Source organism: Vipera ursinii (assembly GCF_947247035.1).
Source record: "Vipera ursinii genome assembly, chromosome: 3".
Lineage (NCBI taxonomy): Eukaryota > Metazoa > Chordata > Lepidosauria > Squamata > Viperidae > Vipera > Vipera ursinii.
In genome coordinates this window covers 57,811,481-57,955,659 of record NC_139516.1, presented here as the reverse complement: position 1 = coordinate 57,955,659, position 144,179 = coordinate 57,811,481, and the positions used below count along the sequence as shown (strand labels likewise).

General features: G+C 40.3%; 2 protein-coding genes across 2 annotated transcripts; one reads left to right on the top strand and one right to left on the bottom strand.

Annotated features, from left to right (window-relative positions):
* Positions 1-60,776: 60,776 nt before the first annotated feature.
* Positions 60,777-75,319, bottom strand: LURAP1 (leucine rich adaptor protein 1; the record flags this gene model as incomplete). The annotated part of the gene is made up of 2 exons (XM_083357943.1): positions 60,777-63,159; positions 75,119-75,319. 2 exons carry the CDS (start codon positions 75,317-75,319, stop codon positions 62,446-62,448), a joined length of 915 nt encoding a protein of 304 aa, XP_083214069.1. The 3' UTR covers positions 60,777-62,445.
* A 13,529-nt stretch (positions 75,320-88,848) lies between these two features.
* On the top strand, positions 88,849-121,693 carry POMGNT1 (protein O-linked mannose N-acetylglucosaminyltransferase 1 (beta 1,2-)). The gene is made up of 22 exons (XM_083358673.1): positions 88,849-88,993; positions 90,421-90,617; positions 97,261-97,366; positions 98,486-98,601; positions 99,358-99,423; positions 100,734-100,847; positions 101,456-101,573; positions 102,038-102,136; positions 103,039-103,166; positions 103,908-103,978; positions 104,473-104,548; positions 107,028-107,111; positions 107,609-107,650; positions 108,029-108,087; positions 109,302-109,374; positions 109,500-109,628; positions 111,105-111,230; positions 111,928-111,992; positions 113,372-113,416; positions 114,887-115,022; positions 115,969-116,078; positions 117,405-121,693. The coding sequence occupies exons 2-22, from the start codon at positions 90,507-90,509 to the stop codon at positions 117,499-117,501; spliced, it is 1,971 nt and encodes a 656-aa protein (XP_083214799.1). The 5' UTR covers positions 88,849-88,993; positions 90,421-90,506; the 3' UTR covers positions 117,502-121,693.
* The last annotated feature ends 22,486 nt before the right edge of the window (positions 121,694-144,179 follow it).

Sequence of the window (144,179 nt, the reverse complement as noted above, 5' to 3'; positions counted from 1 at the left end):
TTGCCTACCCTACAAGATTCCATCCAAAAAAGGTGCCGGAACTCCATTCTGAGCGTTCTATGAGGAAAAAAGCCCTGGTTGTATTAACATTAGGGTTTTCCTCCTTAAGCTAGCAAGATCCAATGCTAGCCAGAAGACATCCAAAATATGTTAGAGTTTGCTGCCCATCAAGTCAAGGTGAACGGCCAAGGTGAGCGCCCAAGATGAGCACCCATCAGAACATTGTTTCTGAGCAATTTTAGCCTCATAAGTTCACATTGCTCAGCCTTCTGGATCACCTTCTGCTCTCTATCAAAATAGTTCATGGAACATTGTATATTAGCTGGGGCAGGGGATCTTCCTGGGTTAGGGCGGGGCAGAAATAGCCAAACAGACTAAGAGTGAAATAGCGTTATGGTATAGGCTGAAATGATATAAAATAGGACCACCCTCCACCATCACCTCTATAAAAGAACATGATAGCAAGCTGCCTGTAAGGAAAAAGAAGAGGACTCCTAACTAAAAACTAAAGACTCAACTTCCTTAAATGTTTTGTTTTTTATTTTGTTATGTTTTTCTGGTTGTTTACTTTATCTAACTTGGGTTATGACAGAATAGAATGGATAAGGATTACGGACAGGGAGATTTATAGAATTTATTTATTTATTTATTTATTTATTTATTTATTTATTTATTTATTTATTTATTTATTTATTTATTTATTTTCTATACCGCCCTTCTCCCGAAGGACTCAGGGCGGTGTACAGGGCAATAAATACAATAAAAATACAATATACAAAAGTTAAGATAAAATTAAATAAAAAGCCCAATTACAATAAAAATTAATTAAAATTACTATTAAAATACCCCAAACCCATCAGACCAGGCTGGCTTGTTCAAATAAGTAAGTTTTCAGGTCACAGTGGAAGGAGCGAAGGTCAGGAGTCGTCCGGAGCTCAACCGGTAAATGATTCCAAAGGTCTGGCGCACCCACAGAGAACACCCTCCCCCTGGGGGGTCACCAGCCGACACTCTCTGACTGACGGCACCCTAAGGAGGCCCTCTCTGTGGGAGCGCACTGAATGAAGGGAAGTTGATGCCGGCAGCAAGTGCTCCCATAAGTAATCCGGACCCATGCCATTTAGGGCTTTATAGGTCATCACCAGCACCTTGAATCTCACCCGGAGGGCAACTGGAAGCCAATGCAGCTCGTGGAGTAGAAATGGTGGATGGTGTCTTTCAATCAGAACCACCCCATTCTTGTTGCAGTGCTCTAATTGGTGGATGCTTTTCCCACCAGCTATTGAACAAGGACAGCTGCAAAGCCAGAGGATCGAACCAATTATTTTGCTCATCACAGACTGTATGCGAAAAATCAGGACATCGCAATATGGCAGTGATTTGGAACAGATGCAACAGAGGCAGGATAGGGACTGGCAATGGGACAACAAATTTCATATCAATATAGAGTGGTGAATAATACTTTAATTCAGCAACAGGCAGAAGACCTGTTTGCTGACGGTATTAAATCACTAAGACTACCTTTAATGCAACTAAGTGGAGTAACCAACATGAGTTAATTTTTCTTCGAATGCACTATTTGAAGTAAATTCCTACCCCAGCTTTTACTCCACTCATTTTCATGTAATGAAACATGTGATTTTTGCTTCTTCCTTTTTGTGAGCTTTTCATAAACATCTGATAGAAAACAAGGATGTTGGATTTTGTTTGTTCTGATAGAGAGCTGTAGGTTCTTGTAAGCAAACTTACTTACACAATGAATTAATAGCCAGCTGTAAACTGTAATCAGTTCTCACTGTTCGATGCTTTTAGAAACAATGAAGATTGCATCAAATTAGCACTGGTGGATTTCAGTATGTTTAACTTTATTTCAAAGCTCTGCCCAGCTCTACTTTATTCAATTTCCAATCTGCCCTATCAGATCTTACCAAGCTCTTACCTTATTTTGATTGTGTCGTTCTGAAATTACAGGTAGTGATAGCAATAATTTTTTTCTTTTAGGCTTGATTTATTTAAATCATTAAAAAAACACAGATTCTCCAGTGATACAAAGTAGTATCAGTTCAGGACACTTCCCTGCATTCGTATGTTGTTCTTTATTTATTTGGAAATACATTCAGATATTGCAATGCTATTGGGGTCATTCGGTGTTGATCAGGAATGAGATGTCCATCTTTGGTACCTTATACATGGAGTGCCACAGGGTTCTGTGTTCTCTCTCCATTCCTGTTTAACATCAACAGTATCTAAAACCACTGGGAAAGATGCATTGCCATGGGGTGAGGTTTCTTTTATCTCTTCACGCCTGGTGAATTATGTAATGCTGTTGTCCCAAAGCCTAGAAGCTCTGGGGGTCTGGAGGGGGAACAACAGGCTTCAACTGAACCATGGCTTAGAGTCTTAGGGCCTTCCAAATCTGGGATTTTTACCATCTTTGGTACTGGATGAGTTGGCACTGGACCAAAGAAACCCAGTGCACAATCTGCAGGTCCTTCTGCACTCACAATTCCTGCTCAAGTAGCAGGTGGCAGTCAGGACCAGGAGGGGCTTTGTGCAACCTGACGTTGTGGACCAGTTCCACCTGTTCCTGGATTGTGATGATCTGCTTACAGGTATTCATGCCCTGGTCACTTCCTCACCGCCCTGAGTCCTTCGGGAGAAGGGCGGTATACAAATTAAATAAATAAATAAATAAATGGATCACTGTAACATATTCTTCATGAGGCTACCCCTGAAGAGCATCTGGAAGCTTCAGTTAGTGTACAATGCAGCAATGTATGCCCTTACAAGGGCATACATTATAATTCCATTCTATGAACAGCATTGGTTACCAGCTTGCTATCAGATTCAATTGAAAGTGCTGTTTTTGACCTTCAAAGCCCTACATGGCATGTGGGCAGGGTGTCTGAGGGACCACTAATTACATTCAATCCAAGTACAAAGCTTGAAATTCAACTTATCAAAACTTCAAAAAGTTGCAAAAAGGAAACAATAGTACCTATAACAGCTGTCAATTTCTTCAGCTTCCTATAGTTAAGATTTCATATAGTGTAGCTTTTAAAATGGAAAAAAAACCATTCAATTCTATGCATTTTTAGTGTAATTGTAACAATCCATACATTTTGCACTGCGTTATTCTGAACTCCATCCACCCCCTTGAAACTTAAAAATACATAACCGTGTGTGTGTGTGTGTGCGTGTGTGTAGTGTGTACATGAATGCATATACATACCACCTTATTCATGATTTAAGAGTCATAAATACTTTAAAATGCACTGTGTAATATTCAAATAAATAATATCAGAATCTACTTCAATCACATTTTTCATTATTAAATAAGTTGACAAAGCAGGACGCTAATAGAAATAAGGCTTTTAACAGCTTAGCAGCCTTTCCCCTTTTATTCTCCATTGTGAGAAAAAAAATGTGTCACAAAAACAATATTTAGTTTCATGTGCTGACATTCAAGAGTTGTTTGGTTTGCTGGGGATTTGACTGCACGTACTGCAGAAATGCATCCGCTTCTCTTGCCCCAGATCCATCCTTAATCTTTTGAATTTCTCCAGATTTTTGTAGCCACATTCCTTAATCAGTTTAACTGCATTGATCACAGCCCAATTCCAAACTCGATTTAGAATTTAATTGGCTTGCTTGACAGCCATCACGTTGCTCAGGTCTAACAATCAATAGTGTTTCTTGGTCACAGTCAATTCCCCTTCAAGCTTCCTGTCATCCTAGGTATACAGTTATGATGGACAGAACACCTGTGACACTCAAAGTCTTCCTAGCTTTCCATGCCATGGTTCATGCTCTCCGCTTCCTTTGCATAGTGCACAGGTCTGCAACCCGCGGCTCCGGAGCCGCATGCGGCTCTTTCAGCCGTCTCCTGCGGCTCCCAGTCCTCTGCCATGTGCAGTCCAAAAAAAAAAAAGTGGGACTAAAAAAGTTCAACCAATCAATTCAAATATGCAGGGTAGGTGCATATCTCGCCTTGGCTCCACTCTTCAGTCAAACCCTGTTCTGCGCATGCGCGCATGTACGTGCATGTGCACACATTTTTTGCAGCTCCCAGTTTTTCCTTTTGTGAGGGAACCAGTTCCGAGTGGCTCTTTCACTGTTTCAGGTTGCTGACCCCTGGCATAGTGGAACGATTCAATTTGGGGTCATACTTCAGAGATAGCATTGCATGTCACCAAATACTGCACTAGCTGGAAAAATAAGGAGAGGATTAAAGAAACCTGTCTAAAATTTGGTAGAACTGTCATTGCTATCTCTTTCTCGAAATATACCAATCAATGTTTGTAACTCTCTTATCTCAACATCTTCAACTGCAAATTACAAATTACATAATTCACAGCTTTAAGCGATTTAGACGATCCGGTCCCCCAGCCTGATGTTCTCCAGATATGTGGAAATTTTAATTCCCAAATTAATGCAATTTCACTCCATTGGCTACTCTGTTGACTCACTTTATTGAGAAAGAAGTAAGTGGGATTTCCGAGGCCTCCAATACGTTCGTCTGCTTACTTCTCAACCCATCTCCTATCACCCAGCTCCCCTCCACCCTTTTGTCACACAGGCTGATGCTTCCAATTTCAGATTCAGAATTCTGCTTTTAGAAATGGCTACGGAACATAAGAGCAACTTCCTTCCCAGTGCATTTCATTCTAGGCAATTTCTCCCAACCAAAAGAAATTACATTTTAAACTAGGAGCTTTGGGTCAAAAGGGTTTTTCAGCACTGACCCCAACTGAAGACACTACGGTATAGAAGTTCAAACCTGAATTTGGAACAATGCCAGATCAGATAGGCACTTTTTTTTCTTCTTATTTTCAGACCCATATCTTAGTTCATAGAACAAACAAGCTTAATCAAGTAAATTAGAGTATTTCCTACTGTACCTCCCTCCTCCAGCTGAGAGTTTTCACCTGGTGAAAAATGAGATAAGAGCATATCTGACCGCTTCAAAAACAAAGAGCAGGTGGAAACAAGCTAGCCTTCTCCAAAAGGGAGCCTATTTTGTAGGGCAGGAAGAAAAAAGAAGAGATTTTGAAAATTATTCTTGATATAAGGCTTCTTCTTGAATTACATCACTTGTTGGATGACTTGTTAAGCTTCATCCAAGGAGCAAGACTGGAATCACTGAGACAATCTCATAAGCAGTTCAGGATGACCTGATAATTTTTATTGAAGCAAGCTAGGAAACCATTATCAAAGAATTCCAGGAAATGGTTGTAAGAAGAGGTGGAGGAAATAGAGTGAGTGAGTGAGTGAGTGAGTGAGTGAGTGAGTGAGTGAGTGAGACAGACAGACAGACAGACAGACAGACAGACAGACAGACAGAAACAGAGAGACTATATCATCTCAAGATGAAGAAGGTGTTCCTAAAGAATAAATAGAAGAAATGGAAATACTCTCCTTGCAGATTTTCCTTAGTCATAAGGAGTGAAGAGGAGGAAGCTTGAAAACAGGAAGATCTCGCCAGCATTAATCAAAGAATAATTAAAAATGCAAGGAGAGACCCAATATCCTCTTGCTGCCCACAAATAGAAAGAGAGAGGGAAGAAATACTGAAATGTTCTGTTTTTAGCAGGGAAAGGTAAGGATAAAATAGAGGACAGTATAAGATCTAATTGTAATCATAATAGTAAAGTTGGAAGGGACCTTGGAGGTCATCTAGTCCAACCCCCTGCTCAGGCAGGAAACCCTATAACATTTCAGACAAATGGCTGTCCCGTCTCTTCTTAAAAACTTCCAGTGTTGGAGCATTCACAGCTTCTGGAGGCAGATTGTTCCACCGGTTAATTGTTCTAACTGTCAGGAAGTTTCTCCTTAGTTCTAGGTTGCTTCTCTCCTTGATTAGTTTCCATCCGTTGCTTCTTGTCCTGCCTTCGGGTGCTTTGGAGAATAGCTTGCTGGAACTAATGAAGAACCAGTGAGTCCCAGGCTAGAGAGAACTGTTATGTCAACAAACATCAGAAGTGAATATCAACAACTGTTCGCTAGATCTTGATTATGGAATTCCAGAATTTGGAATTTGGTCAGTTTTAATGGCATTCTTTATGCTCTTAATTTCATTATTTCCTTTCAGTGATCCTTTTGTAACGAAACTGCAACATGGACCAACTGTATGATTCAAAGTTTCTGTTTTTTGGTTCAGATGGCTGCAATTTGCAATTATTCCACTGAAGCATTAATGGTTTTGTAACAAAGGAAAAGCAAGACCAAAACTACAAATAGCAGTAGTTACCAAAGATGAATATAATGGAATAGAACATTCGTCACTTTCATTATCACTAGTTTTTTTCTCAAAATCCCATAATAAATACTGTGACCAGGATCTTGGAGCATGGAAAAATCTTAACAGTATATTTGCCATCTTCCTTGGCTAAATACAGTGCTTTTTTTGTAAAAGAAAAAGGTGCCAGAACTCACACATGTCATACACCCTGCCTTGCCTACCCTACAAGGTTCCATCCAAAAAAGATGCCGGAACTACGTTCTGAGCGTTCTATGACAAAAGAAGCCCTGGCTAAATAAATAATCTAAATTATATCTCTATAGGTATTAAGTAGCAACATGCTAATTACAACTTCCTGCAGATAACTAGCTTAATAAATCCAGAAGGTCTCAAAATAATCTTCATGGAAACCAGCTTGTGGATTAGCCTAGAAAGATATAAGCCATTCTGTTATTTACTCTGGAATTACTTGAAGCTTCAGTTATAGAACTTCTCTCTGTGCCATTATGATGCAGCATTTCCTCAAATCAGACCCCATTTCAGCCAAAGCTACAAAATTTGCCCAGCTACAAAAGCTTTAAATAATGTCTCTGTTCATAATTAAAGGGGAACAGTGAATGTGTGAAGCTCCTGATAGTAACCCAGAACTAATCAGCATACATATCTATAGAAATTAGACAAAAAGTACTGCTGAAGAGTATCACAATAAAAACAATTTATATACAGTTTTTACAATCAGTTGCCAATCATCATTCTGAGCAGATTACATCTGACAGATTTAAAGCTGCTGATCTCACCAGCTCATATAGTTTCTAGCACCTACTAGTAGTGTAAAGCATATTATTTCAGATGAATCCAGTCTGAATCTCAGAAATTTGATCATTTTCAATTATGTGAGGTTTTCCTTGTTTGTTTGTTTGGATTGGTTGAGATCAGTAGGTGTTTGTTTGTGATCATTCTGGGTCTGGTGGCTTTTGGCTGTAGATAATTTGGCTAAATTATATCCTTAATTTCAAATGCTGTCACTTTTTAGCCCTTTTGCTAAACGCTTTAATGCAGAGGCCTCCAACCTTTTGAGAACCAGGGACCGGTTCTGTGGAGAGAGGTTTTTCTGCAGGCCGGGATGGGCGTGGTTTCGCATGCTACCTGCATCCCGTGGGTGGGGCTTTGCTTGTTTGGGTGGCCCAGTTTATGGCATGCTGTGGACTGGTGCCGGTCCACGGACCGGATGTTGGGACCCCTGCTTTAATGTCAGACCATTTGAAATCACACTTTCTCTACTTATATTAGCTTAAAGTAATTATTCAGTGAGCATTTGTGACTTCAGATTGCTTTACAAGAGATTAAATTTCAATGGGATTGAACCATTCAAGGCTGATCCAAAAATGTTCAGGTTTCCAGCAATGCTCCACATTTACATCTTGGGGGGAAAAAATCAATTCCCTCATGACTAGTCCAGCTGTTGACCCATAATTTGCTGCTACTGACAATTATTATCTTAAAACACAAAGCTAGAGAACTCAACACAGGTACTCCTCGACATATGACCATAACTAAACTCAGTATTTAAGTTGCTAAGCAAGAAAACTAAGTGAGGTTTCCCCTATTTTATATAGACCTTCCTTTGTCACAGTTCTTAAGTGAATTATTGAAGTCGTTAAATTAGTAACACGGTTGTTAATTGAATCTGGCTTCCCCATTGATTTTGCTTGTCAGAAGGTCACAAAAGGTGACCCCATGACCCTGGGACACGGCAACTGTTATAAATACATGCCTGTTGTTAAACATCCAAATTCCCATCACATGACCATGGGGATGTTGCAATGGTCATGTGTGAAAAGGTGTGAGAAATCACTTTTTTCAGTGCCGTTGTAACTTCGAACGATCACTAAATGAATGGCTGTAAGTTGAGGACTACCTGTATTGTGCTGATTTCCATCAGCCCCGTCCATGGTCAGGATCAATGAGAGTCACTGTTGTAGTTCTCTGGCAGTCTCAGTGCTACTTGAGTATTTTTGAATCGATTGCAACTGCTCTTTAGTTAACAGACTAACTCTGCTTCCAAGGTTTTGGGTACCAAAAACCGTGTTATCTCCCTCTTGAAATTCCTGACTTTTGTTTGCACGGCAACCTAAGCGGATGTGCTTGTTTTGTTTTTAATACGTATTTTTGTTCATGTGATGGAAGAGGGGGCAAATGGAAGTGATTAGAAATCTAAGAAGAGAAAGCTTTACTTTTATTTTTAAAAGATCTTTTTCCAAGGCCATCAAGATAGACTAGGCTGCAAGACAGAGATTTACTTATATTCCACAAATATTTTGATCTGATTTTGGAGTATCTTTGTGTCAGGTGTTAGTATTCCCATATTAAGAACTTTCCATTTATACCCATAAAGAGCAAGATTCTTTTGAGACGTCTTTCAGTTTCTTGTCCTACCTTCTTGGGTCATGAATTGTTTGCTATCACTGTACATACTACCTTTTTCCAATGATGTTTAAGCACTGACGTCAATGACTATTAATAGTATTTGCGATGATTGTCATCTTCCCACGTTGCTTCTGGTTCCTATTGGGACAAGGAAGCCAAAGGTTAAAATTAAGGCAATATTCTTCAAACTCTAATAAAGAAAGAGAGATACATATAAACCAATAAGGTGTTTAATCAGAGTCAGCTACATGTGTCTCACTACTTATGATACAGGTTGATAAGAAAAAAAATACAATGAAAAAGACTGAGAATTAAGTAAACAGACCACAAAGGTATGTTCTGTAGACAAGCTATCTCAATCTGTTTATCAGTTTGCATAATCAAACTGTTTATCAGCTTTATAATCAGTTTGTATAATCAGATACTGTGATTTCACTGGATTAAGAATAGTGATTTTGCACATTAATCCTGAGCTGCTGTGTTTAAGCAACCAGCCTTTGGGGCAATCAACCATACTTGCAAAGTACAGTCACAGCTTATTTATTCAGGAGTAATGTCCATCCTTTTACTGACTAATAGAGAATATATATCTGACAAGGTTTATATTCATAGATAACCATCCGAGATCAATATTTCAAATTTTCCAGCACATAATCCATAATTAACTTTAAGGGCAATCCAAATCAAGAGGGTCCAATCCCAGCATGGCTAGCTGAGAAATTCTGGGAGTTGAAGTCCACAAGTCTTAAAGTTGCCAAGGATGGACACCCCTGCAGTAAAGGTCTTCTCAGTTACATATGAATAAAAACCAAATGGAGAGCCAAAGAATAAGTCCAGGTCATATGTTATTTCTTCTTCAAATTCATTACATCTTCAGCATAAAGAAATAAACAGAAAAGCTTTCTTAAACATCAGATGAAATATTCAAGGACAGGAAAAATATTATTTTGATTAGTCTTACCAACAAGCTGGCCAAGTGTGAACGATGTGCAATGGATATACAATTAGTTTGAAAATAATACTCAAAGATCATTCATCAATTTTTTTCTTCACCAAACTGGAATAAAGTGCCATAGTGTTCAGTCGTAGGCTCTGTACTCTTCAATACTTTTATTAATTACTTGGATGAAAAGAGAATATTTATCAAATGCATAACTGACACAAAATTTTAGGCATAGCTAATATTCAAAAAGACAGAAATACATTCAAAGCAAACTTGATAGGTTAGAAAAATGAGGTGAAAGAATAAAATGTAGCAGAATCAAATTCACAATTCTTCACTTAGGAAATAAATCAAGTGAAACTGGATCTACAAAAGTATAATCTTGAAAAAAACAAAACAAAATAGTTCTACTTAACTCTGAATTGATCAGATCCCAGTTCAGGTAGTATCTTTAACAGGGATTCAAACTTTAACAGGTAGAAAGGAGGACCTGGAGAACAATCAGGAGATTAAAATCTAAATGCTATGAAAATAGATGGAAAACATTGGGTATGTATAATTCTCAGAAGAGAAGGTTGGGGCACATTTTTTAAAATACAGAAAAAAGAAACCACATAGAATAAGGCCTCTTATTTATCAGCCACAAAGGCAGTACATGGAATATAGAAAGGCAGATTCTATTTGGACGCTAAGGCAAAGAAAGTCCCTAAAAATAATAGCCATCTAGAGAGGTAGTGAATTCTGCAAAACCTTATCGGTGATATTTTAGTTTTGACTTAGCAGAGGCTTTTGACTCTCAAACAGCCATTGCTAAAATTGTTTTTTAGAGAAGTAGAGAAACCATGCCCAAAACAGAAATTTGGAGAGAGAGATAGTATAGCCCAGGGGTCGGCAACCTAGGCTCTTTTATGACTTGTGGACTTCAACTCCCAGAATTCCTGAGCCAGCTATGCTGGCTCAGGAATTCTGGGAGTTGAAGTCCACGAGTCATAAAAGAGCCAAGGTTGCCGACCCCTGGTATAGCCCTAGGTTCTGACAAGCATTTCTGAAGTTGTTATATATTTGAATACCGAAAAGAAAAGAAAAAAACAAAGATAAAAGGTTATAAGTATGTGCTTCTCTTAAACATGTTGGATATGGGGTTGGGCGGGGGACTGTCATAATGTTTATGGAATGCACTGAATCCCAAATATGTATTTTTATATTTTTGGAAATTGAATGTTAAACTATAGTTACTGAACACATTGTTGGAGATTCTACTGTTAAAATTTAAACAAGAGAGCAAGGGCCCTGCCTTATGGAGGCCAATTGTTTCTCTTCCAGGACATAAAAAGTCTTGATTTTTATTGAATTGTTGCTTACCAGAGAGTCAAATTGAGGGCAAGGTTGAGGTCAAGAGAAGAATGGGACGACAGAGAATGAGGTGGCTGGATGGAGTTACTGAAGCAGTAGGAATGAGCCTAAATGGATTACAAAAGATGATAGAGGACAGGAAGGCCTGGAGGAATGTTGTCCATGGGGTTGCGATGGGTTGGACATGACTTCACAACTAACAACAACAGAGAGTCAAATTGCATTAGGAGAAGCAAGTCTATTTTTTTTTAGGGGGACATCATGTGATTTCTCTACACCTATACCTATATTTTCTGCTGCTTTGCTTTAGCAAAACACATTTTGATGCATCAGGATTTCCCTGGAGGGTGCTGCTATTGCGTAATCTTAGCTTGAAATGACATTCAGTCAGAGCAGAGATGTTATGGCACTCCAGCTGTTGCAATGTTACAGCTTTGGAGATGTCATCAGAATCACTATGGGAAAGAAATAGGAGGTTAACGCTAGCCACCTCCTATAAAGACAATCTGTACAAGACGTTTTATAGATGCAGACTCTTCTATATAACTCTTCAGCCTGGATGCTGGGAACTGTAGTTCAGCAACAGCTGAAGGGCCCTAGATTCACAGAAATATAAAGTTGGAAGCGACAATTTAGATTATTGAGTCCAACACTCCTCTTCGCTGAAATTCAAAATAAAGCATTCCCAACAGACTTCCTTGAATGTATATAGTGTGTACCTAGCTAGACAAATGGTTCCACTGTCAAACCATTTTTATTCTAAGGAAGTGTTCGTGTGTGATTTAGTTTGAATCTACTTTCCAATAATTTAAACCCATTCTTTTGCATCCTGCACCCTGGATTGAGAGAAAACAGATGCTGACTTTCTGTTTAACCTCCTTTAGATAATCTGAAAGCTGCTATCACTGTGCCCCCCTCAGTCACAATAATACAGTTGTATTGTACCTCACTTATGAATATTTCTGAAAAGAATTAGAATCTCCCACACTGCAGAATGCCCAATCTTTGATTTAATGTTCTTTTAATTCTGATGATCGGTAACTCATTATCTATGCAGGACACGGGGACAATGCATATGCAAATAGCTCAGAACAGACCTGAACATGTTTGCTCAGATGTTAGTTCTATTGAATTCAATAGATTTTGCTCCCAAGTCTAAGATTACAGCCTAAGAGATTTTTTAGCTGGTGTTTTAACTATCTGGAAAAGTTTAATTGATGATGGGAACAACAATAGTATGATTTGATCATTTTAATGCTTCCTCTTTCATTGTTACTTGGAGAAAACAGTTCTGACACAAATAATAATAATAATAATAATAATAATAATAATAATAATAATAATAATAATAATAATAATAATAAAGTTGGAAGGGACCTTGGAGGTCATCTAGTCCAACCCCCTGCTCAGGCAGGAAACCTTATATCATTTCAGGCTTTCATTTGTCTGTGTTCTGTTGAATTTGATCTCAGGCACTAGAATGATGATTGGGGGACTGGAGGCTAAAACATATAGGGAACGGTTGCTGGAATTGGGTATGTGTAGTTTAATGAAGAGAAGGGTGAGGGGTGACATGATAGCAGTGTTCCAATATCTCAGGGGCTGCCACAAAGAAGAGGGAGCCAAGCTATTCTCCAAAGCACCTGAAAGCAGGACAAGAAGCAACGGATGGAAACTAGTCAAGGAGAGAAGCAACCTAGAGCTAAGGAGAAACTTTCTGACAGTTAGAACAATTAATCAGTGGAACAACCTGTCTCCAGAAGTGGTGAATGCTCCAACACTGGAAGTTTTTAAGAAGAGACTGGACAGCCATTTGTCTGAAATGTTATAGGGTTTCCTGCCTTAGCAGGGGGTTGGACTAGATGACCTCCAAGGTCCGTTCCAACTTCTTCTTCTTCTTCTTCTTCTTCTTCTTCTTCTTCTTCTTCTTCTTCTTCTTCTTCTTATTATTATTATTATTATTATTATTATTATTATTATTATTATTATTATTAATATTAATAATAATAATAATAATAATAATAATAATAATAATAATAATAATAATAATAATAATAATAATAATGTAAATATTCTTGGAAATGCTATTTATCATGGCTGCTTCTTTTTTCCAGATATTAAAAACTAGTGAGAAAAAGACTTGATCTTCCAGTTGCATTTTTTTTGCATATTGATAATAAAGAAAAGCTTCTGTTCTGGACTTCCAGCATCTTTACAGATTTAGAGGTTCTTGCCTTTCACCTGCCCCATCTTCAGTCTAATTTCCCTCCCTTGTTTTGCTAAGTTCGTGCTCAATCTTAGTTTCCTGTAAGTAAAAGCAGATAACTTTGATTGACCTAACTGATCATACTTCTTTCTAGGTGTCTCGGAAAGGCTCCAGTACTTGTTGAACACACCTTCCACACAATGAAGATCCTCATTGATCAGAGCCATTTCTTCTTCTTTTGTTTGGAAATTTATCTTCCAGATGACCTTGCATTATGAATTTATAAAAATCTGGAGAGCTTTTGTCTCCACCGTATTTTATTCTCTTAAAATGGAGAGATGAATACATATGTTGTTAGCTGCGAAGTCGTGTCCGACTCATCGCGACCCTATGGACAACGTTCCTCCAGGCCTTCCTGTCTTCCACCATCTTCTGGAGTCCATTTAAGCTCACGCCTACTGCTTCAGTGACTCCATCCAGCCACCTCATTCTCTGTCGTCCCCTTCTTCTATTGCCCTCGATCTTTCCCAGCATTAGGCTCTTCTCCAGTGAGTCCTTCTTTCTCATTAGGTGGCCAAAGTATTTGAGTTTTAGCTTCAAGATCTGGCCTTCTAAAGAGCAGTCAGGATTGATCTCCTCTAGGACTGACCGGTTTGATCGCCTTGCAGTCCAAGGGACTCGCAGGAGTCTTCTCCAGCACCAGAGTTCAAAGGCCTCAATTCTTTGGCGCTCAGCCTTTCTTATGGTCCAACTTTCACTGCCATACATTGCAACTGGGAAGACCATAGCCTTGACTATATGCACTTTTGTCGACAGGGTGATGTCTCTGCTTTTTAGTGTGCTGTCTAGATTTGCCATGGCTTTCCTTCCCAGGAGCAAGCGTCTTTTAATTTCTTGGCTACAGTCCCCATCTGCAGTGATCTTGGAGCCCAGGAAAACAAAATCTGTCACTACCTCCATTTCTTCCCCATCTATTCGCCAGGAATTGAGAGGGCCAGATGCCATGATCTTGGTTTTCTTAATGTTAAGTTTCAACCCAACTTTTGCACTCTCCTTTTTCACCCGCAACAAGAGGCTCTTTAGTTCTTCTTCACTTTCTGCCATTAGAGTGGTATCATCTGCGTATCTTAGGTTGTTGATATTTCTTCCAGCAATCTTAATTCCAACTATTGATTCATCTAGCCCTGCCTTTCTCATGATGTGCTCTGCATATAAGTTAAATAGGCAGGGCGACAGTATACAGCCTTGCCGGACTCCTTTCCCAATTTTGAACCAATCAGTGGTTCCGTGTCCAGTTCTCACTGTTGCTTCTTGACCCGCATATAGGTTTCTCAAGAGACAAATAAGATGGTCTGGTACTCCCATCTCTTTAAGAACTTGCCACAGTTTGTTATGATCCACACAATCAAAGGCTTTAGCATAGTCAATGAAGCAGAAGTAGATGTTTTTCTGGAACTCCCTAGCTTTCTCCATGATCCAGCGTATGTTGGCAATTTGATCTCTAGTTCCTCTGCCTCTTCGAAATCCTGCCTGTACTTCTGGTAGTTCTCGATCCACATACTGCTGAAGTCTAGCTTGTAGGATTTTAAGCATGACTTTACTAGCATGAGAAATGAGTGCAATGGTGCGATAGTTTGAACATTCTTTGGCACTGCCTTTCTTTGGAATTGGAATGTAAACTGATCTTTTCCAATCCTGTGGCCACTGCTGAGTTTTCCAAATTTGCTGGCAAATTGAGTGTAGCACTTTTACTGCACTGTCTTTTAAGATTTTGAATAGCTCAGCTGGAATACTGTCACCTCCACTAGCTTTGTTGTTGCTCAGCTTTTCTAAGGCCCACTTCACTTCACATTCTAGGATGTCTGGCTCGAGGTCAGTGACCACCTCATTGTGATTATCAGGGACGTTAAGCTCATTCTTGTATAGTTCTTCTGTGTAATTTTGCCACCTCTTCTTAATCTCTTCTGCCTCTGTTAGGTCCCTGCCATTTTGGTCCTTTATCATGCCCATTTTTGCATGGAATGTTCCCTTCATCTCTCCAATTTTCTTGAAAAGATCTCTGGTCCTCCCTATTCTATTGTTTTCTTCTATTTCTTTGCACTGTTCATTTAAGAAGGCATTCTTATCTCTTCTAGCTATTCTCTGGAATTCTGCATTCAATTGGGCATATCTATGTTTTTCTCCCTTGCCTTTCGCTTTCCTCCTTTCCTCAGCTATTTGCAAAGCTTCCTCAGACAGCCATTTTGCTTTCTTGCATTTCTTTTTCTTTGGGATGGTTTTGGTTGCTACCTGTTGTACAATGTCGCGAACCTCTGTCCATAGTTCTTCAGGCACTCTGTCTATCAGATCTAATTCCTTAAATCTATTTGTCACCTCTACTGTATATTCAATAGGGATATGATTTAATTCATACCTGAGTGGCCTAGTGCTTTTCCCTACTTTCTTCAGTTTAAGCCTAAACTTTGCAAGGAGAAGCTCATGGTCTGAGCCACAGTCAGCTCCTGGTCTTGTTTTTACCGACTGTATAGAGCTTCTCCATCTTTGGCTGCAGAGCATATAGTCAATCTGATTTCTGTGTTGACCGTCTGGTGATGTCCATGTGTAGAGCCGTCTCTTGGGTTGTTGGAAAAGAGTGTTTGCTATGACCATCGTATTCTCTTGACAAAATTCTATCAGCCTGTGCCCTGCTTCATTTTGTACTCCAAGGCCAAACTTGCCTGTTATTCCAGTTATCTTTTGGCTTCCTACTTTAGCATTCCAATCCCCCATGATGATAAGGACATCATTTTTTGGTGTTAGTTCTATAAGGTGCTGTAGGGCTTCATAGAACTGGTCAATTTCATCCTCTTCAGCACTGGTGGTTGGGGCATAGACTTGGACTACTGTGATATTGAATGGTTTGCCTTGGATTCGAACTGAGATCATTCTGTCATTTTGAGGATTGTATCCCAGTATTGCTTTTCCTACTCTTTTATTGACTATGAAGGCTACTCCATTTCTTCTGAGGGATTCTTGTCCGCAGTAGTATACCTGATGGTCATCTGAATTAAATTCACCCATTCCTGTCCATTTTAGTTCGCTGATACCTAAGATGTCGATGTTCAGTCTTGTCATCTCTTGTTTGACCACGTCCAGCTTGCCTTGATTCATGGATCTTACATTCCAGGTTCCTATGGAGAAAAAATCTTTACAGCATCGGACTTTCCTTTCACCACCAGACACATCCACAGCTGAGCGTCCTTTCGGCTTTGGCCCAGTCGCTTCATTCTTTCTGGCGCTACTAGTACTAGCCCTCTGCTCTTCCCCAGTAGCATATTGGACGCCTTCCGACCTGAGGGGCTCATCTTCCAGCATCATATCGTTTTGCCTTTTGGTACTGTCCATAGGGTTTTCATGGCAAAGATACTGGAGTGGGTTGCCATTTCCTTCTCCAGTGGATCACGTTTTGTCAGAACTCTCAGCTATGACCTGTCCGTCTTGGGTGGCCCTGCACGGCATAGCTCATAGCTTCATTGAATTACGCAAGCCCCTTCGCCACGACAAGGCAGTAATCCATGAAGGGGTGAATACATATACCCACCCTTAAATAATCATAGACATTCTACTAGATCATATCGTCTGATTTTGTAGGTTATCTGGCTATGTCTTTCAGTATTGTTTACTGTTCACTATGAATGACAGTCCTGAACAATTAATTTCTCTCTGATTTGTGTTAAGCCAAACAACACCAGTATGATCCCATTTTAAAGTCAGCTTTAAGCAAAAAAAAAAAAAAAAACCCTGAACACGTACAATTAATAATGTGAGATGATGCATGTGCTACTCTCTTCATTCTACTCCTACAACACTTTCAGTAGATGAGATTTTAAATCACTTCTGCTGCTCGGAAAACATCCTAGGAGTTTGAAATGGCCAATTGAAAGCTGTTCTACAAAAACATTGAAAGACCTAAAGTTTGGTTCAACAAATACCTGCTATGATTTGAGTGTAGGCGTTCAGTGTCTGGAATAGGTAGCCTGCAGTGATAATGAGTTATACCACAATTGGATCTAGAATTTTTCCATGTGGATAAAGTGCTCTACTACTAAGCTGCTTTCTTTCCCAAGAAAGGAATGAGTCCATTGATTCAAGAAATGTGTACCAATTCATGACTACCTGATTTTGTATTTATTTAAAGGTCATGTGGTAAACCAGATCAGGCCATTTGTTCAACTGACAATTACATCTAATCTGACAACCAGAAGCACTCAGGGGCCTCAGGAATAGGTCTTCCAATCACCTGTTGTATTGCCTTCTTAGCTAAAGATTCCAACAACTGAAGCTGAGAACTTCTACAATACATGCAAATATACGTTCGTCCAATTAATTGCAATCCTTATGATTTGAGACATCCTTGTTATTCAGACACAATAGTAGAAATAAAAACCTCACTATACAAGCAGGCTAAGGGTAGATAATATCTAAGCAGGCTGTTGGTGGATATATCTTGGTTTTAGGGCTCTGGTTGTAAATGCCTGTTCATTTATTTCAAGCTGAGTCCATTTAGCACACACCCCCACCCCGTGTGGCTACTCTTCAACAGCTCTCTCCTCTGCCAGGAGGTAAACAGACTGTGCAGAATAATTGATAGATTTATACCGTGGGTATCTCTAGGTAAAGGGAGCCACTAACTTTCCAGGCCCTCAAAGTCTGTCATCAGCAAATGAAAAGATTCAGAAGCTATATGAGCACAATGAACAATTTCATGAAACAGGCTTTATGAAATAATTAAAGGCCTGGAAGAACTTATCCCCCTGCCCCATCTGTATATTACTTTGTGTCCGGATATATACTAGTTAGTTTCAAACTGGGCGTCTGTCTGTCTGTCTGTCTGTCTGTCTGTCTGTCTATCTATCTATCTATCTATCTATCTATCTATCTATCTATCTATCTATCTATCTATCTATCTATCTATCTATCTCTGTCTTCAAAAGAAGCGCCAAAACTGGAGTTTAGAAGAAGGTCTCATACCAATGCCCATATTCCTTCACAAACTCTCTTAGTTGGAGCCACAGAATGGCTTTTGGATCAGAAAATAAACTTGAGAAGGAATTGATGTTTGATGCCCACCAGATAGATATTCTTGGGAGTTTCCTGTGATGATACTCCAGCAATACCAGCAGGACAGGAACTGCTCTTAAAGGTTCCAAAGAGATTAATCTTTATAAAAGGTAAAGGTAAAGCTTCCCCTACACATGCATGCTAGTCGTTTCCAACTCTAGGGGCTGGTGCTCATCTCCATTTCAAAGCCGAAGAGCCAGCGTTTTTCCGAGGATATCTCCGTGGTCATGTGGCCGGCATGACTAAACACCAAAGGCGCATGGAACACTGTTACCTTCCCACCATAGGGGTCCCTATTTTTCTACTTGCATTTTTATGTGCTTTTGAACTGCTAGGTTGGCAGAAGCTGGGAAGAGTAACAGGCGCTCACTCTGCTACGCGGCAATCAAGATTTGACCCGCCAAACTGCTGATCTTCTGATCGACAAGCTCAGCGTCATGTCCTTCCATGTTCCTCAGTAATCCCTCTGCAATTCTCGTTACTTTTGACCTAATTGGAGTTTTTCACAAGGCAGTAGCCCACATGGATTTAATGCTCTTTGCTATCTCTCAGCAGCTGTGCTGTTTAGGTAAATGTCACGGGCTTACATTCTGAAAATCTCTCAATTGAAAGAGACACATTTAAAAAAACAAAAACAAAATCCTTCTATGTAACAGAAGTCCTGTCTGTCTATGCCCTTCCCTAGATAACCTCTGCAGAAATGGGGAGTGCTTGATGTAACAGTAGCACAACTCTACAGCATTTCTCATCTTGTTTAGCAGTTAAAGAGTGAGGAAAAAAAGGTGCCAGGGCTACAGGAAAGAATGAAGACAGAAAGTACACCAGGTGAGAAGAGTGACAAATACAGTCCCTGGAGGGCGAAAGTGGAGGAGGAAGAGAAACAGAGGGAAATTGTGCACCCTTCATTGTGAGCTCCCAGCATGCATTTTGCTTGCAGCTCACTGTGGCCATTGTTTCCCAAGAAAATTTCTCCCCATCTCTATGAACATATTCACAAACAGCCTAGTAGCAGATAAAATGCTAACTAATGTGATAAAATGTTTATTTTACCATCAATTCCTGCTGTTGTGTCAAAGTCAGAGGCAGAAGTGGAAGGGAATCTATCCCGTCTCAGCACCTGCCCTCTGGAATGTTATCCTGCCAGAGATTCAGGTTCTTTCTGAGGTCCAGGAAACTGCTAAACACCTAATTGTTGTCCCGGGCCTTGGGTTAGGGTAGTTCTGGAGTCCTCCTTTGATTATATTTAATTTATGGTTAAGGGAATTGTTCTCCCGGTCAGACTCTTTTTCAAAGCCAAGTCACCTTAAATTTGGATAAATAAATAAAACCTGGCCAACTTTAGCGGATTTTGAAAGCATACATAAACATTATCTTATCTGAGTAATATATGGATGGAAAACCATCCAGGCTAGTAGCTAACCTGGAACATCAGAAGAACATTCAAGAAAAATGGTCTCCCACGCCTTGGGTTAGGATCTTTTGGAAGTGACCAAAAGACATATCTGAGCCCTGTAATCTAGGAGAAGTTTGATCTGGTTGATCCTGGGAAAGTGGACAGGAACCTTGTAACTGTGAGCAAAGCCACATGTTACAGGATCCAATCTGAGTCGGTCACTGGGACCAGAGGTTTAGTCTTCCAAGTGTCATGCTGGAGCCCATCCTCAGGGAACTTCTCTCTCCAGAATGTGTGTGTGAGAGAGGTTCCCTGAGTAAGGGCTTCATATGGGTCTGAAAGCTTGGAAGACTAAGCCTCTGGTCCTGGTGACTGACCCAGGTTGGATCCTGAAACATTATCCTGGGACACATATATTTGCCTTCATTGGTGAAAGCCATAGTTTGGTACCTGTGTCCCTCCTGTTTGGTTAAGACTTCCTGGGAGCTGGAATTTGATAGGTCTGAATAATGTGGAAAAGAGTGATACCACCAGCCTTGAAGGAAATGATGGTGTACCCCCTTGTCAAGAGGTCACCTTAGGACCAACAGTTTAGTCAACTTTCATCTCTTTTTAGGGAAAGGTGTTAAGAAGATGGTTGGCAGTCATCTACAAAGGGCTTTAGATGAAGTGGATTACCTGGACCCTTTTCAATCTGGATTCAGGCCAGGGAATTCTGAAATAGCATTGATCATTTAAGATTACTAGAGAGAGCTTGGGATTTAAGGGTAGCAATCAGACTATATCAGAAGCTCTGCAAACGGTTGCCTTCAGCAACCAGCACCTCCCATACATTCCCCTTTTAAACAACAGTCTCAGGGCATGGCTTCTCTTTGCCTCCTCCCAAGGTGCCTCATTGCTTTTCTTTGTTCACTTCTGCTTGTCTGCCTCCTGTTTCGAGCGTCCTTGAACAAAGCCAGCTGTGGATCATCTTCATCTAATCTTTCAGGCTCACACAGCTGGGTCTGAGGAGGAACAAGACAGGAGGGGCCTGGCTGAGAGCTCTGCGATGCATCTGCAACTAAAGGCTCTCCAAACCCCCCCTCCTCCTCCTCCTCCTCCTCCTCCTCCTCCTCCTCCTCCTCCTCCTCAGAACTGTCCGATTCAGCTGCCGAAACCACAGGCTGACGCTGAATCACAACAAATCTCTTTAGTAGACTGTTTATTACAGTAATAGACCAGCATAGGAGAGATGAGAAGAATCTCACTTGTGTCCATTAGGAACAGAGAAAATGTCATTTGATGAATGAATCAGTCACCTGTAGCTGACTCCCTAGTGCTCCTTCAAACATGCAACAGTTACTAGGTAAATATGCACCCTGCAACAAACATACAGTTGTAAAGCTTATTTAGTTTAAGTCTGGTTTAAAGATAAGCAACCATAAAAATCGATTAAAGAAATGCTTTTGAACTTGCCTTTCAAGAATTCGGCTCTGAATAAAAGGCTCGGCAAAGCATATAAAAAACTGGAGCAAAGCCCACAATATGGGGGAATTTATTTATTTATTCATCACATTTATATGGCTGCCCATCTCAAGCGCAAAACCACTCTGGGCAGAGTACATTAGATATATTATATTTCTACTGTATATCTATAAGATAAGTGTATTTAGCACAAGGGAAAATATATTTTTAGCTTCTGTCTGTACCTGGGACAACCCAACAGACTGCACTATGCCAGTTAAACAAAATTAAACTTGATGTCTGTCACTGGACACATTTTCAGTCTGCAATTGGTTTCAAATACAGCAAGATGTTGCATTCCAGCACTGTCAATATTGTTATGCCACCTTCCAGCAAAGAACAGCTAGAATGGCAAGTTCCTAGTCATAGGCTTAATTTGGTTTATATTTCCCTCAGGAATTAACAGTCTAATTTAAATTGCATTCCACATGCTTCCCTCCTAAACCTGACGAGCATGTTTTCGTTTCCTCCTAAAACTGAGGGGTATCTCAAGGCTAACAGGCTGAATTAATATTGTGTGATGGAAAGTGCTTAAGAATCTAGGGAGTCAAAATACCTAGGGATGTTTAATTAGGGGAAAGAGTCTAGTTAGTACCTTGTTGCATGGCAAGTTTAAGGAAGCTGTGGACCTGCCTGTAAGGAGAATGAAACAAATGGGTACCCAGACAAACAATTATATCAGGATAGATTTGTGTGTGTGTGTGTGTGTGTGTGTGTGTGTGTGTGTGTGTGTGTGTGTGTGTATGTGTGTGTGTGTGTGTGTGTGTGTAAAATCTTCTGCAGTGCCCTTTGGAAGTAACTGTATAATAGTGCTTTCAAAATGACAGCACTCAGTCAGTTTCCTTGGGATTGGAACTAATCAGAAAGTAGTACAACAAAACCAGTATGGATTTACAAATCTTGAAAAGATAAATTCTGCTTTGCTGAGTTCATCTTAATTTGGAGTTATTCAACAAAATATGGCTAAGGAAATTGGCTTCGGTCATATTCCTAGAAGACATTAGCCAGAGTGGTGATACATACTCTTGTCATAATTTCTTCTGCCAAATCTATAATTTTGTGAATTTTTGTGAATATTTTTTCCTGTTCAAGCCCCTGGAGTTTTCTCAGCAAGATTTTTCAGAAGTGGTTTGCCATTGCCTCCCTCCTAAGGCAGAGAGAAAGTGACTGGCTCAAGGCAATACGGCTGGTTTTGTGCCTAAGGAAGGACTAGAAATCAGTCTTGATTCTAGCCCAATGCCTTAACCACTAGCCCAAAGTGGCTCTCTTTGTGACTCATAACCAGGCAATATATTGTCATTTATTTTAAAAATAGACCTTCTAGAATTTAAGTCTGTATGGAACAACAGACTTCTAGTATCTTTCAAATGAAAATACAAAGCTAATAAAGAGCCTTGGCCTATGTACTTTATATTCATAAAGTTTTTATATTTTATATTCATGTTATTCAGGAAAATTGAAATCTGATGGCTATATCTTTATCTAATTTTTAAAGAAAATTTCATTACCAATATTAAAGACATCCATAGAAACCAACTCACCATAGCTGCGATCTGAATGGTAAAAGCAAAATCAACTTTACAGCACTAACATGTAATAATCTGACTTTTTGGATAATTGGAAACAATGGATTATGAGAAATATCTTGAGTCTGGAAGATAGTTTGCCTCCCTGAGTACAAAAAATACCACAATCTACTGATGAAAATTTATTTCTCTACCAAACAAATGAATGTCCTTGCAATCCTACCCTTGAGATGAATTCCCAGCTTGAGACAAAATCTTGAATACATGGGATGAAGATGTGATCAGATTATCCTCCAGTTCTTGTTCTCCTATCTTTGTAATACTAATTTCTCTTGTATTTTTTATGTTTTGTTTTGTTGTTGTTATTCTGCTTGCAGACTGGATGTTTGGTCCCAATTCCGATGACAACAGCAACAAGAGTGACATGAACTGCATCAGCAATAACATGAATGAGATGGGTGAGCTTCAAGGATCACAGGCCAACCAGGAGTACCAGCCTCAGGATGTGGTCATTTCCATCAGTGAAACATCTTGCCATCTTCCTCAACAGACATGAACCAGCTATTATCCTGGGAGACTTAAACCTTCTCCCAAATTCTGGTGCTGTGTTAGATTTCAGCTCCCATTATCCTCATCTAGGCCTGCCAATGGCTGGGAAGAATGGATGTTGTAATACAACATATCCAGGTTGGGTAAGGCTGACATAGGCTTTGCTGGGAGGGTTTCAGAGAAGGAAAAGTTCCATTGATTATTTTTCTTCTTCTTTCAAGTGGCTTCACTACTTTTCTCAAGAACTGTTTTCCAGATTATTGACAGCCTTGGACTTACAGTTCATTTGAATGTGAACAAATGGCACATTCATGTATACCAAACCCCTTCAAAATATATTGAAGCCAGATGTGTAATAGTCTGCTGATCTTGAAATTCAGAGAACAGGCAGGGATCCCCTTGAACCAATCCATATCCCATCAGCTGGCTGAGAGGAGAGGGCAGAAGCTGATAGCGAGAAAATGTTCCTTCTACATGCAATGGTGTCTCCTACTGTAACAAAATGTCCTTGTCCCCATCCCATTCTGAACAGAAAGTAAAATATTCCTTCCCCAGTGTTTTCAGTGTAGAGTTTATACTTTTTTTCTTTTGCCCCAAATCTGAGCTATGAGAAAAAGCCTACCATACCTGATCTTTTCAGATACCATTCTTCCTGCCTAAAGGAAGCTGTGAGGATAGCTTGGCACAGGCTTTTCCAAGTAGCAACCATAATTGTGTGCTGCAGTACAGAATTTCCATCTGCCTAGAATGAGGAGAAGTAAATCTTGCTTCACTTGGGCGTAGGAAATAGGTGGAAGGTGATGTTTATTAATACCTTAGCTAAATAGGAAAAAATCAGTCAACTAAAAATTTTAGAGAGATTGGAAAACTGATTTAGAAACTGACTAGATGGATTTTAAAAAAACAAAACCTGAAGGCCCTGGAACCAGATTCAACCCAATGGAAAATGGTCCGTCAAAGCCTCAGATACCCCAAATGAATCGACTTCAGAGAAAAACCTGCCGTTTGACTTGCAATGCAGCTGAGTTGAAAGGAAACTAGCTCAGCAGTGTAAGAACAACTTCATGGGAATCCCTAGCGCCATTACTGGATTAGCCCAAATGCTAAATGCAAAGAGGGCTTGGAGTTTTCTGTGGGAGCTTCCATCCAGAACTGCATCTAACCATCACATCATTCCTAACAAAGACTCACCCTATTTCCTATCCCTGAGTAGAACATGCAGCTTACATAAAATGAAGGCGCTCTTGCAGGATGGCAGCACAAAAAATCTTCTTGGTGTTCAGGGAAAGCAGAAAGAAATCAGCAGGACTTTCTGATGATTTTTTTGCAATTCCACAGTGTTTCATAAGGTCTTTTTTTTCCTGGATGGCCTGGTCTTCTATATGGAGACAAGTGGTTTTTCTTGTGCCGTTGGGGGGGGGGGGCGGGAGCTTCTGCTTCATCAGTTAAATTTTAGAGAAGATTCAAGGGACAGAAAGTTACTTTGGATATGGAATTGGTCATCTTACAGATGGAGTTTGGAAGGGGAAAAAAGACAGACTTCAACTTACTGACTCTGTTGCCTGGCAGAAATGGCACTTTGGGCTGTATATGTTGAAAGGACTGACAATTTCAAATGAGGCATCACAAAGCGCAAAAGGATAATGAATGCACAACACTTCTAATTTCTGCTGCTAACTCTCTGCTCCTGATTGGTTTAATGCCTGCCCTTTTCAGTAAAATTATGCCTGTGTGCACACACATACACATTCACACCACTTTCTCTGTGAAACAGCTTGTTTCCATTTTTCCTATCGATTTCCATTCTGCGTTCTTTTTTTCTTTTCTTTTTTCTTTTCTTTTTTGAGAGAATGCGAGAATAAAAACACCATTTTAAAAAAGAGCCTGGTCTCCAGAATAACTGAGTCTCCGTCTTTTGTTTGTATATTATACGTTTGTCTCTCCCCTCCCCCCCCGCCCCAGATTTGCCCTTTCTCAGCTCAGTTTGCCAATATTTGCTTCTCCTTGCTTTACAGTCCTTTTCGGAAGAATGTGTGGAGGGACACACTGAACCAATGGGCAAAGCTGGGATAGATATGAAGCTGTGAAATTGCAGGTGAAGAAAAAGCATTTTTGCTTTGCTGCATTTGTATAGCATAGTTAAATGAACCATGTTTTCTACCATTAAGCCCATTCTCTGGGGTTCACAGAACTTGGTTCACACCGCACTGGCCTAAGTGGAGTCAGTTAATGTGTGGTTTAGTGAATCTCCTGAATCCAGTGTGCTCCCCCCAGCAAGGAGGTCAGGATAATTAGCATTGCAAATGAAGCTTCAATTAGTTTTGCCAATTCCTTACCTCCAAGGACACTTAATTATTTCCTTGAGAATACTGAGGAGAATTCCAAATATTAACTCCCTTTTCACTTCAAACAAGCCCAAATGAAAAGATAGGGGGAAATCCATATCATCCTCACAACAGAGTTACTACACAAGGTACTGCAAACATTCAGGTTTCTGCCCATATATCCTGTTTTATTAACTTTCTGCTCTACCATTCAGATCCCCTACAGTGCTACAAGCTGATTTTGTGCAAATCAAAAAGCCAATATTATCCACTTTCAAATATCTCTGTGCTAGGATAATAGTACCAGGTAGACCCCTCTTTATCTAAAGGAAAATAAACAATCTAAGCTTTTTGGGGAGTAATTTTTAAACTGCAAGCCTGTCATTTTTGTTCTTTGACAGGTGTATGACACAAATTTTTGGCAGGTAAACAAATGCAATGAGAAGGCACTGGACAGACTGAAAAAGCTACTCCTGCTTCATTATGGTATTGGTGAGAAGGTATTTTGGGGAAACAGAAGACCAGCAACAAATTGACCTCATCTTCCTGGTATATGTAAAAAATTAACAAGCTTATCTATCTCCTACTTTACCACTTGTTATTAAGTCTATGCTGTCTTATACCATATAGCTATACTAATGTCTATATCTGTTCATCCTGAACAATTTATTCTTTATTACGTGAACTTAAACCAAAGTCTTTATCCACTTTCAGATTGGTTTCTATTGCTGTCAACACCTGTTTTAGTCTGCTGTGGAATAACTTATGTGTCAGTTTTTTGGTCTGTGCTGGGGTAAGGACAGGAAGATGCTTTGCCAGCTGCTGGGGGGTAAAGCTGCTGGTCTCTTCTCTTTATAACTTGCTGACTTCTGGACTGGTAAAATCCAAACCTGCTCCTGCTTTTCCATCAGTTGCCTCTTGAGCTTAGAGCTTCACATTCTTCCTTTCTTCCCTCCCACACGTTACAAATCACCCTCTATACACACCCACTGTTATGTATGCAGGCACCTGCATAGCAACAGCCACCAGGGGGCATTGGCCTAAACGGTTTTGGCGGGAAACCCAGTTTTGGTGGGAAACCTAGGGCCAACCCCATTGGCTGTCCGCTTACCTGGCCAGGTATTTAAGGAGGCCAGGTAACCCTCATTCTCCAGTACACTACCCCCTCCAATAAAGAGCTGAACACGTACTCCGGCTGGCGTCTCTTCCTTGCGTCGGACCCACTACACAATACCCACACTCTGGTGCTCTCAGCATTTTCCCTTTCCAATTGGAAATCAGGTGTGGTGCAATGCTCTTCGGACTGCCTTGAAGATCCAGGGAGGAAAAAAAGGAAAAAAAGGAAGAGAAGTAAGAGTTCATGGTGGCCATTCCAAGGTTTTCCTTTCACAATATGACCAACAGCTGCCAAAGCAAAACAAAAAGGAAGAATGAACACTTGACAATGGTAAATTGCCAGTGAACTCATTCAGTAAAAGCAGGCTTCCTTAGCCTATTGACCTCCAGACAATTCCATCATCCTCTGCCAGGCTGAAGTGGATAGTAGTAATTGATTTTTAAAAAACAAAACCCACCTTAGTCTTGGTAAAGATAAAAATTGTTCACAGTCCATTATTTCAAGCAATAATACTTCTTGGCAGTAGGATTTTCAAGACCTGATAATCTTTTCCTTTTGTGTAACTGAAATGTCCTAGAAACCCCAAAGTCCCTTTCATTTATTTTTGTCACTCTTTAAAAACAGTAGCACTTTTTTTTTTCTTGGCACTGAGTGTCATTTTTCTCTGGCTCAGAAATAAAGTCTTGTTAGCATTAAAATGGGATCCAGCTTTTTGTCAGTTGAACATCTATAATTGTAAAAATGATCACCCTCTTTCTCTCTTTCTTTAAAGCAGTTAGACAGGATGATTTTAATATGTTCCATCAATGAATGGTTTAGGAAATATGTACTCCACTGGAAGATAATAGCCCTGCATTTATACCAGAAAATTAGATGGTTAGGCTAGGATAAAATCAAGCAAAATGGTTCTTCTAAATTATAACCTTTTAACTGTTTGGAATCTGACTAACTCCAGGGGAAAAAAAGTTGTTTAGATGAAATTTTTACAGGAGAAAATTAAGTATTCCTGATGTAGACCTTAATCATTCCTAATCATTAATTTTAAAGGTTGATAGCCACTATAGGGCATATCATTTCTATCTTAAATTGTCATTACTCTTTAAACATAAAAAAAGCATGTGGTATAGTTATTTCAAATGGAAGATCAAAAAGTCTTTAAGCAGGTGTTTTGCTTACCATTTACACATTGGTATATATGGCCCCAGAAAAACATATATTTGCATAGCAATAGACACAACATAGTGGAAATTATTCCATACTGTGTAAAACAAAGTATACAAGTTAGAGATTTTTACTCTAGTTGTTACTTGTAGAGTCAAACTTCGATTTATACGAACAGCAACTTTATCAAGAGTGGAAAAAAATACAGTAGGGAAAATGATATAAAGAAAAGAGAAAGAAATGAGTTCAAGCTAGGATCTTGAAATAGAAGGTGAATCTAGGACACAAAGAAGGGGAACAAATGAAATAGGAATTAGTAAAATATGAAAAAAAAGAAGAGAAGAAAACAAGATGTATGAGATGGGAATTCCCCAGGTTCCGTTGTTGGGGTGAGGAGAGAAGAAGTTTTAGGGCATAATTTCCTAAACGGACTACTAATCACCCAAATAATCAATCTTCCTCAAAAATCTATAAAATGCTGTTTCTACAATCATAAAGTTAGGTTGCATTAAACTCATGCTTTCAATGAGGGAACGCTATGTCTGAGTGTAGAAATTAGGTTCAATCTTCATTATGGTGCATTTCCCCCTTTGTGTTGCTTCTAGAACTGCAAAAGAAAAGCTGTGCAATTGGTTTCTCTTAAGTGACCTCATGGAAAGCAACCTACTATATCTGATCCACACTTATAGAAGGTCTGTGGCAGAAAGTACCCCAGTTGCTACAAATTTGTTCCAGTTATCTCAGATAATTGTTCCCTTTAATTTAATTTAATTTAATTTTAATTCCATTTATATATCCCGCCCTTCTCCGAAGACTCAGGGCGGGATATATATTCCTTTAGTGCAGGGGTGTCAAATTGCTGGCCCGTGGGCTGGTTTCATCATATTGAAGCCACGCCACCCCATTACCGGCAATACAAAAAGAGTTGTGATACATCGTAACATGTCACGTGACATGGCAAGTTTGACACCCATGCTTTAGGGGCCTCTGTTGGGGTAAAGGTAACCCACAGGTTTTAGCCTGCTAGTCATGACTGACTTTAGGGGTGATGCTCATCTCTGTTTCTTAAGCCAAAGAATAACCATTTATCCACCATTATCCCCATAGTCACAAACCTTTTCCTTCGTTAGATGTGCACCATCCTTCATTTTCCAAACAATCTGGAAAAAAATGAGGGTGTAGTCGTAACATATCTGGAAGCACCAGACTGGTGATTATCCATGATTAAAAGCTATTAAATTTGGTTTCCTTAAAATCCTTTTTGAGTTTTAAGGCAGCCTATCTGTGTATATTCCAGATAATTTTTCTCCCAAAGGTTTAGAAAAATCCAACACTGGGTCCAAACTTTTATTTCCAATCTCTGAAAACTTGATCCCAATTTTTGCCAGACTTTCACCTGCAAACACTATGGAAGTAGAGCAACACACCAACTCTTAAGTTTATGCAAATCAACGGTGTGAAAGAACAAGATAAATGGCAAAAGAAAATTAGCTGGTGAAATAATGTTGAAGTGGAAGAGATGAGGTTAGGAAATGGGGGTGATTTCTTAGTTGTAGCTGCTGGCAAATTATATTCATAAAATTTTAATAGTAATTTCCAGCCCATTAAAAATTGCAACTCCCTCACAGTTCAGACAACATTGGATTTACATGTGCCAGGGAGGCAAACAGCCAGCACAAGCTCCATAGGGCTGGTGTTGACAAGAAGTTGGATTTGTAGATCAGTGGCCTTTTGGGTGCGCAGACCAGTTCTGCAGACTTGGTGGGGGCATGGTTTCGCGATTCACGGATGGGATTTTGCTTACTTGCACAGACCAGTTCCTGGCAAGCTGTGGACCAGTGCAGTTGGGGACCCCTGTGGTGGTCTAGATCCATCCTGCTTTGAAAAACAAGAAAGATTCCAAAGCAACGGCATCAAAAGGAAAGGCAAGATGCAAACAGCCAAGAGCTTTTTTTACACTAGCCAACTGACTCTCATCCAGTCCCCTTTTCATTATAAATTCCCTTTCCAGCTTCTTAATGACCTCAGCTGGCCATCTCGCTTCTCTCTTAAGGCCACTAATAGAATCCAAAGTCAGCCAGGCTGTTATAGCTCAGACAGCAGCTTCTGTAGATAAAAGGTCTTTCAAGGGTACTAACCGGAAGTGTTATTGCTGTTGTTTAAAAGTAGCAGCTGCATTCAAGATGGGATCACAGTATTTGGAGAGAGGAGCAGACAAGCCTTTCCTTTTATGTGACTACTGTGGATTGCTATCACACATGCACATCCCTTGGGTGACTTCATGCTAATAGCAGCTTCAAGAAGGTAATTTCAAGTGGGGGAAAATGACTTGGAAGAAAACATAAAAAGCCTCTCCCTTGACAGCATGATTCTGACCCAGATTGATTCTCTAACAGCTTTTTAATGAAAGTGAAGTGTGACGGATCTTTTAATATATTATTTTACTTATTTCTGTTCTGTTTTTCCACTTAGAGGGCACTTGAAGAGGCTAATAGGATAATTAAAAACTGAAAATCGAAATTGTATTCAGAACTCTGTTTTAAAAATGCAGAGTATACAATGAAGCCATCGCTGAGTCAGCAGGATGAGAACCGGTTTTTAGAAGTTCTGCTTGAAGATCTTTCAAGTTACATTTAAGTTTTCCCTAATTAATTCCAGAGAAAGTGAAAAGCCTGCTGTCCTCGTTTTACTAGCTGAGGGAAACAAAAAGATATGATGGAAGGTCTACAATGGCAGAATGCAAAGATATATCTCGTGTGATATATTTTCAGCTACAACAGGCTGAAACTATTGCGATTTGGAGAAGACATACTACCACAGTTTGCAAACTGCCACCTTATTATTCAGTTGTAGAATTGATGGAGATAATAATTCTATATGGGAAAGTTTCTGGATTTAAGATCAACATACAAAAAACTAAAATATTGTCTAAAAATATGACAGTATCACAAAAGGCTGTTTTAGAAGAGCTAACGGGATTTGAAATAGTTAAAAAGATTAAATATTTGGGGATATATCTGTCAGCCTCAAATGTGAAGTTATATAAAAATAATTATGAAATGTTATGGGGAAAAATACAAAAAGAATTAGTTGGAAAAAATTACAATTATCCTTATTGGGAAGAATTGCAGCAGTGAAAATGAATGTTTTGCCAAAATTTTTATTTTTATTTCAAATGATACCTATACTTTAAAAGGATTTAAATTTGGAGGAATGGCAAAAAGGAATTAATAAATTTGTTTGGGCAGGGAAAAAGCCATGAGTTAAATTTAAGATAATGCAAGATACGCGTGAAAGAGGTGGTCTTAAAATGCCTAATTTGAAGTTATATTATGAGGCTGCTGTCTTGTCAGCGATAAGTGACTGGTTTAATTTAACACAAGGGAGATTATTAAATCTTGAGGGTCATGATTTGTTATTTGGTTGGCATGCATATTTACTGTATGATAAGAAGGTGGATAATGTGTTTAAGATACATATTTTAAGGTATGCTCTGTTGCGAGTTTGGAAAAAGTATAGACATAAGTTAAATTATAAGATACCCATTTGGGCAATACCTAAACACGCAATAGAAAATATAAATGTGGGATTTAAACATGATGAGACTACATATAAGGAAATCTTAAGTTTAGAGAGGAATGTATGGCAATTAAAGCCATATAATATTTTAAAAGAAGGAAAGATTGTACAAACTTGGTTTCAGTATGGGCAATTACAGGCTAGATGGAAAGAGGACCAGAAAGTTGGTTTTTCGATGACTGATGAAAATTTGGTAAAACAAATTAGAGATCAAGGTCAAGCACATATAAAAAGGATATATAATGCATTGATAGAAATTGATTCAGAAACGGAACTTGTTAAAGACTGTATGATAAAGTGGGCTCAGAATTTTCAAGAAGTTATAACAATGGACACTTGGGAAAAGATCTGGGTTAGAAATGTAAAATTTACACAGGCCCAAAATTTAAGAGAGAATTTTTATAAAATGTTTTATAGGTGGCACTTAGATCCTAAAAAATTAGCAAGTATGTATATGAACTGCCAGCCCAAATGTTGGAGGTGTGGTTGTGAGAATGCAACGTATTTTCATATATGGTGGACTTGTAAAAAGGTCAAAGCTTTTTGGATTAAAATTTGGTGGAATATGCAAAAGATATTTAAGAAAAGGATGAAGTTTTCTCCGCAATTGTTTTTATTGGGTATTATTACAGATACTACTGTTATAGATACTAAGTTGATGTTGAATTTAATTATGGCAGCAAGACTTTTAGTAGCGCAATATTGGAAGAAGGAAGAACTGCCGACTATGGAAGAGTGGACTTTAAAAGTTTCTAACTTGGCGGAAATGGCAAAGATTTCAGCGTATTTGAAAGACCAATCGCAACAGAGATACATTGTGGAATGGAGGAGATGGATTGAATATATTCAGAATAAATATGGGACTAAAAAGTTTCATTTAGCATTTGAATAAGTACTGGATATATATGATGTATAACTAGTTAGTAGTTATTTTATTAATATTTTGACGATGGAGAGTTAAAGTGCGACAGAATTTAATGTCTTATTGCTGTTAGCATATTTTAGATTATGCTTGTTTGTATTTTTATACCCTGTATTCAGCTCTGGGAAATCGGGGAGGGGGGAGGGGAGGGGAGGGAGGGGTTGGGGAGAGGGGAGGGGGAGGAGGGGGGGTTGTATTTAAAAATGTATTGTAAAACTTTTCAATAAAAAAAAGAACTCTGTTTTAAAAATGCAGAGTATACAATGAAGCCATCGCTGAGTCAGCAGGATGAGAACCGGTTTTTAGAAGTTCTGCTTGAAGATCTTTCAAGTTACATTTAAGTTTTCCCTAATTAATTCCAGAGAAAGTAAAAAGCCTGCTGTCCTCGTTTTACTAGCTGAGGGAAACAAAAAGATATGATGGAAGGTCTACAATGGCAGAATGCAAAGATATATCTCGTGTGATATATTTTCAGCTACAATAGGCTGAAACTATTGCGATTTGGAGAAGACATACTACCACAGTTTGCAAACTACCACCTTGCATGGAATAAAAAGTGGACAAAACCAACTCTTCATCAAAAGGAAGACTGTATTCCTTACCCTACTGCCATGGTGGCGAACCTATGGCACACGTGCCACAGGTGGCACACAGAGCCCTCTCTATGGGCATGCGCGCTGTTGCCCCAGTCTTAGGCCTTCAGCTGGGTTTTATAAAACCTTTTCACTTTAGGCCTCCGATGCTGTGTGCAAAAAAAAAAAAAAGGTTCAATCAATCAATTTCAACTTCTCGCAGAAAAAAAAACATCTTGCAAAGTTGGAATTGATTGATTGAACTTTTTAGTCCCACCCAGTCTGCCGTTACCATCGCAGCCACCCCCACCCAATGGGCCCTGCCCACCCAATGGGCCCTGCCCACTCAATGGGCCCTGCCCACCCAATGGGCCACCCCCAGCCAATGGGCCATGCCCACCTGGCACCCAACGATACATAAGTGGGTTTTGGGTTGCAGTTTGGACACTTGGTCTCCAAAAGGTTCGCCACCACTGCCCTACTATATCTAGGATATCTAGGAGACAGTAGAGTGGGGAAAATACGTTGTGTTCTTGCAGAGTGTAGAGATGCAGCACATAAATACCAACCTGGCATGTCCAAGCACGGGTGCTGCAACCATCTAGCAGCAGAATAAGATCTCTGTTCTCCAAGCTCTATTCAGGAGGACTAAGCCAGAATTAGTAATGGACCAGGGCAGATAGATACTGGCAACTGTTAAGCTCTCTCTGGTTCTATCTGCCTTAGCATTAATGAGATTTCCGGAATGATGGCTCTAGGTGTAATCTTTTTCTGAGAAGTTGGGACAGTTCCCCAGTTTTGGTGATAAAAGGAAAATCTTTAAAACTTAAGAACTGTTTAAAGAAATTTAAATAATACTGAGGCCAGGAATTGTTTTAAGTATAGAAACTCACAGATAATCCATATAAAAATGTATTGAGGCTGATGCCAAACTTTTCTTATTTTAATTGTAGAATGCAGAATGAAGACAGGTCATTGATGCAACTGGTAAACACTGCGGCATCATAAATCATCACCAATTTAATGCAAATCAATAGAATCTCCCTTCTGTGCAACCCTGAAAGACATTCACAATAGAGATGTGACTTTTCTGATCAATGTTTTTATCACGTGAAGGAATGAAGATTATCTGAGATTTCATTTATCCATCTATAATTGTTATTAGAGATTTGAAGGCCTTTAATTTGATAATAAAGAACAATTTATATACAGCATACACATGCTCTGTAATAACTAATTTTGCTCCATTATCCACAGCCAACATTCTCTTTCAGATTTAGTGGCTTATTACACCGATTAAAGCTTCTTTGTCTTCCGTTAAAAGCATTCTTTGTTTGCATTCATTATTTTCAATACACATTTCCAGATAGATTGTTTTTGCTATGTTTTGCCAAATTCTCAAAGAACTGTGTTTGTATGAAGAGGGAACCTTACTTTTAAATATAATTACGGTATTCTTTTTAGGCACAATAGGCAATATAAGGCATTTTTAATTTAAAATCTGTTTTTTAACATTGATTTCTAGTCTGAATTTTCCTTGGCATTCTGCTTGACATGGTATCATTAGTTAAAAATTACATAATTACTGGTTCATAGATGAAAATGTACAGAAGACTGCATATATAGTTGGGTCAATACACTTCTATTTTGAAAAGGAGGATTTCTTCTGCATCTACCCCAAAGTCTCAAAGTGTGTCCCAGCCCTTAAGAGACTTGGGATGCATTCAAGAACTTCAGGTTATTTTTATTCTGTGGTTGGATTCAACCCTGTAAAATATTTTTTTAAAAAAAAATCACCTCTATGTATTTCTAAAATCATTCAGCAAATGGAACATTTTACAATTTACCTTTGCTCCATATTTACCACCTGCATGAATCATGAATGCAATGCATTTTTCTCTAAAAACCTTAAACATTTTTATAGGGTGAAAACAACAACAAAAAAAAAATGCCGCCCCTAACTGGAACTTCAAAGCTGAGGAGACAAGAAAGAAGAATTCAAAGTGACTTTCCAAATGTTGAAATGTTGTATTATGTAGTAAAGTGCTTCAGCGCTATGATGACAAATAGAGAAAGGAATGTGCCTTGTAAGTTAACTACCGATAATCCCAAAAATGTTCCTCTGTCACAGGAATATCATTCATCCAACTTCAGACAGACTCATCACAACAGCAGGTGAAGAATCATCACCAGAGTCTGACCTATTAGATTGGTATAGTAGTTCCTCTCCACTCTTTACACTTACATTTTGAAAGTTTGCAGGGATCCGGGAGAAAAATCTTTTAACATTTGCTGCCCAGAGTCTATAACAGAGGTCTTCAAACTTGGGCCTTTTATGACTTGTGGACTTCAACTCCCAGAAATCCTCAGACAGCATGCCTGGCTGAGGAATTCTGGGAGTCGAAGTCCACAAGTCATAAAAGGGCCACGTTTGAAGCCCCCTGGTCTATAAGAAGCCTTTCCCCCACTCATATAGAGTTTCAGTAAATAGGAGAACCTGTTTAACGTACTACATGAGTAAATCTGAAAGACATTCATGAGCTACTTGATCAGAGTTGCTACAAGCTGAAGCAGAGAGAGTCCTTGAAATGATCCTTCATAATTATTGCAAGATGAGATGCAAAACCCTGCAGAAACCAGGTAATATTATGCAAATCGGTTTAACCCGCTGCAACAAAAACAAGGTTCAGTCTTGGAATTACTTTGAATCACAGCTGTGAAATTCTCCCATTAACGCTTACCATGAACACATTAATTAGAACTCTGCATAGTACTGGATTCTGCTAGATAAACATTAGGTTAATATACGAAGACCTTTGACTGTTCAGAACAAAGAAACATCGTGGCTGGTGGGGAGGTTTGGAGCTGACACAGACTTTTTTCATGTCTTAGCAAAATTCCTATTTCATAGCAGTAAAACCATATCCCAAGACTGTAATTTATCTCACACTTAACTAATTCCATATTTGCCCTAAAAACTGACTAAGAAAAAAAAGTGCTATTTTGAGATTTTCAACCATGTCATCCATTCCAGTACTAGATTCTGAACCTCCTTAGATTGCTCCACTTTTTTTGATCCTATGGAATCCCGTTTAGGACTTCCACCAAGTCCTTACTTTTTAGATATAATATAAAGCAAAGTATCGCCCTCCAAATGATCAGAAATGCAGCCCACAATGCTCTTCACCATGGGATATGCACAAGATTGCCAGGACTGGAACACAGGGTGTTTATACCAGATTTAAAACATATGCAACAAGACCCTTTTCTAACAGAATTTATGAATTGTTCATCCAAGAAATGGATGAACAAAAGAAAATATTCATATCTCTTATGTGCAATATTAGTTCCCTTTTTTCTGAAATCAAATGATATTTTTATAAGAGTCTTTTGTCTAAAGTAACTGAGTTAACCTATTCTTTTAAAGTAGAGTTTAATTTTTTTTAAAAAAAATACAGAATTGAATATCATAATATGAATCAGTAATTAGAACTAATCTTGTTCAGCTAGGTACCTTCCAGGACCTGGAAATTTAGGCAACATTAACTGGAAAATATATTATAAGCTTTGTTTCAAACATATTGTGTTCCATTTCTTGTGGGCAGGTAATGTTACAACAATTATTCTTTAGAACATCTGACTCATCAAAACATATAAAGACTATGGCTTGCCAAATTCTGCAGGTTCATAAACTGCATGGAATGTCTGTCCTTACAGATTTTCTGCCTTAATTAATGTAATTTTATCCTACATTATATAGTTGATTTATAGATAGTCCTCGACTCAGAATCACAACTGAGCCTAAAATTTCCATTGTTAAGCAAGATTGTTGTTAAGTTTTACAACATTTTATGACCTTTCTTTGCTAAGTGAATCACTGCAGTTGTTAACTTAGTAACATGGTTGTTAATTGAATCTGGCTTCCCCACTGACTTTGCTTTTCAGAAGATTGCAGAAGGTGATCACATGATCCCAAGACACTGGAGTCATTATAAATATGAGCCAGCTAAGCATCTGAATTTTGATCACAAGATCATGGGGATGCTGAAATGGTCGTAAGTGTGAAAAACGGTCATAAGTCACTTTTCCCAGTGCTGTTATAACTTCAAATGGCCACTAAAGGAATGGTCGAAAGTCAAGGGCTACCTGTATATTTCATATATCCAGTAAATGTATTAGGATTTTGTGAAGCTATTGACCTAAAGTATGTGTATATTGGATGTACAGATTATTTGTGGATGGAGAAAGTTTTGTTATTTTACTCTTAAGAGAAGGAGAAAAAATTCTTATCTAATATCAATGTGTTGATCACACAGCACAAGGCAGAGTCTGATTTTGTTGTTGTTGTTGTTGTTAGTTGCGAAGTCGTGTCCGACCCATCGCGACCCTATGGACAACGTTCCTCCAGGCCTTCCTGTCCTCTACCATCTTCTGGAGTCCATCTAAGCTCACGCCTACTGCTTCAGTGACTCCATCCAGCCACCTCATTCTCTGTCGACCCCTTCTTCTATTGCCCTCAATCTTTCCCAGCATTAGGCTCTTCTCCAGTGAGTCTGATACTGGCTCCCAAATCCTACAGAATCAAATATCTAACCTTTAACTATGTGAGAATAGCTTAAACTTTTGGGGGCAATAGTTAATGGGATCTTAGAAGACAGAGCATAGGAAAATAACAGACGGTGGGGGAGGGGAAGGGTTGCGCCCTTGAGAGCTGCCTCTATCTGCCCATAGCAAAGAGATGCAACATAAATAAAAAAGAATAAATTACAGTATTTGCAGAAAAAGCCACCAGTTGCAGAAGTGGGATTGAATTTTGAACGCAATGGGAATGCCCGAAGTACAGAAAACACATTGCTCTGTAAGCTGTGTGCCTCTGCTTCCTGTGTGGGAAAGAAGTGCACTTTCATAGGAAGAAAAAAAAAACACTTTCCAGCCCTCAGAAAAAAAAATCCTTTAAGGTCTGGAATTCCATCTTGCGGAAAGGCCTGCTTTCCTGCACACTTGGAACGGGTTGGGGGATCTGCATTTTAACAAGATCCAGTGGGATGGAAAACCGGAACTGGGACTGCATTAAGTATAATGGCCAAATTGTTTTCAAGGGTCAAGCCTGACCAATACTTTGCCTGTAAAAATGTCCATGTGGTAAGATATGGGAAAAGATTTTCCGGCTGAATTGCTTAACATTTTCCAGGAGAGGGCAGAGCTGTTTTAGAAAGGACTGTTTTCTAAGAAACCTTCTGTATTTAATTAAATGCAATTGTAATTTCTTGCAGTTAAATGGAGCTGAGAAGCTGCAGAGCACACATACCAATACACATATCCTATAGTATAGACTATCGTCCTTCCAGTTACAAACAGATCATAAACCATAATTTACTGCACACAGGCAAGTTTCAATCCCCTTTCTGGATTCAACTAAGCCTTTTAAAAACCTGAATGCAGATTTCCAGAAACATTTTTTTCTTGATACATATCTTAAGGTGAATTTTCTCCTTAAGACACATCCTAATGTGGATTTAGGAGGTGCAGATGGGGTGAGTCTGCATAGCAATTTACAAACACCAGATCCCTTCAAATTTAATATAGTAAGTAGTTAAACAATGCCATTATATAATGGCCTTTTCTGCAGTAGAAATTTGTGGTGGCTGGCAGGCACAAGCAACTGTTGGAGGATAATTCTCCTGAGTAGTACCAATCGTTAGGCTTAATAGTACATTTAGGAACAGAGGCAGCAGAATATACTTGGAAAGACACCATAACAATAACAAAGCTTTTGTCCTTACCTCTTTCATGTAATCTTTCTATGGACATTAGTTGATCATGTGAAAAAGAGAATGCTGGCTAGCCCAGGGGTCTTCAAACTTGGCCCTTTTATGACTTGTGGACTTCAACTCCCAGAATTCCTCAGAGAGGCATGCTGGCTGAGGAATTCTGGGAGTTGAAGTCCACAAGTCATAAAAGGGTCAAGTTTGAAGACCCCTGGGTTAGACTGTGGGCTTGAACCATATGGAGTCTTCTTATTGCTTCATATGCTTTATTTCCACATCTAAGGTCTACAGCATGGGTGCCCAACTTTTTGTCTCACCTGGGCCATGTTGAGTGAAGAGGAATTGTCTGAAGCCATATATAACATATATAATATAGTTAATGTATATAAATGACAAATGTTCTTTATTTTTTTATGTTTTATGTGTATATATATTGTGGGGCTGCATTACTAGCCTTCCTTGGCTGCATGTGGCACACGGGCTTTCAGTTGGATACACCTGATCCACAGTATCTGCATGGAATGACAACATTTCTGGGATGGCTTGCTTATTTTGGAGACAAATGTAATACTGGCTCATTCCTTATCTGGCATCCTTCTAAACAAAGGTGACTGAGGGCAATTCTAGAAGACTTTGCTTTAAAAAAGACTCAGGAAGTAGATCCATATGAATAGCACTAAGGTTGGTTCAGTGGGTTAGGATGCTGAGCTTGTCGATCAGAAGATCGGCAGTTTGGCGGGTCGAATCCCGAGTGCCGCATAGCAGAGTGAGTGCCTGTTACTTGTCCCAGCTTCTGCCAACCTAGCAGTTCTAAAGCACGTAAAAATGCAAGTAGAAAAATAGGGACCACTACGGTGGGAAGGTAACAGCGTTCCGTGCGCCTTTGGCGTCTAGTCATGCCAGCCACATGACTACGGAGACGTCCTTGGACAAGCGCTGGCTCTTCGGCTTTGAAACGGAGATGAGCACCGGCCCCTAGAGTTGGAAACGACTAGCACGCATGTGCGGGGGAGCCTTTACCTTTGCCCACTGTACCCTGATATTCACTGTCATGAATACCACTGCAGGTATATTTAACTGCAAAAGTAACTGCAAGTGATTATTTATATATTATTATTTATTTTCATGCAGGCAAATGATTAACTGAACGTTTTCCGATCTTTATCAACTGTCATTTCAGAGTAATGACAAAAGGATTCAATTAGACTCTATATCACAAGCTCCCAGGACAAAGCCTTTCCTTATCCCCTAGTTTTAGGTGGGTTTCAGTTGTTCATCTAAGCTTGTACTGAGTGCCACCAAGAAAGTGTGTTCTGTGTCCAAATATGACCAAAGTGATATCGTCTCAGAAGAAGTTCACACATAAGCATCACTAGCCTTCCTCAATTCTGTATCTTCCATTTGTTGGAATATAGTTTCCATCATCCATAAACCTTTGTGTATAATGGATGATGTTATGTGAAGTATATATCTATTCTAGCAGGTACCCAGTGAGCATATGAAAGTTCAACAACTATTAGCATAGAGTTCCATTTCCCCCTCCTCCATAAGATAATAATATATTTCTGTGAATTAATTTAAATGCTGGGCATGTGGGAAAAATGAAGTCCTCTTATGTGCATGTGGAGTCACTTAGAGGAGCCCAAATCTTTATTAAGCCTTGAATATTAAAATGGCTATGACAAACCAAGAAAACAGGCAAAACCGTTTTTTAAATGGAAATGATTTTCAAAAACATTTCTGCCTGAACCATTTAGCACAATGATTTTCAACCTTGGCAACTTGAAGATGGGTGGACTTCAACTCCCAGAATTTCCCAGCCAGCATGATCCGTATCCTGCTGGCTAGGGAATTCTGGGAGTTGAAGTCCACCCATCTTCAAGTTGCCAAGGTTGAGAAGCACTGCTCTAGCATGGTCTCATGTGAAATTAACCTATAAGCCTCCTCACATTCCCTGTCTCATGCCCCTGTAACATCTTGTCCACCATCTAGCTGAGGCCAGGAACATCAAGAAGCAAGAGTCACAACAATTCATGAGAACCGAGGTCAGGAGGGAATATTGCTGGCCCAGTTCCCAGCTACAAATCATCTGTTGGTGATTCCTCCTCTTTCTGCTCCAGGCAGTGGCTGTTAAACAGAAGAACTGGTTTCTACGTCTGACTCTACAATCCCAGGCATCTTAAAGGAATGTGGGGAGAGTGTTGCAAGGTTATTTTTTACAGGGTAATCCGGATTCACTGCTGGCTTTCAAATTCCATTGGGGCTGAGTTCCTGTGATAGAAAAAACAGGGAGATTTTCACTGAGGTGGGAGAGGGAGCAAAAGTTCTTTCCGTTCTCAAGTTCATGTTTGGGAACTTTGGATTTATTTCAGCAGTTTCTTGTTTCCCACTAGAAAGCCTCAGATAAATGCACAAAAGCATGACTGTGTCAATTTTGTTTGCATAGATGTGTCCGTTATTTGGTTTTGTTCTTCTGTCTTCACTTTTTCCAAACTATACCTTGTCTTCATGCAGAACTCATTAATTGGGGTGGGGGAATGGGGATATTGCCAATAGATGTGGGTTGTGAAATTATACTATTATTATATAGTATATTATATATATACTATTATTATCCAGCAAATAACAGGTCTTTTACTTCCCAATCTGATATCTAGGCTGACTGGAAAGAGTATACAGATGACTATTTCTTTGCCAAATTAACCATTTCAGATTATATCCAGCATGTTCAGGCACATTAATATTTCAAAATCTCTTAAAATGCTGATATTCCTTGTTCAGATGGATGACAAGTTATAGATTTTTCTTTAAAAAAACAACCCATGAAAATTCTTTAAAGAGCTTTGAAGATCATGCTGTACATAATTTCTGCTTCTGGTATTGGCTGCCAACTAAAGTGTAATACAGGGTGGTCCCTGACTTATAACTGGTCATTTAATGACTACTGGCAGTCACAATTGCCTCAGACCGGGTGGTTTACAGGCCATAAAGGACTTAATAATAATAATAGAGGTGGAAGGTACCTTGGAGGTCTTCTAGTCCAGCCCCCCCCCAGCTTAAGCAGGAGGACTTATACCCGTGGTGGCAAACCTATGGCACACGTGCCACAGGTGGCACACAGACCCCTGTCTGTGGGCACGTGCGCCCTCGCCCCAGTCCTATGCCTTCCACTGGGTTTTATAAAACCTTTTCGCTTTAGGCCTCCGCCTCCATGTGCAAAAAAAAAGGCTCAATCAATCAATTTCAACTTCTCATGGGGAAAAAAAGATCTTGCAAAGTTGGAATTGATTGATTGAACTTTTTTGTCCCACCCAATCTGCCGTTAACACCACAGCCATGCCCACCCAATGGGCCACACCCACCCAATGGGCATACCCAATGGTCTCTAAAAGGTTCGCCATCACTGACCTATACCATCTCAGACAAGTGATTGTCTAGCCTCTCCTTAAAAACCTCCAGTGATGGAGTGCCCACAATTTCTGAAGGCAAGCTGTTCCACTGGTTAATTGTCCTCCCTGTCAGGAAGTTTCTCCTTAATTCCAGTTTGCTTCTCTCTTTGATCCGTTTCCAACCATTGTTTCTTGGCCATTGTAAAACACTGCAGCACCCCTCCCAGTCACATGACCATATTTTGGGTGCTTTACCAACCTGTTTGCACACAACCAGTAGCCACATGCCCAGCAATCATGTAAGTGCCATTTTCAATTTTCTGTGGTGGCTTCCCCAATGTCAGACGAAGCTCAAGGATGGTGATGGTGTGATGGTCATAACTTTCAGGATGGCTTGTAAGTCACTTTTCCAAGACTGTTGTAACTTCGAACCATCATTAAACATCATAACTCATAAGTCAAGGACTACCTATATCCTTATTCTCCTGGGCCTTGGAGGGGAGTGGATGAACTCTCCTTGGTATGTGTGTATATTGATGCTGACTGTATTGCTACTGTGTAACTTTTCTTACTTTATAATTTAGGTTATTTTGCTTGCATTTTGTTTTATATTGTGAGCCACCCAGCATCTCTCTGGAGCTGGGTGGTGCCTAACTAACTAAATAAGTAGCTGGACTACTTATTCTTGGCCATCTTACCCATTAGAGAATCCAGGAGTTATACTTCAACAAAATCTGGGAAGGGTACAATTTTTTTCTTTCCATTCTAAAGACAAAGAAGAAGAAAAAAGCCAACCCGAAGAAAAATTGTTTCACTGGGATAAAGAGCCTGCACTTTTAATAGTCCTCCATAGGTTTAAACAGGTGTAGGTTACATGATAAATTACACCTGCTATATTTGCTTATTTATGTAGCTATACTATAATTCAGAACATATGCTGACATAGCTACAGCAAAACATGATATACATCTATTTTGTTTCGTCAATTATCAAGCCTTTATCCAATCATAATGTCTAATTTTTTTAAAAAAAACACAAAGATCAGCAAATTTTAAAATGCCAGATGTTTCAGTTCCCAACATTGCTCATCACTGGCTGTTCGTGCTGGCCTAATAGGAGCCAGAGTGCAGATGTGAGCATGTGTTGTCCACCTCTGTTTAAAAATAAGGGTGCCAGTTCTGGGTGAGGACACTTCTTGTAAACAAGCAATTTTTTTTCCTAGAGAGAGCAACACAAAGATTTTGAGAATCTTTGCATTTCAAAGCTAGGACATCTGGCAAAAATGGAAATGGCTTCCATATGAGCAAAATATCTCGTATAATATCAGTCTGGAAAGATGCCATAAGATTCAGCTTCCCTGCTGGAGGCAATTTATTAATATAAACATTTCCTGCTTCTAGCTGTAACCAGCCACATTTTATTCATAGACGCACAGAGAAGAGGCAATTGTGTGAAACATTCATTGAAACACTCCACATTTTCAAACTGGTGTTCCAAAAATCTGGAAGCAGTTGTTCTTTTCATATAATCCTTCTCCCACAACTGGCTACGTGCACACATGCAGGCAAGTAGTCTCATGTGAGAACATACATCATCCCTCCCTCCAGATTCTGCCATCCAGTCCTACTGCACTATCTTCACAATCATCTTCTGTAAGTCTCCTAACCCCAAATGCACCAAGCATTAGCTCATATGAACTTAGAGAAATGGCTTTGGCACGGCTTTAATATGTAAAGAGGATAGATTTGCAGGGCCCTTGTATAGGTTAAGAAAACCCACCAATAATTACAAGAACAAGAAGGCAGCAAAACCCAGAGTCTATCCACCATTCCTATCCTGTGGTCAAATGGACCAATTTTCTTTCCTGCCTGAAAATGGAAGCCTTGCAGTTTCTGAATTGTGATGTGTCTGGATAGAACCAGAGGATGGAAAGAAATACCCCTGGATGCAATTTACTGATTCTGTTTAAACTGGGATTTCAACTGGGATGTGGCACTGAAATTGATTTGGTCACTGTGGTAAAGGATCTACTTCAGAAACTTCATCTGCTGGATTTCTCAATGCTTGTTCATTATCTTCTGCTAGATTGCTTGACTGGGGGCTTTAGAGGCATTGTTTTGTAATGGTTCAAATCTTTCCTGTTCAATCTTGCCCATAGAATAATGCTCGGGAACACTGCTTGATGCCCAAGTCTCTGATCTATGAGCTCTAGTTTGTCTCCTAGCCCAGGGGTAGGCAACCCTGGCTCTTTTATGACTAGTGGACTTCAACTCCCAGAATTCCTGAGCCAGCCATGCTGACTTAGGAATTCTGGGAGTTGAAGTCCACGAGTCGTAAAAGAGCCAAGGTTGCCTAGCCCTGGCCTAGGCTATTCTCTAACTGCATGAAAACCACTGGCATGGTGATTTGGATTTGGAGTTTTATGCTGATAAAACCCAGCTCCACTCCTCTGTAGCTTTTAATTCCAAGGAAGTGAAATTTGTCCCGTCTTTCGATGTCTTTAAAAATCAAGATAGCTTATTGTGCTTAAAACATACAAAACGTCATCTAAAATAATACTTGAAACCAGAATTAAAGCGATGAAATAAAAATGCTCCCCTCTGGGTGTTGTCATGTAATTTTTGCCCTGAACCCTAAAATATTCAACTGCATTTCAAATTTGGGCTCAAGTGCTGCCTCAACTGATTCTTAAGGATTTCAAGAAGAAAAAATTAAAAAATTTAAAATGCATCATTTCCCAGGTGAACTGATATCACTTGGTATGTAAATTTATAAAATCTGCTTGAGTTTTAAAAATACTTTTCTTTTTTGTAGCGTGTTGGTTCCAAAGTTGCCCGGTTCATTTCTCAGAAACTCAGCTATGGCTGACTCTGTATCAGAATGTAAGTATAAGAGGAAGAGATGGACACTGAAAGAAGGGACAACATAAGCTCAGATATATAAAAACAAAGCAACAGTCTTAGTGAAAGAAACCCAGAGGTGCTTTTTTTTTCAAAGGGCAACTGGACTTTGTTTTTTGCTTGAAGACGTTTCGGTTCTCATCCAAGAAGCTTCTTCTGTTCTGTACCAGCCTGCTACCGGCCCTGCAGAAAAGGCAGGGACAACCCCTTTTACAATAAGGCAAGAGGCTGGAATTACACCTGCCAAATTTATTACTACAAAAACAAACAAGACACGAACCAAGAAACCGGAGCTTTAAGAAACACGAACTATCCAAGCGGTTGCCTTCAGCAAACCAGCCCTCCCCACACATTCCCCTTATATAGAGTTCAGGGCGTGGCTTCTCTCTGCCTCCTTCCGAGAAGCCCCATTGCCTTCCTCTGTCTACTCCTAATTGACTGCCTCCTGCGTCGGGCGTCCTTGAACAGGGCCAGCTGTGGGTCATCTTCATCCACGCTGTCAGGCTCACACAGCTGGGTCTCCGTGGTGACCAAGTGGGAGGAGCCTGGCTGAGGGCTATCATCAGCAAGATCTTCAACCCCCTCAGCAAGGTCTTCAACACCCCCCTCCTCCTCCTCTGAGTCGTCCGACCCAACTGCCGAACCCACAGGCTGACCCTGAATCACAACATCTTCAGAGCAAAAAGCAAAGTTCCAGTTGTCCTTTGAAGAAAAAAAAAAGCATCTTTGGAACAGCCATGACCTGGATGACTTGAGAATCTCTATAGACATTCAACTCCAGTGAAAAGTAACCCATATGGAAAATCTTGAGTTTTGCCCTTATTTGGGAGTCTTTTCAGTAACATCCTTCCTTTTTGGTTTTTTTTTTTAAATCAAACTTCCTTTTCTATAACAAATCCCCCATACAAACCTCTATGCAAATTCTGGCAAAAAAGGTCAGGAAATGTTATAAACAAAAGGAAACTCATAATTAGGCGATTTTGAACCAACCCTGCTGTCACACTCATTAGCTGCCTGTTGCTTTGCCAAAGGTTTGGGTGACTGTGCCAGATTGGGCATGTGGCCACTTTGCCAATAATGGAATTAAAAAAAAAGAGAGAAAGAAATGAAAGAGAAAACTCATCTGATTAACCCAGAGATCACATCCATTTCTATTTCCCACACTGATGTGTTTGTTTTTTCCTACCGAGTCTGGCATAGCTCAAAATGAAGTTCAGGATCTACTGATAAATAAATACAAAGGAATAATATCTGATGTAATAGCAAATCCTTGCTCTCGATTATTCTAGAACATCAGCTCTGCAAAAAAAAAAAAACAACTTTCCAAAAACTAATTCAGATAATTTGTTGCAGAGATAATATCAGAACCTCGAACAACTTATTAGCAGAATGAAGTGGAGACTTCAGTATAAAATGCCAGTCCAGGAACACTTATTCCAAAACAGATGCACTGTAAATGCTAAAATGGTACAAAACTCCTTTTTACCAATGTCTGAAGGGTGTTTGTGTGTGTGTGTGTGTGTGTGTGTGTGTGTGTGTGTGTGTGTGTGTGTACCAGACCAGAGAACCAATGATAAACCAAACTATACAGTTTCACTGTTTGTGAAAAAAGCCAGGTAATAGGAAGGTCAGCCACATTACAGACAGAGGAAAATTTATCAGTTTTTACTTATTTATTTTCCTTATCATGTTGCTTCATCTATGTTGTTGTTAGTTGCGAAGTCGTGTCGGACCCATCGCGACCCTATGGACAACGTTCCTCCAGGCCTTCCTGTCCTCTACCATCTTCTGGAGTCCATTTAAGCTCACACCTACTGCTTCAGTGACTCCATCCAGCCACCTCATTTTCTGTCATCTATAGAATCTGGATAACCAACCCTTTCTCTTCCCACTATTTTTTTTAGAAATCACTTTTGACTATATTTGACTACAGCACTAAGGACTGAAATAACTATTCAGTGGTGTTTGATTATTAATGCTAAGAGGCCATCAACTGTAGCCAAGGCTTCCACATAGCTTCAAAGTAGGTAAATGAAAGAAAACAAGTCCTGGGTTTCCCCCCCCCTCTTTCTCAACTGTTGTGTGTGTATTCCGAGATTCTATTTTTTTCTTCTTTTCCTTTCTTTTGCAAAAATTGGGTATCCATTCAGATTGCTGATACTACCACCAGTGTACTACTTACTGTTCATGTTGCTTTGGTTACATAATAAGCATATAAATTAAGAGCTCTTGCAATTACAAGATAAACATTTTTCAAGGAAATGTTCCCACTGGGAAAATAGAGATAAATGCAAAATGCCAAACAATAACCTCTTTTATTTTTTTTACGACCTTAATTAGTGAGATAAATCGGATGAACCAATTATGCAAAAATGTATTAGGACCAGCTTAACCTGTAAAGATATATTGCTACTTTCAAATAGTGTAGGTAAGCCAGGGAAGACAAGAGGGAAGAATTTTCTTCCTCTTGAAAGGGGAAAAAAACGTGGGCAAGTTTCAAAACACCAAAGAAATAAAGGAAGAACAGCAAGATGGTGCAGAAGAGGAGGCTGGAAGGAGGAGGGCTGCCCCAGCTCCCCAGAACCTCAATAGATACCCTTGGACATTCCAAACAAAATTAAAAATAAGGCAAGCAGGAATCAGGAAGACGCTTCTAATTCAAGAAACCATTGTAGGTTCATCTAGAAATTTATGTGGTACTATACAATTACTTAAGGGACGCGGTGGCTCAGTGGGTTAGGATGCTGAGCTTGTCGATCAGATGGTCGGCAGTTTGGCAGGTTGAATCCTGAGTGCCGCCTAGCAGAGTGAGGGCCTGTTACTCGTCCCAGCTTCTGCCAACCTAGCACTTCAAAAGCACGTAAAAACGCAAGTAGAAAAATAGGGACCACTACGGTGGGAAGGTAACAGCGTTCCGTGCGCCTTTGGCATCTAGTCGTGCCGGCCACATGACCATGGAGACGTCCTCGGACAAGCGCTGGCTCTTCAGCTTTGAAACGGAGATGAGCACCAGCCCCTAGACTAGCACGCATGTGCGCGGGAACCTTTACCTTTACCTATATAATTACTTAAGGTTTCTTTGAAGGTGTGATGCAAATTAAGTGCTTACATGTCTCAGAGAGTCTAGAATTTGTGCTTGTTGTCTGTAGTTTTATGTTCACCCTGCACATGAAGTGATTTGTATAGCTGGTTTTATGTCCTTTGGAAGTCTATTAGCTCAATGCTTTCCGACAAGATGCCCTTGTAACACATAGGCTTCACAAACTGCACTGATTGTCAGCTTGCTTTGGAGTATAATTTGACATGCTAGCCAGTACCGATAAAAGTCCTGTATGACACAGGGCCTGGTTACTTGAAAAACTGCTTGTTTCCCATTGTATCTGCCCAGCTGATCCAGTCTGGCAAGGTTTATGTATTTTGGGTTCCTTCGATTAAACACTGCCATCTCTCTGGACTCTGGAAGCATGATTTCTCCGTAGCAGCAACTGCCCTCTGAAATGAGGTTCTCACTGAGATTTGAATGGCACCCATCTACTGATGCTTTGAAGTGCCCTGAAGATCTGGCTCTTCACCCAGGCCTTTGGTGAGGGAGAATGAAACCTCCTTTGGAGTGTGTGTATTGTTTCTCTGTTTGCCATGGGCTATGATTCAGACTTTGACTCGGACAACGTTGCTCCAGGTGAATCTCTACTGTCAGCCTCTGGAATTTGCAAGCCATGTTTCACCTGAGGAGGCTGTTCAGCTGCCATCATCTCCTGATCAGCTAGAGCACTTGAATGAGAAGGCATGAGCTCCAAGCCCCAGGTCTTTATGCATGCAGCAGTGAGCAGAGCAACACCATGCAATGAGGCAAAAAGTGAGGCCTAAGTAACTGTAGCCCACTGCCTGCAGATAGGTTGACATAACTGCTTTGCCTTCAGCCTTTGTTGGAAGCAACCATTTGGAATGACTTCTTTCTGTGTTCCCCTGCTCTTGAACCCTTGACTATTGGACTGTTGATCACTTGTTCTTTTGACTGCAGGGCCATTGCATAGCAGTTTTAATTCCAAACAAATTTATTCAAGCAAGCTCTTTTTACACAGAGCTTGATTTATGATCTTGTCTATTGTTATCTGCTTAATTGTAGTAAATAACTCAGCCCCTTAGCAACTGTGTTTGCATGTGTATGTGTTCAACCTGAGATAGAACACTTTCATCCTGGTTAGTTTTTGTTGTCCTTGCCATCTCTTATCCTTTTATTTTTATCTATTTTTCAAATTTTTCCTCTTGTTTTAAATGTTTTCTCTTGTGAACTTCCCAAAGTTGTTGGGAATCAAGCAGCATACAAATTTTAATAATAACTTCTGCTTTAATAAAATCACTACCAGTCAATTGCACAAAAACTTGTATTCTGTGGTGATACTTTTATTATTAAATAGCATCTGCTTACATCAGGTCCTTGTGAAAGACTCAATGGATGGACAGAAAAGTCATATCCATTCTACATATTTGGCTGATTGTGCAACCAACCATAATAATGGCTCATGCAGGAAAAAAATCTGTTTTTTCCCTGGAACTGGCTGTATAAATTCACCAGTTCAGCTTCTTTCAAGATAAGATTTCCACCTAGATAAGGCTCTTACGTATTGCTCAGAAACATTTTAGTGGCAGCAGAAAGTATAGTTTATGCAATTGGTTTATTTACTTTGAATCATAAGCATAAACAATTAATCAGGGAAGAGAATGCTCCAGAGATATAATGGTTAGGATTTCCTATACAGGCCTGGGTATCACAGGGCATTTATTTTTCAAGCCAAAACTTTGCTTGTCCATTTACAAAGCCTGCCAAGGATTGATAAGCAATATCATGCCAAAAGTGCAAGAGAAGCAGAACAGAGGCATCCCAATCTTAATATCAGAGAAATTGTGCTGGAAAAAGTGTACTTTTGTTAGGCTGGTGCAATTGAAATCCAAATTTTGGAAGAAAATAAGCATTCCTCAACAGGGTGTTTATTTTACTGCTGTTAGATGAAACAGCTAAAATGGATTCCTACACTAATAATGCGAAATTCACCCATTAAAAGTTAAAGACCTTAACTTAACAATCTTAATTCATCTTGCAGGCAACATTATTGGTGAAGATGGATCAATTCAACATGAATTTTAGACCAATAAATTGCAGCAAGATGAATTTTATGTTAGACCAGCACCACTCTAAACTTATGTGTTAGGTATCAGTTGCTTTACTCTCTCAATTTGCTTCTATGGTATTCACCTGGAAATCTCTAATGTTGTTTAGTATCTATTTATTTTGCAACATGTTTTATGTTGCAAAATGCTTTGCAATCATATCTAATCAAGCTGCATGCCAACCTTGCATAATAATTATAATCCCCAAGTGATCTCACAATTAGACAAATGAAGGGGAGAGTCAATGCACCTCCCATAGTTTCATACTTATTGGACTTGCACATTACATTAATCAATGTTCTAACCATGGCTTACTTAATAAACTATAAAGTCATGTCATGTACTTTTGTTGTTGTTGTTGTTGTTAGCTGCGAAGTTGTGTCCGACACATCGCGACCCCATGGACAACGTTCCTGTCTTCTACCATCATCTGGAGTCCATTTAGGCTCACGCCTACTGCTTCAGTGACTCCACCCAGCCACCTCATTCTCTGTCATCCCCTTCTTCTCTTGCCCTCAACCTTTCCCAGCATTAGACTATTCTCCAGTGAGTCCTTCCTTCTCATTAGGTGGCCAAAGTATTTGAGTTTCAACTTCAGGATCTGGCCTTCTAAAGAGCAGTCAGGGTTGATCTCCTCTAGGACTGACCGGTTTGATCGCCTTGCAGTCCAAGGGACTCGCAAGAGTCTTCTCCAGCACAATAGTTCAAAGGACTCAATTCTTTGACGCTTGGCCTTTCACAGCCATACTTTGCAACTGGGAGGACCATAGCCTTGACTATACACACTTTTGTTGACAGGGTGATGTCTCTGCTTTTTAGTGTGCTGTCTAGATTTGCCATGGCTTTCCTCCCCAGGAGCAAGTGTCTTTTAATTTCTTGGCTGCAGTCCCTATTTGCCACCGCCCAGGAAAATAAAATCTGTCACTACCTCCATTTCTTCCCCATCTATTTGCCAGGAATTGAGAGGGCTGCATGCCATGATCTTGGTTTTCTTAATGTTAAGTTTTCATGTACTTTATGAAACTATAAAGCATAGTTTATATAATTATGGGTATATTTTTAGCATGCTGGCCAAAATGATCGGTATGGTCCTTAAGTGTTCACAGGAAATGCTACGTGGGAGATGGATGTGTCTAAGGCTGCATCTCTGGTCTATATCTTCACTATCTTACTAAAAAAAAGATGATATGAATCTTTCAATTAATCAAAGCCATGATTGGTGGAGGAGATTAATATCAACGGGCCTATCAGATGATTACAATAACAGTAGTGAATGTTAGGACTTGAAATTAAAAACAAAATAAATAGCAAAAAGCACAAATTAATAAATGAAATGAAAAATGAGAAGAGGAAAGATGGAAGAACCAGGGATAATTGGGGAGGGGGGAATTTTGCAACATTGTGAATTAATCTGACCCAAATTATTCCTTGAGGTGACATAAATAGAAACAAGATGAGAGAGTGTGCAGTGGCTTTGGCCATTTGGAGATGCAAGAATGAATGTGAAGATAACTGGCGAACATTTGCTTAGATAAAAGATCTGTTTTGTTTCAAATATGTGGTTTAAACATAAATCTGCTCAAGGAAAAGTAGTGATTAAAAATATGATTGATTTCATTCTTTATAATTCCTTTTAATTCTAACAATCTTGAGAGAATTAGTGAAGAAAACAAAGCTTGTATTAAATTCTGAATGTGGGATGGAATATTTTTTCATTATGCTAAGAGTAAATCTTGAGGAAAAACCAGCCATGGAAGAAAAGGGAGAAAGGTGAAAGAAACTTGAAAGAAAACAGAATTACTACAGAAAGAGAAAATATAGTAGACAGATTAGATTTAGATTTAGATTTAGATTTTATTTAATTTGTATACTGCCCTTCTCCCTAGGGACTCAGGGCGGTTCACAGATTAATCTCTCAAAAGATGTTCTGTACCAGCCTGCTACCGGCCGTGCAGAAAAGGCAACCCCTTTACAAACGGCAAGAGGCTGGAATTACGTCTGCCAAATTTATTACTACAAAAACAAACAAGACATGAACCAAGATACAGGAGCTTTGAAACACTATCCGAGCGGTTGCTTTCAGCAAACCAGCCCTCCCCACACATTCCCCTTATAAAGAGTTCAGGGCGTGGCTTCTCTCTGCCTCCTTCCGAGAAGCCCCATTGCCTTCCTCTGTTTACTCCTACTTGACTGCCTCCTGCGTCGGGCGTCCTTGAACAGGGCCAGCTGTGGGTCATCTTCATCCACACTGTCAGGCTCACACAGCTGGGTCTCCATGGTGACCAAGTGGGAGGGGCCTGCCTGAGGGCTATCATCAGCAAGATCTTCAACCCCCTCAACAAGGTCTTCAACACCCCCCTCCTCCTCTGAATCGTCCGACCCAACTGCCGAACCCACAGGCTGACCCTGAATCACAACAAAAGAATTAATGGAAATAAAGTGTAAGGAGAGAGAATATCAAAGAATAATTGTAAGAAGCGTCAATATCTATAAGATGACAGACATAGCAGTGGGGGCAAGTAATGCTACTTCAGGAACTTATTGTAGTTACAAATGTTTAATGATAAGTAATAATAATGCTTTATCAAGTTCTTCCTTAAAAGTGTTGAACTTTGCTTGTATTGAGAATACTGTAAAGTTTAGCTTGTTTTTTCTTGCCTTTCAACAAAAACTCAGTTTCACTGCTCATCGGTGAGAAATATTCACTTGATCCATGTTTAATGGGGGCTGGACACATTTGATCTTTGCTGACTCCTTTCCCGTCACTTCTACCATAGCTTGCCTTTTCAGTCAGGAGGGGGAGACTGTTACAGTTCCATAGCATCCAGAAAGCCAGACGTTTCTCAGTGACAAAGCAGAACATAGATATGAGAAATATCCATGTAAGGGATGAATTCTCTGGAAAGAGAATTCCAGAAGTCACGTGAATTGCCAAAATATATAATATTCCTTAGTTTTGTGTGAACAATTTCTATGGATTTTTTAATTTTTTTCATTATCATCTCTAGCCTGATTTATTCCATGAAGAATCCACCCGTCTGTTTGTTTTGGGAAGTCACTGCATTCTTCAGTGTTGTACTAAAGCCTTGTGTCAACCTGACAAAACTAGAAGGAATTCTGTCTATCTGAGTCAGAGATTAAATGGAGCAGACAGTTGTAAACCCACTGATAGCAAATTCAGCTCTTAAGTTTTAAAAGTATCCTCTTTCCTTTCTGCTGACAAAATTCAAATACAGATTCATAGCAGAGGTGAATGATATGGTAAACACATGTTATGCCTGGTTAATTATTTAAAAATGCTAAAGGAATTCTCTACCTGATAATACTTAGCATTTCCACAGTTAATCCTTCTAACTTTAGTAGTATATGTGCTGATCCTGGATAGTAATTTACTGATAAACCTGTGGCTGAGATGAGTTTGGAATGTGTATATGGGTGTGTCCTGATTCATATCTTAAACCTGTATCTATGGAGGTTCTCAGTCATCCAGGTCATGGCTGTCCCAAAAGGGGCTTTTTTTAAAAAAAAAGGCAACTAGACTTTCTTCATTTTTCTTGAATATGTTTCACTTCTCATCCAAACCTAAATCCATGTTTGCCAGCCATGATAATGTCTAGAAATGTAAACTTCAAATCCCAGAATTCTCTAGCAACATGGGGTTTTAACACCATAGACTGAGACTTCCTATTCAGATATCATCTACTAAGATATTGGAGTTCATATAGGATAATGCTACTAATGTCTACTAATGATAATATTCATGAAGTCTACTATCACAGGCAGTATGTCTTAAATACTGATAGCTGGAAATTGAAGATTTTTGATATAGTATTTTTCAGATTCTGGAGAACTGAGAGTTCTGAACAGTTATTCATTTACTAAGAGTATAATACACCTATTTTATTTTACTTCACAATTGCAAATTAGGTTTAATGAGAAAAGAGTTGATTGCTGCCAAAAAGAGAGACCACATTAGTCTATTAACATTCCCATCCCTTTGTAGAGCAATTTTTAAAATATCAAGACTTGGAATTTGCAATTCAAGCTCTTGCCTCCCAAAACAAAGACAGATTAGATGGTTGCAGAGGTCATGAATGGGGTTCAGAATTATATTATTTGGGGTGATTAGAAGTGACCATTTTTAACCCAGCTAGGGTGATGATCTTCAAGGCACTGAATTCTTATACTCCTGTTTTTCCCTTTGATGTAGCAAAAGCATTTGAAGGGCATCATATGGCTATTATAGAATGCTTGCAAATTAATTCCAATGGTCTTTAAAGCTCTGGTGAATAATTGATGAATAATTGGTGAATAATTGATTCACCTGAGCATTGTTTTAAACTTAATCTCATCGGAACACTTCATAGCATATTATTTCCATTGCTGGTGAAAAACATTGGAACACTTCATAGCATATTATTTCCATTGCTGGTGAAAAACAGTGGGGAGAGAAGTGAGGAGAACAAGTGGCACAATTCTGAGTATGTCGAGAGCATGTAAAATGCGTACCATTGGTATGCTCCCTTTGAATACTGGCTGTTGCAATCCTAATCAAAAAATACAGAGCACAAGAAATGTAAATTGTTTGAGTGGGGAGGAATGAAATGTAACAAATATTGGGGGAGGAGGACAGTATGGATGTGTTTAATATGCCAGCTTCTGCTTTTATTTTGCTCAAAGAAGTTCTTTCAATTCCTTTTCATCCAATTAGCCAGAGACAAGGGGCTTCTGTACAGCAGCTAGCTAGAATAATGCTCGGCTCACTCAATCTTGTTTCCAAATTTGCCCCATTAGTAATCCAGACACTTGTTCTTTTCAAATGCACCCTTGGGCCCTGTCATACAAATGGGACTTGTCTCCTAGAATAGAGGGAGAGATTGGGTGTTTAGTGTGGAATTGCCTGATCTGGCTAGGTCTTGTATCTTCTGAGCTGAGTGTTCTTACTTTTCCTTTGAAGAACCTATGGCTGGAGATGGTTGAACTTGCAAATAATAATAATAATAATAATAATAATAATAATAATAATAATAATAATAATAATAATAGTAATAATAAATAATTATAATAGTAATAGTAATAGTAATAGTAATAATAATAATAATAATAATAATAATAATAATAATAATAATAATAATAATAATAAAGTTGGAAGGGACCTTGGAGGTCATCTAGTCCAACCCCCTGCTCAGGCAGGAAACCTTATACCATTTCAGGCAAATGGCTGTCCAGTCTCTTCTTAAAAACCTCCAGTGTTGGAGAATTCACCACCTCTGGAGGCAGGATGTTCCACTGGTTAATTGTTCTAACTGTCAGGAAGTTTCTCCTTAGTTCTAGGTTGCTTCTCTCCTTGACTAGTTTCCATCCGTTGTTTCTTGTCCTGCTTTCAGGTGCTTTGGAGAATAGCTTGACTCCCTCTTCTTTGTGGTAGCCCCTGAGATATTGGAACACTGCTATCATGTCACCCCTCACCCTTCTCTATGTGTGACAGTGATCATTGCAAGGAAGATTTCCACATATCAGAAAGATTCTGAGGTTTATTTGTCTTTCTACAGCTCTTGTTTGCTTAGGATCAATTCATATTTTGTTTCATTTGTCCTTTGCTTTTACGTTTTTGTAAAAGAATGAAAAATGCAGATTTTTCCATTGTGTTCCTGAAAGTTAGGGTTTTGGAATGTTATATTCTGTCATATTCAATTTTATCTTTGCCTGATTTAGGAAAATATATACACATATAATGCTAAGTCGCAGCTTGTTTAAGCATTGTTGCCTGAATAAATCACATTTATTCACTGTGTAACTATGAAGATGTTCAGAGGAATAAGTCAATTCAAGCACAAGTCAGTTAGAGTATTGTATTGTATTGCATTGCATTGCATTGCATTGCATTGCATTGCATTGCATTGCATTGCATTGCATTGCATTGCATTGCATTGTATTGATTAGTTTTGTATGCCACACATCAAATCTCATTGAAATAGATGCTTTTACTTACCAGATAGGAACATCTGTACTTTTCTTTCAATTTTCTGCCCCTTAGGCAATTCTTTTGGTCTATGTGGCAAATTATTTTAAATGTATATAACAAACAAAGACATGCTTTAGATCAATTAAAGTATACATGTGTGTGTATTTTAAAATATTGTGGGGTCTTGAGGATCTTCAAGCTAAATATAAATTGCCAAAAATTACAGAGGCAACATTTCCAGTTAGAGCACCTTCTAACATCTAGATGTGGGCCATAACCTTATGGAATGTACAAAAAAATGGAAAATAATATTTGCCTTCTGACCCTGTTATCTTCTTCCACAACTTCGGCTTTCTCTTTTTAAGCACGAGGACAAATCTGATCAATAGAAAGAATAGAAAGATAAAACATTTTATAGAAAGACATAATATTGATGATAATCCTGATATTGGTGAATATATTTTGCAAGACAATTGTAAGCTCAATTTGAGTTTCAACTGAATTGAATTCAATTTTTCCTTAAAAGCATGATTTGGATCTGATCAATTAAAGACGTTTAATACATTTGAAGGGCATCATGTTGCTATTATAGAATGCTTGCACATTAATACGAATGGTTTTAAAAACTCTGGAAGAGAAACCCACTTATTTCAACTTGATCTCATTGGAACACTTCATAGCATATTCTTTTACATTTGTTTCAGCAAATCATCAAGAATTGACCGCCAACCAAATCTATAGATGGCACTGTACTCCACTAAATTACACTGTACTGTATAAATCAAAATTTTTCTAGATGGTGTTGGTTATAGACAAATTGATAAATATTGCCATCTTTGGTCCAATAAGCAGGTGTTTTGGACAAAATACTTCCAAGGAATTTATATATGTATTCATTTATTTTATCTTTCTCTATGCTGCTTATATTATTAGGACTTTAGGTGATGCACAATAAGCAGAAATAGAGAATAAAATCACAAGAACATAATATAATCTTCAATAAAATAAATAATGATCACCCCAACAATCATAAATGGGCTGGAGTCTGGTTGATTGAAATAAAAACTGGGGCAGGGCCTACTTCTGGCAGTAGAATATTCCAGGGCATGGGGACATTACAACAATTGGGCAAGTCACCCAGCCATCTTTCACAGAGATTCCTGTCATTTGTTTATCATGTTTAAAATGTCTTCTGTTTATTAAAATTCAAAAATATTTTTTCTGTAGTCTGCAAGACAGCAGGCAAATCCTTGGTAATAGCTAGTATTCAAGGCTGTCTTTTTCCAAAATATATTTTATCTTTTAAATTAATTGTAAAAAAGACTCAAAGGAACTAACAAGTATGGATCCTTCCTTTCCTTTCAAATGTAAAGTAAGCCTTGAGCTGAATTTGCTTAATATTTCTTAATACTCGGCAGCAGGAACTGTGAGAGGAATCTAGGAGTCCTTAAGTCCTTAGGACTAGCACTAATAAAACCATATTTGGAGTATTGCATCTGTTTTGGTCACCAGGATACAAAAAAGATGTTGAGATGCTAGAAAGCAGTGCTGGGATTCAAATATGTGACCAACCAGTTCTCTGTGTGGTTGCTGCTTCTGGAAGTCCGTTCTGGGCCTGGGCAACAAAAAATTAGCTACCTGCCGAAGTGGTGCGAACTGGCTGAATCCCACCACTGCTAGAATGGGCACAAGAAAACAAAAACAAATTAGGAGACTGGAAGCTAAAATGTATGATGAACAGTTGTTGGAACTGAATATATTTAGTCTAACGAAGAGTAGAACTACAGGTGATATGATAGCAATCTTCCAATATTTGAAGACTGTTACAGACAGGAAAGGGCCAACCTATTCTCCAAAGCATGTGAGGGCAGGACAAGGTGGAAATTTATCAAAGAGAGATCCAACCTAGAATTAAGGAGAAACTTCCTGTTAGTGAGAACAATTAATCAGCTTGCCTCCAGGAGCTGTGGGTGTTCCATCACTGGACGCTTTTACAAAGAGATTGAACAGCTATTTGTCCAGAGTCATATAAGGTCTCCTGTTTGAGCAGGGGTTGGACTAGAAGACCTCCAAAGTCCCTCCCAACTCTGTTATTCTGTAATTCTGAATATATGAACTCATCCACATCATTGTCTGGGCAACAATATGGAAGTTCTGCCACTCTTCCAAGTCCTAGCCCACTCAGGGTTTTTTTAGATCAATCAAGGCTAAGTGCTAGGGAGTGGTGGGATTCAAATAATTTAACAAGTGGTTCTCTGCAGAGGGGGGGCAGGGGGGAGGTGCAGCCGCTGCTGCAAGGCAGGTGGGGGAAGGGGGAGCTGCCCCATGCACCCTGCAACCGCTTACCATCCTGAAGGGCCCACGCAGCCAGGCCTACCACATCCCAACACCTGTTATGCCTCATCTGTTCGACAGTGACTTCTCCCACCTTCTCCTTCTTCCTCCTCCTTTGAATAGCCCTTTGCTCCCATTGCTGCTTTTTCAATCCCGGAGTTTTGTCTGGAACCTGTGCAGAGGGTCTTTGGAAACAAAGCCCTGTAGTGATCGGGTGGGGTAGGAACCATTCCCTTCGCTTTTGGACCGGCTCTGAAATGGGCTGGAAGGAATGACCCAAGGGCTCCAATCTGGCTTTCCAGAAAGCAAGGGGATTGGAGGCATGTGAATGCATGCTAATCTGGCATCTCAAAAAAACGGGGTTTTTTCCTTGCTCCTGGATTTTTGCTGCCAGACTGTTTAACTTTCTTTAGTTTCTTGATGCAGAATGCAGATCCTTCCCATTCTACATCAAGTAAACTTTTTTAAAAAGTTAAACAGTCTGGCAGCAAAAATCCTCCCCATACGTGAGAACGGTATTTTTTTTTGTTCTCCCCTCCTGGAGTGAAAAATATCAGAGAGAGCTCATTCCCAGAATGAATATACAATTAATTTTCCTCAAATGTTCACACTTACTTCACCTTTAAATGTAGGGTTAGGTAATTATTTAGCCATGAATAACTCATTGGGAACTAAAGCTATATTTTAGCACTCAACCACATGGGTGGAGCCTGACCACGTGGGTGTATCTGATCCCTATCCATGTGAAATGACTTAAATGTTCTTTAAGCCTTGTAACAGCCATTCCAGAAATAGCAGTTCCTATATTGGTCCCATAAATGGTCAAAACTTCACAGAATAATACAAGTGGCCAAACAAACCTATAAAAGTGATAGCATTGTAAGTCATGGAACATAATATATAGCCCAAATAGATGCAAATCTGAAGAAGTATCTCCCTGAAAGCTATTCAATGCAGAGGGCAAGGTCTAGGTTTGAGCATTTGAATTCTAGCTGCTAAATCTGATCTTTTACACAAGATAACTGACTACACCTGGATTGGGGAAAAAAGGCCATAGAGCTAGCAGGCAATATAATTGCCTATATCAAGTAACAAATGAAGGGAACTAACCCATTGCCCAGACAACTGCTTCTTGCAATCACAAAAGCAGATTGGGAAACAATAATTGTAAACTGAGATTTCAAAGTGCACCAGATTTAAAGATCAGACTTTATTAATAAATATTTTGTATCCCACAAGGCAAGAACATTTGCAATGAAAATTGAAGCTCATGTAAATTCAACACAGTATCAGTTTACCTGTTATGGCATTTTGCACCAAAAGGGGCTACCACTGATCATGTATGTATAAAACAGCAGACATCAGGATTGGAAGAGTTTGTCTGATACTATTTTCATTATCCCCCAAGAACAATCTTTCTCTCTCTCATTAATATGTGATTTTAAAATTATAAATCTCAAAAGATTATTTCTCTAGCAACGAAGGGAAAGTAGTTTTTTACATCCCCAAGAAAGAGCTACATCAATTACAAACATTATTGTCCCTTGCTTAATGCTAATGGAGAATTTCTCCTGGGCTAAAATAGTGAAATATCCAGCATTTAATGCTCTCATGTGGAGAACAATTTTTCCCCCTAAAAAAGCCAAAAAGATCAGCATTGTTATGCTGATCTTCATATAACATGGTTATACTGTATTTCTTTGGTACTTTCTTTTGAATATATTACCTTGCAAATGTAGATTCTTTTATTTGTCTTTCCCTCTATCATGTTTATGATTCTCGTGCTTAAATCACTGACGATCCCCCCCCCCCCCCGCTCTAGAGACATTTATGCTCCATTTAGCATTGTGGCATCCCAAGGCAGCCATTTTTGCAGTACTCAGGACACAAATTTCCAACAAGGTTACTTAGCTGACATCAAGTCATTGCCATGTAGAACAGCTCAGAAAAGGAATGTATAGAAAGGGCAGATTACAGAATCAGATTAGATAGGATGTAAACTGCACATTCACAAAGGGTGTTTGTAGCTTGAAAAAGGTTGAATAGTTTTTAAACAACCTAAATCCTGTAATAGCTTGGGGTTGGGTGGAATGGTAAGTGTTTAAAACCACAGCATGTGACTCCACATTTCAGTTCTAGTGAGCACTGCTTTCTTTCCTGATCCTCTCTTCCCTAAACGCTTTAATTGCAATTTTAATTGTGAACATAGTGTATTGCATGGCCCTTAGTCACTTAGTGTGTCATAAATTCATTGCACTTTTATGGGCCAATTAAAAGGAAAGTGGAGCAAATGTTTCTTGAGCCACAGTATTCTTTGTATTATTAAGTTTAAGATTTGTGTATGCACTTTCCTCATTTACTTTTTTCTGATCTATAGTAAACTGATATGTAAAAGTGCAAGTGATATGTAAGACTTTTTCAGTGTTCTCCTGGACTGAGTCTTAAATCTAAGTAAATAATAAAACCTTGATTCCTTCTCCCCCACTCCACCCTCCAACACACACACACACACACACACACACACACACACACACACAAGAGAGATGAAACATGGTCTGTATAATCTTGTTAATCCATAACACACCAGCAATATTATCTCCATCATAATTAGAATTACTTCGTAAGCCTAACCAAGATTGCTTACAGATGAGTATTTTATTATGAAATCACAATAAATTCACTGGAATTTATTAAGAAACGAAAATCTATGTATAAGCCTTCCATCTTTTCCTACTCCCTCTGGTATCTTTTTCCATTGGGACAGAAAGTCTGACTTTTCTGAGAAACATAGCAAAATATTATAGGCTTCCAATGAGGAAATTTCACCCAGCTCTTCTATTACCTTTTTCAGGAGGTACAATTTCAACCTGGGGAGAGATTTATTGGGCAAAATGAGGTTATCATACCTCATTTTATTATAAATTTATTTTTGTATTTTTTAAAACAAAAAACTGTGTAGAGCTGCCATTTAAAACTATGACATTGAAACTCAAAATTTGAATGCACATACGGCTGTTTTGGTTTGGGTCCCATGAATGTTGGTTTACCAATATTATGGTTATAGGAAACAGCCAGTTGGGGCACTTTTGTAGTATAATGCAAGGTCACAGTGATTCCTCTTTCCATCCCCACATCCAATTGAAGAGGCTTACCCAAGGCACCTAACTTGCCTCCAAAGTATACCACAAAGCAGAAAAATCCCAGTTAATTTCCAAGCCTAACAAAGTGTGTGAGAAGTTATCCCTATATATTTGCTGCACTTTTCTGTTACCTGCAGTCACTTCAAAGTGCAGCATAATGCTTAAGCCTCAGCCCTTGAAGGATTTTCAAGTCTCATTAAACCAACAGACTCCCCCACTATTTTGCTTAGCTTCAGCTTCAGGTGGAAAGCCGGTTCTCATGGTTACCAGAATGAAGGACATATTCAGTCTGGTGAGTGTAGTAAATGAGTGTGTGGGCTTCTCTGTAGAATTCTGCATTCCTTTCTTAAACCTAGGAGGTAACTCCAATATCAGGCAAACGAAGAAGCAGTATTTCCTATGACACTAATAATAATAACATTGATTAAAAGGTTTGTAGTATCAAAGATTTGTCTCTGGTTTCTTTCATTAAAAAAAATCAAGTTATTCCTAGGAGAGTATTGGTTACATGCAGCAGGATTGAGTGCTGCTGAAGTGAACAGCTTTGCCAAAACCTGAAAGTCCAGCTTATGAGCCTACGCCCACCTCCACTTACATGGAAACTGGAACTGTAGCACAAAAGTGCAGCACTGGTGGACCAAAGGCTTTCAAATAAAGGTGTACAGTATTTTTATATACCCTCGTTCTAGCCATCTGGCTAATATACCTATGTTCTGTCCACCAGCAAATATGTCTCAACAATTCTGGTCAAACAAAAAGACATTCAGACAGACATTCAGCACAGCTTGCAGTCCAAGGTGCAAAAAGACTAGTGCATAAAGCCTGGAATCTCTTTATGTTAATCCAGGCAGCCAGTCATGGATGCTACAAAAATGTCACATCTTCTTGAGACTCAGCCCACTGCCATTGACCATCATATTCTGGGTGCTTCCTGTTATTGAGCTTGCAATTCTCTGAATCCATTTTGCTGCTCCTGGAGGCCTTTATTGCTAGATTCCCTTTGCTTGGTTGCTCAGCAGCTATTGAGGTAAATTTCTCCTCAAGGCTCTGCACCAGCACAGGGACTTGTCTACCCAAGATTCCATTAGCCATTGGTGGTGACAAATGGACAGGTGCACTTTGCTTCTTAAAACTTTGGTTTTTAACTAAACCAGAGGCCCATTCAGGGTAAGTTTTGCTTTTGTCTTGCTCTTTGTCCACTTTTGCAAGAAAGATCCTCTCTAGATCTGCCTTCGATCTTTCTAATTCACTTCTGCCCAGAGGTCTACCTGAGGGAGGTGATGTTATGGGCTCCACAGAAGAGCTTTGTCCATATTCATCCATATCATCAGCTAGTGTGTCCAAATAGCTACCAATAGATATACTATCCAGTTTATCATTGGGATCCTGAAGACTATTCCAGCTGCCTCGTCGGGATGTATCTTGACTTTCTACCAAGCTGTACTGACTGCTGGTAAGGCTGCTACAACGGCTGGTGAGCATCCCTTTTTCCTCAAGGAACCACTTGACAGCTTCTATTCCATCATTCACAGCTACCAGTTGATGGAGGATCTTGATATCTATTGTTCTTAGATAGGCCTGTTGATGAAAGAAGAAGATATAATCAGATCATACGCTGGATGGATGATCTCCCAAGGTAAATTGGAATTACTGTAGACTATATAATAGTCAAAGGCCCAATATTTCTCAACACAAACCACATCAACTACAGAAATATTTCGAAGGGATAATTTTTCACATTTAAGTGGGCTCAGTATGTTTTCATATGCCAAACAATACACCCATTCTAAGGCAACATGCTAATGATCCTTCTCCAATACACATGGTTACTCCCACTCAGGTGACTGAAATGGAAGGGAAAGGATTGTGTATCAATGACAGAAAAAGGAATTATCTGTTGGTAGTCTTGGCCACTGCTGAGATATACTGCTTAACATTCCAATTTTCCCATCAGGTGTCACCCAGTTAAAATCCAACACTAGTTTGTCGTACAGCATGAGGCAAAATAGAAGGAATTCTAACCTTCTATCCACTCTAGTACAGTAAAAAAATGTGCACTAAGGATAAATTATGGTGAACACTTGTAGAGGCACCAGGCTGGGAAAGGCTGAATCAATGAATCAACAAGGAGAAGGCATTTCTATTAATTGAAAGTGTTATATTTTAAACTTTTTTACTACAGGATTTGCCATTAAGTCTTTTTGCAATTTTTCCTCTATAGGCAAATTCATTAATACAAACTAGCCATATAAGGCCCTAGGATATGAAACCGTATGAAAGGGACCATCTGTCTCTACCTGTTTATTTTTCAGAATCTGGCATTTTCCCATATTACCTCAAGCTTTTGTGCTGAGCGGTAAAGACATGGTAAAGATTTAAAGTTTGATGTACCAAGTAGAAATAGCAAACAGCTCCTAACAAAGAGAATAATCCAACATTATTTGATTGTGAAACAGCTGCTTGGCTATATGAATCAACTTCAAGCAAACTGGAGCTGCCAAAGTGTTCAGTCTGTTTACTCTTGAATGTTACCCTGCAAGAATAGGAGATGCAGTCACAAAGGGCAGAAGAGAGGCAAAGTTCTTGAAAAGCTAGCACAAAACGTGTTTAGAGAAGCTTGATTTATTAGCCATGATTCAAAGAACACAATATTGGTAAATGATTCCAGCTGGACTAGATAATGTTGAACTAGCAAGATGACAGATGTGAGCACCATGGACAGAGGGGAACAGTTCCAAAAATACATGCTTAAAAATTAACCAAAAGGAATGTCTTTGCCTATATAGATTAAGAACAGCAATCCACGGAAAGTGGGAACACTAGAAGCCACGGATTGAGGATGGCTTATAGATTATTCCAACAAAGCATTATATATATATATATATATATATATATATATATATATATATATATATATATATATAAATTTATATGCCGCCCTTCTCCCTGAGGACTCAGGGCAGCTCACAACAATAAAAATTAAAAACATAAGATGAAAATTTTTTAAAAAGAATTAAACAATAAATACAATAATTACGTGACGATTTTAAAAACCCTATAAAAACCTAATTAAAAACATAGTCAGTCCAGACCCACTTGTTGGAACAACCAAGTCTTCAGGTCATGGCGGAAGGACCAAAGGTCAGGGGTCATCTGCAGCTCCGGGGGTAATTCGTTCCAGAGGGTCGGTGCACCCACAGAGAAGGCTCTCCCTCTGGGGATCGCCAGCCAACATTGCCTAGCAGACGGCACCCTGACGAGGCCGACTCTGTGGGAGCAAACCGGGCGATGGGATGTTGACAATGGCAGCAGGTGGTCTCACAAGTACCCCGGGCCTAAGCCATGCAGGGCTTTAAAGGTTATTACCAGCACCTTGAATCGCACCTGGAGGGCAACCGGAAGCCAATGCAGCTCGTGCAGGAGTAGTGTAACATGGGAGTACCAAGATACTCCCATGAGCACCCGCATGGCCGCATTTTGCACCAGTTGAAGTCTCCGGGTGCTCTTCAAAGGCAGCCCCATGTAAAGAGCATTGCAGTAGTCCAGGCAAGAGGTGACGAGGGAATGGGTAACCATGCATAGGGCATCTCGGTCCAAAAAGGGGTGTAACTGGCGCACTAGGTGAACCTGTGCGAAGGCCCGCCTGGTCACGGCCATTAGATGATCTTCTAAGTTGAGCCGTGAATCCAGGAGGACACCCAAGTTGTGAGCCCTTTCTGAGGGGGGCAATACCTTCCTCCCCATTAAAAGAGAAGGAACTAGTTGGACAACATGAGATGCCGGTATCCACAGCCACTCGATCTTGGAGGGGTTGAGCCTGAGCCTGTTCCTTGCCATCCAGACCCGCACCGCCTCCAGGCACCAGGACATCACATCAAGGGCATCACTGGGTTGGCTCGGGGTACCTCACCCCAAAGCCACGGATGATCTCACCCAGCAGCTTCATATAGATGTTAAACAGGAGGGGGGAGAGAACCAACCCCTGAGGCACTCCACAAGTGAGGGGCCTCGGGGTAGATCTTTGTCCCCCTGCCAATACAAACTGTGAGCGGCCCGAGAGGTAGGAGGAGAACCACCATAAAACAGTGCCTCCCACTCCCAAGCCCTCAAGCCGTCGCAGCAGGATACCATGATCGATGGTATCAAAAGCCGCTGAGAGGTCAAGTAGGACCAGGACAGAGGAACAACCCCTGCCCGGGCCTGCCAGAGATCATCTACCAGTGCAATCAATGCTGTTTCCATGCTGTAGCCAGGTCTAAAACCGGACTGGTACGGGTCCACATAGTCCTCTTCCTCCAGGAATTGCAGGAACTGACGCGCCACCACACTCTCGACAACTTTGCTACAAAGCGAAGGTTGGAGACAGGACGGTAGTTGTTCAGTGAGGATGGGTCCAGAGCAGGCTTCTTGAGGAGGGGCCTCACCACCGCCTCTTTCAAGGCGGAGGGGAAAACACCCTCTGTCAAAGAAGCGTTGATCACTGCCTGGAGCCAGCCCCGTCACCTCCCAGGCGGCTGAAACCAGCCAGGAGGGACATGGGTCCAGTAAACAAAGTGGTAGCGCTCAGTTTATGCATGATCCTGTCCACATCATCCAGAGTCACAGGGTCAAACTCACCCCAAATGGTATCATCAAGACCTGCCGCCTCCACTCCGCCGAACTCCGCAGGCATGTCAAACTCGTGACATCATGTGATGTCACATGACATATTGGGACTTTTTTCCCTTTGTTGGCAATGGGGTGGGTGCAGTTTCGGCATGACGCATCTGGCCCATGGGCTGGCAGTTTGACATACCTGATACAGAGGGATCTACACCTATATAAACAGTCTGTTTATACTGTAGAATTCTTGGCCTAAATGACAATTTGTCACATGCAAAATAAGGCTGCTTACAATCCTCTCACCCTAGTCTCACACTAGTATTTCCAACAGTAATTGTAATGTGAAAATAATCTCAGCTTTATATATTCCACATTTGCCACTTCTTTATCTTGAAACCAAATTCAGCACCATTTGTTAACATAAAGGAAGGGGTGGGAAGAATCAGATTCTATCCGTGATCTTGACCTGGTTTTATTGAGGTGGAATGGCCCTAATACGTAAATGTGTTCTTAAAGGAACTGAAGAAAATTACATTTATTTTCCTTTGATAATTCTCCATATTTGCCTTTGAACTGAATATTTGAAGTAGCAGATTAGCATGCACAGTAATCTCTACATTTCAGTTGTGCAACTTGATCTTAGAAACTAGAAATGTGAATGAAGAAATGGAGGAATTGTATCTACGGAAATATTTGTCCAGAAACCATTTCAAAATATCAGGAAAAGACTTGAGAACAAATAGGATATGAATCCAGTAGCACAAGGCTATAGTCCTATTTTTGAACAAAAGCAAACACCTGGTATTTGTTCAAGAGCTGTGACTAACATGTTGCAGCAATTCCCAAAGAGTGGAATGAATTGTTTTATCTGAAACTGGATGGATAGCTTGGAGGGAAGGGAAGAGGAAAAACTCTGAATTCCATCTTAATTGTTACTTGTAGCTTCCAAAACAAGCTCTTTATGGTTAAAAATTCAAAGAAAATACAATGCCAACAGCACCTATATTTGTTGGTAATGTCAATATGCCTATCTAAGCCTTATAAACTTAGCAATAGATTTTAATGGCACATCAGCTGGAACAGATACTCAGTCACAAACACATCCAATATATCTGACTGTAGGTCATATTACCTGTGGTTCCTGTGAATTATAGTGCAAAACATCTGGAAAGGCACAGTAGGAAGATGACTCATTAAGAGTGAGGTGTGGTGGATTAACCATGCTCATAAATCCACCTCGAGTTAATGAGGAACACAAATTCCTCTGAAAATACTCCCACTTTAGAAATGAGATTAACTCTATAGAATGCTCCAAGAATGAATCACAGGATTCATTTCACTGGGCAGCTGCTGACTTTGTCAATGGTTCCTCTTTATAGGGTTAAATTTGTTTTCAAAATAAAAGGGCTTTATTTTAAAATGTGTATTATTTCAGCCTTAAATATCAAGAATTTATGGAAGGGTGTTCGTAGGACAAGGGATATATTAAGCAGCCTTATAGAGAATAGATACCTAAAGGTCTCCTTATCCACAGTCTGTGCATCCCAGATGAAGAAGATTTGCTACAATAATGAGGATCTTTCCAATGAGAGATGCAGATGCTGATCTGAAATGAGTCTTTTCAATAACAGCCCCAATAGTGCTGTCCTAGAAAAATGTTATAGTCCTATCTAGGCATACAAGCTGGCTGGGTGACTTTGGACTAATCACTGTCTCTCAGCCCACAATTTGCCTTGTTATTGAGAGGAAAACAGGAAGCAGAGCATTACATAAACTGCACAAAATAAATGTAAGATATACAGATATCCTGGACTTGCAACCAGTCATTTAGTGATGGTTCAAAGTTACAACGGTACTGAAAAAAAGTGAGTTATGAACATTTTTCACGCTTATGACTAGTGCAGCATTCCATGATCAAAATTTGGATACTTGGCAACTGGTATGTATTTATGATGGTTGCAGTGTCCCAAGATCATGTGATCTCTTTTGTGATTTTCTAACAGGCAAAGTCAGTGGGGAAGCAAGATTCATTTAACAACTGTATTATTAACCTAACAACTGCAGTGAACCACTTAATAACTGGCAAGAAAAGTTGTCAGATGGGACAAAACTCTTTAACCACTGACTTGCTTAGCAACAGAAATTTTGGCCTCAACTGTGGTTGTAAGTTGAGGGCTACCTATAAATCTATTAATAAATAAGCATTAAAATACACAGACCCCTGACTCCCGGAGGCCCCCTCCAATGAAAAATGCCTTACACTGATTGTATTGTCTCTTGCTCCTAAGCAAAAAAAAAATTATTCTCCTACCTAGGCCTTTGTAATTTATAAATATATCTACTGCATAGAATTTTTAAATCTTCTGGCTGATGCTTTTATTACACATTAATATTTTGTGTTATTTGAATTATTAGTCTAAGGCAGGCATGTCAAACTCACGACATCACGTGACGTCGCACGACGTATCGGAGCTTTTCCCCCATTGCCGGCAATGGGGTGGGTGCGGTTTCGTCGTGATGCATCCGGCCCGTGGACCAGCAGTTTGACAGCCCTGGTCTAAGGTTTTTTTAAAAAATCTTGTGATTATGTATCACAACCCATCTAGTAAAACTGGGTTTTAAAGGATGGCATATGAATCTAAAATTCAATTACAAATTCTTCAGGACTTTGCAATCACAATTATAACATTTTCTCCAAGACAGGAGAAAAGTAGGGGGGAAAGCCATAAAAATTAGTCCCAATCTCTGATCTTTGACTCTAATACACTGTTTCTCAACCTCAGCAACTTTAAGATGTATGGACTTCAACTCCCAGAATTCCACTCACCTTAACTTGCTAAGGTTGAGAAATACTGGTCTAACATTTTAACTACCACTCTATGCTGGAGCTAATATTGTAGCTACAGATAGAGTGCACTGATACTTTTAAAATCCCTCAGTACCTTCCTGATTAGTCTCTCAACTATTTTCATTATAATTTAATTATTTCCTCAGAATACAGAAAATAATCTCTACTTGGAGATTATTTGTACATAAAGATAAAGGTAAAGGTTCTCCCGCACATGCATGCTAGTCATTTCCAACTCTAGGGGCCAGTGCTCATCTCCGTTTCAAAGCCAAAGAGCTAGCGCTTGTCCAAGGACGTCTCCATGGTCATGTGGCTGGCATGACTAGATGCCAAAGGCGCACGGAACACTGTTACCTTCCTACCGTAGTGGTCCCTATTTTTCTACTTGCATTTTTACGTGCTTTCGAACTGCTAGGTTGGCAGTAGCTGGGACGAGTATTCCAGTCTTATTTTCGAACTAAAATTATTCTAAAGAACTCCGATAGCATACTGATTTTCTGAGATTTATGTGCCAAGGCCTCCCAGGCATCAAAACAATATCCCTACTGAATTACAGCACTCTCCGGTGAAAAGAGGGAAGGTAAAGAAAGCTTGACAGAATGCAGTTAATAAAATGGGCCATGAATCTTTACATTTTGTTTTGCACACATCTGACCCAGAACATTTAAAATACAGATCCTACAAAGAATCCCATCCCCTACAACAATTATCGTGAAAAAGATCCCATGATTTCATTTTCTTCCAGCCTGGGCTTGCTTCAGTTAGAAATAATACAAATAGTTCTTTTAGAATTATAATCCTAGTACTTTGCTTTGTGTTCATTTAGTCTCATCACATAACCTTGCATTTAAAGCTTGTAAACTAGTAGGCAGCTAATGAACAAAACACCAAACCAGTGAATTAAATTTACTTTGATAATAAACAATTCAGAAGAGCAGCAGAAAATACAGAATACAACCAAAAGAGAATCCCATTTAAAAGCATGGAGAAAGTTAAACATTACATGAAATGATGCAACCATTTTCAATCCAGATCAAATGTATTCCCACCAAAGATAAAGATCAGTTTCATGAACTTTCCAAAAGTTTTTAGAAAGGGATTTTGGAACTGAGATGCCACCATCAGAAAGGCTTCCTCGTATGTGAATATATTTTCTAGGACGTTTTTACTGTGGAAAAAGTGAAAAGATAACATCTTTGAGTCACGCTCATCCATGAAATTGTCTTGGAAACAATATGGAAACGACGTGCCAATGTTTCCTTCCAGGGTGTTTTTCAGCTTCCCAGACTAGCCTGTGGCCCTCATATTTCCCAAATAATAACTGGACTTCCAAGTATAGACCAGATTAGCAGGAACTACTACTACGTGCTGAGGCCTGGAGCAAGTGTCCCAAACAAGATAAGAAGAACTTGAAAGCACATTACACATACTTCTCTGTATCAGTTGGTGTAATGTGATATCCAACAGGATGTATTACCCTGACCTCAAGTTACATTTTGACATTTTATCTGTTGGCCGTGCTGGCTGTCATTGAGAGAGCTTGCACTCCAGCGCATCAGGGGCGCAAGCTTTGGTAAAAGCACGCGTGGCCAACTCACACTGGCTGGGGCAGGAGGTAGGACTTTTTCCTGACTCTTCTCCTTTATATCCTCCTTAAAAAGGGACCTTTTGAAACCCAGAGGGTCAGGGAGAATTAACTGTACCAGTCTCGGTAGCAAAGCAGGCCTCCCAGGAAATAAAGACCTTTCCAGGAAGTAGCACTCCGGCAGGCTACTTCTGCCTAAATTATTTTGATGACAACCTCTACTAGGAAGACTACCTTTTCTGGATTTATACTTAAGATGTAATTCTCAGAAAACAACTATAGGTAGTCCTCAACGTACGACCACAACTGAGCCCAAAATCTCTGTTGCTAAGTGAAACATTTTTTAAGTGAGATTTGCCCCATTTTACGACTTTTCTTGCCGGTTGTTAAGTGAAACTGGATTCCCCATTGACTTGGCTTGTCAGAAGGTCACCAAAGGGGGAATCACGTGACCCCTGAACACTGCAACCATCATAAATATATATGCCAAGCATCTGAATTTTGATCATGTGACCATGGGGATGCTGCAATGGTTGTAAGTGTGAAAAATTATCATAGGTCACGTTTTTAGTGACCTTGTAACTCTGAACACGGTGGCTCAGTGGGTTAGGATGCTGAGCTTGTCGATCAGAAGGTCGGCAGTTTGGCGGGTCAAATCCCAAGTGCCGTGTAGCAGAGGGAGCGCCTGTTACTCGTCCCAGCTTCTGCCAACCTAGCAGTTCGAAAGCACGTAAAAATGCAAGTAGAAAAATAGGGACCACTACGGTGGGAAGGTAACAGCGTTCCGTGTGCCTTTGGCGTCTAGTCATGCCGGCCACATGACCATGGAGACGTCCTCGGACAAGCGCTGGCTCTTCAGCTTTGAAACGGAGATGAGCACCGGCCCCTAGAGTCGGAAACGACTAGCACGCATGTGTGGGGGAACCTTTATTTTTACCTTTAACTCTGAACGGTCATTAAATGAACTGTGGTAAGTAGAGAACTAGGAATTAAAGGCAATAAAGCTAGACTTTGCTCTGCTGGCAATTCTCTGACATATGGCTCTGTTTTGCATGTACATGCAAACAGTGAAAACAGTCTGGTTCACCACGTGAAAATCAATCTCCTAAACCAGCCATTTTTGGCAGTGCAGCATGTAACTTAATACATCCCAACTGTTTTCCTTCCACATTTCTCAGCATCCTCATAAATGAAGAAGTTCATGATGGAAACAAAATATGTGATAGACGAAAATACCCTGTTTGAAAAATCAAAACAACACACTCTTCCTTAAGAAAGTATTTTCATGCTGGGGAGCAGATGTGTCCCTCAGGCAAACAAGCCGGCCTATGTGTGGAGAATGGAGTCCTGTTTCATTGCATTCTGTTTTCTGCCCGGAGAAACAATCTCAGGACAAAACAGTTTTCTCTCATTCTCTATTTTATGTTGACATGGAAAACTAATATTTAAATGCCAAGTTTCATAGGAAAGATCATTTTAAAAATGGGGATTAGATTAGTGTTGAAGCACCGCTGCTTATTACAATGCTGATTGTCCTATTGGGTTCCCAAATTAAAAAAAGAAGTAAAGACCAGAATATTCATTCAACCTGAATATTGTATGTGACAATATTTTCCATTTTTATGGACATCTCAATAGATTAACAACACAATCCTGCATATATGGACTCAGAATTAAATCCAAATTCAGAGGGATTTAGTCTCACATAAATGGGCTGCAATGTAAATCACACCTGGATGACACACGGCAGAGTGTTCATAACCAAAGCTTTTAACCCAAAGTTTAAACCCAAGCTTCAAGATTCTTGAGTCATTTTCACTTCCTCAACAAGTAACCCTCCATAGTAACCTGTAGTTACACCAGAGGATTGAATATAGCAATCCTATGCATTTTTTAAAACAAAATATTTGAGTCAACTTCAACTCTTGCTGACTTCTTGGATACATACATACACAGGAAGTTAGAGATAACAGCACAGCAGTTTGCTGTAATGCTGGATGGGGATTTCTGGGATTTAAAGTCCACAGATCTTAAAGTTGCCAAGGTTAGACACCCCTGCTCTAACCTTTTCCAACTTTGTGGTCTAGTCTGTCCTGGTATTTCATGCATACCTTCTTGGAAATAAATTCTACTGTTATTCCATCCTAATTTTCACCTCAAAGAAAAGAGTAGCGAAGAAGCATTTTTACTTTATTAGCATTTTTTGTAAATTGCTAAAAACTGACTTGTAGGAGAAAATTAGGGTTGTGACTGTTGCCATCTATTTATTGGGTTTCATTGGTTTGATTAACTTATTTTAATTATTTTTTTCATTGGATTTAGAGCTTACTCAACTCCCAGACACCTCTGGATGGCTTACATGTTAAAAATAGAAACAATGAAATGAAAATAAAAAAAGAGAAACATGTATATCTGTTTTGTGGTTATTATTTTTAAAGATTATTTTATTATAGATGTATTTTTCAAAGTTAATGTTTGTTAATAATGTTATATTATGGATATGTTTATGTAATAAATGAACATATAAGCCTCTAAGGATCATTTGATTGGGCTGGTAATAACAAATTAATAAATGTATTTTTTCCTTTCTGTTTAAACATGTCCAGTTCTTGGAGATTGGACAAATCCCTGAAGTTTTCTTGGCAAGAATTTCCTGAAGTGGTTTGCCATTGTCTTTCCTAGAGTTGAGAGAAAATGACTGGCACAAGGTCACTCAGTTGGCTTTGTGCCTTAGGAGGGACTAGAACTCATGATCTCCCAATTTCTAATTTGATGCCTTAACCACTACACCAAACTGGCTCTAAGAAATGTATACATTCTTCTATTTGAATCTCTCTTGCCCTAAGGTTCAATTATAATAAATCTGCCATGATGCAATCTGCATGATTAAAAACAATCATAATAATAACTTGAGCTGCTACCCTGCTTAGCTGATCCTCGCAGGTTTGGACTTGATTAGTACTTGGATGAGAGGAATCAGGGCAATAGACTAACCTGGGAAGTTTTAAAAAATCTCAAACAGAATAGCAAACTATTTCCATATTCAGAGTTGTTTTTACAATTGGAATAATATATAAGCCTCAATAAGTAAGTTAAAAAAATCTTAAAGGACAAGATATGGATGCAAACATGAAGTTACCTAGAGTTGAACTTGAATAGATCTTACCTAGTGCCTGTTTAGTTTAGTTCCAGGTGCCAAATAAATTAAAACTGGACACCCTAAAATCATTTTATGATTACTTCAAGCAAGCTGGTGTTTCTTAGATCATGTCTATCCATTTTCATGCTTTTGTCTCAATTGATCTAAACAAGAATGCCAAGTATGTAATACTCTGTGTGTGGGTGTTTTGCATGTGTATATGTGGATGTGTGTGCGCACACATGGGTGTCCATTAAATTGAATAGGAGATTTGGTCCCTTATTGCTTCAATGGGATTCTTTGCAGAATCCCATTGAAAAGCCAACTGCATCACTAGAATGGTACAGACTTTCAGAGACACACCTTGTTAACTTTGAAACCAGACTTGGGAAAATGTCTCCAGTATCTAAAATTGGGCACCACATATTTCAGTTTCAATCTGGTATTTGAAATGGGCTGGGCTGGGAAATGGTAGCCTCACGATCAGAAGTATAATGGATTGAGCACTGAATATAGAGTGAAAATAGAGTGAACTTTTATACTAATATAAAGTAATCAATAATATAGCAAGCATCTAGCACAGAAGTATTTTTTCCTTTCCAGCCAAGAGTGGGAGTGCCTGTCATATCCAAAATCTGATGATAAATCTGATTTTGCATCCTGGAAAGGAAGCTGAGCTGGAACAGATGGGACAAATGGGTGCAGAGTTGCCCACCATCAGATGGGGATGCAGTGCTTGCGACTAGGAATTGGGAAATGGGGGAGGGGTCATCCAATAAATTGATAGCCTTTAGAAAGATAGGCAAACTGAACTGAGCAGTTTTCAGAACCAACAAGTAAAAGACAGGAGAGCAGGGCTAAGGTCCAGGCTCCAGGATGGGCATGAATGATCAGGTTCAGCAGGGACCATCAGGGGAAGGTGTCCAGAGGAGAACCCCAAGTTCACTCAACATCAAAAATCTGCCACCCAGCCAGTAGGGCTGGATTTGCTTCATCTAAAGGGGAAAAAAAGGCATTTGGGGAGACTGGGAAAGAAAACTCAATGTACCTGCGGTAGTTATGTAATGTAACAGAAGGCAAGTCCACCCATTCATAGTGAGAGATTCTTTATGCCAAATCAGTTGTTACTACTAGCACAGGAAGGCCACGCCGCAGTTAGGAATGGAAAGGGGAATGAATGAGGAAGGACTTTGGCGGAACCAGACCTTTGCCTTTTCTCCTTCCAGAAGCGGAACCAGACCTTTGCCTTTTCTCCTTCCAGAAGCGAAAAAAGGGTGTGTGTGTGGGGGGGGGGTGGATGCGTGTGCAAAAGGGGGCATCCTATCTTTCCGCGCGGAAAGGGAGCGGGGGTTCCGTGACTCACCAGTTCCACCTTCAGAGCCTTGATCTTCTCCCCCAGCCCGTGACGCGGCCCCCGATTCGGACTGTTCCGAAGCAGGTGAGCAGCCGGGTCCCCCCGCAGCCACCGAACCAGCCCGTCCGGAGGTTTCTGTCCGAGTTTCATCTCCAAATCCTTCAGGTCCGGAGGCAAGGAGAGCTCCGCGCCGCTGCCCGGAACCTCCATCCCGGGAAGGGGGCGGGAAAGCGAGAGGCTGGATCTCTAGTCTCGGCAGCTGGAAGCGGCCGCTCCCTTCCCCAACCTTCCAGCTGGGCTTTTGAGCTGAAGGGTTCGGCCTGGCAAGGGAGTCCCGCCCAGAAGCTCTGGGCGTGTGGGCGGGAGTTCCGTAGGCAGCACCCTTATAAAATCGGAGCCTCTCCGAGGGCCTCGGCCAATCTCTCGGCTCCGAAGTCTCCCTTCTGGCTCCGCGTTACCAGCGGGGGTTTCTCTTCCCCATGCCTCCCTCCGGCGGCGCTTCACTTGGCATTTAACGCGGACCTTTCCTTCCTCCTCGTCGCCGTCCTCGGATTCCCCTTCCTTTCAAGGATGCTTAGAAGCGGCCGGCATTCAGCCCGGGATGAGTTGGCCGAGGAAGCAGCGCCAACGCCTAGCAAAAGTTCCAGGGGGCTGCAGGGAGCAGCGCCAGGTCGCCAGGCGTGGCTACTCCGTCCCGGGATTGCAGCAGCAAACGGCAAAATCCGCCTGCCTCTGCTTCCCTAGCAGGGCTGTCCCCCCCCGCCCCCGCCCCCCGGCGCGGCTCCTCTTCCAGCCTCCCCTTACCTGCCCCGGGATGGGAAACACAATGCGGAGGAGCTAGCCGCCGAGACGCGAGCTCAGCTACCGTAATGCCCTTCGGAGAAGCCTATTCCGACGTTACCTTATTTCCTGACTGGAGAGCAGGAGGAATGAACAAAACACTCGCAAATGGAAGCCGGCCTTGCCAGATTGTGAAGGATTTATTTTATTTTATTTTTTTATTTTATTTTAATTCCATTTATATCCCGCCCTTCTCCGAAGACTCAGGGCGGCTTACAAACTTAGCAGTAGCCTTCATTCTATGTATATGCCTGCTTATTAGGGCTTTCACACACACACCCAAGCGGCATTATTACAAAGTCAGCTTAATTGCCCCCAACAATCTGGGTCCTCATTTTACCTACCTCGGAAGGATGGAAGGCTGAGTCAACCTTGAGCCTGGTGGGATGCGAACCTGCACTAATTGCAGGCAGCTGGTGTTACTTAAGGAGGCATTAGCCCACTGCTCCACCAAGGCTCCACCAAGGATGGCTCTGAACGTCCCGTTTAGATTCGGTAGGCAACTTTTAAGACTTGTGGACTTCAACTCCCAGAATTCCTCAAGTCCAGAAGTCTTAAAAGTTGCCATGGTTGGAGACCCCTGGTTTAGCCTGTAGATCAGGGGTCCTCCAACCTGGCCACTTTAAGACTTGTGGACTTCGACTCCCAGAATTCCCCAGCCAGCCATGCTGGCTGGGGAATTCTGGGAGTCGAAGTCCACAAGTCTTAAAGTGGCCAAGTTTGAGGATCCCTGCTGTAGATTAAACGTGCCTTCTTGACCCATATTTGCCTTATATTGCTATAAATTTTATTTCTGCCTATATTTTCTGCCACTTTTTGTAGTTCAAAGCATTTTTATATAAAAGGAGCATCACTGTTAATAAAAGCTAATGATATTCATGATATTAGACAGTATATGAAAGGGAATGTACACCAGGTTGCCAGCAGCCAAGAAAGGAGCATGTCGAGTTGTTCAGGCCTATGTGCAACAAATATGTGAAACATTTGGTTTATAAAATGTTTTTAAAATAATATACTTATAAAATATTGTAAACATTGCTTTTATTTACAAAATAAATGAATACGGTGTAGTAGATGTATAACAGTGCTTACCCCCAAAAGGACCATGGCTGAGATTGCACTTCTATTCCACACATACCCTGTCACACTACCAATATAGTATATGTGTGTGTGTGTCAGTTGTGTATGTGTCAATTTGAATCCATGAATGAAGAGTGAGATATAAATTTAACTTACAAATAATTTGACCAGGCATAAGAAAGTTTTCTGATAACTCTCTAGAATGAATAAGGCATTTAGTTACAGCAATGGAAAGTCTCTGTGTTAATCCAAAAAAATTTAAGTGAGCTTGGCATGAACATGTGTGTTTTGTTTTGTTTTTTTAAAAAAATCAAATTTACTTAATGCCTTAAGTGGCTAGAGCAGACATGTCAAACTCGCGACATCACGTGGCATCGTGCAATGTATTGGGATGGTTTTGCCATTGCCAGCAATGTGGGATAAGCGCGGCTTCTGCATGACATGTCCAGCCCGTGGGCCAGCAGTTTGACACCCCTGGGCTAGAGTAAAACTTTCCTTAGCTGTAGTTAGTTTTGTCCTGCCCATATAAGAATTTTGTATATAGGTAGATATTGCTTAATGACTGCCCTGTTTAGTGACTGTTTGAAGTGCTAAAAAAGTAACTTCACAAATAGTCCTCATATATTTTGACAATCACAGAATCCCTGGGCTCATGTGATCACTATTTGGGCACTTCTCAACTGGTGAACATTTATGATGTTGTAGCATCCTGTGGCCATATGATTCCCACACTTCACAACCAGCTTTTGTCAAGCAGAGTCAATGAAGAAGACTGCAGTAAAATCACAAGTTGATTTCAATGACCTTCAGTCTCTTGCTTAACAATTGCAGCGGAAGTGAGATTATAAACTAGTCATAATTATGTGATGTTTGCTTAGCAACTTTGCTTAGTAACAGAGTTTGCAATCCCAGTTATTGATCACTAAGCAAAGATATCAACCTAATTGAGGATTCATGGCCCTTATTATTTTATCACTTTATCCACTATTTGGAGGAGTTCTTATGTTTGAACTGTAGCAGACTGAAGTTCGATAGATAAAGCTCTTTCTTTCACTGTTGGAATTATATACTAAGAAAACTTGTGCTTATTGATTCTGAGCATATCCTTCACATCTTTATGATTCAAAAGGCTAGATAAAATAAAATTACATCACAGGAGGTGAAATTGGCTCACAACTCAAAAGACTTCTTTGCCAATGTTTCGATGAATATCGGTAGACTACAATTACTCTTTTTGTAAATATGAGATAATTATATTACAGACATTTTATGATTTATGGTCCAAGGTATTGTATGAATCCAATAAATGAGGATTACTCAGTACACCATGGTTAAGTTGTTCAGGGCTAAACACAATTTATTAATCCAGGCAAAAGTGTCTTCCTGTTCAGAGTCCTCAGGCTCAAAATAGTCTTCCTCTGAACTACCTCTGGTTATAGAGACCATATTCTGTGTCTCTTGCCCCGCATTCCCATAATGCTGCAGAAGGCATTTCAAACATGTCAGAATCCATTATTACACTGTTTATCAACCTCAGCAACTTTTAAGTGATGTGAACTGAAACTCACAGAATTCCTCAGCCAGTAGGCTGCCTGGGGAATTCTCTTACTATATAGTACAATTTCACATACCAAATAGCTCCAGTCCAGGAATATGGGATTCGTCCATCATCTCTGAAAAATTTCAATTTCAGATGAGTGAATCAACAATAATTCTTCTTCCTAGCATCCCACCTAACTCCAAATCTTGCTTGAGCAGGAGCTCTCCACAGTTCTGATCCTTAGCCCTCTGATCTATTATACCTTTGCATGCTTCCTAATTCATCTCTTCCAATTTGGCATTTTCCTGACATACCAGAATACAGGTCAGCTTGGAAGGTTGGCAGTTACAGTCCCAACATGTGTAAAAGACACACATGTGAATGAAGTAACAATAAATACACCTTCAATTGCAGGGATAAAGCAAGAAAATACATTTATTTGCACCAGGAGAAAGGAATTGAACTCAAGAGTTATTCGCAATGGCTAGTGTTTTGAAACAGATGCCTAGCAAGAACTTCAGTGCATATGATAATACATATTTCTACTTAGAAATAAATATATTTTTGCTGAACTCTCAGTACCTGTTTTCCCACAGCACATTGAAGTAAATTGGCCTGTCACTATCAGATTACTTTTCTGTGTACTCCTAGACAGTGTGGATAAGTTACGGGGATGCAGACAAATGTGGTTCAATGGTTAACATAGGCAAGTTAACCGCAGGGAAAGATACTACTGAGAAAATTGGTGAACAAGCCAATTTAGAATCAAGTAAAGGACGACTTCATCACATAGAGAGCTGGAAGATCCATTTCACATTTGGAAATGAACGAACTTTCAGCAAAATGTATCGTGGAAAGATTTTGCAACAGGTCACTCAGGATTCCTTAGAGGATGCGTGTATCTTGCCTTAAGTTTATTGAATTTCCACAGTTTGGGTAAAGTGCCTTTTATTGTTTTTGATTTTTTATTTGTTTATTCATCAACCAGAGTTCCAATGGTAAGTGGGTAGCCATACATACTTACTGAATAATTTAAGGAATAGGTAGTTTATAAAGTTGGAACATATCTAGAACATCACACCCCATGAAATTAGATTGGCCCTAATTCTACCAGCTTTTTATAATGCCTTTAAAGCATGGGGGGGGTGCTCCAGGGACTAGGAATTGGGAGGTTAGATGACCCACTGAGAGGGTTTTGTAGTTTTGTTTGGCTTTCACCCTCAGTGACCATTGTAGGTGCTTTGTTAATTTTAACATTGATTTTAATATATTATTAGCTGCCTAAAGTCACATGTACAAGATGGGAAGCCATATAAATAAATTAAATAAATCAATATTAAGTAAGTCCCACTGGAGTTTATTCTAGGGAAGATATGTACAGCCTTGTAATGTAATATTACTGTTCAAATATGTAATTCTAGAAACATAAAAACTGGGTGTCCACCTGACAGACTGGCTTAAACTGACAAGATAGCAATCAAATACCTTTGCTACACACCAGACAGACCAAACTTGCTAGAGCTGCTGTAAACTGAAAGTGGGACATATAAGGAAAAACAACAGCTCCCCCACTAACAAGAGCATAGTAATCTGTTTTAGGAACTAAAGAAGGTGGCTAATGGGATCAAAGAGGCATAGGATTATTAGTATTAGGATCCAGTCATGACAGAGATACTGTTCTGAAGATCTGAGGAAAAAAGATCTATTTTCACCTCAGGGAAATAAGGGTACAGTGAGGGTCAAGAAGCAATGGTGGAAAGGGAAGATAATATCAACTTTTATTTTATTTGTACAGGAGCTCAAGGCAATATGCTGGTATTTCCTCCATCTATTCTTCCCCACAATAGCAAATCTGAGTGGTACATGTGGGTTGACAGAGAATGACTAGCCCAGAATCCCCAATGAACTTCCATGTGCAAGAGCAGATCAGAAATTCAACAACTTACCCACACCACACTGGCTTTTATGATACCAAAATTCCTCTTGGGTTGCAAATTTGTGGTGTTGCAGGAAATTACTCTCTTTCATAGTATTATGCAGCATATTTTGGAGAGACTGTGTGTGTGTGTGTGTGTGTGTGTGTACACACGCGTGCCTTTCAGCCAGTGTTAACTCCTGGCAATTGCCTGGACTAAACCCTGCAGGGTTTTTTGGCAAGGTTTTTCAGAAGATGTTTGCCATTGCCTGTTTTCTAGGTCTGACATGGCTGGCTCAAGGTCACCCTTAAGCTTTGTACCTAAGGTTAAACTAGAACTTACGGTCTCCTGGTTTCCAACCATTATACCTAACTGGCACTCATTTGGCGATATGGCAAAAAAAAAACACAACACCTGTTCACAGCACATGAGCTACTACAGGGTGACCTCGTAACTCCCCACAGCCTGAAATACTCCTTACCCTTTGGAATTCTTAAAGGAACAAGGGCAGGAAACAGAGCACAGGATGAATAGACTTCAGTCTTTCAAAACGCTTAATTCGAGCAGGACATAACAGCACATCGCCCGTGTAATAACATCTTATATAGTACAATCTTATACATGCACACCCAACATGAGCTAAAATAAGCAATGTTATGCAAAAAACAGAAATAAACACCCAAAGAGATGAATAACATATAAGAAAATAAAAGGATACACAGCTAAATCTAGTTTATGCTAACATCATTCATTACAGCTCTTAGGCTTCCATAATTCTTAGGCTTCCATAATATCCAACCACTGCTTCAAACAATACCATCTTAAAATTTCTGACTTTTTTTTTTGAGAACCTCATCAACACTGTCCAGCCTCAAATTTTGACCCATTTATTCATCCTTCCTATATCTTTATTTTGCAATTCAGTCCTCATATATTCTCTCTAGTTAACCAAACCTTTGCAACACACTTCCATAGTCGTTTTTGTATTCAGTTCACATTAATTCACCACCTATTAAATATTAAACTCATCTCTTCCTTTTGACGACACATACGTACTGCTTAAGTACTTTCCCTATTTAACATGTAAGTTTCTCCTGATATGTCCATACAACAAAGTAGGCAAAAGTATGGTTTTATACACATTTTTTTGCTATTTTGCAAAAACAGTTTTCTCACAATAGAACATGTACTATTTGCAATCTTTATGTTGAAATAATGATAAAGCTCGATTTATTGATATTACTGACTGATTGATGTTAATCAGTCAATACTTAATATCATTATTAACATTTCTCCACCTATTTCACCATATTTAATAAACCCCCATCTTATTTTTTTCTTTACATTATACTACTAAAGCACTGACTAACAAGTGATTTCTTCCTTTGGCTCCTGGTTCACATCCTAAATGGGTAAAATGTAGCATTCCCTGGAAACATCTCACATAGTTTTCACTGGCCCATAATGACTGAGAATTCTGGAATTTGCAGTGTATCTGGAAAGTACCAAAGTGAAGAAGGCTGTTGTAATTTTCAACACAACACATCCAATGCATAAAAATAAAATGCAGAATGAATGTCATGGTTCCGATAGATGAGCCCAGTAAAAGAGCACTTCAAGGTAAAAAAGTTTCCTTAAAGAACATATTTATTTGGCTGCATTGTATCCCCAAGATCAAAAATGAAACCAAGATTGAGGTTCCCCACCTCCAAAGGTTACAATGTTACAAAGTTGAACTTCCCACCCTTATGTCATAAATCACATCCCCCAATTACCTACTTGCCACGGTTTTCAAACGGAAGCTTTAGCCCGACAAAATGCAATCAGCAATGACTTTGGCTCCCAGAGCAATTTATTGTTTTGACTAAACTAAAAAATACTCATTTCCCCCCCCTCCAAATTCTGTGGCAACCGAAAAAGGCTCCAGCCAAATTTGTTTGAGAGTTGACAATGAGATTATTCATTTACCGGGCCTGCCAATCTGGCTCAAACTTTTCAAACGGTGTGGTCTTTTCTTTGTTTCTCCCACTTTGCAGCTGACATTCATGCAAAACTGAATGGCTAAGAATTAACATAGTAGTGCCTGAACAACAGAGCTACCTCCTGCACGGGCAATGAATTCAGCCAGAAACTACAAGGAAATGCATGCAATCAGCCATTTAATTGTCAGTCTATCCCAGTGAGGTTCCAATCCATCCCTTCAGAACAACAGCAGCAACAACAAAGCAGCACAGAAAATGCCATCCAGTGATCAATGACAGAGGAGATCCAGGTTGCCCTGTTGACTTTCCTACTTGCCTGGAAGAAAGAATGGACAGCTGCATTTTGACCATCCTTGGCATTTACTCATCTTAGAATGGAAGGTGTATCAGATGAAAGATGACAAGCTGTCTCCACTCCCGAAAGTAATTTAAAGGAGGAAATCTGGAGGACTCCCCAAGGAAGATAATGAGTAATGACTATTATCCTCTGCAACCCAAACTATCTGAGACACAGATGCAACTGAAAAAGTGCCCATGCTTTGCCCTTAGAATAATCTTATTTTATCAAATGTAAGATGCTGCAAAAATCCTGACCAGCACTAGATGAGGTTTTGAAGCCTAGATACAATAAGCCTAATTTAGAAAAAAAAAATCCTGGTACCACTACTCAGCATAGCTCAGTAAGGTAGACTTTATTTGTAGACAAAGAAGGCAGGATTTTCCTCAGCATCTCCTAGTAAGACTGGAAATGTTCCTGTGTGAAAACTTGTAATTTCTGTAGACTATAATGGACTAAATCAGAGATGGAAAAAATGCAAACTTCCATTATTCTTCCAATGCTGCTTAGTACCTAGGAAAAAGGAACTTTTTTACATTATTTTGGCCAATTCACAAGAAGGCTGTTTATTATCTAAGAAAGCTTATCTGAAAACTTGAAGAACTACTGATAGAGACATTGAGCTAGACCAGGCATGTCAAACTCAGGACAGTTGACATACCTGAGCTGACCAAGTTGGTATGAGTTTCTTCTTGTACTCCTCAGATGACGTTGCCTGTGAATAGTGCAGAAGTTCCAAACACCTACTCTGCATAATAGTCTTGCCATTCTTAAGAGATGAAGTATATTGTAGTCATAGCCTACAGACAGTAAAATGGCTCTTTTGTGAAACAATGTGAAAATGGAACCAGATATTTAGCATTTGGTCTATGGTTATAGTTCTGCATTCACTAACCTAGAGTCATGTTGCCCAAAACCAAATGGGACTCATCCCTAAATATTGTAGACATTTATTGTATACAACTCCATTGCAACAATATGTCAGATTGAAAAGAACCAGCTGATCTTAATACAATAAATTATTAATTAGCTCAAAATTCATCTTGGATAGTCTGTTAGTTAGAAACCTGCATTTTTAAGAATCTTACAAAACAAAAAATCAATTAAGAGCTATAAAAGAGCCAGCAGTAAAATTATCTAGCTGCTGTTCACAACATCTTTGAATGGAATGATTAATTTGAACACTGAAGTCAACACTGTGATGTCAAAATTGATTAATTAAAATTAATTATTTAAATAATTAAATAAATGAATTTACTTTGCTGATTTATTTGAATATTATTCCTATCCTTTAAAGTTCCCAGAATAGCTTGCAAAGTATGACAATTACAATAAAGCAGATTAAAGAGAAAACGTCAATATTAAGAGTAGCATAAATTATCCAACAGTTTTAATAACAGCAACAAAATAAATAGAGAATTTGAGAACCTATGAAAAATTCTGTGCCTGATAATGAAATGATATCAAAACAGGCTCTCTGGGAAAATTTCATCTATCACTATCTCTGATTAGCAGTCAGCCTTATTTGCAAAATGCCCTGGTTGTTTCTAAATATGGCCTTTAAATTATGTAAATAATGTTGAGTGTGCGTGCAAACCGTGTACAGCCTACCATCATTTTTTAACATAACACCAACTTATTCCATTTGAAATACTACTTCAACGTTGACTGAGAGTTAAAAGAGAGTACGGTATGTCCTTACACAAACTTAAGGGGTTAAAAATTTTCAATCTACACATCTATAAGAAATCCTAAGGAAGCACAGAACTGTGTGGGTGAGACTGTGTTTAGTAAAATATTTTCCCATGAACTAAATCACCCTGCTTCTGATTACCCATGACATTATGCTGCCACTTAGTGGCGCAAAACTGCTTCTCCATGAGATAGCCATCTACTTTTTATTACCAAACGATTCAGCCCATCACTTTTGCCCATCTGAGCTTTTAGGTGCACAGGCCCTATACAAGTGTTACAGCCTTTTAAATGAATCAACATGCATACTACCAGTCTTCAAAAGAACATTGCAGTGTTTCCCTGAAAATAAGACCCACCTAAAATTAAGCCCCAGCCTGATTTTTGGGGGTGGGCCTAATATAAGCCCTACCCCAAAAATAATCCTGGGGAGTGGGCATGGCCAGAATAAGCAGTGGCAAGCGTGCGGGGGCCAATGGTGTCTGGCAGCGGCTGCAGCCCTCTGGCCCTTTGTCACAACGCAAGTAAGTCTGAGCACAGAGGCAGAGGTGTGGGGGGGGTAGGTGATCCAGATGCGCTGCCCACTTTTCACCCAGAGAGAGACTGGAAGCTTCGTCTGCTTGCAAATGGGGCGCTTGGGAAGGGAGCGATTAGCCCCATTTCCAAGTGCCCCATCTGCAAGCAGACGAAGCTTCCAGTCTCCGTCAATTCTCCGGCTGGGTGAAAAGCGCCCCATTTCCAAATGCCCCATAGGCACCCACTTTTTGCCCAGAGGGAGATTGGAAGCTTCCTCTGCTTGCAAATGGGGAGCTTTGAAATAGGGCTAATCGCTCCGTTTCCAAGTGCCCCATTTGCAAGCAGATGACGCTTCCAGTCTCCCTCTGGGCTAAAAGTGTTTGGGTGCCTATGGGGCCCTTGAGGCAGCTCCACCCCCTCCCCCACCTGCCTCATCTCATGGTGGCGGCATGGCACACTGGACCATGTGGCCTCCTGCTGCAAGTGGCTGCGAGTGGCCACAGAAGTGGGCCAGCGGTCACGTGGGCTCCTGTTGAATGGGGCTGTTGGTGCCGCTGCAGCAAGGTGGGGCAGGTGTTGGGGAAAAAATAAGACATCCCCCGAAAATAAGACCCACTGCCTCTTTTGGAGGCGAAAAAAATATAAGATCGGGTATTATTTTCAGGGAAACACAGTAGTTGCCATAGTGAGCGAGAATGAGTGGACTCATTGGGGTACGTTTGTATGCTAGAAATAAAGTAGGGGAATTTCCACTAGCAGTTTTCTTGGCTTGGACCAGGTGAAAGGACAAATGGAGTAACTTATCTCTCTTGCAGTGGCCTATTCACTCTCTCCTGTATTCAATTCCTTGTCTCCCAAGGCTATTGGAAAAATGCTTAAATATACTTTTGGTTTGTCTACCTGCAACACCAAGGAAACCCTATAAAGTTTATGAACTAATATTTTCCCCATTTCCCATAATATTAAATTAAGCAACTACAATGATCTACCCAACTTAACATATCCTGAGTTCAGGCAGAGTTTTTAAGCTGGGTAGCAGCTTAATGGCAGGAAACTGAATTTTCTGCATGTCTTTGCTGTCATCTCCTGGTCATCTAGATTTTTGCACCCTAGGTAAGCTGTATCTAACATCTTCAGCCTAGGTCACAGGTCGGCAACCTGCGGCTCCGGAGCCGCATGCGGCTCTTTGAGCCGTCTCTTGCGGCTCCCAGGCGCCCGGTGCGCGCGCACCTCTTCCAACGGGCAGTGGTGCGCGCGCACCTCTCCAAATGGAGAGTGGCACCGCCCATTTGGAGAGGTGCATGCACACCTCCCCGAATGGGCGGAGGTGCGCGCGCACCTCCCCAAACCTTTGGAGAGGTGCGCGCGTACCTCCGCGCGAATGGGCAGCGGTGCCGCTCTTTCAGGAAGCCTGCCGCGGCCCGTCTGTGAAGCTGCCGAAAGCGGCAGCTTAGCAGACGGGCCGCGGCAGCTTCCGCAAAGAGCGGCGCCCCTGCCCATTCCGAGAGGTGCGCGCGCACCTCTCCGAACGACCGGAGGTGCGCGCGCACCTCCCCAAACCTTTGGGGAGGTGCACGCGTACCTCCGCGCGAACGGGCAGCGGTGCCGCTCTTTCAGGAAGCTGCCGCTTTCGGCAGCTTCCTCAAAGAGCGGCGCCGCTGCCCCTTCGCACGGAGGTACGCGCGCACCTCCCCAAAGGTTTGGGGAGGTGCGCGCGCAACTCCGGTCGTTCGGAGAGGTGCGCGCGCACCTCTCGGAATGGGCAGGGGCGCCGCTCTTTGAGGAAGCTGCCACGGCCCGTCTGCAAAGCTGCCGAAAGCGGCAGCTTTGCAGACGGGCCGTCGCCATCGGGCAACCGGGAACCGGTTCCATCTCATTTTTAAAAAAATGGCAGCCGCGTGCGTCCGCGCATGCGCAAAAAACCTTTTTGCGCATGCGCGTGCATGGACACACGCACGCGGCTCCCTCTTTTTTTAATTTGTGATGGAACCGGTTCCCAGTGGCTCTTTTTCTTTTTTAGGTTGCCGACCCCTGGCCTAGGTCTACTAGCCCAAGTTCAAGAGAAAGCATTTGTTTAAGACTTACAGATTCATTAAAGGCACATCTACCGGTAGTTATGAGTTAGCTAAAGGGGAATGCTATATGCCCATGCAATATATCTGAGAAGTCTTAACAAATAACAAGACATTGCCAGAAGGCTTTGTATTAACTATTCAGAATTTCTCTTTCTCCTCCATTGTACAGAATAGCAAACTAAATCAACATCAATGATCATATTGTCCAAATAATTGCCAAATGCAACAATATTTATGAGCACTTCAGCTAAAATTTTGTATTCAGCCCTAGTATTGACTTGCAAAGATATACCACTATCAGCCAACTTTTGAAAGTCCCTGATGGCTGAGAGACTATAGCATCCTGATCCTATCTGACATATATCTGTCAGAATTTGACACTATCTGATTGCTAATATATAGCAGCAGTCAATTATTTAACATTATGTGACATGTAGCAGCCAGCATTTATTTATTCATCAAACCCTTTCCCAACCTGGAGCTGTTGGTTAGGCTGGTTGAAGATTTGGGTTCTGGCTTAAAGAATAATAGGCAATAAACTGGTGGTGAAATCCACTGTCAGTATACAGACTTATGCCCTGGAACTAGTGATGACCTAATATAAGACATATTCCTTTTGTGTGCCTGTTTATATCAATTTAGTTCAGTGTGGGGTCCTTGGTGCTCTCTGAGCTTGGATGTTTTCTTGCAGATGTTCCATTACCAAACTAGGTGCACTGATGCTACCTAGTTTGGTAATGAAACATCTGCAAGAAAACAATCGTGCTTAGAGAGCACCAAGGACCCCATAATTGAACCCTGAGCTACAAATATTCTCCTCCTTCGGTAATTAGCACAGTTCTTTCATCTCTTCAAGGGCTCACACCATCCCAGGGAGGATTTGGATCCGGTCATATTAATCTGAGATGGAGGCAAAGAAGGGCACCCTTTTTATAGATAGTTTAATCATTAAAAATCGAGGAAGTAAAGGCATGGCTTCATTTACAATACCAAGTGTCTCGACAGAATCATGTTTGTCGAACAAGCAACACTGACTTGGTACCTTTACAACACCAAGGCATAAAAGATGATCCATAATCTATCTATAAACCTCGCTCGTGGCATTCAGTCACAGACCCCGATCCAGCCACATAAAAGCTTCACACGAAGTGCAAGCCTTCCGGAAGGAAGTCCTCGAAATCCGCCTGCCGGGGTCTTCAAACCCAGGGGATTCCAGACGGCCATCTCGAAAGCTAAGCGAGCGAGACCTCGCGTGTGCCTGGAGGGCCATCAGTTCCCTCCAACGGCATCCGTATTGGGAAAACCTCGGCTTCGATGCAGGCCAAGTCGAGGGAAAGCAGTTCTTCTCACCCCCCTCAGAGCCCAACGCGCGTCTGCTCTCCACACGGCCGCGGGAGGCGTAGCATCCAGGAACGAGCTCCCATCTCACGGACAGAGATCGAGCGAGCGAGCGAGCAAGCTGGATGAAGTATTCCCGCCCCCGCGCCCTCTTTCGAAAGAAGTGCCCCAACTTTAATAGGCACCTGAGAGAACCAATCACATTTTGCGGCATGCCGGCTCTTTCCTTGCAGCGGCTTGTTGTTGTTGTTGCTGCTGCTGCTGCTGCCCCCGCCGCCGCCGATCCGAATTGAAAAGCAGAGGCCTCGCCTCCTCTTCCAGCCGCTCCGCCTTCCGGCATTTCTCCCCAACCTGGCTAGTTGCCTTGCTTGAGCCGTCTCCTTTAAGACCGGGCTTTCTAACCTTATATCCCGCGCCGGAAGCAGAGCGGCGCGTTAATTTCAGCTTCTCGGAGAAAGGGGATCGGCAGCTGTTTCCACCCGCGCTCGTGCAGGGGCGACTGGAGTTCTGCCTGCGGCGCCCGGCTATGGAGAAAGCTCCGTTGCTGACCTGGCGGGGCTCAGCTTCGGTAAGTGGATCCGCGTCTCTTGAGAACGGCTGGGGTGTGTGAAAATGAGGGGGATTCGCTTGGGAAGCGGGGGCGGAGTGGGGGGGGGTGTCCTTCCCACCTTCCCAGACTCTATGATTCATTTTGCATCATCATCATCATCATCACCATCACCATCCACCCCCTTCCGTTCGTTTTCTGGGGAAACCGGTTCCTCCGTCTTAATTCGTTCCCCTTTGCGCGCTTCCAAATCCGTCTCGTTTACTCTCCGCCTTTATTTACGGGAGGCTGATAGAAGGGTTTGTTTTGAGACAATTGTAGGATGCCCGGCTCCTTTGTTTGGTAGCCAATGCTGTCTTTCTCTCTCTCCCCCCCGCCCCCCCACTTCTGCGTTGGGAATTCTGCTTGTTTATTTGTTGAACGTTTAATCCGCCTTTTATTCAAGAGCTCCAGGCGGCGTGCGTAGCACGTTTCTTTGATGATTTTAACTCTTGATACAAGCTTGCTTTGGGTTGGGTAATTTGTGAGAAGGGTTGGAACGTTATGGGTAGTATGAAACAAATGTTGCCCCTATAGTTCTTAGAATGCCTGGCTAGCATGTCGATGAATAGGACGTTTGAGTGAGTAAAAGCTTCATGGGCTTTGAAGTAAATAATATGGTAAATGGTGGTAGATTGAGGATGCTAATAGAAAAAAATATATATCCTCTTGTCTAGAAAATATCCTTTGGGTAACGAAGCTTAGTGCGCATGCTGACTCTAAACGATGAAAAAACTATGACTTTGATGTGTGATCCAGTTTTGTCTGTAGAGATCTGGATCAGAAAGCAATTTATAGAAGAACTCTTTTCTTAGCAATGTTGGCAGGATGGTTCTGTATGGGAAATTCAGAACCAGCTAGATCTGGTCTCTTTGACAAGCATTGCAAACTTAGAACAGCCCCCATGCAATATGTAGCATGTTTGGTTCCTTAATTTTATTTAATCTTTTCGAGAATGGAAATGGGACAAAATTTTCTGAACGCCTCTAAGATCTTCTGCTGTCTCCCAACTTCTACAGAAAGTTCTGTTTATCCGAAAGTACATTTCCTGGGGTGCGGATTGCACATATATGTACATAATATGAATCTAATAACTAGGATTTTATTGAGATGTGGCATAAAACTCAAGGTCCTTTACTTGGCTGCTTATTCAACAGTCTTCATTCTCATTTTAGTTTTCCCTGACAAAGAATTCATTGTCCAGTCTGTCCTTGTCATACCATTACATCCTGCAAACTTCCAAGTGTGCCGCCCAGAATAAATTATGCTAATTAAATATTTGTGCAAACTTGGGGTTTTAAAAAAAATATCAGCAAAAAACATAGTGACATTCTCAGGCATTTGAACCTAAATACGAGCAAGTACTTCCTTTTAGGCTTCCATTTTATTTGTTTTCTTTATCCTGCCAGGTTTAACTTGAAGAGTTCAGCTAGAGAAGAGCAGATGGTGAGTGTTGCCTCATGTTATCTACTGCTGTCCATTTTGCCCTGCTGTGATGGATGAATGGAAGCCTAACCCACAAGGCAAGCCCTGGAAGAAACGCAGCTGGTACCTGGCCTGGAAGTACAAGTTGACAAATCAGAGGGCGCTCAGGAGACTGTGCCAGGTGAGAAGAGGCCCCCAACGCATCCCCTTTCTGTTTAGGTAACCTTGGTAATGGAGAGCATTATATCTGGTAAGGTGATTAGCGAAGATCTTTGGTTTTAAATACCTCTGGATTACAGTGTCCAAAGGAACTGTAATCCTTGAAGTGGAATCACATGGAGGTCATATTCTTTATATAGCCTCAAGAGCATATTTACACAAATGGATGCATTGCTTTGGAAAGACAGGGTGGTGTAGGATTTTGCAAGCTAGCAGATCCTTTTTATAATGCAAATTGTCATTCAGGCAAGAGTGCAGGGCCATGAAAGCTCATGTTACAGTAAGAATTACTCAGCATGGTGCATTAAGACATTTGTATCTCTTTAATGTATCGGACAAGATCATAAGATCTCCTGAATTGGGTTTCTTTGGGACACTTACCTACTATTTTTTTTCTATTTAGTTTATTTTTCAGTCTAAAGGCCAGTTGCATGCACTTTGAATTAAAAAATCAAAAGGGTTTTTTAAACATTTACAAACTGATACCTGTGATAACTATAATACATAAGCTGTGCCCATTTCGGATGGTATGTCCATGCATGCTTTGAAAACAATTTGGACCTTTTCATACCATACACAAGAACAGAAGTCTGTAGGATGAATTAAATTATCCAGCATTTTTCAGGTTTCCTTGCAAGCCTGAAAACAATGTGTTCCCTTAGTGTTCTTTCGCCACTAATGACAAAGATATCTGAAGAAAATCATATGTTTGCCCATCTCAGACAAGATGACTAGGCAGAGTACAATAAAAATCAAGACTTACATAATAAAATCACTTAGAATACTTAGTAAATATAAATAAGATCACAAGGTTAGAATTGGTATGTTCTACTTGGTTCAGGAGATTTCCAGGCTGATTTTTTTTTAAAAAAAAAAACATGTTTTGAGGGCTTTCCAAAGGGCAAAAAGGGTTAGAGCCAACCTCACTTCAGGGGACATGAAGATCGTTTTGTAACATAATAATTTGCATCCCACTTGCTGCAAATCCCATTTTAGCACAATTTCTAAATGCATTGGACTGTAAATTCTCCACCAGCATTTTCAGAACATTGGGGGAAGATGTGCTAGTATTTTAAATCCAGAAAAACTGAGGTTGCTTTATTTTTATTTTTATTTATTTATTTTAATTCCATTTATATCCCGCCCTTCTCCGAAGACTCAGGGCGGCTTACAAGCTTAGCAGTAGCCTTCATTCTATGTATATGCCTGCTTATTAGGGCTTTAGAGCAGGGGTGTCAAACTGCTGGCCCGCGGGCCGGACGCATCACGTGGAAGCCATGCCCCACCCCATTGCCGGCAATGGGAAAACTGTCCCGTTTGACATGTGTGCCTTAGAGGATATCTCTGCTTCACAGAAGCTTCCTACCTGCATCTAGGCTGAACTTTTTTGTAGATTCATTGAAACCTGCTGTTACTACAATGTATCCAGTTTCTGCTGTCTTTCTGAACAAAGAATTGTCTTTGCCTTCACCTTTGCATGTGATTTATCACTGTATATTGATACATTTAAAACTTATGTGCATTGCTTTTTTAACTGTAACTGTTGTAACCAAAGAGTTGAATCGGTCTGTTACAGATTGTAATACACACATTGGGGTGTATTGTAGTATGTATAACCAAGCCAATTATTCAGAAGTGATGGTTAAGTTGTGCTGCATATGAAAGGAGATTGGAAGCCAGGCATAATCTAGCGTGTTGTTTGTTCTTTTGTTTTTGGCAAAGCAACTTGGTACCCAGGTACATTGGCTGGCAGGGAATAGGATGGGCAAGAGCTTCTGCTGAGAACCCTATTAACACTTGCAGAAACATCCGTGCCATTGGATATGGACAATAATTAGTTCATTTAAGCAGATTGATTGTTTCCTTTTTGTTAGGATATATGTACGTGCATCAAAGCTGCAGTATTGGCTGAGGGAAGAGCAGCAGTTCATAATTTAACCCCTAAGAACAATTAAAAGTCTTCATTAATTGATTTATCCAGTTGAAACCCTAGTGGTGCACTGAGAGAAATCATTGGAGCTATTTCTGATACAAGTTCCTATTATGGCTACTGTCTGGTTTGGTGTTTTGTTTTACTTTTAGTAATGTGCATAAACCACTGAGGACCTTAGTGGGCAGATTAACGAGGTGGGCCTATACAGTAGTTTTTCAAGGAAAGGGTATGGTTTTATAAAGTAAAAAAATTCCTTCCTTCCTTCCTTCCTTTCTTCCTTCCTTCCTTCCTTCCTTCCTTCCTTCCTTCCTTCCTTCCTTCCTTCCTTCCTTCCTTCCTTCCTAAAATACATTCTAGTGTGCAAATGATCCATATATAAAGGTAAAGGTTCCCCCGCACATGCGTGCTAGTCGTTTCCGACTCTAGGGGCCGGTGCTCATCTCCGTTTCAAAGCCAAAGAGCCAGCGCTTGTCCGAGGACGTCTCCGTGGTCATGTGGCCGGCATGACTAGACACCAAAGGCGCACGGAACGCTGTTACCTTCCCACCGTAGTGGTCCCTATTTTTCTACTTGCATTTTTACGTGCTTTCGAACTGCTTGGTTGGCAGAAGCTGGGACGAGTAACAGGCGCTCACTCTGCTACGCGGCACTCGGGATTTGACCTGCCAAACTGCCGACCTTCTGATCGACAAGCTCAGTGTCCTAACCCACTGAGCCACCGCGTCCCTGATCCATATATAGATACTTGTATATATAGATACTTGTAAATAAATGCACAAATGAACTCAGCAGACGTTCATGGAGAAAATCATGTACAGTAGTAGTTGTGATTGCCATGATCAAACACCATGGTGGATTAGCAGCCATTTTTTGTGTGACGCAAGGTAGGTTGCAGATATGCCAGTTGTTTCATATGAGACAAATGTTCTCACCTGAGGTCCCCAAAAATGAACTGAAGGGAACTGGGGGAAATCTGGGTTTTGTTTACACCCTCACCTATAATGTCACCAAATCACTTTTCCTTATTTAGACTGCTCTGGGCTTTCCAAGTCATTAAACATTATAGGACAACACAAGATAGTAAGTGGCTCTCTCAAACACAGTTCCCAGTTCTGTTTTGGATTTACTACTGATGGTTTGTGACTAATAATGGATTTCTTAGACATTTTATCTCTTTACTAAAGGGAAATAAATTTGTACTGCTACATTCTAGAGACTGACAGTGTAGCAGTCAGGAAGGCATGACTAATGTATTGCAATATCTTGTCTGGATCCCCATGTCTTAAAATAGCAAATTTAATACAGAGCTGTCAGTGCTGTGGGAGATCCAGACACCTTAGCTACATGTAGGCAAGACTCTTCAAGCTCAGGTTCCCATAGAAACCTATATGCTCATTGTGCCTTCATCACCAGAAATTTAATCATTATACCACCATACAATATGTTGTAGAAATGTCACATATCCACATAGCACTTGATAGTATTACCATATAATGAGGGGAAGACTGATACTCTTTTTCTGTGGAGATAAATTAAATAGAAGAGAAGTTGCTTTCTTGCGGGGTCGGGGGGGGGATCTTGTGTCCAGTAGGAAATTAGGAAAATTTGAGCATCTATAAGCATATGAATTTTAGGACATAAAATTAAATGATTTTAGAACATCTTGTTTGGGAAAACATTGTAATAGAATGAAGTAAAATTCATATTTTTTCAACATAATGTCCAAACGCTTTACTTCTTAATTTTGAAGCACATTTTATTTATCAATTCTATTTGAGCTTATATTTTTTTTTAATTTTTATTGAAGTCTTCTTATTTTTAACTTTAAAACAGAAAGCATTCCCACGAATATCTGATCCATTCGGCTAGCTTATTTCAACTTTATACAAAAGCTTTTTCATCAAAAAAATAAGCACAGTAAAAATAAAAGTTACTGTCCCCTTTGTCCATTTTTTAAAAAAAACTTTTCAAATCATTTGTTGGTTACATTTTGTGCCAAAATTTTCTGAATCTTTGAATCTTAAACTCTTTTTTATTTTATTAATACAGAAAAAAACTTACACTAATTAAGGGGGCAGGGTTGCTGCAAAGGAAAAAAAAATCTACCTCTATAGTAATTATATTCAAAAGTGGCTAAGAAATTAGGATGGCTGGATTTAATGTCCATAGAGGCTACATTGCAGTTGTGAGTGAAGATGGAATACTGCAGTTCTTAGCTGCTTGACTCAGGAACTAATTGCAAAAACTTTTGTTCATGCAGTTCACTCCCGAGGAGCAGCTGTCTGCAAAACAGATGGGCTTATCTCACAATCTCTTCTTGATCTGAAGAGATTTCACTGGCCAGTGTCTGCCTTCTGGCTGGATTCTCAGCTTCAGTGTTATCCCCTTTCCTTTGGAGATGACCAAGCTGCCTTTAATCCCCATCAGATATCGCTGTTGGAAATACACTGAACGTCTAAATCTTTCTGATTTCCAGCTATAATGTATTTTAGATGTGATGTGAATCCTGATCCATAGATAAAGATTAGTGATTTGGTCCTAAGATGATTGATGTGATCTCCGTGGATACAGACAGAAAGACAGAGAAGTTTAAAAAAATGCATTACATAGCATCCATAAAAATCTGTTCCTACCTGCACTAGATATACCTGGGGAAATAAAAACTTCTGATTGCCATAGTGATGGAACAGAATTTGGTTGCAATTATAAAAACTTTCTAATGCTGGTCATTTGGTAGGTAGTACACAGTTATGGTGCTAGAGCATAAAATGATGTTTCAAAGAATTGTTTTATGTTCTTCAAGATATTTTTCTTCTACACCAGGGCTTTTCAACTTTTTCAGCCATTGTACCACTTTTAGGATATGGCAACATCTGAGTACCACCAGTCGCCTAGCAAGGTGTCAAAAACCTGATGACCAAAAAAAAAGGAAAAAAGTGATGAAGTACAGTTAGTCCTTGACTTACAACAGTTCTCTTAGTGACTGTTCAAAGTTACAAGGCCCCCCCCAAGCCACAGCTGAGCAAGACGCCTGCCTGCCCGCCCAGCGGCGTTCTTCCTCCTGTCCGAGGTTTTCATTGTTGTGAGCATTTCTGTTGAGGATTGGCAGCGGGGGTGGGGGAGTGGGGTGTTTGGTTTTTATTCCCCCCCCCCGTCTGCTGGGTAGTTGCAGCAGGCTTTGGTCACTTCACATGACCCTGGGACACTGTGACCATCATAAATATGAATCAGATGCCAAGCATCTGAATGTAAATCACAAGACCCTGGAGATGCTGCAACATTCCAGCTGATCGGCGCTTCTGTGCTCAGAAGCACCAGGATCAGCACCGAGCTCCAGCTGGAGCCTGGAGCTGATCCTGGTGCTTCCACTGAGCCCTGACAGCCCCGAAGAAGCACTGATCCTGGCGCTTGCCCTGAGCCCTGACAGCCCTGCAGCTCCAGCCATCTCTCGCTCAGGCTTGTGTGGTGCTGCCACCGTTTCAGCTCATTCCCCTCCCCCGCTACCACTTTTCTAGGATGGTCACGTACCACCTGCCAGGTGCCAATGTACCACAGGTGGTACCTGTGCCACAGGTTGAAAAGCCCTGTTCTACACTTGTCATCCAGGTAGCCACACATTACATTTTCAAGATTTAAAATCGACCCATAATCCATAATGCTCTACTTTTAGGACTGTTCTTAAAAGAGAGCAAACAAGATGATAGATTGAATAATAAGAGGCGTTCTGATTTTATAGCTATAATTCAGTGAGCTTTATTTGGCAGTTTTCTCTGAGATAGAAAATAGCATAAATCATACTCATTTTGTGCAGACAGCTCTCTTCTCAGAGACTGTCCCTTCGTATTACACAGCCTTTTGTTTCATGGATAATATAATGTGCGTGCTCCACTAAGAAAATCTTGCTGCAGTTTGCACCAATGCTGTGACTCCATATTCCTATCAAGTAGCTTGTTTTCACTGCCCTAAAATCTGTTCACAGTTTGTCAGGGAAGGCAGCCTTTGTGAACCTGTTGTTGTATAAATTCTTTTAGGTTCACCTAAAATAATGGAGGTGAGAGGTCAGTGTTATATTTTAAATGTTATGTTGTAAGGTTGATATTAAACGAATGCTACAGGTGAATGCATGACATGATGTGCTATTGTCACAACTATTATTAAGGTACATGAATGCAGTTCACTTAAAGAACTGTATGCCATTTATTTCTATTAATAAATGATGGAAAACATTCCATATTTATGTCATATGACACTTAATCCAAAAATTGATTTCTATCTCCAAAAGTCAGCAGTTTGGTTTTAAGGAATGAACAGCTGGCTACTTACTATAGAAACCTGGATATAATCTGCAGGAAACTCAGTATTTTCCATTATTTCATCCTTATGCATGATAAAGGAAGTACATGCTGCACAATGAATGAAAGGCCCACCAGTACACAACATGAGACAAAATAATTTAGAGGAAAATAGGGGTAAATGGAAGCAGGAACTAAATTTCATCCCTAAATAACAATGGGAATGTTCAACAAAGAAGTTCTTGTCATTCACTTTTCCAGTCCTTCCTGTTAAGCCTAGCACAAAAATCTGTGTTTTCATCACGAAGGCGTTCTAAGCATCAGGTTTTCCAAATCTATTTTTTTTTTCTAATCTAACCAAGGAGGCTTTTGCCTTACAGATGGGAGCAGTCCTTTTCTTGCTGGTAACTGTTATTGTGAACATAAAGTTGATCTTGGACACTAGAAGAGCAGCCAGTGAAGAAGAAGAATCAGCTCAGGATTATGGTGAGCCGGAAATGTGATTAGACGGTGGCATTAGAACGTACTGTGTGATTGGTAGTCACATTCTGGGAGAAATGGAATGTTCTAGGAAACGTAGACTGTTCTGTGATTGGAGAATGAATTTTCCATGCAACATTACCTAACTCCTGACTAGAGAATCCCTTCCCATATTTCTAGTTATAGGAGCATTAAACATGCTCTAAATTTTTGATAGTGTTGCTTGCAAAATAGTTTTTGATAGTTCAGAGAGAGAAAGACACTGTTTCTTAAATATATGAAACTGGACTAGTAATACCTTCCAGACCTTAAACATTTCCAGGTAAAATTAAGCAAGTAGGCCATGGTTTATATTCTAGCTTTTGTAAAAAATAAAAAAAGGAGAATATTGATTTAAGTGTCAAAGGGAAGAAGAACCGGAAGATTGGATATCTTGTATTTACAAATGAAAACTGAGTAATCAAAACTAGTTTAACCAGGTAACCATTAAACTAGAATTTTAAAATCAAATAACACTCAGTTGAAGCCTTTAATCTTATGCTGCAGGCTGTTAAAAGCTAAGTGGAAGGAAAATGTTAGTTTGCTTTTTATATAGACAACATGATGTCCTTTGGGACACATCAAATGTTCTATCTGTGCTTTCATGAATAAACCTTACCAAACCTGTTGGTATACAGCTAGTCCTCGTTGGGTGACCATATTTGGGGCTGGCAACTTGGTCGTTAAGAAAAGCAGTCACTAAGTGATACGCCAACTATGCTTACAATCTTATTTCAGCTTTCCTTTCTTTTAAAAACCTGAGAAGGTTGTAAATGTGAGAAAGGGTCACAAAGTTATTTTTTTTCATTACTGTCATAATAGTGAATGATCGCTGTCAGAGGTCGTTGCTAAATGAGGATATATGCGCTATACCAAGGGTCCTCAACCTTGGCAACTTTTAAGACTTGTCGACTTCAACTCCCAGAATTCCTCAGCCAGCTTGAAGTCCACAAGTCTTAAAGTTGCCAGGGTTGAGGGCCCCTGTGCTATACAGAAGCCCTTTCAGAATGTTCATAATTTATGGGGAGATTGCCACAGGATAACAGCATTAAACGTATGGCCATAAGAATCTCTCTCATTTCCCAGATGAAGGTTTGCAGAAGCTAGAGATTCCTCGGCGGCCTGTGAGCAGCAGAAAAGTTCTGGACATTGAGGTCTATTCCAGTCGCTCCAAGGTTTATGTTGCAGTTGATGGGACCACGGTGAGAATCTGCATTGCAGCTGTAAGATGCAACAATCAGGGCAATAATACATTCTCACATAGTGTACTATGAAGCAGAGCACAGCGCTTCTTGAATTGGAGTCTCTTCCTGCATTATTTGACCGTGGGTGTGGATGTAGGTGTATTCAGACTTCAGTTTTACTGCATCCTGTTAAGCCACCAAGCATATTTAGAACTAACTTTAAAATATGAGTATGCAATGCTCATTTTGTGTCTTTGGATGGCCTTTTATTTTTTAATAAAATATCTAGGTGAATGCATTCGTGATGGAAGAACAATACTATTTTTTTAAAAAAGAAAGCAGTCTGTTCATTAATAGAAAAGTGAGCGCATTTTGTGTGCTTTTTGCAATTTACAAGAGTAGTGGTTTTGTAAGGAATCCAGGAAAGTTATGCTGTGTTTTCCCTGCATCCCCACACATATGCATCCCCACACATATGCATATTGTGAAACAATTTCATGAGCTGCTTTCACCTTATAATACTTTCATATCTCATCTTCCAAGTATAAAAGCTGACTATAAAAGCTGACTATAACTCTTTCCAACATGCTGGATAATGTTCTGAGTAAAGAGCATAACTAAGTTGCAAAAGGTAGTTCAGAGGGATTCTGGGTTACAAACATCACTGAAGAAAATTTCTGGAAGAAAATGATGTTCAAGAAACAAGGGAGGACTGACAAGGATAACAAGTGTGAAAAGGATAGTTTGGTAACAATTGCTTTTGTTACTGTGCAGGTTTTAGAAGATGAAGCCCGGGAACAAGGCAGAGGCATCCATGTCATTGTGTTAAATCAGGCTACAGTAAGTGATGACCTAAATGAGGCCAGTGTGCTCCTTTTTCCTGACAAAAAGCCAAAGGCAGTGTGGAGTTTCTTAACATTTCCAAAAAACTAATCATCAGTCATCACTGAAGTCCAAAAAAGCTGTATTTTGGAATAGATTTTTTTCCTCAGAGTTCTTGATTTTTGGTCAGAGTTGCAGAAAAGTCTTTTAAACTCCACTGAAGGTTTTGGCAAGTTTCTAGACCTCTAGAACTATGCCAGGCCTGTGCTCCCCCAAACTAATGCTAAGTGTAAAAGGAACTCTTGGTAATAAAGGCAATCCTTGACTTAAGCCCAGTTGCTTAGAAACCATTTGAAGTTATGATGGACCCTCCCCCCCAAAATAAAGGGGGACTTATGAACTGGATTCTGCCTCCCTGCCATCATGTGACCACGATTTAGGATGTTGGTTCATTTAACAACCAATGCAAAAAAGGTTGTGAAATCAGGTGCGACCCACTTAATTACTGGTGTAACATAAAACCATAATTGCAGGCTCAATTATGGTCGTAACTCAAGGACTACTTGTATGCTATCCTTCAAGCAATTCAGTGAGCTTACCATGGGTGACTCCACACCCCAACTGGCTATAATAAAAAGGTGCTTCACCATTCTGTATTCTTAGTAAGTTCCTTTACGGGGGGGGGAGGAATTTCTAAATGCCAGCTTCCTCCCCTCTTTCTCCATAAGCCCATAAGATGCGTGGCTGGGAAGACCTGCTTTTATACCCAGTGGACATTCCCTGGCATTGAGCTCTCCACAGCTCCCTGAATGTGACAGATGTTCTGTTTTCTTTAAGAAAATGAATTGAGATAATACATACTGAGATACAGTGTTGTAATGGGGAGGAGAGGGCAGAGATATTTCCTTCATTGGATTAATTTGGAAAAAAGTGCCAGATGTTTTTAAAATATTTCCTCTGTTGGGGACATAAGAATTATTATAAAGAGTTGGAAGGGGCCATAAGGATCATCTAGTCAGAATATTTGCAGTTAGCAGGAAAGCCAATTAAACCATCCATGACAGGTGACTACTCAGTCTCTTCTTAAAAATCTCCATCAATAGAAAGTCCCCAACCTCTGTAGTTAGACCATTACATTGTTGTACAAATCAGGAAGTTTGTCCTTATATTTAAACAAAATCTGGGATGTATCCTTCCCAGTAGCTGACCTGCTGTACATCAGTGTCTCAACTGAAATTCAAAAAAAAAAAAAGAGTTGTGATCCCAATATATTTGGAAGGTCACAATTTGAGAAGATGCGATCTAACACAATTATGGTTGTTTTGTAGGGCCATGTGATGGCAAAGCGGGTTTTTGACACCTATTCTCCCCATGAAGATGAGGCCATGGTCCTCTTCCTCAACATGGTAGCCAAGGGTCGCATCCTTATCTTCACAATTAAGGTAAGTTGAAATTGGTGTTTTTTATGTATTTACTCTTAAAAGGGACGTGGTGGGTCATTGGGTTAGGACGCTGAGCTTGTCAATCAGAAGGTCGGCAGTTTGGCGGGTCAAATCCTGAGTGCCGCGTAACAGAGTGAGCGCCTGTTACTCATCCCAGCTTCTGCCAACCTAGCAGTTCGAAAGCACGTAAAAATACAAGTAGAAAAATAGGGACCACTACGGTGGGAAGGTAACAGCGTTCCATGCTCCTTTGGCATCCAGGCATGCCGGCTACATGACCACGGAGACGTCCTTGGACAAACTCTGGCTCTTCGGCTTTGAAACAGAGATGAGCACCGGCCCCTAGAGTTGGAAACGACTAGCACACATGTGTGGGGGAACCTTTACCTTTTACTCTTAAATTATGACACACTAGAAAAGTAACAAAAAACAAAAAAAACAAGTTTTACTATGACATCTTAATACAGGCTATTTATTTATTTATTTTGCAAAAAATAAAAATGAAGCTTTAGCTTAAAAGAATTGAACAGCATCCAAAGATTCTTTATGGTCAAAGGATATATAAATCACATGTCTGGATTAATATTGTGGGATTTCTTCCTTTTCAGGATGAGGGCTCCTTCCACCTTAAAGACACAGCCAAGAGTCTTCTGAAGAGTTTAGGGAGCCAGATTGCAGCTTCTCTCAGCTGGAGGGACATGTGGACATTTGTGGGGAAGAAAGGAGGTCAGGATCAAGCTTGGGCAGAAATCTCCCGGGGAGAAAGGGATGCAGGAGAGGGCTTCTGGTGGGTTGTAACTTTTTCAATGAGAAGAATAATGTTAATCAGGCAAACGTTTGGCTCTGTTCTAGATTCTTGCTTTTCATATATTTATGATATTGGAACTTCTCAGACCCACTAAATTGGAGCATGAGAAGCTGAGGACTTTTTCTGTTAATAATATGGGGGAGTTGGGCATAGGCAACTGCAATTTTTCATACCTAAACCAATTTTCCCTCTTCTACAACAGTTGAGGGTGTCTCTATCACCTCCTATAGAGGGATATCTTTCTTTTGCACTATAAAAAAAATATATTCAGATGGGCCTAGTGAAAAAGTAAGATTACTGTCTAATGGCTACATCAGGGATCTAACATGTAGTGAGTGGTTATTGGCTGCCTATTGACCATCATGTGTTGTGTTCTCTGTAGGTGAAGTCTATGGTGAGAAACATGCCAAGTCCCCACTGCTTTCCTCCTGGGGAGAGCCAGTCTTGTTAAAAACCGAAGTCCAATTAACCTCTGTGGAAGGTAAGACTTTCATTCCCAAGAAGGAGTAGTAGAGACAAGGCTGGATAATCCAGCAAATCCTAAACAGCTTTAGGAAACCAGGAACCTGTTTGAGGTAAAGAATTGAAGGAGAAGACTAGTGAAATTTCTGCTGAATAATAATTTTGTGTGTGTGTGTGTGTGTGTGTGTGTGTGTGTGTGTTAAAGGTAAAGGTTCTCCCGTTTCCGACTCTAGGGGCCGGTGCTCATCTCCGTTTCAAAGCCGAAGAGCCAGTGCTATTTTTCTACTTGCATTTTTACATGCTTTCGAACTGCTAGGTTGGCAGAAGCTGGGACAAGTAACAGGCGCTCACTCTGTTACGCGGCACTCGGGATTCGACCCGCCAAACTGCCGATCTTCTGATTGACAAGCTATGATCTGACTTAGTGACAGATGTTCTCATCCCAACTGTGGTTCTAAGTCAAGTACTATATGTATGTTATTTTAGCTTTTCTGATTTTCTACCGAAACCCAAAATAATAGGCTGGACTAGAGATAGGTTCAGAAATTGGCAGTTGCTATTACACTGACCTACGGTGCTGTTCTCTTTGGTTTCCCCTGAAACAAGCCAATGAAATTAAAAGCTACCTTGAAGACAAGATCTTTTTTATTATTATTGCATATTCAGAAGAGAGGTAGTTTAAAAAAAAGCTCATTTTCTGTTTGGCAGCCAGGCATTGTTTGCCACACAGATGTTTTGAATTTTCGTTCATAATTTTGATCATTATTGATGGCTTGTTGCTTATGGGCTTCGGAGATTGAAACATCCTAAGAATGTTCTGAGTTGACTGTAGCAGAATGTAAATAGATAAAAGACTTATCTGTTTCAAAGCTCTTGTATATGTCAAGCTAATCATATGCGTACATATGACGTATTCCACAGATGCAGAATGCCATTGGCCAGATACTGAGTTGAATCGGCGGCGGAAGCGTTTTTGCAGCAAAGTCGAAGGTTATGGAAGTGTGTGCAGCTGTAAAGATCCTACACCTATAGAGTTCAATCCTGATCCAGTAAGTACAATAATTCTCCTTCACCAACTCTAGAAACAAAATTTCTAATTACATGGATTTAACTGACCCATCAAATGATTAATATGAGTTAGATAGATAGATAGATAGATAGATAGATAGATAGATAGATAGATAGATAGATAGATAGATAGAATGTTCAATCTGGCAATAACATTTACCAGACTATGTAGCTGGGAGTTATATTTTTTTTTAAAGATCTTTTATGTTCATCTGGTTTTTATATTTGTCCTTCATATCTTTTTTGTCTTTTACTTTATTTCCAATCTCTTCCTTTTTTTGCCAACTGTCTACTTCCCTGAATTTGAGAAACATGAGACAACTATAAATACTGCTGATAATCTTTTCTGAATTCTGCAACATATAAGTAGTACACTTTAAAACCTACTTACACAATCCTAATTCTGGAAGTGGTCAGACAATATTGGTTTCAGTTCATAATCTAAGTCTGAGACTACAGGCAAAGAAAAATTGCTTATATGAGACTTAGCTGTTCCCAGCTTTCCCCTTAAATCAGTGTTTCTCAATCTTGGTAACTTGAAGATGCATGGACCTTAGTTGCCCGATTTCCCCAGCTGTCAATTCTGAGAGTTGAAGACCACATATCCTCAGGAAACACTGCCATAAATGTTCAGGTGTAAGAAGAGAAAAATAAAAGGCACGCTGGGGGGAAAAGAGGTGTTGGCTATCTTAAATTTCTGTTTCTGGTGTTCCTGTTTTTAGCTCAAGGACAACACAGTTTTTGATGTACCTGTTGCTGTCATTGCAGGGAATAGACCCAACTACCTGTACAGGTGAGAGACAGTTAGTAGGGACAAAGTGATTGCTATGCAACGTCAAATAGAGAATTCATATATTTCTTGCTTGCCTAGTTTCTATTGGAAAATAATTTCCAGTTCCCAAATGGTGTGGTCAAGCTTTCTTGATTTTGTCCCTCTGAACAAAGAAAGTCTTCTAACCAGCAAGGAAGGGGAAAGGAAAGCACACAGTTGTCATACACAGAGTCAACTGTAAGATTTCACCTACAATAAAGTAAAAATGTAAATCTGAGATCCTGCAAATCTCATCCTTTGCTTATTTGTAAACAAAATTCATGTTCTAGGTAGTCAATTCTGATTGGCATAGAATACACAATTTGGGATTAAAGTGAACAAATATTAGTCAAGTTTATATCATTAATATTAGATTAGATTCAAGCTCCTATCTGAAAAGTGGGACATATATTCTATTAATACATTAAAAGGCTTTCTGGGAATCACAGCGTATATGTTAACCCTTCTCTTTTTAGGATGCTACGATCTCTGCTGTCAGCACAAGGGGTCAATCCTCAAATGATAACAGTTTTTATTGATGGATATTACGAGGTAAGTCATCAGGAGGGGTGGATCTGCTATTTTGGAGTTGTTATGGACTGAGGATGGCTTCATACTTCTACACTCTAACTATCCCCAAGTATAGGAGAGTCTTCTCTCTAGCCCGTTTCAATGTCTTGCCCTCAGCACTACTCAACGGGCGAGTTAAGAGGCTCCCGATTAGCGAGCGATTATGCCCCTGTGATAGGGCTGAGGTTGAAACTGTGGAGCATGTCTTTTTATACTGCCCTATGTATAACGCAGGCAGAACTAAATTACTGTCTCTCCTTAAAATAGACCCTTTTGGTCCCAATGCTAGTAATTTGGTCTTATATTGTTTAGGGGATGGCTCCTCATATATTACTTCTCAGGTCTCTAATTTTTTTTTAAGAGTTGTAACTATTAGAGGAGAATGTTGTAATTTCCCTCAGCCAAGGCTTCTGGTGTCCAATTGTCTATGATTTTACTTTCTCCATGTTTTTCTTTTGTTGTACTTGTACTTTGGTCTGTGACCACAAACAAATAAATAATAATAATAATACTTTTGAGGTGTGCAACTGTAGGGGGTTCAGGTACAGCACTTGGCCTTTGGGTGATATTCTGAACACCAAACAGTTAGTGAGTCCAAGACAAATCTTAATTTTCAAATTTAATTCAAATTAAAATTGCTCCCCTACTATATTCTCTTTTATCAAAGAATACACTTCACTGAGAACTTTTGAAAAGGCTCTCAAGATAAATGCAGAGCCTGCAGAGGACCAAAGGGTATACATTCTGCCTTTCGTCGCTAATCGCCTTTCACCTCGTTAGCAATGTGTGAAATGGGAACCTTAAGAGAGCCATCTTTATCTGAGCCTTGCAAATATATTTTGCCTAAAAACACTGAGGAGATTTTGTTTGATCCGTGCCTTATATGATTAATACTACTTCTTTCCTTTGTGTCTTGTCGTGAAATGTGTTCTGGGGGCAGTAATAATACTATAGGTAGTCCTCAACCTACGACCACAATTGAGCCCAAAATTTCTGTTGTTAACTGAGATGTTTGTTAAGCGAGTTTTCCCCATTTTGCAACCTTTTTTTGCCATAGTTGTTAAGTGAATCACTGCAGTTGATTAGTTAGTAACGTGGTTGCTAAGTGAAATTGGCTTCCCCCATTGACTTTGCTTGTCAGAAGGTTGCAAAAGGCGATCACATGACCTTGGGACACGGCAACTGTCATAAGTATGAACCAGTTGCCAGGCATCAGAATTTTGATCATGTGATCATGGGGATGCTTCAAAGGTCGTAACTGTGAAAACAGAAGTCACTTTTTTCAGTGCCATTGTAGACTTTGAACAGTCACTAAATGAACTATTGTAAGTCGAGGACTACCTGTATTTACTAACTGATATGCTTCAACTCAGACTTAGGTTTGATGGTCCATAAAGTAAAGCTGTTTTATTTCCTGAAAAGAAATACCTCTATTCACATGGTAGATACTCCTTTGCAGATTTGTTTTATTGCCACAGCAACTGTGTTTTCTGGCTAGAGAAGGACAGCATAAAAACAAGACTTTCAGGCACAGAAGGATTCAGTTTTATGTTTATGCATATATGAGAAAATAAATGGATTATTTTTTATAAGTAAGAAACTTCTAGATACGAAGTCTTGGGATCTCTGTAGATTTCAGAAATCAGTTTGAGCGAGAAGTCCACCTTAACAAACTAGATCCCTCAGCAATTGACCAGATGTATGATGAGGTTGACACCATCTAACTACTGAGATGTTTCATTGTAAATTGTATTTATGTCTGCCACTGGCTATCCCTGTAACATAGACTACTAACTCTGAAACCATGATATAATTATTTAATAGAATGCAAATGGAATATATATTCTGATCCACTTCTATCTTTGAACAAAATGAACAACTTTTATTCCATGTGCAAATAAAGAGCCTTCAATGTTTGGCATTGAAAAAAGCATATCATCAAATATATTATGACTACAATAATATATGCGAATGTGCCATTTTAAAAAGATAAGTAACTTATTGTATAGGAATTTGGATGGTAATTCTTATTTTTTTTTAGAAGCAGACAGTAATTTTCATTAGGTACATGAAGTTATGCGTCTTAAATTAAGGATCTGAAGGATGAAGTTCTAAGATATGTGACAACTGTAGGTAGTGTCAGAATGCAACACATTTTGAAAGCCTGAGGACTATAGTGGGCAGAACACTGATACAAAATTAAGAACTGTGTACAGCTTTCACTGCAAGTTGCATGTATTTCCTGCCTCAAAATAGTGATAAATTATTATTAAGCATTAATGGTTACAGAACACTGAGGACTATAATGAAAAAACTAGAGGCCACAGGTTGTTTACCCGTGTTCTAGAAATTATCTTGCCCAATCCCAGAAACATCTAAAGTGGGAAGAATTCATATCAAGATGATAATGAGCGCAATTCAGAAAACCTTCTGTACCTCACAAATTTCCTTTCATTTCCAGGAGCCAATGGATGTGGTTGAATTATTTGGCCTGAAGGGAATCCAACACACCCCCATCAGCATTAAAAATGCAAGAGTCTCTCAAGTGAGTGGCTCATTTTGTTGCCTTGACTGCTGCTTCAGTTAAATCAGGGGTGTCAAACTGCCGGCCCGCAGGCCAGATGCATCATGCTGAGACTGCGCCCACCACATTGCTGGCAATGACAAAAAAGTCATGATACGTCAACGCACCATGTGACGTTGCAAGTTTGACACCCCTGCATTAAACCATGACCTCCACTAGAAATCCTATTCTGTATATGTTATCCTCCAGACTGATTTGTGGTGGATGAGCTCAAGCACAAGCCTTGGCTCTCCATTCGGATTCTGGGCTTGAATTTGTCAGCCTTATATGATTAAAAATGCGAGGTATGTATCATTCTGCTTTGAGGCACCAACGAAGCCTAGAGATAAAGATGGTTGGTCTGAATGTTCTGAAAAGTAGATTTTCAGGAATGATTCTATTAGTATTAACATATTGATAAGAATGAACAGACTTTGAGAAACATCCTGATTCTTACTCCTTCTTTTGTCTCCATACAGCACTACAAGGCCAGTTTGACTGCCACATTCAACTTACACCCGGTAGGTTGAGTTAGCTTTTCTTTCTTTGCCAGTGTAGAGAGATCTTTTGATTTGGGAAAATTCTGCTTTGGAATGTGCTCTTCTATATAATTACTGAGAGCTACATAACATTAATTGAAGGGGTTATAATAATAAGTGCCTATTGAAAACCTTGAAGTTGCAGAAGTTCTTTTTCTTAAACATAACCGATGATGGCACATACGCATAATGCCATGCTTTTTAGAAATAAGGTTTTTGATTATTTAGGTGGTGCCAAAAAAGAAATGTCCTTATATTCATGGCTGGATTGTCAGCTTCCCAGAAATTTTTCCATTAAGTGAGAATGTGTATATAGTTTTGAAACACTGTAGGTTTCCTTCTATTTTGATTGTTTTATAGGATGCAAAGTTTGCTGTGGTATTGGAAGAAGACTTGGACATTTCCATTGATTTCTTCAGGTATTAATTGAATTCACTTTCTACCTTGGTCCTATTTTGTTTTGCCAGCAAAGAATAATAGGTGGGTTCTTCTGTCAGCGTGGCTGGCTAGTTTTAGGTCAGGCATGTCAAACTCGCAATGTCATGTGATGTCACACGACGTATCGGAGTTTTTTCCCCATTGCCGGCAATGGGGTGGGCGCGGTTTCGTTGTGATGCATCCGGCCCATGGGCCGGCAGTTTGACACCCCTGTTTTAGATGAATGTATTGCCGTTGACAATGAAAATAATAATAATAAGAAGAAGAAGAAGGAGAAGAAGAAGAAGAAGAAGAAGAAGAAGAAGAAGAAGAAGAAGAAGAAGAAGAAGAAGAAGAAGAAGAAGAAGAAGAAGAAGAAGAAGAAGAAGAAGAAGTTGGAAGGGACCTTGGAGGACATCTAGTCCAACCCCCTGCTCAGGCAGGAAACCCTATACCATTTCAGACAAATGGCTGGCCAGTCTTCTTAAAAACTTCCAGTGTTGGAGCATTCACCACTTCTGGAGGCAGGTTGTTCCACTGGTTAGTTGTTCTAACTGTCAGGAAGTTTCTCCTTAGTTCTAGGTTGCTTCTCTCCTTGACTAGTTTTTATCCATTGCTTCTTGTCCTGATTTCAGGTGCTTTGGAGAATAGCTTGACTCCCTCTTCTTTGTGGCAGCCCCTGAGATATTGGAACACTGCTATCATGTTACCCCTCACCCTTCTCTTCATTAAACTACACATACCCAATTCCAGCAACCGTTCCCTATATGTTTTAGCCTTCAATCCCCCAATCATCTCCATTGCAAGGGAAATACTGTAGGATAATAGTTCCTCCATCAAGCCCATCAGAAGAAATTCTGAAGGTCAGGAAAGATAACTTGGGTCACAGTATGCAAGCTGACACAGAAAAAGTCTTTAAACTGAGAAGTATGGATTAGCATTTGAACACAAAATGAGTCTGTAGATCTTAAGCAAAATGTCTGCATACATTTGAGGCTTGTTCAGCATCCCATTTTCCAATTCTTATACCCAACGTGAGGGCATATGTAGCGCATGTAACTCATTCATGTCATTAGTTTAGCTAGCACTTCATTGACTTTGTTCCAAGCAGTCTCATTTTCAAAAGAATGCCTCAATCTTAAGCAATTCACAGCATTGCTCTCATAAATCAAATCAGTGTTGGCTTATTCTTTGACATTCTTCTCCATTTTCTTAGCTTTCTAAGCCAGTCTGTCTATTTGCTGGAAGAAGATGACAGCTTGTATTGCATCTCTGCATGGAATGACCAGGTGAGTTATTTCTTACCCTGAACTCTTATCACGTTTTACCCTGTTGTCCTAAACTTGGATGAAGAATTGTGTGATGAGTTTCCTGCCGGTGAAGATTTACTAAATCTTTTTCTTTGGGCCATTAGGGGTATGAACATACCGCTGAAGACCCTTCACTTCTGTATCGTGTAGAGACCATGCCAGGGCTGGGCTGGGTGTTAAGAAAGACTCTGTATAAGGATGAATTGGAGCCCAAATGGCCAACACCAGAAAAGGTCAGTCTGATTTTTCAGGTTGTTTTTCTTTACTGATTAAGTCTCTCTCTCTCTCTCTCTCTCTCTCTCTCTCCCCCCCCCCGTGTGTGTGTTTAGGTTTATGGGCAGTTTTGCCTTACTACCATCTGGTATTCATAATGAGTTAATGGTAGCTTTTCTTGCATCATTAGGATTATGAGGCCATCTAGCATACTCTTTCTTAACCATTACAATTTCCAAATAAGTAAACTCAGTATTATTGCTAAAGACCATGTTGGCTGAGAAATTCTAGAAGATTACATCCATGTACTGTATCTAAAGTTCAACCCAGGTTCAGGAAGCCTGCTCCAACACTGTAGTCGAAAAGCTTCCACAATTAGGAAAAGTTATCTTTGGAGAGGCTTTAATTTTTTTATGCTTATACACATAAATGTAGCTTTAAGGTTTAAGCAGTTGTGCTTCATCCCCCAAATCATCTAGAATTGAACAAAAAAGAGCCAGGAGGAAAAGTTTCAGAAGTTGGTACATCAAGCTTTAAGTAGAACAGAATAAAATATTATATTAAAATAACTGACTTCATGATAGCTATTAAAACAACCTGCTGCTTTAATAATAATAGTGAGCTAATGTACCAGCGTCTTCTAATCTGATGTCTTCCAAATACTTTGAATTCCATTTCTAATTTTTTCCAACCACTAAGCTCAGAGGAACAGGTCTGGAGGAGCTGGGTTGAGAAAGGCAAATTTAGTTTCTTCCTAAAGAAACTCTTCATAAAGGCAAGCATAGGCAAGCATTGCTTAGAAGTCATTTTATTGATTGGACTTGGCAAAGCAATTGAGAATGCTTAATACAGGTCTAACAATTAACACAATTGAATAATATTTGGCCATGTATGTGTGTGTATTTTCTAATGACTTCACACCATCCTCAGCTATTCGTGCAATTTAAATATCATGTTGTGAGCACGCAGGTGTTTTTAAAAAATGTGGGATGTAAAAGAACAACGAAAGCATTAGAAGAGCATTAGAAATGCATTTTTAAAGCATTTAGGTTTTACTTAAGTAATAAGCTCAGCAACTTGCCATTTTTATAATACTCAGACTATTTTTTTTTAAAAAAATCAAGGACCATTATGTGACTAGCAGGTACATAATGCCATATAATTGCATTTGTCAGGGCTTCTAAAAAGGCCTGACTTCTAATGCCAAAGAAAATAACTGAAATCAAACACAACAAAAAGTATTCCCATTTTGTCCAGATTTTATGCTTGTCTATAAAGTATGCATTGGAACAGAAATCTCTGCCAGGATACATTCCATTTTCAAAATTGAGAAATAATAAGAGCCTGCATCTGAAACTTGGGCTGAATTAACTTTTGCTTCAAACCTCAAGAGGGTTTTAAACGGTGTAGATGCTTATGGGGGCTGCAGCAAAATAAGCTGCTCTCCGAAAAAGTCTTCTTCTCTGTGTTGTATTTTGTCTGCTTTCTTCTCTCAGCTTTGGGACTGGGACATGTGGATGCGCATGCCAGAACAGCGGAAAGGACGTGAATGCCTCATCCCAGATGTATCCCGCTCGTATCACTTTGGCATTGTTGGCCTCAACATGAATGGCTACTTCCACGTGAGTGACCCTTCTTAATTTAAATGCAGAAATAGTAGCTTTTGTTTGTATCCTTATTTATCCCCACAATAAATTGTTTGGGTGTTGAGAGGTTTCAATTGGAGAAGAAGGACAGTTAGATTGTTCAGTTTGACATGTTTCCTCACCTTTCAAACAATGTCTACCAATGGCAGCATAATTTTGGAGAAAGGAGAAGCTGATATTTTAATAGCCTAGGCTAATCTCCTATATTAATATTCAAAGACCATTACAAGTAAATGGAACTCCTCTGGATGGGCAAAATAGGTTTTAAAGCTTCATCTTCTGCTTGTGAGCACTCAGAGAAAATTGAGTTACTGACTTAGGTAATAGAATAGAGGACTAGACTAACTATGAATTGACTGAGGAAAGCAATTGATATCGTCTTCAGTTGATTTATTCCCTAATCCAAATGTTTGCAATTTGTCCTTTTAGTCAAACATTGATAAGCAAAACTCAGCAACTAAGCACAGCTTTCCCCAATGATTGCTTTTAGGCTTATCTATGATACAAATAAGATGGTTTAGCTGCAGTTGTTCTTCTTTGGACAATGATGCAAATGTTTGTATGCAGTGTCAGCAGCCATGGTACTCTCGCTGCTGTACTTCAGAGGAAAAAGTGTAAAGCTAGGGTAAATGATGCTTGAAACCGCTTTTTTCCCCCATTCATATTTTTCTAGGAAGCGTATTTCAAAAAGCACAAGTTCAACACAGTCCCCAACGTACAACTTAAGAATGTGGAGAGGTAAGGAGACATGGATGCCTTCTGACCTAAGCATAAGCTTTCCTGTGTAGGCAACTCACTAATATGAATGTAGCCATATCAGAGTGCTTGAGGAACATGAGCAAGTCAAAATCAACCCTAATATAATACTCTTGGCAGGAGAGCTTACCCAGGATGGAAATTAGATTCCCTTACTAATAGAGGGACTATTTAGTAATGCCCCACCAAGAGTAGACTTGTAAATTATAACTCAGTGGTTGCCTCTTGGCAGCTTCTAGTTTGGTTCAAACAAATATACAAGCAAATGTTCCATATCATGAGCACAAGGTACAAGAAGAAAGAATGGAATAAAAATAGAGGAGCAGAAATGTAAGAGCAATTAGTTTGGGGCAGCTTGGTTTAATAGGCGCTTTCATGTGTATTATTTGCGGGGGGGGAAACATTTCGTTACAGAAAACTCAGTATACATTAAGTAAATAAATAAAAAGCACTTCAAATTGTATATCACATTTGAGCAACAGCCCACAGACTATAAAATGCCTTTACAAAAAGAATGGGGTGGACATTTTGGGATTAACAGTACCTGCTTTAATACCTGCGGTACTTACTGGCCTTGTTTATCTCTGCAATCATTCCCTGAGATTATTATTTGAGCCCTGTGTAAATACACACACACACACACACACACACACACAAACCAACACACATAAACAAACAAATACCAACGCCTGTAGATTTTGCCTTTTCCTCTGTTTCTGAGGAGTTTTTTTTGAAAGTGGAAGTAGAAGCTTCTGGATGATAAATCATTTGGTAGAACTTCAGCAGCAAAATGGCTGAAGTTTGTCAATATGATTTTAGGCCATGTTTTAAGGATCGGCAGGAAGCTAAGGATGGAAATAAGAAGAGCCCCCCCCCTGCACACTTAAGATTTCACTGCTTCTTTTGGCAGGAATGGATGTGGAGATGGGAGAAGAAAGCACACTGCTGCAAATCAGCCATTTTGCCACCATCTTTTAATGCCACAGTCTTAGAGTATGCAAAATGTCCCATCTCTCTATAGCAGGGCTCCCCAATCCCTGGCCCGCAGCCCAGTACTGGGCTGTGACTTGTTCAGAATTGGGACGCACGAGCGTAAAGCCGGTGCATGTGTGAGTAGACAGCCCTTGCGTGAACAGTGGGCCAGCGTACACACACGCTAGTGCCCGCCGGCCTGCCACTTGCGCAAGGGCTGTGTGCAGCATGCGCCAGCCTGCCACTCAAGTGGCCCAGTTCCCCTCCACCTTCACACACACACACACCCGCTGGGCCGCCAAGCCACAAAGGTTGGGAACTGCTGCTCTACTGAGTATTAAGCAATTCAGTTTTGGTTCTGACTTTTTATTTCTCTTTCCACTGTATAGTTTAAAGAAAGATGCATATGAAATTGAACTTCATCGTCTGCTCAGGTACCTTATGTGTTAAAAAATGGATCATTGAAACTGACAGAGAGGTGAATTTCTTATATGGCCTGATCTAATATGCAAAATGTTAGGGCTTTGGAATTATGATGCCTAAAAGCTGAATCCAGAAGAACATTGTGGCCAATTTGGCAACTAGCATACCTTTTAAAAATATTTTGATTTTGAAATAGGAAAGGCATGGAGTTCCTCAGGGGTTGGTTCTCTCGCCCCTCCTGTTCAACATCTATATGAAGCCGCTGGGTGAGATCATTCGTGGTTTCGGGGTGGGGTATCATCAGTATGCTGATGATACCCAACTTTTTCTCTCCACCCCGAACCAACCCAGCGATGCCCTCACCGTGATGTCCCGTTGCCTGGAGGCGGTTCAGGTCTGGATGGGGAGAAACAGGCTTCATCTCAATCCCGCCAAGACTGAGTGGCTGTGCATATCGGCATCTCGGGTTAACCAGACTATTCCATCTCTAACGATGGGGGGTGAGGTGTTACCCCCCGTTGATAGGGCTCGCAACTTGGGCGTCCTCCTTGACTCCTGGCTCAACTTTGAAGACCATATAGGAGCCGTGACCAGGGGGGCTTTTGCCCAGGTTCGCCTGGTGCGCCAGTTGCGACCCTATCTGGACCGAGATGCCCTACGCACAGTCACTCATGCGCTCGTGACCTCCCGTTTAGACTACTGCAACGCTGTCTACATGGGGCTGCCCTTGAGGACCACTCGGAGGCTTCAGCTGGTGCAGAATGCGGCCGTGCGAGTTGTGATGGGGGTCTCCCGATACTCCCATGTAACACCTCTACTCCGTGAGCTGCATTGGCTCCCAGTTGCCCTCCGGGTGAGATTCAAGGTGCTGGTGATGACCCATAAAGCCCTAAATGGCTTGGGTCCGGGATATCTGAGGGAACACCTGCTGCCGGCATCAAGCTCCCTTCGTCCAGTGCGCTCCCACAGGGAGGGTCTTCTCAGGGTGCCACCGGTAAGAGATTGCCGGCGGACGACACCCAGGGATAGGGCCTTCTCAGTGGGTGCGCCTGCCCTTTGGAACCAGCTGTCAGTGGAGCTTAGGACTGCCCCCGACCTCCGTTCATTCCGCCAGGACCTGAAGACCTGGCTCTTCGAGCTCTCTGGCCCAGGCTGAGAATTTTAATTTTAGTTTTAATCTTAATTTTAACTGGGGTTTTACTTATGCAGGGACGAATATAATTTTTTAATTTGTTTTTAACTTTTGTATTTTTGTTTTTAATCACCCTGTAAACCGCCCTGAGTCCTTCGGGAAAGGGCGGTATATAAATGTAATAAAATAAATAAATAAAAAATAAATTTTATTATCTCTCAAAGCCAGTTAATATTTTTTGGATTGTATGTTCCTGTTTAGTATCTTTAATGTGGCACTTGCTTCATATTATGGACTTTTCTGTCTGCTTGCCTCTCTGATCTTGTCTTATTTTTACCCACTTCTTCAGTGAGGCTGAAGTTCTAGATCATACCAAAAATCCTTGTGAGGATTCTTTTGTCCCAGACACTGAAGGAAAAACCTACGTGATGTACGTAAAGATGGAGCAGGAGGCAGATTTCACTACTTGGACTCAGCTTGCCAAGGTATTTGATAGATAGATGACAGATAGATAGATAGATAGATAGATAGATAGATAGATAGATAGATAGATAGATAGATAGATAGACAGACAGACAGACAGACAGACAGACAGACATAAACTTAACAAATATAATCAGAAACAGAAGCAAGGAAAACAGAAAAGAAACTGTAAATAAAGACAAGGTTTTTAAGAACTGTAAAATTGAAACAAAAACATTGAAATGACATTGATAATCTACATATTAAAATATCTTATATCAATTTGAAAGTTGAAAAAGTGTTAACATAATGCAATATAAGTGTCATATAGTCATTAACAGCTTTAGGCAGTATGATTTAACTTATAAATTATAAGCTAATTAAAAAGCAATAACTTATAAATTTTAAAGAGTTTAGCAAACTATAAAAAAGGGAAAAATGCTAAATGTTAAAAGTTTGTGTTAGGAGAAAATGAACTTGAGATGTAGTACAAATCTGCTTATAAAATTATAATCAAATAATACCTCTCACATTCTTTTCTATCAGATTTTTTTTAAAAAAGAAACTTCCCTTTAACATTGATTCATACACCCATAACTTAATTTACCATTCTTTTACAGAAGGAATTATTTGTACTTTCCATTAAGAAGTATACAATATTCTAGTAGCTATTGCCATGTACAAAATCTAATTCGTTTTGTAGGAATATTTGGTTTAATAATTGGTAAAAAGATAACAGGATAAAAAGAAGAAAAAATCCCACCGTTAAAGTCTGTTTAATTTTCACCTTTACTTCTTGCCCAACCTAGGATAAGGTTGAAGAGGCATTCCTGCTCATATTTAGGCTACACCATATTGCAGGCCAGTACTGAAAGCTCTTTAGAAGCACTCAGCTGGTTTAGATTTTGAATCTTTAGTCATATGATTCATTCAGTCTTGCTGTCAGACATTTATAACTTGTTCTTTTAGTGCCTCCACATCTGGGATCTGGATGTCCGGGGGAATCATAAAGGACTATGGCGGCTCTTTCGGAAAAAGAATCACTTCTTGGTCGTAGGAGTCCCTGCCTCTCCATATTCGTAAGTCTTCTTTGTGGGCCAAGATAGACTTAATTGTTGTATAAAACTTTTCTTTTTCCTGTCAGACTTTTGTGCCCAGATTATTTGGTTAGGCACCTTTTCTTTTGATGTTACAGATGTTGTTCTTAAAGAAAATGTCAGATTAAATGTTTCCCGCCCCCCAAAGGGACTCAAGGAGATATCTCCTGTTATGGGTAATTAGCATCCATCCATTGCTTAGCTCTGCTGCAAGTTGGTACTTATTTAATTCTTCAGTGAAATGGACATTGTGTCGAACTTTAAAGCAAGAAGTGCTAATGGGACTACAGAACCCCTTGTAATCTTTAGATGTAGTTCCAAAGGCTTTCAAATTGCAATTTTTAACATGCAGAAAGGAGAAACTGTTAAATTCACGACTGGACAGCAATCATATTAAAATAATTTGAATTACATTTACATGTATATTTAATAAAATCAACTGTTGTCCAAGTCCCACTCTTTACTTTTTGGAAACACTGCCCAGTCTTCACCGGCTCAAGGTTGACTCAGCCTTCCATCCTTCCAAGGTCAGTAAAATGAGGATCCAGATTGTTGAGGGCAATAAGCTGATGCTGTAAACCACTTAGGGCTGTAAAGCACTATGAAGTGGTATATAAATCTAAGTGATACTGCTATTGCTATATTGTTTAAAAGCCAGATGTGATCCTTGGGCCAGCATAAATTGTGCACCCTTGCTTTTCAGTGAATTGTAATTCCCCATGATTGTTCAGAGGATGAAGACATTTAAACTAGGAATCAGAGGATCATAGAAAGAATTGATTATAAGTGTCATTTTGATGGGAATAGCAGCCTAATAAAAGCAAAAGGAAGGCATCTACTGGAAACACACAGTTTATTTAGTAGTGGATGATGAAAAGTTGTATTGTGTATCTTCATAGAGTAGAACAACTATGAAAAGATAAGCAGGAAGGGGCAAAAGCTGAAAGATATTCTGCATTTTGTGCATACAAAATATTCCAAATCCAGTCTCCATGTAAACGCACTGGTTAATACTTTAGTTGGATACTATGGAGGATTAGTGCAAATCAGACAGCACTGCTTAGGTTAAATGGATGTATTGCAATCCAACTTACCCAGCTTGCATTTCCCCTAACCTCAGTTATTGACTGATATTTTAGAATTCTAAAGTTGAGACTTGGTGCTTCTAGAAAGCACCGGATTAGAAAATTCTGTAATACTTTGCCCGTCAAGACAGTTTTATATATTTTTGTTACTCGTCCTATTGAATCTACGTTTCCACCTCCTTTTCTGTACTGGTAATTCCAGACCAATTTCCTTTTTTCCTAGATTCAAAAAACCTTCTTCAGTGACACCAATCTACATGGAACCCCCAGCCAAGGACGAGGCAGCAGGAGCCATAGCAGCAGGAGCAGAGCAAACATGAAGCAGAACATGGAATGTTTGACCATATTGCCTTCATAGCCTGCAGAATAAGGGGGCAGAGGAACACTTAAAGCTCTCTGGGATTGGCTTTTCTCTGGAAGCCTTGAGAAGTAGGACAAGCCAAAGGGGGCTCTCCCTATCCCCCAACCTCAGGCTGTTGCTGAGAGTGGATAAATTGCCTTGGAAGAACAGGCATCTTTAATATTTTTCTAAGCCACTGAAACAATGCAGTTGTCTCATTTTTAATATTGATGCTTTACTAATTGTGGGCCACTATTTCCCCAAATTGGGGTTCGGCCTGAGGGAGCTGTTTGAAAGGGATTGATTCCCTTTAGAAGCTCTTTCCACATTGTTACCTGAGGATATGTAATTTTTTTTTTAATTTATTAGTTTGCTGCAGTGGTCAGCCACCTTCTAATGGCTGTTTTCTTGCTTTATATGCTGGTTTTGGAGGTGAGTAATAAGGATGGGAATAGTTCCTGGAAAGCATATGGGGCCATTTCTTAAACCCACTATACGGTACCACCACCTGGCTTGTGACTTTATGGCCAGTGATTCACATGCACACGAAGAAGAGTTTTGTGGTCTTGGCTTCGTGATCAAAGGGTACAAGCTGCAAAAGAACTGCATGTGTTTACTGTGTACTGAATGTCCTGGTCACTCAGGCTCAGAATTCCCTTTTTCCTCATCCTCTCCTCCTATTGAGCAGAGATGGCCACAAAAGGTGGTCACTTTCAAAGCTACGGCGTCTAGGTTCCCGATGGATCTGTATGGATCCAGCAAAGGCAGTTGGTCTTGGCTGAAATACTTGAAAAGATACAGGCTACATGGTTTGGTCATTTCCATAAAATGCTTGCAGGAAGAGCCAAGCAACAGTAAAGAAGAAAAGTGCCTTGAGCAAGCAGGTGCTGGCCTGGGAAGCTTTAGTGTTTACCAGTATATCAGGGTGCAGAAGTAGTAAATGAGTCAGATTAAATCTTACTTCTGAGTGAGGCTGGTCTATAGGTTCTGAAAACCAAACCCAGAAGTAGCCAGCCATCATAGGGTCTTTCTTTGGCCCCAAAGTATGCATCTGGAAGATTTTCATACTAAGTCCTAAGAAAGGGCAATTTGGGGCTCTAGATAGTTAATCAGAGGTGAAATGGTGTGGGGAGAGAGAGGAAGTAGCAATTCAGGGATAAAGAGGAAATCATGTTTTCCTCTTAGATATCCTGTGCCTTATGGGGAAGAGGGAAGGTTTTAGGTCTCGAAAGTGACTTTCAATATATTCACACCATGAATATATTAAGGAAAAAGGAAATGAGCATTTCCCTCAAGGAACAACTAGATTCTAGTTTGAAGCCACCTTTCCTTCATTTAGTTGAGTTACCACTTTGTGTTTTCTTCTTTTTCCTCACTGTCCTCCAAACGTGTCCGATACCAGTATGAGTTCAAAAGTAAATACCTTTTTTTGTCCATAAGGCAGCTTAAAAACTTCTTGAAATATTTTGTTTTGATTAGTTAGTTAATGCACGTTTCTCTTGAAACTCAGGCTACTACTTATTCTAGAGCCCAAGGCTTCTGTGCTTGAATGAGGCCTCAAGTAGGACTTCTGACCTAACACTCTCATAAATATGATATTTGCAGAGGTCACTGTAGTGGCTGGTTCATCTGAGGATTTCTGCCAACAAAAATTGCGGTCATCATGGCCCTATCAGTCTTCAGGGAAGATAGTAGTCTTCCATTTGCAGGATAAATGTGAACCCTAGTGTCAGAGTACAGCAGTGCTGCTTTTGCTCTGCCTTGACTTAATTTCCTGCCCTGTTATGTGAAGGAGAAATGGCTTTTTCTAAAGAAACACGGAAGAGACATAACTTACTAAGATTCCTGATCATGATGTTATTAGGTGTTTTTTAAGTGTGCAATTGTGCACCAGGAAAAAAAAATGTTCTCTGCAAATGCGGAGTCTTTCTCATGGCGGATGAAATGGCTCTCATTTTGGAGCACTAGCACTTCGGCCATTTTGGACTCGTGTAATCTCCCAAAGCCTGTGAGAATATTAAGTAGCTAGTTCTATTAACGGGGAGTCAACAACTTACACTTTTGGGAAATGTGCTGTGTTTTTTGTCCCTTATTTATTGGGCCACTGGGACTGAAGAAAACAATCCAGTCCCTTGATTTATATGATGGTTCGATCCCATAATACTGGGAATAGAGATTTCATATCAGGAAGAGATCCTAAAGGCTATTTTGGGGGAGTAGGAGGGGGAAGAGATTGATAGATTTGGTATCAAGTATATTATAAATGTGTGTTTCCCCCCCCTCTTCTATTTGTACAGGGGTCTTCAAACTTGGCCCTTTTATGACTTGTGGGCTTCAACTCCCAGAATTCCTCAGCCAGGCATACTTCAATTCCGTGAGTTGAAGTCCACAAGTCAAAAAAGGGCCAAGTTTGAAGACCCCTGTATTTGTAGATGTAAAGTTATTTTCGGATTTAATTATTAGGGTCTTCAAAATCTTTGATAGGAGAAAGATGTATTAGGCCATGTTTGGGGGGGGGATTCAGGAACACTGCTGATCATTGATTGGTTCTCCTTACCATCAGCTCTGGTGTCTGTAGTCCCTTAAACCCTTGGTAGAGAAGAGCATGTGTCACTCCCCTCTATTGCGTTTTTATAGTAGAAAGTCCATTTCCGCAAATCTGAAAACCCTGCTCACTTTATATAATACTTAAATTAGGGTGGTGGAGGCCCCTACACTTCCAAATGCCATCTCTTTCTGAACGGCATTTTCTGTACTGTGATGCAAGGTTATTTTGTTAAGCCAGAACTACATTGTTTTATCAGGTCCAACTTTTGCCTTGTCTAGCCAAGTGTAGAACACCCGACAATGATGAAGTGCTATGGAAAGGAAGGTTACTTCGATGCAATATCTATGAGAAGTTTATTAAATGGTTTGCGGTATGTTGGGGAAGGGATCAATAAAATGCTAGAGATGATAATTCTTCTCATCAAGGCCAGTTCATCCTTGAAGATAAAGGCAAAAGTCTAGAGATCCATGAATGCTTTGCTGTTTATACATCAAAAGGCAGTTGGAGTAAATAGACCTAGAAGATTCTTGTACTAAATAAAATTATTTGCCCCTGTTAAGTGCAATGTATAGCCAAGAAGAAACAGCTGGCAGCAGGGGAAGAAAATGGCAGGTTTATGCTGATTTTATTTTCCTTGCATCTAATTGTAAAAAATAAAGTCTTAAAAATTTTCTTTTTCTTACCAAAAATGCATCTTCATAAAATTTCCTGAAGATGTTTACATCTGATGCTTCTATTATATCAGTGTAAGGTGTGGAGGAGAAAGAGCAGTATTCGTCTCCTTGGTTAAAATGAGATTTTTGTCCTCATCAAACAACAAATAAATCTAGGGGATCTGATATGACTAATGCCATTCTTTTACAGACTACACTATGCAGAAAATGGCAGGTTGACATTTATCTTCAACTATGCTTATACACTCATTCTGGTTAGCCACTCTTAAAAGACAGAATACTAGGTGAAATTAATTTCATGGAAGGCAATTATTATTAGCTCCATAAAACAATTGAGAGTTGTGTGTGTGTGTGTGTGTGTGTGTGTGAGTAAAGAATGAAATAACCAAGTGATTGTCCTTTTTGAGATTTTGTTTAAATTTGAACTGTCACAAAACACTTAGCAGTTTTCAGGCATGCCTAAAACAATGGGATATATTCAGATATTGCTAGATTGATTGTCATATTGTGGCCTAAATTGCTTATCAGAATGCAAGTCTCATCTTACCCCATTCTGGATACAATTATGCTTGGCTCCATAGTTGCAACATCAAAACTGATATTACGGTCTTCTGAATAAATTCCATCTTGGCTAGACTTACTCTTGCTGCCCTTTTTTCTGTTGTTGATTCTCTCTCTCTCTTTCTCTCCCTCCCTCCCTCCCCCTCTCTCTTGTTTATTTTTTCCCTTTCTGGTGTTCAACTTAAGCTAAGAGTGGTGCACTTTTGTGGCCTGAGTGCTCCTCGTTTGTACAGTCAGGGAGGGAAGAAATTGGGCTGGCTGCTTTTTGAAATCCCATGTGCCTGTGTTTTCCAAAAATAAAGATGGCAGAATTGTTGCATCTCCTATCTTTTACATCTCTATGCATGGTGATGTCTTTTCCTGCAAATAAAGGCTGTCCTTTCTTAGTAGGTGTGGCATAGATTGTCATTTTATCCCGAGAAACTTGTATTGTGTTCTCCATTTCCTTATCCTCTCAGGTCCTCAAAAGGCACAAATAATAAATTCTGTCCTGGGTTTACAGAAGTTTTCTGAATTGATCGTCATCTGCAAACAGTACAGTTATTCCTCGACTTACAGCAGTTCATTTAGTGACTATTTGAAGTTACAACAGCACTGGAAAAAATGACTTATTTTTTAAATAGTTTTTCACACAACTGTTGCAGCATCCCCGCGGTCATGTGATCAAACTTCAGATGCTTGGAAACTGACTCACATTTATGACGGTTGCAGGGGTCATGTGATCCCCTTTTGCGACCTTCTGGCAAGCAAAGTCAAATGGGAAAGCCAGATTCACTTAGCAACCACGTTACTAACTTAAAAACTGCAGTGATTCATTTAACAACAGTGGCAAGAAAGATTGTGAAAAGAAAGATCGGCAAATTCACTTAACTGTCTTGCTTAGCAACAGAAAGTTTGGGCTCAATGGAGGTTGTAAGTCAAGGGCTACCGGTACTTAGTGCAGTCGGGTGCATAACGTCAGTAACTTTATTCAAGGTGGGCCTGCCCATTTTGTTTCTACGTTTTTCATCTTTCCACCTGGCCAGATACTTCACCTTGCTCTGTAGTGCCAAATAAAAGAACTATTAAATAGAATCACTAGAGGTCCCCAGTTCTTCATAACCTCCAAAGGAGCAAGCTGCTTTTAAGCACCGATGCATTTTTAGCCCCTGGGAAGTATAAATGAGCTGAGCTGAATCAAAAACATCAGTCTGTGGACTCATAAGGTGAATGATCTCACTCGCTGTCACTTCTTCCAGGTAAGAAACGAAGAACAAAGAAAATGCTATGCGCCTGTTCAGATGAAGGGCAACTCCTAGAAAGGGGCACGATGAAACATTAATAACTGAAAAATAACTCTGTTCCTTTTAGTGTTGTATAAATTTATTCCACAAAACTCCACACATGCATCTACTATAGTAACTTAGCAAAAGCCGATTGTTCATTTAAAACCCTGTTGCCCAATCGGGTACATTAAAACAAGCTGTTTTAAGCACAGATATCCTTTAAAATCTGAAAGATGGAAGCCTAGTTTGAATTGGCAGCATAGAATTGCCAGCAACAGTGAACAAAAAGTGTTATTAGCTGCTTTGCATGCCATTTGTTGTTGAAAAGTCAACTTCTGTTAAACAAAAAACTGAAGAGCGAACACATTGCATGTTTTACTGTATTAAAGTAACGAACAGCATATGTCCATTGGCATGGTTGATCTGGCATATTTTCCAAAGTGGATGCTTTCTTACAGCACTGACTGACCTATAATATTTCATCTCTATTAAAATATATACATGCTCCCTTTTAATGCAGTTCCAAAGCTGCCTCCCATTCCACAAAAAACTGGCAGAAAATATTAAAAAGCAAAAATGTATTAAAAATGGAGGGAATAAAGATTAGACCTTCATGGGGTTATGAATATTTTAAATAACACTTCAGTCTTTGTGGTATCAAGCAACATTCTGGATTTTTCCACTATAAAGGGCACAACAATCTAGCACAGTGGTGGCGAACCTTTTAGAGACCGAGTGCCCAAACCGCAACCCAAAACCCACTTATTTATCACAAAGTGCCAGGGCCACATCAGCATTCTGGTGCCCTCTGGGGATGGGACAGGGAGGCGCCTCTGAGTGCAGCCTCTGGCACGAAAAACTGGGGGCACAAAAATGGGCCACCGAAACGCAAGGCGCAAAAACGGCCACCGCCACACCACAGGGTGCAGATACAAGGCGCCGCACCACACGAGAATGGGACAGGGCTAGTGAGTATCACGCAGGCACCAGCCCCGCCCCATTTCCAGCACGTGTGTGCTCGTGGCCCCGTGCGCGCATGCACATGTGCAAAATGCTTCCCCCTCTCTTTTCTTCCAGTCCACCAACCAACAATGGTTGGTGAGCTCTGCTCTGCCTCTACTCGAGTTTGCTAGTCGGCCACTTCGCCTCCTTTGTGCTGGGCGGGGCTCCTGCTCCGGGTGGCCTGAAGGACCTGCTGCTGGCAGCGGTAGTGGTGTGCGTGCCAACAGAGAGGGCTCTGAGTGCCGCCTCTGGCACGCATGCCATAGGTTCGCCATCACTGATGTAGCAGATAATCTGATCTGGCAGAAAAAAAATAATTTGGTCATTTATCTTAGTTGAGAAATTATGCAAACCCAGGTGCTTTTATGTGCCTTTCAAAGAAACATTTAAATGTTCCTTTGACTCTTGGTCAGTTGTAAGCCTGTATGGACCAAATGTAACCATGATCCTTGAAGAGTCAAGAACTGCATAGTGAAATGAATGCACAACATGAAAACGTTTGCTCAAATTAAAATAGCTCATTGGGCATAGTGGTCGCACAGAGAGACGGACACTTGAGCTGGGTAGTACTTCTTTATTTTATCAGGAATGAAGCTGGAGCAAAGGGGTTACCTGGCGTCTCTTTATACCTGTCCAGGTGAATCGCAGCCAATAGATTCAAACCTGGGCTTCCCGCCAGTGCAGGTGGCCAATGGATTTAAACCCTGGCTTCCCGCCAGAGCTGACCATGCCCTGGGGCTGTCAACGACTCGCTCTATTCAGGCTTTCCCGCCAAAAGTGGCTATAGCCTGGAGCTGTCCAGCCCCCTGCTGGGCTGACATTTCCGTGTGTGCTTTAAGAGCATACACTACAAGCATATTCCCACTTCTGTCCATAAGCAAGTGAATCAGAGAAGCGGGCCTTTTGTAATAAGGGAGCTAATATGAAATCATCATGCCTTATAATCATTGTCCATGAACCATCATGCCTCATAACCTCCATGAATTTTTTACTTTCCTTTTGAAACCTCTCAAATTGATGGCTATCTATAGAGCCATGACAACATATTTTGCATGTTAAATACCCTTTGCGTAAAAGAGTGCCTTCCTTTGATCTGTCCTTATTTTCCCACTCTTCGGTTTCACTGGATTTCAATAAGGTATACATTACATTCTGTGTATGAGTTGCCTAATCTAAGGCAACTTGGTTAGATTAGGCAACTCACTCTGTATATCCCTCAGTTTCATACCTGTAGTAGCAAAAGGTTATGCTTTTACTAATATTTTCCTATTACATATTCACTTCCAGCACTGTTAGCATTAAACTGTAACCTATGCAAATAGATATGAAAAGTCAACAACATTAGCAAGTGAAAGAGATAAGTAGGAATACAACCTCTTGTAAATCAATGACGTTATGACAGAACAGGTAAGGGCACAATTGATGTCTGGATAAGGTGATTGTTACCATATTAAATATGATAAAGGCACAGTGCTTGTAATTCCTATTAGCTGACTTTTTTTTTGCAGAGAGTGAATGAGGAGTGTTCTGTAATCCTTAATTCTTCCTCTGTGGAATCTATTAGCTGTCATCTGGTATAGTTGATGGAAATGACTCAGATGGTTTGTATTTGGTGTTAACATAAAGGTGGAGTTTACTTAAGCACAACAGGCAGAAACTACCAACTAATGAACTACACTAAGAAGTATCAAAGAATGCAAGACAAAAACAAACAGAGTATGTGGTTGGTCAATTGCACATAGCTAAATATCAGAATAATGTTCAAAAATAATTTCCAGGGAAGAAATGGGAACTGGCTAAAGTGGAACTGGTGACCGTGGTGGAGTAAACCAGCTGGCAAGTAATTCTCTACCAACATGGAGAAGACTGGAAATCAGCTACAAGTGCTCCATAGAGTTGCTTCTCACAAGGAGATAACAATCTCCTGCATGTTTAGTTCTCTATGACACAACCGAATAGATATCCTTTTGCTCAAAACACAGTTGGCACCTTCAAAAAGACCCTGGGTTTACATATTTTTAGAATTAGGTTTTCCATCTAATCATGGGAAAATGGGGAAAATGCTTGCTATTTTTCAGTTATTAGGAATCTTTGGATCAACAGGTTTTACAGCACCAAGTGACTTTCTTTCCATTCTTAGTAAAAGAAGTTTTAAATACAAGTTCAAGGTGTCATAGTTCCGATAGATGTGACCAGTAAAAACAGAACTCCAAGGCAGAAAGTTTCCTTAAAAAACAAATTTATTGGCTTCAAAAGTATCAGCTCGATCAAAAGTGAAACCAAAACTGAAGTTCCCTCCCAAAGGTTACAATGTTTCAAAGTCAAATTTCCCAATTAACTATTTTGGTGGGCTTTCTAATGGAAGGCTCAGACTGCCAAAATCCAGGCAGAATTGACCTTGGTTCCCACAGGACAATTTATTGTTTTGTCTAACCATAAAAGCACACATCCCGCCTCCCATACTGTGGCAACCAAAAACGAAGTAAAAATGGCTTCAGCCAAATTCATTGCAGCATTGACACAAGGATTTTTAAAAAAATATTTTGGAATAAACAGCAAGTGGGATTTAGGAAAGTTTTGACATTAGTACTATTCTTCCTGTGAGAAAATAGTTTTGCTTTGAATTTTCTTCTATTTTTTTTTAAAAAAAGGTAGGATGTGATTTTGAAGATTGGACACTAGAGGGAACCAGAAGGAACTAAAGATTATAATTAAAGGATAACAATACTTAAAGTTGACTTACTAATACAGAATGGAGCAAAATATTTTAACATTGGAAATATTGATGGATATTTTTGAACAAGTGGCCCAGAAGTTAATTTTAAAAATATCTGCCTGTATAGATAGACTGTATTTAAAAGATGCTATGGACAGGATATGGAAAAGGATGCTACACTGGACATATACATGAAACTGGCTGATGTCTTAATAATTAATAATTAAAAGATACGTGCAAATAATAACCAAGTGGATAATTTTCCCACATTGGATTTACGAAAGAGACTTGTTAAGTTTCTGAAGAATTTTGTGAGAAGTGACAAAGAAAAAAAGGAAAGAAATTAATAATAATAGGATATTATTTGAAGGGACTAAAGATCATGAACGTTAGAAGTTAAAAGTCAGTTTAACTGATCGAAGTTAGAATGTGTTATCCCTGGTAACGCTTCATGGACTTTTGCTGATTAAAACTGAATGAAGAAACTTTAAGATTTGTTTGTAGAAAAAAGATGGGATATAGGTAGACAATTCTCAGAAAAGGCAGAGTGGCTGTGAAGAATGTTTAACAAACTAAGGAGGCCAGAATAAAGCTAAATTTGATTCAAGTTAATGTATATAAGGGACGCGGTGGCTCAGTGCATTAGAACGCTGAGCTTGTCGATCAGAAGGTCGGCAGTTTGGTGGGTCGAATCCCGAGTGCCACGTAACAGAGTGAGCGCCTGTTACTTGTCCCAGCTTCTGCCAGCCTAGCAGTTCGAAAGCACGTAAAAATGCAAGTAGAAAAATAGGGACCACTACGGTGGGAAGGTAACAGCTTTCCGTGCGCCTTTGGCGTCTAGTCATGCCTGCCACATGACCATGGAGACGTCCTCGGACAAGCGCTGGCTCTTTGGCTTTGAAACAGAGATGAGCACCGGCCCCTAGAGTTGGAAACGACTAGCACGCATATGCAGGGGAACCTTTACCTTTACCTTTTTAATATATATAATAGGATTACCAGTGCTTTTTTTCTAAAAAAAAAAAGGGTGCCGGAACTCTCATCTTGTTAATCTTTTATTTATATATATATTTATTTATATATTTATTTATATAATTAAAAATATATATTTACTGATTATCTGGATTTTTGTCACTCAGCCTTAGCTGGGATGTATTAAAATATGACACAAATTCCTCCCCTTACATCACAACACCAGTACAAAAGGGGGAAGCTTGTATTGTGGTAGTTCTATTGTATTATTACTGTATTCTGGAACTGAGTACTGTAGATTATTTTTGAAAATAGGCAAAACCTTGTCTGAAATAATGCTGTTTTTTATGGATTCACAAATTATGCTGAGCCATATTGTTTAACTGTAATAAATAACCATTGGCAGGATTCATACATATGGACCCACAGTCTAGGTATACTATATTTATCCATACTTTATATATACCATAAATTATGCATCTAATCTGGATTCAGCAAACATGCTAAAGTGGATCAATCATTTGCTGCTTAAAGTGATGTTAGAATCCAGTAAATGCAAAGCAACATTTATGACACAGTGTATGTCCTAAATATGTCAGTTTGGGGCATACTCAGGAAACTATGGCCTAATAATATGATGTGTGAACTTATATAGAATATCCTCCCCTTCTGCTTGCAAGGAAACCTGATCTTAACTTTTACTGAGGAAAACCCAAGTCTCCGATCCATTCAGCCACCTCCTTGGGGGTCCAGGATAAATACAAGGGACCAACCTGACGAAGAACTTTCTCGTTTGCAGCTGGAGTTAGGTGAGAAGTCCGTACTCAGGGAGGCCTGAGAAGCGGCCGCTCTCAGAGAAAGCAGTGTGTTCGGCTTTTCCCAGCTGCTTGCGGATCATTTCAGCTCTCCCTGGTCAACTTTGGGGTCTTTTTTTATCTTGCTTTCTGATGTCGGACAAACCGGCTGATGCGGCTGGGCTGGGTGTTGCTGGCGAAGTCTCCCGGGGCTGGAGCTGGAGCGGGTGGTGCTGTGGGAGCCACTGGGCCTGAAGTAGCCGAAGGACCACTCGGGACGACAGGCTATTTAACTTAAAGGTTTATATAGAGCAAGACAACAACAGAATAACTTGCCGGCTTTTTATAGCCGGCGGCTGTCAGTGAGGGCCAATCAGGTTCGTTTATTTTGGTGCCGCGTCTTCCCCGTCCAATCCGCGTCGTCTGTGTTTGACGGCTCCTGCTTCCGCATGGCTCGGTGTTTTGACAGCCGCGAGCTGTCAGTGGTTGCACCTGCGCCCTGCGAGGAACTTTGACAGCTGTCAAAGTTCCCGCGTGTTCTTCTGTCAAATCGGTTTACCTCATCGTCTGACTTGTTAACTTATGTTTTAAAGATATTAAAGATGTTTATACATATAATACACCCCTTACCCCTCCCCTGGAGCGTTCCTACCCCCTTGATTGTTGGACCCTGCCCACTGGTAGTCCTTTAGGTAGGCGGGGGCTTTTCGGTTTCTGTCGGAGCGTCGTGGAAGAGGGGCGATGTCTGGTTGTGCTGGTAGCGCGTCTCTTAGTCCCTCTTCGTCCTGGTCCAGCAACGGTAGTATTTCTGGGGGTTGGGGGTCATGTTCCTCCGGTTGGGATTCTGGGGTGTGTGGTGGTTGTCTGGGTCTGAGTTGGTCTATATGGCGGCGTAGATTGCCGTGAGTTTGTGTGGATATGAGATAGGAAATGGGTCCTGTTTGTTTAAGCACTGTCCCTTGGACCCATTTGTTTTTATCCATATAAGATCGCGCCCATATCATTTGGCCTGGTGTGAGTGTACGGTTTGGTTGTGGTTGCTCGTTTTCTTCCGGGAACGTGTCAGGATGTAATCTGTCGAGCCGCGTTATCAGCCTTCTCCCCCATCTTAGTTCCGCCGGTGATTTGCCCGTTGTTGTGCATGGCGTTGCGTGTTGTGACATTAGGAACTGGCTGAGTCGTCGCTGCCAGTTCCCCTTGACGAATTTTTTTAAGGCTTCTTTTGTAGAACGCACCATAATTTCTGCCATCCTGTTCGTCGATGGGTGGAATGGTGCAGATGTGATCAGCCTAATACAATTCTTCATAGCGAAGATCTGAAATTCACGAGAGGTGAATTGAGGCCCATTGTCTGAAACTATGGTGTCTGGGAGGCCGTGTGTGGCGAATATTTTCCTTAGGGCTTGTATTGTGGCTCCTGATGTAGTTTTCTAAGGGGAGTGACTTCTAACCATTTAGAATAACTGTCAACTACAATTAGGAAACTTTGTCCCTGGATGGGTCCTGCAAAATCTAAGTGTATGCGTGACCATGGATTTTTTGTCGTTTCCCATTTGTGAATTGGTGCTTGGGGGGGTTCGTTCCGTGTTGCTTGGCACGTGTAGCACCCTCCCACGTATTTTTCTATCTCTTTGTCAATGCCTGGCCACCATACATAACTCCTGGCCATTGCTTTCATCTTGACAATGCCAGGATGTCCCTCATGTAGGATGTCTAATGTCTGATTTATGTTTTTGTTAGGTATTATGACTCGATTTCCCCATAGCAGGCATCCCCTATGCGTAGATATTTCATTTTCCTGTTAAAGTATGGCTGGAATTGGGAGTGTGGGTTTTGTGCTGGCCACCCTGTTGTGGTCCACCTGAGAATTCTGCTGAGAATTTTGTCTTTCGCTGAGTTGTTAGCTATAATCTTTGCAGAGAGGGGACAGTCTGGGAGCTGCGAAATTGCTAAAATCAGGCCAGCTGGGGCTGGGTCTGGGTCCTTGCTAGGAATTGGCAGTCTGCTGAGGCAGTCTGCATGTCCTAATTCCTTCCCTGGTTTATGGATTAATTGATAAGAATAGGCAGATAAGAATGTGGACCATCGAAGTATTCTCGGTGAGAGAATCTGAGGTGTTATTTTATTCCAAGTGAATATCCCTAATAGGGGTTTATGATCTGTGTATATAGTGAAGGGTCTCCCATACAGGTAGTCATGAAATTTTTTAACCCCTGCGACAATTGCTAGGGCTTCTCTGTCTATTTGTGCGTAATTTCTTTCTGCTTTTGACAGAGTACGTGAATAAAAGGCTATGGGTCTTTGGGTGCCGTCCTTATATACATGACTTAATACTGCCCCAATTCCATAGGGAGATGCGTCGCAAGCGATGCATATTGGTGTATCTTCTCGCAAAAAGGGTGATCGTAGAACTATTGCAAATAATCTTTTTTAGCGATTGGAAGCTATTTTCCTGAATTTTGGTCCAGGACCAGGCAGTTCCCTTATCTAGGAGTCTATGCAGAGGTTCTGCGATAGTGGCTTTGTGGGGAATGAAGGCATGATAAAAGTTTAATAGCCCTAAAAAGGCTTGGAGTTCCTGTTTATTCCTGGGGCTTGGCGCAGTTTGAATAGCCCTTAGTTTTTCTGTGGTAGGGTGGATACCTTGACCGTCTATTTTGTACCCTAGGAACTCTGTGGAAGTGACTCCAATGGAGCACTTTTCCCGCTTAAGTTTGAGGCCGGCTTCTCTGAGCCGGCTCAGCACAGCTGACAGTCTGTCAGCTAGATTTGCTTCATTTTCTCCGGCGATGAGAACATCGTCGAAGTAGGGGAAGACCCCGGGTAGTCCTTTCAGGGTTTTCTCCATGATACCCTGGAAAATACCCGGGGCTGCTGATATGCCGAATTGTAGCCTTTTTACTTTAAAGGCACCGCGGTGGGTGACAATTGTCTGAGCTTCCGCGGTGTCGTTAGTGATAGGCAGTTGCAAATACGCCTGCGTGAGATCAAGTTTGGCAAAAATGGCGCCAAAGCGGATGGAAGCAAAAACGTCCCTTACCGCTGGCACCGGGTAAGCATGGGGGCTGAGTGCTAAGTTGAGGGTCGCCTTATAGTCCGCGCATAATCTTATTTCCCCGTTAGGTTTTACCGGGGTGACTATTGGGGTCTCCCAGCTTCCCCCCTCCGTAGGTTCAAGTACCCCGAGCCCTACGAGGCGCTCTAGTTCCCTTTCAATTTTTTCTTTAAGGGCAAAGGGCACTCTCCTAGCTCTTATCTTAATGGGTTGGATTGCTGGGTTTAATTGTAAAGAGATGGGGGGACCCGTGTATTTCCCTAATGTGCCATCGAAGACGTCTGCATACTTATTGCAAACGGCTTCGAGACTGGGTGATTGTACAGTATTTACCCCCGTTATGGCGATCCCTAACGGGCCGAACCAGTTCAGCCCTATCAGGTTGGTGCGATTTCCGGGTGTTACCAGCACTTCTAGGGGACCCTTGAAAGATTTGTACTCTACTGTCACCTTAGCCCTCCCTTCCAGAGGAATAGGGGTCTTCTGGAAGTCAGCTAGGTGGACCTGGGTTTGCCTCAGGGGAATTTTTTCCTTGCCTTGTTGACAGATCTCCTGATATGTTTTAAATGAAATTAAGGAGACTGCTGACCCTGAATCCACCTCCATGAGGCAGGGCACCCCCTGAATTTTTACCCTGATCCTAACCATTGAGCTTAGGCTGTTTACCCTGTCAATTGTTTCTACCAGGCCCCCTGGCGTTTTTCCTCTGTTGGCCTGGGTAGCTGGCCTACCTGGGGAGTTTGCCTCCAAATCATTGATGTTGTCACGGCCCTTGCTGCGGCACACCGGTTTGATGTGGCCAGTCTTCCCACAATTGTGGCACTTAGCATTTCTGAACCGGCAGCTTCCTCGGGCATGGTTGCCCCCGCAGCTGGCGCAGGCTGCCCATTGCTCGTAACGCGGCGGTGGCGGAGGGGGGTTCCTGGACCTTCGGCGGTCCGAAGTGTCGCTTCTCCTTGGTTGCCTGCGTTCCATTCTGCGCTGCAGGGCTTCTCCGTCGGTGAAATCCACCGACTCTTCGCTGTCGCTGAGGGTTGCACTCTCTTGGAAGACGGTCGCTGGGCTCTCTGGGGTCGTGGTAGTCGGCTTCTTCTTGTGGTTGTACTCGTAGGCCATGATTTCTCTGGTCAACTCTGCCAGGCTCATGTCGGTCTTGGATGTCAGCTTCTTCTGTAGGCGTTCGTCCCTCAGGCCGATCACCACCTGGTCTCTGATGCGGTCTTCTAGGTCGGGGAAGTGGCAGTTCCGCGCGGCGTGTCGGACCCCAGCGATGAAATCGTTAGCGGGTTCGTCTGGACGTTGTTTCTTCTGGGCGAATTGAACCCGCCAGTACAGTTCGGATCGGGCTGGCATGTAATGCTTCGTCAGCTGGTCTACCAGGTCCGCGTAGGATACCTCGGTGATGGGTACCGGGCTGAACAGCCCAACGGCAGCGTCGTAGACGGGGGGTCCGCTGATGTATAGCAGCGCGGCGGCCTTTGCTCGGTCATCGGTGATTTTGCTGACAAGGAGGAATCCCTCGACCTGGCCCAGGTGTGATTGCCACCTTTCGGGATGTCGGGTGTCGAATTCCCTCACGCGGCCGAAGTTTGCCATGTCGTCCGGTCCTGGGTCTCGCTCCGTTGGAAGTTAAAACTTCCAGTGACAGCTCTGGCCGGGAACTCTCTTCCGCGGCCGTGACTTCAGCTCTGGAGCGATCCCACCTTCGTCGCCAGTGAAGTAGCCGAAGGACCACTCGGGACGACAGGCTATTTAACTTAAAGGTTTATTTAGAGCAAGACAACAACAGAATAACTTGCCGGCTTTTTATAGCCGGCGGCTGTCAGTGAGGGCCAATCAGGTTCGTTTATTTTGGCGCCGCGTCTTCCCCGTCCAATCCGCGTCGTCTGTGTTTGACAGCTCCTGCTTCCGCATGGCTCGGTGTTTTGACAGCCGCGAGCTGTCAGTGGTTGCGCCTGCGCCCTGCGAGGAACTTTGACAGCTGTCAAAGTTCCCGCGTGTTCTTCTGTCAAATCGGTTTGCCTCATCGTCTGACTTGTTAACTTATGTTTTAAAGATATTAAAGATGTTTATACATATAATACAGGGCCCGCTCTACATGGGGCTGCACGGGGCAGTCGTCGTCGCTGGTGGGGCATCGTCGCTGGTGGGGCGGCTGTGGGCAGGGCCGCTAGGGGTGTCAGCGGCAGGCTGCCCCCCAGGGCCAGAGCCGGTGCTGGAGCAGCTGGTGCTGTGGGAGCCACGGGGCCCGTTCTACATGGTGGGGCTGCACGGGGTGGGCGGTGGAGGTGGTTTTATTTGAAAAAGGTCTTACTTTTTGAACATGTATCTTCAACAACACACTTACCATAATGCAGTCTATCAATGTTTCTAAAGGATCTGCTTACCATATGAACAAGTTTAGTTTCCAATCCTAAATTACTGTAACATTATAAAATGCAGGTTCTGTTCGCAATTGGAATGTCTTATTTAAATGATTTGAACTGAAATATTGCTGAGTTCAGTGTATTTCAGAAGCTTTACCCAAAAGGTCCTGAAGGAATAATAAACAGATTAAATGCAAATCATTTTACCGGGCCTGGAGTTTTTTTTTTAAAAAGGTACCTTTCCTTCTCCAGTGCAAATAGTGATTAATTGCACTAACGTCCCTGGACTCTGATAGGCAGTAAAGTATATTTTTCTGTAAAATATAACAGCATTGTACAACCATGAATCATATAATCAGAAAGTTGGAAGGACTCTTTTAAGTCTCAAGTCCATTTCCTGCTGAGTTTAGGAATCTAAATTAAAGCAACTCAGACAGAAGGACTGTGGCCTCCTTGTGAACACTCCCAATAAATAGGATCCCACTATGCTGGCACAGGAATTCTGGGAGTTGAAGTCCACAGGTCATAAAAGGGCCACAGTTTCCCACCCCCCTGCTCTATATAGTAAATGTTAGGTTAGAGCAGGGGTAGGCAACCTCGGCTCTTTTATGACTCATGGACTTCAACTCCCAGAATTCCTGAGTCAGCATAGGAATTCTGGGAGTTCAAGTCCATGAGTCATAAAAGAGCGGAGGTTGCCTACCCCTGGGTTAGAGTGATTGGCTTATTTGCTAGATCTTCCTTTTTCTTCTTGTTTCTTCTTGTTGCTATTTTCCGAATCTGGCTTTTCATGGTTTTCTAGATTTCTGTTGGTGCACATGCCCCCCTCTTTTTGCAACAATTTCATACTGCTAGGCCGTAACTCAGTTTGCCCAACCATCAGTTAGTTCCTCCAGTACCTTAAAATGCGATTCATCTGATTCTGAAGAGTTCAATTCATTTAAATCAAAGAGGTAATTCTTGAGCATCTTTCTGTCTTCATTCCTGCCTTTCAACTTGCATACGTCTGTGCCCTCTTTCTTTGTTACCATTTTACAGGTCTTAACTGAGCAGTTGGTATATTGATTCTTCTTCTTTTAAACAAAACTAAAGAAGCCCTGGTTGTTAGTGTTAGTTTTCCCTTCTTTGATAGTAGCTCTACAGTTCTAGGCTGGTGCTACCCTTCCTTTTTAGTGTGACGGGGTGGTCAAAAGAGCCAAGGTGGTGGTTGTAACAGTGTGATGGAAGCTCCCGCCTGTTGTGTGATGCACGTAATACAATGGAAGTTCAATTCTACCTTTGCAGGCATCATCTTGACATTCTTGACCACATCCTTTAAGCACCCTTGAACTGCAGCCTCTTTCCATTTCCTGCGTTGTGCACATTCTTTTATATTTTCTTAGCACTAAGTTTTTCATGTCACCCTTTTGGTTTTTGCTGTCCTTTATTCCTTTCTCCTTCCCTTATTGCAGGAGTGGGCAACCATGGCCTCCTTTATGACCTATGGACTTCCAACTTCCAGAATTCCTGAACCTTCCTGGATTTGAAGTCCATAATCATAAAGAGGCCATAGTTGCCCACCCTTGCCTTATTGGGATGATTTGCAAGTGTCTTTTTAAAATCTCCTCCTTTAAAAATTTCCAGTTATCCCCAGCTCAACTTCCCATTGGTGCCATGTGGTGCCAATTATCTAAGTATAGTAAAATCTGGTACTTTGGAGTTAGTTATTTTTTTTCTCAGGTTCACTTCCTCATAAAATTCAAATTGACATTAAATCTTCCTGTTGATAAGTATCGAATCAAGGAAAACTGACCTTCTTGTTCCTTTTTCTGTCACCTGACTCTGACGTCCTATACTTGGCTGAGGTTATCTCCCCCAAGATATAAGAGTAATTAAAGTCTTCTGTCATTAAAATTTCATGCTTCTGTGCTTCAGAAAGCATTCATCCACATCTTTTCTTGTACGGGCAGGCAGTAATAGACAACCACTAACAACTTTTTATTTGTTTCTTATTTTAATTCAGATGCTCTGTTAAGCTGGTTGAGTGGAGATTTTTTTTCACAAACAGTGCAACTGCTCCTTTCTTTCTTCTCCTTCTGTTCCTTTTCAGCAAATTATAGCTTTCAGTTGATATTTATTTATTTATTTATTTTAATTCCATTTATATCCCGCCCTTCTCCGAATATTCCAGTCATGTAAATCATTCCATTCGGTTTTGATTAAACCTCTTAAATTATATTTGCCTTTCCGTACCAAAAGTTCAACCTCTTACCTCCCATACTCTGAGGTAACTGATAGCATTATTTTTTTTAATACATACTCAAAGAATAATACATATTTAAATGAAGTGCTGCAGGAATAATCCAAAGGTCTAGAAAGTGGACTTCTGTGGGGTGTGTGTCATTTTTTCTAAATAGCTTAACGAAACATTGCACAATAAGTTATCCTCAAAGCTATTGAGACTCTCATTTTTACCACTTCTAGCTTAGAAATATGATAGTAAGCTGGAGAAATGAATAGCAGCTACCTAAGCAACCAAGCCTGGAATGTACACAAAATACAAGATTGTTGCATGGCTTCAATCCTTTGGCCAGTGTAAATAAATTATCCATGGCTAGAATCATGTTATAAATTATAGAAGACAACTATTGGGTCATGCCCACCTTTTACAAGTGAGATATGGTCAAGTCATTGGTGAAATTGGATCCTCAGTATTGTGAAATTGCAAATATCCATATTGTTTTTCTCCATAGTTGCCCTTTGTACTGTATATCAATGCATGTTGAAAAGGTTGTCTGATTAATACTAAGATTTATAACCTTTATTTTGTGAGGAAGTCTATCAGTGTTTTTAAAAGAACCTACTTAATATAAAACAACTTCTAATAACATGCTTGGGCTTCACTCCTATCTTTATTTAGTGGAAACACATTTTACACTATATAAAGTAAGAATTTACCTGAGCTGCTATACATATACCAAATTCCTAGTTTTTCATTTTTCCAATTGTTACTGGGAAATTTTAACCTGACTAAATAATCTTATCTCTATTGCATTTGTAGAAATGCTTCATTACAAGCCATGCTGAAGTGCTTAAAGCAGTGTTTCTCAGTCTCAGAGCCTTTAAAATGTGTGGACTTCAACTCCCAGGATTCCTCAGCCAGCATGGCTGACTGGGGAATTCTGGGAGCTGAAGGCCAAATATCTTAAAGGCTCTGAAATTGAGAAACACTGAGCTGGAAGAATGGTTCAGGTCAATAAGACACTCAGTTTGGGATAAATCATGTTCTGACAAGATTGTTATAAAGACATATAGAAGTAATAAAATAAAAAATGAATAGGATGGCAGAGATGATTAAACTGAGCAAGACAGTAGGAGGACAGGCCTCCTTTGACTATAGTAAAAATGGCACAATCAAGGACAGGATTAGAAAATGTCCAAGCAGCTCCAGACCTTTCACATTGTGCATAAAAGAGCAGGGTTTTGATTGTGAGAATGCAATTGAACATTCACATTTAGATAAAACCATGTCATTCAACAGTAACAAAAAAAATAGTTGTCTGGAGAAATGTGTAAGCAAAACAACACATTTTAATATGAAGTTATTCTCAAGTTCGATAAATAACTTGCAAGTATAGATAAAATGAGGAACTGAGAAAAACTGACATGTATTGATTCATAACTGACAACCCTAATCTTAACTGGCAATATACAAGTAAAAAATTATATGGCAATAGTCAAATAATGACTGTGTTCCCATAGAGATAAAGCCATCATTTTAACCATATATTGTTAAGTAAGCCATAGATGCCTGGGTTCAGTGACCAGCATTAATGTATTATGAGAAATCCAAACTATGAGAGCCTGTCTGGTATAGCAATTAAGGTATCCGGTTAGAAACTGGGAGATCATGAGTTCTAGTGCAGTCTTGGACACAAAGGAGGGCCAGTCACTCATTCTTATCCCTAGGAAGGAGGCAATGGCAAACCACTTCTGAGAAATTTTTCCAAGAAAACTGCAGGAACTTGTTCAGGCAGTCTCAAATATGACTGAACAAAAGAAATATTCCAAAATAAGCAATCAGCATTTTCATTTAGTATGGTATCTGTGGAACACGGCATCATGATTTAAACCCTGCCCTATATGTAGATTCCAAAAAGATATTGACACCTCTTTCACTATCTTGCCTCTTTTGACCTCTCCCCCTAGTCCCATTGCCATGGACACCATTCTCTGGGGAAACCCAGCCACTAAGGAAGTAGAGCTGAATTTCCTAAGCAAGAGGTAAGGAAAATTCAGTGCTCTAATAATATCCTGTTCTTCCTAATCAAGAATTGTAAAGGATGCAGAATTTATTCAAGTTACCTAGTTTAGTTTTTGTTAATATAAATCCTCCATGCATATTCTCTGTTTATTTAGGCTTAAATCACAATTTTATTGCTGGATATCAACTGAATTCATCTGGATCTACTGAAAGATTTTTTTTTAAAAAAAAGTACTATTGCGTCTGTTGTCCTTGCAGTTTGCAGCCATGCTCTTTTAATTAGTAACTTTTTCTTGTTTAATAATAAACCCAATGGATTCAATAAGCCTTATGTGGATTCTTAATACAAGTGAGATGGCTTTTCTGTTTTTATAAATAAAGCAAGTAGGGCTTTCATGAGATTTAATGGGAATATTTTGTGGAGGTTTCTGCAATTCTCAAGTCAAATTCAAAAGATAATTCACACTGAAAACCTCTAAGATCTTTTAAATATTGTATCTGAACTTAAAGTTCAATTACATATTCAATCTGAACATAGTTAAAACTTAATTAATTTGTTCATGTAACAGCAAAACAGCGCACCTCTCAAATGCTTCATCAATGACTTTAAAACTGGAATAAAATAGCAAATAAAACAATAGCTTACAAGTTATAAAATCAGTAATCAAACTGAAAACATGTCAAATATCGCTATTTGACAGAATTATAACTGAGAAAGAACATAGTGATCTGCCAAAGGTTATTTTAAAAGTACAAAAAGTACAAAGCTGTAAACTGAAATTAGCAATTCAGTAAATGAATAATGAGCATTTTGTGACAAAGACAAAATGAACCCATTTCACTGCAATCACTTTAATGAAAAATTATTAATGGCATGCTTGCATAAAAAAGCTATCATACTGATTTGCTAAACTATAGCCTGCTGAATAAGCCATAAATAATGCACTAAATCATAAACTATTACGGTATTCACAAACCTTCATGATTGGGATGATACAACATGAGAAATCTTCATTATGGGTTCAGACAATATGATTTTTTTTATCTTACATTTGCTTATTGTTACATTGGAACTAACTTTCATAACATGAAATAAACACAGTTACTTTACCAGGAATAGGAGCAAGTATCAAGGGTACAGAAGCGTTGAATCTTGTAATATTATAATAGGTCTTTTTCCTTTTATTTTTTTTTACAAATGAAGTAATATTGGTGCACTTAAATACATTATCTGATCATACGTCATTTATTGTTTCCAAACTTCCGTTTGCTGTAGCTCATGTCTTCACTCAGGTCAATGCACAAGCTTTATGGGCAGTTGTAGATAGCTCTGCCAGCCTGCCTCACAAGCTCCACTTGTTAGAAGCCCTTGTGCTGGTTGCCAACCCTCAATTTCTCACCATGGCTGCATAGGAATAGTAGGTATTTGGGCTCCCAAAGTAACATTTGACTTGAATGCATATTTGGGAATAGTTGAAGAAGATGAGAGTTGACTGTGCAGGCTGTACTTGCCTTTTTGGCCCAGCCCTCCTCTTTCGACTCTTGACTCACAAGTTGTAAGCTCTTGCTTAGCAGCTTTGAGGAACCAGGAACTCAGAGGGGGGAAAAAAGAAGTAATTGAACTAGCAGGTGTGTTAGGATGCATTAATTACCTTAGTTTTCTCAAGGTGCTATGTTTTTTGTACAAACCTCACTAACCAAGAAGGCCTAGAACAAACAGGGATGGGGCTGTGCTGTCGAGAGAGAAAGGAACACCTGGGAGTGCCATGACTTACGCATGTCCTTCTTTACAAGCATCCTTTTCTTAAAGGACCTTCTACTCTCTGCTGTTTCAGAAGCAGTGGAAGCAGGAGGTAACACACTGTGCTTCTGAGTGGCTTGTCCTTGGGTTAGTGCAGGGGTAGGCAACCTCGGCTCTTTTATGACTCATGGACTTCAACTCCCAGAATTCCTGAGCCAGCTATGCTGGCTCAGGAATTCTGGGAGTTGAAGTCCATGAGTCATAAAAGAGCCGAGGTTGCCTACCCCTGGGTTAGTGCAATGGATATTAGCCTTCATTGGAACTATTAGTCTCTCCTGTCATTTAAAGAAGGAAAGCAATTAAAAAAATTAAGAAGAGGCCTATTGTATCAGGTTAGGAAGTAACTGGATGGCCACAAGATGGAACTGCATATTGAATTCTCCCTATTTCCCTGCTGCCATCTTGTGGTCATCCAGATTTTTGCAGACCAGATTTGGTAGACCTACTCATCCGGTACCCTCCAAACAGCGGCATCCACAGGCTCCCATTGCTTTCATCAGACTAAGGAAAGCAGTGTCCACTTGGTTCAGGTGTGCAACATCATGATTAAAAAAAGGTGTGGCTCATATCACAATACCCCAATGCCATTTTCTTCAGTCTGATTATTCTTGTTCCTCCAGAAGACCCCATGGCCTTCAGACATCTGAGATGGGCATGATGGTCTAACTCAACTAGACGATGCCAGTGGAGAACACCGTCAATATGATTTCTTAATCATAATCTTCACTTACAGCAAAATTGAGGTGAGTCAATGGAATATGGAAATTTTTATGGTATTCTCATTCGGTACTTTAAATCATTGTGGAATGTGAAGTAAAAGATATATGAATGCATGGTCACAATGCCTCAGCTGTTCTAGACCTCTTATCAGAGAACTGTTGAATAAAATCGTTATCTTCAAACATTTTAAAATGTTTATTTTGGCTTTTAAAATAGTATTTCCTGTGGGAACACATACTGTTCTCATTAAATTGTGATAAGCTAATTTCATCATGGTTTCAGTGATAAAGTCTTCAAAAACTCTCAGAACAGGCTATAACATATACCAGGCATGTCAAACTCGCGATGTCACCTGATGTCGCACAACATATTGTGACTTTTTCCCCATTGCCGGCAATGGGGTGGGCGCAGTTTCGGCATGATGCATCCGGTCCGCGGGCCGGCAGTTTGACATGCCTGACATATACAAAACATACGTTTTATGAATTAATTGATCATGCATCTCCTCTTGCCCTAAGCCATAATGAGACCATGGCTTAGTGCAGAACCTAGTAACCTTTTCACACACGCACACATACACACCCCTACTGACCTGCCTCTCAAGGCCACAGCAAATATAATTATGATACAGGATATTATCAGAGTGGGCAAATTGAAGGACCTTTGGATTTTGGAAGTAGTTTAGTGAGAAGAGCAGGTGTTTCATTCTGAAAGTATAGTAACATTTAGGTGCAGTAAGCTATTAGTTATGTTCAAAATTTTTTATTATTTTCTATCTTGATTTCATACTTGTAATGTTTGTTGCTATGGTGTGCATGGCAGGAAAATCAACTCTGGCAATGAAGCATACTGGTCACAAAGGAATCTCAGCTCTTGGAAAGTGTTGCTTGCAAACCTGGGTAAAATAAACCATGCAAGATCTGTTGCCTGGACAACTGAAAGAGCCTTGGTGGAGCAGTGGGCTAATGCCTCCTTAAGTAACACCAGCTGCCTGCAATTAGTGCAGGTTCGCATCCCACCAGGCTCAAGGTTGACTCAGCCTTCCATCCTTCCGAGGTAGGTAAAATGAGGACCCAGATTGTTGGGGGCAATTAAGCTGACTTTGTAATAATGCCGCTTGGGGTGTGTGTGAAAGCCCTAATAAGCAGGCATATACATAGAATGAAGGCTACTGCTAAGTTTGTAAGCCGTCCTGAGTCTTCGGAGAAGGGCGGGATATAAATGGAATTAAAATAAATAAAATAAATAAAAAATAACTTGTGAATCATCAATAGGCTTGAGAATTTCTGGTCTCCAAGAAATTCTTCTTCGTGGAGAAACCAAAGCTTTTTTTATAAAATGCAACCAGGAAGTTGATGTGCCTTCTGATTACTTTACCTTTTACCCATGAATTGTATTTCACAACATGTGACGTGCTTGGCCCAATTTACTAATTTTAGTAATAGTTTACTGATATATACATCTGCATTCACTTCCTGTTGCAAAATCAAGCTCATGTCCTGAAAGTGATTCTCTTAATGTCCTCTAGGCTTATGGTCTGCCTACAGCAGGCAAGTTCTTATAATTAAGGCAATGATTTCTCCCATTCACCAACTCATACTCAAAGATAGTCTGGTCACACTGCTAGCTGGCAATGTTGTTTATCTGGAATTCCCCCTTTAACAGGAATTCCTCTTACTGTCTCTTGTGAACTCTATCTGGCCCCTAGCTGGTGTTATAGGAAGATAAACAATCCGATGCATCCTGACAGGAATATATCTATTACAGTAAATTTGACTGCCACTTTTACTTGCTAATGTCTCATTCACACAACATTCAAGCTCATTGTTTGTTTAAGCACAGTTTATTGGCTGTGTTTATGGGAACTGCTAAACCACCTAGATCAGGGGTGTCAAACTGGCCCCTAGCTGGTGTTATAGGAAGATAAACAATCCGATGCATCCTGACAGGAATATATCTATTACAGTAAATTTGACTGCCACTTTTACTTGCTAATGTCTCATTCACACAACATTCAAGCTCATTGTATGTTTAAGCACAGTTTATTGGCTGTGTTTATGGGAACTGCTAAACCACCTAGATCAGGGGTGTCAAATTGCCAGCCCGCGGGATGCATAGTACTGAGGCCGTGCCCACCCCATTGCCGGCAAGGCAAAAAGAGTCATGATACGTCGTGACATGTCACATGACGTGGTGAGTTTGACACCCATGACCTAGATTATATTGTAGCTTAGTGTAATGTGTGAATCATTATAGTAAGTTATGTGAGGAGTATGAAACTGTGTTACATGAGCTCACCCCCATGTCCATGGTAATGTGCTTTCCTCCTGTCCCTGAGATGGGAGGAAAGCATGATGAAAGAGATACCACTGCTCTTAGCAACAAGAGCAGTAGTTAGTAATCCAGGTTATTTTCAGGGCAGCAACTAGTTCTCCAAAAAGTATTCCTCGAGGGGAAAATGATTTCCATACCAGCCAACTCCGCTGCTTGATTAAAAAGAATAATAATACAAAAATACATTACTACCAAGTAAGTAGAATGTCTTCATCTCATATGTCTGAAGGCAGTGGGGAATTTCACACACAAAAAATAACACCTAGCTACACATCCAAAAATTCCAAGAAAGTGAGAAGCCTCCAGAAAATATTATTTGCAAATGCAGGAATTCAGGAGAGCCATAGGGGAGGGGGAGGCGGGGATGATTTCAGTACTTATAGAAACATCAACCTCCTGGCTGGTCTTCCATCAGGTCAACATTCCCTGATCAAACTACAAAAAGGAAGAAAAAAGAGGCAGCACTTAGCTATAACAAGACCAGCCTTGGAGATGTAATACTGGAAAATGCAGGCACAATGGGAGGAACAATCCTAAAGCAGGCCAAATGAAGCCTAGCAGATTGCCATCTTCTGAAGATTCTTCCTCCCTGTGATCTAGAATATCCTTTTGGCATAACTTCTATTGTGTTAAGTGGAGGACTCTGTTTTAATGCCAGAGCATTTTACACTGGCTTCAGCCAGCCTTAGTAGTTGGTCCATTATGGGGACCATGTTCTTGGCAAAAGCTAAATGAGCCAACTTTAGGTTTTGATAGTGCTGATGAGGCCAATAATAGTAGCAAAGGCTTTCTGCAATTAGTACGGTGATTCCATGGTTATCAGAATTAATGTTTGATGGAGCGCTCTGAAGTTTATAAAAGGAGAGGTTTTATTGGGAGAAAGTTAGAACAATTAATCAGTGGAACAACCTGCCTCCAGAGGTGGTGAATGCTCCAACACTGGAAGTTTTTAAGAAGAGACTGGACAGCCATTTGTCTGAAATGGTATAGGGTTTCCTGCCTTAGCAGGGGGTTGGACTAGATGACCTCCAAGGTCCCTTCCAACTTATTATTATTATTATTATTATTATTATTATTATTATTATTATTATTATTATTATTATTATTATTATTATTATTATTATTCCATTTATATCCCGCCCTTCTCCGAAGACTCAGGGCGGCTTATAATAATAATAATAATAATAATAATAATAATAATAATAATAATAATAATAATAATAATAATAATAATAAAAACTGGCACTTGTATATTCTTTTTTATAAGCTGTCCCTGGCTGTACCTTTCCCCATCAGCATTCAAGATACTCAGTGTTTGCTCACAAAACTAAACATGAATGCTTGCTCATGGGCAGACTTGATGAACCCTTAGAGATTTTTTACTGCCGTCAGTTTCTTCTATGTTTTATCTCTCTGTGATAAGGGGATTTCTATATTCCACACACTTTTAAAAATTCCAGGAGATATATTGCAGAAATTTATAGTACTTCCGTGTGCTTCTTTTTTTAATGACTATGCAGTAATTGCGGATGTGGTAGAAATAATACTTGCAAAGCTTGACTCGAGAAGGATCACATCTAAGGAATTAGAGCAGGGGTGTCAAACTC

Excerpts from the sequence above, each read along its gene's own strand:
- POMGNT1 (XM_083358673.1), top strand. The coding sequence starts at position 90,507 with ATGGATGAATGGAAGCCTAACCCACAAGGCAAGCCCTGGAAGAAACGC. Across the intron at positions 103,979-104,472 it reads AGACCCAACTACCTGTACAG|GATGCTACGATCTCTGCTGT; the intron begins GTGAGAGACAGT and ends TTCTCTTTTTAG. Across the intron at positions 113,417-114,886 it reads GAACTTCATCGTCTGCTCAG|TGAGGCTGAAGTTCTAGATC; the intron begins GTACCTTATGTG and ends CCACTTCTTCAG.